Raw genomic sequence first — 144,179 nt, 5'->3', positions numbered from 1 at the left:
GTCAAATCGGATGCTAACGTGATGTAGCCAACAGCGTGAGGTGTTGACGCAATCACCACACATATACCCTCGCGAACAGCGAGTCACGTTTATCAGGATACTGCATGAATATATAATATATACAAGCTACATGAATACTAGCCCAAACAATCTTAAACGTCCTGCTTCATCAACGCAGTATCGAGCACACATCCGAGAAACAGAGGTGGCCAAAGTAGTCACCGTTGCTTAGGGTAACCATGTCTTCATTTAGGACAGGGGCGGGCAACATACGGCCCGCGGGCCGGATCCGGCCCGCGAAGGGATTTTGTCCGGCCCGCGGACAGTTTTCCGTCTTACTTGATAATGTGGCCCGCGGCACCAGTCTGCCAAGATTCCCCATTACTGGCTTACTACGTCAAATTTTAGTGACTGTGTGTTATTATATACTTGCATGCGCAGTTGCGCACTTTGCGCAGCGTTGCGAGAGTGGAGCTTACGCGTAAGTTCGTCGAAGCGAGAACACTTGCATTATAGGCATTTACGATGCACTCAACCCTAATGTCGTCTGTGATAATCATGATTTTTGTCGACTACAATGGTCATTTACACCAGGCTGATATTTCCTATTTTTGATTCCGTAACCGCCGACTTGTAGCACGGCACACTTCTAGGCTTTTGTAAGGCACCGCTTATGCCAGGGGTCGCCAACTCAAAACGGGTCGCAGGCCACTCTTCAAATTTCGTAGAGGCCGCGGGCCGCATGAATTCAATATCGAGATTAATTAGGCCACACAGTTGAACAACGACGCTTTCTCGTCACTTACTCCAACCTAATGAATTGATATCTTGGTAAGGGTTAACGGGCCTATCGAACGCCTTGAAATCTTAAACTAGTGATTGCACCGTGTGTTGATTGATCAGAGAGAAGCAGACATGGCGGCGCCTGTATGACAATGTTATTCTCAAATCCCATTGTCTTCGCCATTATCGACGAGAAATGACTTTGAAGTGACATTGCTGTCGTTGAAATACATTCATTAAATACGATTTATTTCTTGTATATGTGGATAAATGGGCGAATAATATCGATTCAGCAATCCGGCCCGCCAAGTAGCCTACTTGATTTTCCTATATCTGGCCCGCCGACTGGAGAAGTTGCCCGCCCCTGATTTAGGAGGATTTGTCCTCCATTTTCAGGAAATCGAAAATGCCCTCCAAGGACGGCTAAATGTCCTCCTTTTTTGAAATCCACCCTCCTTTATATCTCCGACTGCCAGCGTAATGTACAGACTGAACACGAAAACGCCATCAATGACGCGAAGTCTGTAATGCGGACGTTCGTGCAGGGCACTCGGGAGTATGACTGGAAAATGACCTATATTTTGTCAAAACCACTGCAGTATCGTAAGATGGTAATCCAGGAGTCAAGTCGGAAAAATGACTTTTTTGTAGTCAACACAACAAGATTTCTTGAACAAATTTTAGAAGTTTTCAATTCCTGTAATCTGACTTTATGATTTTAAAAAAGTGTCCTCCTGGGGCCTACGATAGATGGCAGAGCCCGTATTCCAAAATATGGTAACCCTACCGTTGCCATACGCGAGTAGTAGGAGTAACGCCGTAATTTTTACCGCAAATATAAGCAGAAGTAGCAAACCTATAGTACAAATGAAAGTACAACGTGAAAGGTGGGCTGATTTCGAAATCACAAGATCTTTCCGACTAACGCAAAATGACTAATGATGACGCTACAAATACCGGTACAATCTTCAAAAATATATTCAGTTATCATGATAGGGACTATTTATTTCACATGCGATAATTCCACTCGGAAAAGTGATGCAAACTCATATTAAAATACTTTCTACTTTTTAAATCTAAAAGAGTAAAAAGGCAGCAGTTTTGGCTTAAAACCGTAGTTTTACAATTCAAATCTGCTTTCCAGCCATGTTCCCTTTAGCCTCTTCCTGAACAAATCATCGAACTCCGCAGATTGATTGATGGTGAAGTAATTTTTCCAGTCTCCGATTTGACCTTTTCTCATGAATTTGACCTTGGAGAAATCGAATATACCGGCCTCGTTCATTCCCTGGTGGTTGGTGCATTTGTTATTTCGCATGCTTTCGAAGGTGCAGTGATCCGCTATCGCGTTGATTTGGTCCTCTGAGAGGTCGCGGCCTAGAAAGTCGGCGATGGACTTCACTTCGCGGGGCAGATCCGCCTTTAGAGACTCGTACGTGGTGAAATAAATTCGACTTGGATCTTTTTGGAATTCCTGTTGAGATAACAGTGTTGCAATAGTATTGTGAGAGGTCATCAGAAGTAATCAGCGTTGCTGTTTAAGTAGAATTAGAAGTTACACGATAAATTCCTACTGAAATATCAGTAAAAATAGCGATTTTGGAGTCATGTCACAACTAAGTCCACTACATGGAAGCAGACAATGAAAGGGATTAAAGGCCGAGGGGTCGCATGCATTTAGCAGTTAGTCGTGCAGAGGTGGTCAAAGTAGTCAAGACGGCTACTCAAGTAGAAGTAGAAGTAGCGACGAAAAAATCTACTCAAGTACGAGTAGAAGTACTTCTTCCATAAGCAACCCAAAACTACTTGAAGTAGAAGTAGAATTTCCTGACTTTAAATCTACTCAAGTAAGTAAGTAGTTGTGAAAACGATCGTAATTCGTTCGTATGGATTGTCAAAAGCTGCAAATTGAGCTATGTGAAAAGTGCCGAGCTTGATTCATATTGATTCATACCTGGAGGTATCCAATTTGCGACAGCATAAACATTCGTCCGGGTCATGGAATTAAAATGATAGTATTGATATGGAAATGCGATACTAATCCTATGTTTACTCGAGCAGCAAGTTTTAGAAAATACCATGGTATGGGCAGCACCGTAACTGCCGCACCCCAAACCCCCCAATTGGGGGGGGCGAGCTCGAAGGGGGCCCAAAATTATTTCGTGAATTAGCATAAATCATAGAGCATTTTTTCAAAATTTTTGCAATTTTTTCAAAATTTTTTCGCGCTGCGCGCGAATCCAAGTTGCCATTATCTTTATTATTGGGTATTGGGCCATTACCGCGCCACGACCCACCAAGACATACCATCAAGATTTAGGCCATATAACATGCGACTGCAAGAAGTGTGCCAGAACGATCGGCAGCGAGAAAACCTTGGCCGAAAATGTCTATGCCCGTATGATGCAGTGTTGGGATGACTCGAGTCATGACTTGACTCGAGTCAGACTCGAGTCACCTTTTTCGTATGACTTGACTTGACTCGAGTCACTTTGCAAAAATGACTTGACTTGACTTGACTCGGCGCATCAAAAATGTGGATTGACTCGTGACTCGGAGCAAAATTCACGAGTCAATTTCAAGTCATCAAGTAATCGGTGTCGATAAAAATCACTGTATCTTCCATATGTTCGGATTGTTCGCGAAACCCGTGAGAGCGACAAATCAGTCAATGATCGTGTGTTTCACTGAGCCACCATTGTCTCACATATATAAAATGACCACACACGTAGTAATTGAAGCGTACAGCTTAGGTTGTCGAAAACTAGTAGTGAGGTATTTTAATAGCATAATATTCATTTCTGTTTTCTGTTCTTATACCTTAACCAAACCTCTTGTTTTATTGAAATTGAATTGTAATATATTTTATATACCCCTCAACCATTGGTGTAGGCTCGAATGGTATCATATCAACATGTAAATGAGTAATGTATTGCATCTTATCAATTCGTTTTTCAAGTTTAGCTGGTGACTATAAACTGAGGCTATGCAATTACTTACGTACTTGAACAGTTCTACGTATATGCCTATATGAGCGATACAGTGCCTTATTGCGTGTATATTTAACTTTATATACGTTCATCGGTTCAGAAGCAATGACCACATCCATCTGTTAATCAGACAGCTAGCAAAATGCAATGACGTAATCATGCCTCATAATTCGAAAAGGCAATTTGACTTGAATTGTGACTTGACTCGAGTCATCTCCAAAAATCGAGTGACTTGACTTGACTCGAGTCACCTTCGAAAATCGATTGACTTGACTTGACTCGAGTCAAAATGTGCAATGACTCGAAATGACTCGTGACTCGAAGGTAGTGACTTGATCCCAACACTGGTATGATGACCGAAGACTTCGTTATATATACAAAATACATATAGGTTTAATTGTCAATAGGCGCCTAAATGACCGGCGCCGAATGTTCCTGTCTTTGCAATCTGAACCTCACAAGACAAATACCATCCCGCTGGGAAAAATTTTATGCCAGTGAAGAAATACCAATTTGAAATCGTGTGTGTCTCTTAGTTTAGAAGCCTACGATTCTATATTTTTTGATATAGCAGACTGGAAGTCACGAAATAACATCATGTAACGAAGTCATATCAACGGGTCCGCCCGCCCGAAGATGTTTAATTAGTATTTACGGGCCCTCCCGTTTTCAAGACACTTCACTCAGCTCTACCGGTAAATCTAATTACGTGAGTAGAGAGGACAATAAATTGATAGCGTAATATATATGCAATCGCCGATTTTATCATAAATTATCGAAAATTTTCGCGCCTCGCGCTGCTCACAATACAGTACAGATGATTTCGTGAAAAACGCGAACAACGTGATGGGGGGGGGGGTCGTTTTACACCCTATGGGAGCCAAAGACCCACGTTTTGGGGGGCCTGACGAGGTACTGTTTCGTTCCTGCCAACGGGTATACGCCCGAATATGTTTAATTATTACTGAGTGGTCCTACATATTCAAACACACCTCACTCAGCGCTACCGGCAAATCTGATTACGTGAGCAGAGAGAAGATAAAAATTGATAACAATATATATGCAATTCCCGGTCATACTGACCGATTCAATCATGAATTCTAGAAATTTTCCGCGCTTCGCGCGCTTAGGCGACAAAAGCTGTTTCACCAGAGAAACTTCCAATGAATATGATAAATAGTGGTAAACAGTATATCGCTGGAGGGGGGTCTGGGGTTCGGCCTATAACCCTATGGGGGGCCCAAGACCAAAGTTTTTTTTGGGGGGCTGACGAAGTGCTGTTACGGCCCTGGGTGTGGGGCACTCCCCCATATTATAAGGCCCGTAGTTTAGTCTAAGATCAATACGGAGAAGTTGTATAGGATACGGTGTAAACACTTTGCGAGATTAGTAAACATTAATAAAAAAATATGGTGGATCGTAAAAATATCATATTGTGTAGCTTTATTTCTGGAAATTAAAGGCATTACTACACTTGCTTTTATACTTTAACATGTATGTTATCCAGACCAAAGAACTGATATCAATTAGAACTGAAAGTATGTGATGATGGGAATAGAAAATGAAATATACATACTATATACTTCTAAAAGCGGAAAATGTATTTCATGTCTTTAGTCCAGAAAGTTTCAAAGGTGGAATGCAAAACAGCTCTAAAACTAAAAAAGACTCACAGTCCTTCTTTGCAGATTAGGACACGCCATGGACTGTTAGATTACGACATGATAAGTAGATGCCGAACATCAGTTTCAAACGTTATGAGCCACATATACTTTGATGAAATATTTCATATGGACGAAGGGGGACAATGCGGTGTGAACGCCAACCAGCTACTTAAATTATATTCACCGATACTTTCATAAAATCATACTGGTTACTCCGTATCTATACTGAGCGCGAAGCGCGACGAAAATTCTGGGCTTTACTAAACTAAATGTTGATACTCCGTGAAAACAGCCCCGAAATTCCTCAGGCTATCCTCCTGACCGGAGCATTAAACTACTTCTACTTGACAAGCTGAAAATAGCGACAAGTAAGTAAGTAGATCACAAAATATTACGAAGTAGAAGTAGAAGTAGCGAAAATCAGATCTACTTGAGTAAGTACCAGAAGTAGAGGAAAACTACTTGAGTACTTCGAAAAAGTAGAAGTACTTCGTTACTGACCACCTCTACTCGTAGGAGGCTATAAGTTTTGGAATTGCATCAGAATCTTCACGAAAAAAGCAAAAATTACTGATGGCATTCTTATAGGTACAATTTTCAAAATTGGAAGTGGCGAATGACGATAAGTGGAAAGTAGTTTGAACGCAACCGCTGGAGTAAGTATAGAGCAAGTATTATCATGCTGAAAAGTGTCGTCATGCATCGTGCGCAGCATATAGTTCAAAATAGAATAACAGTAATGACCATGACATTTTTGTTGTATTTCTATTTCTTTAATAAAATATTATTTATTTTGTATTACTATGCTCGCCGCCCATGTTGGAGAACACAGCGTTATACCGACGTAAAGATTTATAAACCTGGTTGTTTGTTAGACCGTGTGGCCTATTTTACATCGAAATTGAATTCGTGCGGTCCGTGGCCTGTACGAAATTTGAAAACTGGCCCCGACCCGTTTTGAGTTGGCGACCCCTGTTCTATACCATATACGCTATCTCGACATTTATCACGCTAACTGGTCGGTATTTCACTATATCGATTCCAATTCTCTACTAGTTGCTGACGATTACCCCTGACGAGTCAGCCGAGTCAGCCGACGGGTTACACCAGCGTTTCGCGAACAATCCGAACATATGCAAGATACGGTGATTTTTATCGACATCGATTACTTGATGACTTGAAATTGACTCGTGAATTTTGCTCCGAGTCACGAGTCAATCCACATTTCTGATACGCCGAGTCAAGTCAAGTCAAGTCATTTTAGCAAAGTGACTCGAGTCAAGTCAAGTCATGCGAAAAATGTGACTCGAGTCTGACTCGAGTCAAGTCATGACTCGAGTCATCCCAACACTGGTAGGAGGAAGGATATCGCTCCCGCCATAATGAATTTCCTGACTAACGCCCTGATATTTCCACTCGCTGTGGAATTTGTCCTCGCGACGAAACCATACGTTAGAGTTTAAACTTTGTAATTCCACCCCTAAATGCAAAAGAATACTTGGATATGACGAACAAGGCCACTTGCGGTGTATTCACAAAACCAACATAATTAACAACAACACTAAACTTTAATATAATCACAAATTCGATGTCCAATCCAAATCCGACTTGAGTTATGTTTCATGACAATCCAAATTCAACTGGAATATGACAGGTTTCTAATAAAGAAGTATCATATACCAGAACAGCGATATTTGTGAATGTGATTTAATTTTACGATGATAATAACTGATACTCATTCATTTTGACAGGCCGATATTCAGATCTATTTTTATGTGGAGAACAAACGTGGCAACCATTCATTTACTTTGATCATTATGAGTGACGCATTGTAAAATTCCAGGTACAACATGGATGCAAGAAATCGTTTGGCTTATTTGTAACAACGCCGACAGAGACGCTGCAAAACAGACAGTACTGACAAGACGAAGTCCCTTATTGGATCTTATAGACGTCGGAGACACGCTTGGTTTTCAATCGCTTGAAAAATGGCCATCTGATAATCAGAGGTTTGAATAGATGTAAGTGACGTATGAATATTGTATGTCTGAATAATGAAAATTCAGAATCATCAAAACCCATCTACCCTTTGAGCTTCTGCCTCGAGACGTAGTAGTTGGAAACAAAGGGAAAATTGTGTACGTGGCTCGCAATCCTAAAGACGTGTGCGTGTCTTACTTTCATTTTCATCATATGGTTTTCTCTTGCCCTAAAACCGGAACATGGGCCGAGTTCCTGACAAATTTTAGCAATGGGGATGTTGCACGCGGTGACTGGTTCGCCCACACCATGAAGTATTGGGAGGTAGGTCAATTGGAACGATTTCATGTCCATGAATTCATTTTAAGATCCAAGAACCAGTGTCCGGACGCGGCCTACTTTGTAACTTACCAGCCGTGAGCAGCATGTGCCGCTTACGTACCGTATAATTATATGGTAGGGTTACCATCTATTGGAAATATGAAAAGAGGAAACTTTTTCAAAATTTTCAGATTTGTAATACCGGAGACAAATGATAAATTTGCTGCACTTCGTATGGTTGGTTGACTAAAGAAAGAAGAAAAAAAGGTCAACTTTTTGGCTCAGCCCTAAAATACAGTTTTTATTTCCCATTGTCAGTTGGATGACTATAAAAAAAATTAAAAAAAAAAAGTTCAACTTTCCGGCACTTCATGGCTAATTTACTGGATTTCAGTCAAATTTAGCTCTGTATTTAACCAAAATTCTCAAAAAAGAGGATAAATCTCAAAAAAAGAACATTTGGCCGTCCTCCGAGGACACTTTCAAAAAAGAGGACAAATCCTCATAAAATAGGACGTATGGTAACCCTAATATATGGCGATAATAGTGGTGAGTAGTGTAGTCGATCGCTCGTGATGTGGCAGGGGTTCTTATGGGCGGGGGGGGGTGAGGTGCCTGAAAACCGGGGGTGGTGAGGTGACCCTTATCTCTTATGGCGGGGGTGGTGAGGTGCCATTGTGTCTTATGGCGGGGGTGGTGAGGTGACCCTTATCTCTTATGGGCGGGGTGGTGAGGTGCCGTGAAAACTCGTGGTCGTGACTCGCCTTTTTTGCTATAGGCGGTGGCGGCGATTCGCCTGTCGTGTATTCTTACGGGTTCTGTGGTGATTCACCGTGTTCTTATCGGCGCGGTCGTGATTCGTACTTTCAGGTATCTCTCGCGTGGTGTTGAATATGCACGAGTCACCAACAATAACCGCACAAACGGAAACGTGGCTTGTTGTGAGGATTAAGTAGTGCGACCTATATTTCGAATGACCTGCGCGCTGAATTGTTTCCGTGCAGTTGTGTGCTACTATCGATTATTACACTAGACCGGTCAGTGTGAAATAGTTTGATCGTAAATTATGATATATGATGTCGTAGTTTAGTCGTACCAGATGACCGATCGTGTTCTCTTTCCTCGCTATTGATTGCTACCTGAATAATACTTTCGGCTTATTCACACCGCTGTTTCGCGCCTACAGAATAGTCTGCTGTTCACAGTCACAACTTCATCGCGATAGCACAATTTTCACACCTCGATCAGTAGAACAACACCGCACTAACCCAGTTGTCGAATCACATAGGTCAGACATTTTACGCGAAATGAAATATTGTATTGTGGTATACAAATATGCAAACTATTCTTTCAATTCAACAAGTCTGGTTAACGAATCGATTTTCAAGCTACCGACACAGTTTTTAACACGAGTGAGTTGATATTTCTTCCCGGGTACGAGCGAGGCTTTGTTCCATTGATCCAAAACCACCTCGCCAGTATCATCCTTCAATGTAAAACTGTATAATTTCAACTCCTTTCCGACACCAGAATTGACCGTCTTCTCCTCTCGAGAAACACAAGTAGCGGCGATCGAGACGTATTCATCTTTATTTCCGTATACCGATTCACAGGTCAATAATGGGTATTCTTCAGTCGTATGTCTCGATTTTCCATGCAGAGTTACTGACGAAGCCCGTCCCAGTAATACAGCAGGTTTTCCAGTAAACTTGTCAATTTGGACCCAACCGGATTTGACCATGAGTTTTTTTCGTTTGGAGAATGCTTTCTCACTGACCCCGAACAATTCACGATTGAAACACGTGAAAGATATCTCTTCGTTATTGCCGTCGATTGGCTAACGCCACCTCTTTTGGGTGATGAGACGAATTTGACACCGACGTGAAAATTTGAAGTTGCTCCGACTTGCATAGTGTTGACGCTGTTCGATGTCATATCGTTTGATAAAGTGGGAGTCATCAGTGTAACTCACTACACAAATCAAGTTGAATCGTATTTGAATGTATTGATTCGACCCAACTCAAATCCTATTAACGCGATCTGTTGAATCCAACGTAACCTGAATATTACTGACGCCAACATTCACCCTCATCGGATCATTCACACATTCCACGCCGCTGTTTTAACACTTATAGAATCAATACCAACTATCTCTGACCCGATATTATTCAATCATTTTGGTAATTTGCCAACTTTAAATCCATTCGCGGGATGTACTAAAGGTAAATCCAAATAATCCAGAATGAAATATTTGGACTTTGACATTGTGTGAATTGAAATAGGATTGACAAACATGACTACCAACTTTGATCCAGCCACATTTCAAACTCAAAAGAATTATTCACAACATTAACAATTGTTAAAAATCTAGTTTCACTTACTTGATTATATCATTACAACTCACAAATTTGAATTAATTCATCCTGGTTGTATTCGTATGCTCTATCTTTTTATTCAATTGTAAAGGTTGTTACTATTCTGAAGACAAAGTATTTACTAATCGGCGCATATACGATTTGACTTGGACATATTATATTTTGAGTATACGAGATTTGAATGTCTGAACAATAACTGAGAATTAATTTATCACAAATAAATCCGTATATTACAGCGTAAAAGATATTGGGGTGTCAGCAACTCTGTACGGTCGTAGTTACAACCACATTAACTAATCTACCCAGGCAACTCGTCATGATCATTCCTGAAATCAACACAAACACGACCACTGACTTGAGTTAACCGCGAAACACCATCAAGTTTTAAATCCGCTTGCAGCTGACGGATTATTCGAATGCATCGATGGGGAATATTATTGAACTCGTCGGTATTGTTACTTAAACAAATTACACCGACTGCGAAAGTTAATATCGAATGGTAAGACTTGATCACATATTTGTTGATCACAGACATGACGAAAAAAACATTACCGAGATTTTATAAACTAGTCATATTACTCTACACATCTATCAATATCAAAATGCGAGTCATCCAATTTTTCTACTAAAGTAACATTGCACTTTCGGATTCGAATTCGGTATAGTCATACAAATTGTATTAAATCCAACATCAAAACAAAAGGAATTTTTTTTTAGTTTATTGAAATCAAATCATTCGTCTTCGACTTGTGCTTTTCTAGATTACCCGCGACAATTCGTTTCGAGTGAGTTGTAACCAAAGTCAAGATATCTTTGTGTCCACAGATATGGAAGATGAATATAGCTAACGCAATCACGAATCGACGTTTCGGAGTATTTCACGGGTGTAATAAACTTGTTAGTGTCACCTATCTAAAAGTACGCACGCGTTCGATTTCCATACCGACTGTTGCGATGTTTAGGATTCACTCACAATAACCACGGGTGAGGATTTAACATCAATGTCGTTACTGTCGGAATTTGCGACAGAGAATTGAAACATATGCACTTTACAGAGTGTGAAAATATCACTTTGAGTATCGAGTACCGTTCGAAGCTAGCGATCAATTCTTAATCATTTCAGTAACTCCCCATTGTGCGTGCTAAATGTAAAATATCGCGAGGTTATACACTCTAAGACTTTGATTATTGTAAAAGTAAATTGTGATATGTTTGTTAGATGCATCCAATTCAACTAGAAGTGTCTAGTATCCAACACTCGTAATATCAAAAAAGTACTTGCTACACTGTTATTTGCTAAACGTGTTTTGCATTGTTGTTCATTTCTAGTATTGATTGAAATTGTTTTTGAACCCTCAAATAATAATTCCCGACATGAAACTAAGCCGCCGAAAGTCGTTACCATCACAAAAAAACAATTTGCACGATGTTTACTAAATGTATCCTATAGTTAGGTGTACTGGAATTATTTGTAAAACACACACACACACACACACACACACACACACACACACACGATCAGAGAAATTGGAAATTTTTCCGTTGTCATTCGCTAAAGTAAATGTCATCACAATACTCTGTCACTAAAAGACGTTACTTGGACGTGCTTGAATTCTAGACATAGTTCTGATTTACCCAACACAAGGCCCAAGGACAACCCTAGTTTCAGCCGAACACAGATATCCAAAATATCACACACTTCGCTATTCCTAAAGCACAAACACACGATACAAAATAATACTTGTTGTGTTGTTGCGGCATCATCACTCAACAATATCACCCTCAATACAAATGATGTTTATGTGTAACATACTATTGATTTGAACCACACCCACCTGACGGAAGAGGATTTACTCAATCTTTACAAAATGGATATTGACCAACATCACATCACCGGATTGTATCTGTTCCGCTGGATACGAGTTATGTTAGTTTAACAGTAAACAAATTTCACCCTCTTGGATTATGAACTCAATGCGTTAGCAGTCATTCAATATTTTGTTTGTGTCAACTAGTTACTTGGTATGTTACTCCACAACTCTTACAAAAGTACGAAGGATATTAACATCGCACTAAGTAATTAACTTTACTCGATATTCTCGCATTACGAAACTAAAGAATGGTTGGTTAGACTCTACAAACTGTTTCGATATCACAAGACCTTTATTGTCTGAATGGGTGTTCATGTGTCTTAAGAACCAAATAGTTCAACACAGCACTAGTACCAACAGAAACATCAGAGTTGTTTACACAAAAGTTTGTATGCGTGCAGTATGCGAATACCATGTGTAAGTCCAGCACAATTGTGGTATCCATCCGGGTTTAGTTAACACAATTTACGACACCGAGGTCACCTCATCTTTCGTAAGACAACAAACCAACCAAGGTTTCAGGATATGTCCATGTCATAGCAATAAATCAGCTACTCCAACAACAGAGTACATATGTTTTCTAGTTACGGTGCTTACATCTTACACACAAATCAATCTACTTTGCTAACAAAAAGTACTGGGTCATCAAGTGATTGCCCTAACAACAAAACAGCTAAACGTACTATCATACAAAATGGCCGTTATAGTCACCAACGGTACATGGTACAAGTAACAAGTCTCGAGAATCCAGTTATTGAAAAAACATGAAAGTGTTTCTCCTGCGCCAAGTCGTTATGTTGACGAAAGCGTATATTGTAATATCATGATCGATTTGCATTCGTTGGTCACAAAATGTCACTACTCTAAATAATTATTTTTCACTCAAACACAAACGCATACTTGTCGCCAATCGTTTTCATCAAGCACGAGTTCAAGAAACCTGCTACGACATGAATTGTTATTTTTTTATGTTGTGTAAATAGGTAATAATTAATTTTAGTAACACTATATCAACATCATCTAGTTGCGCGAATAGATTTACACGTGGTCTTGTGGTTTTAATCGAAGTATACAGCACGGTCTAATGTAGAGTCATCTCTACTGTACAGCAACTCGGTAATCGAAATGCATTAAAATTTAAACAACGATCTTGTTTCGTCGCACCAAAAATATGTTTACTATCGCGATACTCTGCACAGGCCGTGTAAATCCTTTTCACACTCGTAATAGTATACCAACAGCTACCGGCGACAACGTTTAACAATACCAACGACACTAAAAAACAACCATTCGTGAGGTGAGCGTCGTGTCGAAAGGACGTGTCCTAATCAAGGGAATTAGCTTCGACAAGAAGGCTGCAGCGCGTTGGGATAAGTCTCTTCAAGAGAACAGTCGTTTATATTTGCATTACCTTCCTAATAGTCAGTGTTGTCTGAGCTCGTATAGTTGATGTCAGGTAAAAAAAGGAGCGCAGAAGCGCTCCGCAGAAGACCAGCTCAATGGACCTGCTTCTAAAGAACCAGCTCCAAGTAACTCGGCACAAACTAGCAATTCAGTTATCGTCAAGGGTATAACGAGACAACTACGAGCTTTCAACCCATTGGTCATCAATAGACAACTGTATCAAGTATTAGGCGGTGCCTACAAAGATATCAAAGTGCTTCCTTCCGGCGACTTATGCGTATTATGCGCGAACTACGATCAGGTCACGAAACTGCTGACGTGCACTAACCTTGGTACTACTGACAAACCAATAGAGGTACGAGCCGAGCTGTACAAAACGAAAACACCCGAGACTCGGGGAGTTATATGAGATGTTCCTATGGATTTAACCGACGAAGAGATCAAAACTGAATTAGAAATGCACAAAGTGACATTTGTGCGACGGTTTTCCTATAAGTCAAACGGACAGTCTAAGCCGAGTCGATCTGTTCTGTTATGCTTCGCATCAACCATATTACCAACTGTGGTCAAAATTGGCTTCATGCAATTTCGCATGCGAGTTTATAACCCACCTCCAACTAGATGCTTTAACTGTAATCGGTTTGGGCACAAGTCTAAATACTGCCGTAGCACACAACGTTGTACCAGATGCGGAGAACAGCACAAATACGAGAATTGCGACAAAGAGCCAAGATGTGTGAACTGTGGTGAGAAACACTCTGCGGGTTACGGAGGCTGTGTGCGTTACCGACAGGAAGGGAAAATTAACTCGATAATGACACAACAGGGAATAGGTTACTGGGAAGCCAGACAACAATACACTTCAACACAAATGACGCCAAACACTCAATCATATGAGGAATTCCCGACTCTGCCGCGCCCCGCTGCAATTAGCATTCATCATCAAAACTCGACACCTGTAGGAAACAGTGCAGTATCATTGTCCACAGCCAGCACTCCGAGGAGAGATGCATACTCGACTGACAATGCTCCTAAAGACAAAGAACAAAGCAACACGGTAGCCGATGGCTACATCTCCATTGCCACAACAGAATTCTTCCAATTTATAGCAGACGTGATTAAAAATGCATTCATCTGCATGAATGAAGGTACAGAAATAAACATAGAATCCATTGTGGCCAAGTCCGCAAAATCTTTTCTCGGTATGTCTCCACCCAATACAGCTTCGTCACATACAGAAAACACCCCCAATCGATCGACACCGAATACACCCGCGTCAAACACAGAAGGCACGCCAAATCGAGCGATGTCTAATAACATCGCGTCAAATACAGGAAACACGCGAAATCTATCGATTTCATCACATCGAGAGCTCACGTCAACATACAACAATCAACACGCAGACAACGAACACGCAAATTTTGAGTCAGTCATGGACTTGAGCATATCAGACCCAGCGAATTCACCATGTTAAAAATCATGCAGTGGAATTGCCGCGGGATATATAGGAAAGTGGACGAACTCAAAAAGTACATTCTAGACTTGGATAGCAAGCCGGATATTATTGCTTTACAAGAGACGCATCTGGTACCAAAATACTCTCCGAAAATACCGGGTTATGTCATTCTGAGGAAGGATAGAAATATCCATGGCGGTGGCCTATGCATGTTTATAAGGTCGCGAATCCCATTCTTAGAAATGAAAACAGAAAATGTACAGCCAATCGAGTCCCAGATCATATCAATTCAAGGCCTTACAATAATGAACGTGTACATCCCGCCTAACAAAAAACTCTCAAGATCACTCCTGCAACGATGTTTCAGTAGATGCACAGCGAAATTCGTAATACTGGGAGATTTTAACGCGCACCATCCTTTATGGGGTAGTAGCGCGATGAATTCCTGTGGAAGACACATGGGTCATATTATCGATAGCAAAGACATGGTAGTGCTGAATACCACAGTCCCAACTAGAATCGATTTGTCGTCTCCCAACAGGGGCCGGGCGTCACTGTTGGATTTAACGATCACTTCAAACGGCATCGCAAATAGATGCACTACCTACGTCACCGAAAATCTTTTCGGAAGCGATCACTACGTGATTTGGAATCGAATTGATCACAAAATTCATGTAAATGATGTGCATCTTGAAACGTGGTCTTTGCGGAAGGCGGACTGGAAAAATTTCAGACAGATGAGTGAACACAATATACTATCGAAAATCAGAGACGAAACAGAGCCTCTATCTCCAGAGGAATTTACTCTAGCTCTTACTCAAGCCGCGAAAGCTACGATTCTGCTAACAAAACCATCAAACAAACCAAGCGTCCCATGGTGGAATGCAGAGTGTGCAAAGACTGTACGTCTCAAACGCGCAGCCTTTCTAAAGATGAAACGGAGCTTCCAAGTAGACGACGTGGTAAACTTTAAGCGCCGAAGGGCTATGGCGAGGAAGACTATCATAACCGCAAAGAAATCCTACTGGGAATTTTTCTGTAGTTCATTGAACAGAACAACGAGCGTCTCGAAGGTGTGGAGAGTTATCCGCTCTATGGGGGGTAGTCAATCCTGGAATGTGATTAATGCGCTGAAGAGCGACAATCTCGTTTTCACTGACGAAAAACAAATAGCAAACGCTCTTGGAAAGCACTTTGCATCTGTATGCGGGAACAAAAACCTTGGGCAGGTAGAGCAAACAAGACGAAATATATTTGAAGTTGATAATGTAACCCCGCTGCTACAGGAAATCGGGCCGAACTCTGGAATAAACGCACCCTATACAATGGGCGAACTGATGGCGGTAATCCGTCAAAGAAAAGGGGCGTCACCCGGTCATGATGGAATTTGCCACCAGATGATACGAAATGTGTCAAAAAAAACAGCAATTGAATATCTCCGAATAATCAACAAGTCATGGAGCGATGGAGTATGCCCTTCTTCTTGGAAGCATGCAGTGGTAGTTCCGATCCACAAAAAGACAAAACCCGCCTCCGAGGTTAGCAGTTACAGACCAATCTCGCTCACCAGCGATTTATGTAAAATTTTTGAGCGTATGATTTGCAATCGGCTGGCATGGTATCTGGAAAGTAACAACCTCCTCCACCCTGCGCAGAGTGGATTTCGAAAAGGACGCAGTACCCGAGACTGCATCTTATCGCTACACGACGAAGTCTACAAAGCCATCGCAAACAAGAGATACACTATATCGGTATTCCTCGATTTGGAGAAGGCCTATGACAGGGCGTGGCAAGGAGCTATATTATTTAAATTACATCAAATGGGTATCTCAGGAAATGCCATAAGATGGATACACACATTCCTGAAACAGAGGACATTTCAAGTGCACGTGGGCATAACTCTGTCCCAAATCTTCCATAATGACAATGGAATTGCCCAGGGTAGTATTCTCTCGCCTTTACTATTCGCTGTGATGATGAACGACCTTCCTGATAAAATCGCTTCAAGCCTTAACATATACGCAGATGACATCTGTTTTTACGAGTCTGGGCTAAACATCGACACGGTCCGCAATGATACTCAGAAGACTCTCACGACGATCACAAATTGGTGCTTGAAATGGGGCTTGAAGATAAATAGCGCCAAATCTGCCGCCATTTTGTTTACGAGACGTCGCAAGTTACCTACCCTTGATATTTTGTCTGGAAACGATCCCATACCCTTCCTAAAGGAATATACGTATCTGGGCATAACATTCGACTCGAGACTATCATATAAACCACACCTACAATCTGTGGTCAAAAAATGCACGTCCAGGATGAATATTCTACGTTGTCTGAGTGGAACTACATGGGGGGCCTCCAAAGAATGCATGTTAATACTATACAGGGCACTGATACGCTCGATCATCGAATATGGCATCGAGGCATATTTCGCTTCGCCGAAATATGTTTCAAAGGGACTTCAGACGCTGCAAAATAACGCATTGAGACTCTGCACCGGAGCAATGAGGAGCACTCCGATCCATGCACTACAATTTCTCTGCAACGAGCCGCCGGTAGAAATGCGTTACAAACAGACTTGTGCAAATTACCGGTGTATCATAAGATCACAAAAAGATCACCCCTGTACTTCGGCCGTGCAGGACTCTTGGCACGAAATATTTCCAGACTCTATCCGATTTCAAACCTTTAATATGGTTTTAAAGGTTGGATGCTTGGAGGCCATAGCAATAGAATGTATACAATATTCACAGATTCCTCCTTGGACGTCGGTAAACAGCACTTGTGACCTCGATCTAGAAATGAAAATCCGCGAACTCACTCATCCTCAAGCTATGAATATCGAATGCAGGGAAATAATAATGGAGCGATACAAAAACTATTTTGCTATTTATACGGACGGTTCGAAAAATGGCGCCGGATGTGGATCAGCTTTCTATGTACCCAGTTTTGAATTTTCGTATAAAAAATCATTGAGCAGGCATGCGAGTATATTTACGGCGGAGCTGACGGCTATCAGAGACAGTCTAGCCTGGGCTTGTAACAATTGCGAACCTAACGTACAATTAGCAATTTTCTCGGACAGTAGTAGCTCAATAAAAGCAATCGACAATCGATCCAAAGATAATGAATTAGTTCGGGATATTCACTTGCAAACCATCAATTTATCGGAAAGGGGGTCAACAGTCACGTTTGTCTGGATACTCGCACACAAAGGACTTGCATATAATGAAACTGCCGACAAACCGGCAAAGGAGGCATCCATGGAATCAGTAGAATATCCAAACATGGTTCCCCTCATGGTTAAAGAATGCCAGGCCATCGTAGCAGAATATTACAAGGACTTACGGCGTAATGCCACTAAGCAAATGAGCTAACTCGGCAATGACGAGATGGAGTCACTTCAAGCGACTTTTCATAAGCAAACTCATTGGAGCCGAAGAGAGAACTCGATCTTGACCCGATTGTACACCGGTCATTGCAGGCTAAACAAACACTTGTACAAACTCAGCTTACACGAAAGTGGACTTTGTGCGGAATGCGGTGTTCCGGAAACGGTGGACCATTTTGTACTGTTCTGTAATAAATACTCCGCAGAACGGACCCATCTGATCAAAGCCGCTCAAAAGTATCGAACACCGTACACAGTATTTTCTCTCATAGTAAATCAGAGAACGATTCAACCGTTAATAGACTTTGTGATATTGACCGGAAGAGACATATGACAAATATTGACCGGAAGAGTCCTATGACAAGGGATTTCAGGAATAAGCAGTAAATACGGTTCTGGTGCACAAAGCCTTAGCAGCTAAGCACCATTCAACTCAAATACCCACCCACACACTAAAAAACGATACCTACCCAAGTAAAATTACCATTTTCACCTGGAGGTCGGTCGTTACCCGAGTAGAAATACCATTGTCCTTTGGAGATTTATCGTTTACCCAGTGTAACAATCCCCTTTTCACTTGGAAATATATTTTTTGACCTGGATAACAAACCCCTTTTCACTTGGAAATCTATTTTTGCCCTGGATAACAAACCTTTTTCACTTGGAAATATATTTTTTCTCTTGGTAACAAACCTTTTTCACTTGGAAATATATTTTTTCTCTGGGTAACAAACCCCTTTTCCTTTGGAAATCTATTTTTTCTCTGGGTAACAAACCTTTTTCACTTGGAAATATATTTTTTCTCTGGTTAACAAACCTTTTTCACTTGGAAATATATTTTTTCTCTGGTTAACAAACCTTTTTCACTTGGAAATATATTTTTTCTCTGGGTAACAAACCTTTTTCACTTGGAAATATATTTTTTCCCCGGGTAACAAACCTTTTTCCCTGAGCAACAAACCATTTTCACTTGGTGGTCCGTCGTTTACCCGAGTAAAAATATCATTTTCCTTTAGAGATCCGGCGTTTACCCAGTGTAACAATACATTTTCACTTGGAAATCTGTCATTTACCTGAGTACCAATACCGTTTCACTTGGAAATCTATCATTTTCCTGGGTAACAATACCATTTTCGTTTTGAAAACTAACCACCACACCGGGTCAATTTGATATTTTTGGATGTTGTTACAACGGACAGTGACAACATATACACCAACAGCGACTCCGATACATTTGTGTAATCGCATTTTCACTTGTTCTGGTGCATCCCATCAAAATCGACGGTTAGCCACACACACACACACACACACACACACACACAATAACAACGCGCTATTTCGATATGACTGCAATGTCCGGGTTCGTGCTTTAGATTTTCCAGAATCAATCCGTCTAAAGTTGTAATCCCCCCGACTTTGTTAACTGGTTGATACACGGATAACAATCTTCGGAAAATGTAGGAACGCATGCTACCCATCGTGCGCACGATTCCAGGTTACTTGTGATTAATTTCCTTGCTCACACTATACAGATTATACGTACAGGGATATGTAGCGGTAATCGGTTTGGTCAATACATATCGCCCCATCCAGTATGGAATTACAAACCCAATACAGGCCAGTTCATAACCGGATCCGGATATTCAATGCAAAGCGATAAAGCAGAACCAATGACCAAATGTAATTAAACATATAGATTCACAACCCTTGATTTTTTTTTCGTGAAAAATGACAATACATATCGAATATACTTTACGATTGTTCAACCCTACCAAGTATTCACGTAAATGTGGTTTATGACATTACATACAATGTGTCGGTGTACAAATGTTGGGTGTTTATGCATACATCGGTATGACCCATAGACAACATCATCATACCCTCCAGGACTTTAGTCAACTACCATTGGTCTCTCGATACAGCGAACGATACAGTATGCAACACATATCATTAGAGTGATATATCCACAGGTAAATATGGGGACTGGCCACAATAATTGTGCGACGCCGACAAATCGATGCACGCAAGGTGTGGTTGATAATAATTGTTTCATGCGTCAAAGAGACAGCACTCTCTTGTAAAGGTTAACAGATCCCGCAGAAACACACCATTTCGGATTACATTACCAAATCGATTTCAAACTTAAACCGAATCACTGGTGTTGAGAGTAGCGATACCCGATTTTTCGAATATTCATATAGACTTAGTGCGCGATCAGTAACGACACTTATAAACATTGTGAATATTAGTAATTCGAGTCGTGTCTATCTTGTGATGTTTCAAGTTGCTAAAACCATCGAGTGAATCAGTGAACGGATAGTAATCTCGGTTAAATCTCGATACAATTATTGTGGCCAGTCCCCATATTTACCTGTGGATATATCACTCTAATGATATGTGTTGCATACTGTATCGTTCGCTGTATCGAGAGACCAATGGTAGTTGACTGAAGTCCTGGAGGGTATGATGATGTTGTCTATGGGTCATACCGATGTGTGCATAAACACCCAACATTTGTACACCGACACATTGTATGTAATGTCATAAACCACATTTACGTGAATACTTGGTAGGGTTGAACAATCGTAAAGTATATTCGATATGTATTGTCATTTTTCACGAAAAAAAAAATCAAGGGTTGTGAATCTATATGTTTAATTACATTTGGTCATTGGTTCTGCTTTATCGCTTTGCATTGAATATCCGGATCCGGTTATGAACTGGCCTGTATTGGGTTTGTAATTCCATACTGGATGGGGCGATATGTATTGACCAAACCGATTACCGCTACATATCCCTGTACGTATAATCTGTATAGTGTGAACAAGGAAATTAATCACAAGTAACCTGGAATCGTGCGCACGATGGGTAGCATGCGTTCCTACATTTTCCGAAGATTGTTATCCGTGTATCAACCAGTTAACAAAGTTGGGGGGATTACAACTTTAGACGGATTGATTCTGGAAAATCTAAAGCACGAACCCGGACATTGCAGTCATATCGAAATAGCGCGTTGTTATTGTGTGTGTGTGTGTGTGTGTGTGGCTAACCGTCGATTTTGATGAGATGCACCAGAACAAGTGAAAATGCGATTACACAAATGTATCGGAGTCGCTGTTGGTGTATATTAGGGCTGTTCAAAAATAACTTTTTTTCCTGAATCTTGCTGGTTACTTGATTAAATCGTTAGGTTGCCTTAAAAAACGACGCACACCAAATTTGAATTCATTCCGACAAATATTCGCGGGTTACGTAGAGTTTGAAAATTTTGGATTTGCCCAAAAACGCAAAAAAAAAATTTTCTCAAATTTTTTTGCCAACCCCATGAAATTGTTGGGCTGTCTTCAAAAACTATGCAAAACAAATTTGACTCAATTCCAAGCCGTAGAAGCGGAGTTATTCCAGTTTTTCGGTGATAATTCTTGGATTATCCACCAATCAAGGATAATCCCAGAATTATCGAATAAAAACTGAAATAACTCCGCTTCTACGGCTTGGAATTGAGTCAAATTTGTTTTGCATAGTTTTTGAAGACAGCGCAACAATTTCATGGGGTTGGCAGAAAAATTTGGAAAAAAAATTTTTTTTCGTTTTTGGGCAAATCCAAAATTTTCAAACTCTACGTAACCCGCGAATATTTGTCGGAATGAATTCAAATTTGGTGTGCGTCGTTTTTTAAGGCAACCTAACGATTTAATCAAGTAACCAGCAAGATTCAGGAAAAAAAGTTATTTTTGAACAGCCCTAGTGTATATATTGTCACTGTCCGTTGTAACAATATCCAAAAATATCAAATTGACCCGGTGTGGTGGTTAGTTTTCAAAACGAAAATGGTATTGTTACCCAGGAAAATGATAGATTTCCAAGTGAAACGGTATTGGTACTCAGGTAAATGACAGATTTCCAAGTGAAAATGTATTGTTACACTGGGTAAACGCCGGATCTCTAAAGGAAAATGATATTTTTACTCGGGTAAACGACGGACCACCAAGTGAAAATGGTTTGTTGCTCAGGGAAAAAGGTTTGTTACCCGGGGAAAAAATATATTTCCAAGTGAAAAAGGTTTGTTACCCAGAGAAAAAATATATTTCCAAGTGAAAAAGGTTTGTTAACCAGAGAAAAAATATATTTCCAAGTGAAAAAGGTTTGTTAACCAGAGAAAAAATATATTTCCAAGTGAAAAAGGTTTGTTACCCAGAGAAAAAATAGATTTCCAAAGGAAAAGGGGTTTGTTACCCAGAGAAAAAATATATTTCCAAGTGAAAAAGGTTTGTTACCAAGAGAAAAAATATATTTCCAAGTGAAAAAGGTTTGTTATCCAGGGCAAAAATAGATTTCCAAGGGAAAAGGGGTTTGTTATCCAGGTCAAAAATATATTTCCAAGTGAAAAGGGGATTGTTACACTGGGTAAACGATAAATCTCCAAAGGACAATGGTATTTCTACTCGGGTAACGACCGACCTCCAGGTGAAAATGGTAATTTTACTTGGGTAGGTATCGTTTTTTAGTGTCGTTGGTATTGTTAAACGTTGTCGCCGGTAGCTGTTGGTATACTATTACGAGTGTGAAAAGGATTTACACGGCCTGTGCAGAGTATCGCGATAGTAAACATATTTTTGGTGCGACGAAACAAGATCGTTGTTTAAATTTTAATGCATTTCGATTACCGAGTTGCTGTACAGTAGAGATGACTCTACATTAGACCGTGCTGTATACTTCGATTAAAACCACAAGACCACGTGTAAATCTATTCGCGCAACTAGATGATGTTCATATAGTGTTACTAAAATTAATTATTACCTATTTACACAACATAAAAAAATAACAATTCATGTCGTAGCAGGTTTCTTGAACTCGTGCTTGATGAAAACGATTGGCGACAAGTATGCGTTTGTGTTTGAGTGAAAAATAATTATTTAGAGTAGTGACATTTTGTGACCAACGAATGCAAATCGATCATGATATTACAATATACGCTTTCGTCAACATAACGACTTGGCGCAGGAGAAACACTTTCATGTTTTTTCAATAACTGGATTCTCGAGACTTGTTACTTGTACCATGTACCGTTGGTGACTATAACGGCCATTTTGTATGATAGTACGTTTAGCTGTTTTGTTGTTAGGGCAATCACTTGATGACCCAGCACTTTTTGTTAGCAAAGTAGATTGATTTGTGTGTAAGATGTAAGCACCGTAACTAGAAAACATATGTACTCTGTTGTTGGAGTAGCTGATTTATTGCTATGACATGGACATATCCTGAAACCTTGGTTGGTTTGTTGTCTTACGAAAGATGAGGTGACCTCGGTGTCGTAAATTGTGTTAACTAAACCCGGATGGATACCACAATTGTGCTGGACTTACACATGGTATTCGCATACTGCACGCATACAAACTTTTGTGTAAACAACTCTGATGTTTCTGTTGGTACTAGTGCTGTGTTGAATTATTTGGTTCTTAAGACACATGAACACCCATTCAGACAATAAAGGTCTTGTGATATCGAAACAGTTTGTAGAGTCTAACCAACCATTCTTTAGTTTCGTAATGCGAGAATATCGAGTAAAGTTAATTACTTAGTGCGATGTTAATATCCTTCGTACTTTTGTAAGAGTTGTGGAGTAACATACCAAGTAACTAGTTGACACAAACAAAATATTGAATGACTGCTAACGCATTGAGTTCATAATCCAAGAGGGTGAAATTTGTTTACTGTTAAACTAACATAACTCGTATCCAGCGGAACAGATACAATCCGGTGATGTGATGTTGGTCAATATACATTTTGTAAAGATTGAGTAAATCCTCTTCCGTCAGGTGGGTGTGGTTCAAATCAATAGCATGTTACACATAAACATCATTTGTATTGAGGGTGATATTGTTGAGTGATGATGCCGCAACAACACAACAAGTATTATTTTGTATCGTGTGTTTGTGCTTTAGGAATAGCGAAGTGTGTGATATTTTGGATATCTGTGTTCGGCTGAAACTAGGGTTGTCCTTGGGCCTTGTGTTGGGTAAATCAGAACTATGTCTAGAATTCAAGCACGTCCAAGTAACGTCTTTTAGTGACAGAGTATTGTGATGACATTTACTTTAGCGAATGACAACGGAAAAATTTCCAATTTCTCTGATCGTGTGTGTGTGTGTGTGTGTGTGTGTGTGTGTTTTACAAATAATTCCAGTACACCTAACTATAGGATACATTTAGTAAACATCGTGCAAATTGTTTCTTTGTGATGGTAACGACTTTCGGCGGCTTAGTTTCATGTCGGGAATTATTATTTGAGGGTTCAAAAGCAATTTCAATCAATACTAGAAATGAACAACAATGCAAAACACGTTTAGCAAATAACAGTGTAGCAAGTACTTTTTTGATATTACGAGTGTTGGATACTAGACACTTCTAGTTGAATTGGATGCATCTAACAAACATATCACAATTTACTTTTACAATAATCAAAGTCTTAGAGTGTATAACCTCGCGATATTTTACATTTAGCACGCACAATGGGGAGTTACTGAAATGATTAAGAATTGATCGCTAGCTTCGAACGGTACTCGATACTCAAAGTGATATTTTCACACTCTGTAAAGTGCATATGTTTCAATTCTCTGTCGCAAATTCCGACAGTAACGACATTGATGTTAAATCCTCACCCGTGGTTATTGTGAGTGAATCCCAAACATCGCAACAGTCGGTATGGAAATCGAACGCGTGCGTACTTTTAGATAGGTGACACTAACAAGTTTATTACACCCGTGAAATACTCCGAAACGTCGATTCGTGATTGCGTTAGCTATATTCATCTTCCATATCTGTGGACACAAAGATATCTTGACTTTGGTTACAACTCACTCGAAACGAATTGTCGCGGGTAATCTAGAAAAGCACAAGTCGAAGACGAATGATTTGATTTCAATAAACAAAAAAAAAATTCCTTTTGTTTTGATGTTGGATTTAATACAATTTGTATGACTATACCGAATTCGAATCCGAAAGTGCAATGTTACTTTAGTAGAAAAATTGGATGACTCGCATTTTGATATTGATAGATGTGTAGAGTAATATGACTAGTTTATAAAATCTCGGTAATGTTTTTTTCGTCATGTCTGTGATCAACAAATATGTGATCAAGTCTTACCATTCGATATTAACTTTCGCAGTCGGTGTAATTTGTTGAAGTAACAATACCGACGAGTTCAATAATATTCCCCATCGATGCATTCGAATAATCCGTCAGCTGCAAGCGGATTTAAAACTTGATGGTGTTTCGCGGTTAACTCAAGTCAGTGGTCGTGTTTGTGTTGATTTCAGGAATGATCATGACGAGTTGCCTGGGTAGATTAGTTAATGTGGTTGTAACTACGACCGTACAGAGTTGCTGACACCCCAATATCTTTTACGCTGTAATATACGGATTTATTTGTGATAAATTAATTCTCAGTTATTGTTCAGACATTCAAATCTCGTATACTCAAAATATAATATGTCCAAGTCAAATCGTATATGCGCCGATTAGTAAATACTTTGTCTTCAGAATAGTAACAACCTTTACAATTGAATAAAAAGATAGAGCATACGAATACAACCAGGATGAATTAATTCAAATTTGTGAGTTGTAATGATATAATCAAGTAAGTGAAACTAGATTTTTAACAATTGTTAATATTGTGAATAATTCTTTTGAGTTTGAAATGTGGCTGGATCAAAGTTGGTAGTCATGTTTGTCAATCCTATTTCAATTCACACAATGTCCAAGTCCAAATATTTCATTCTGGATTATTTGGATTTACCTTTAGTACATCCCGCGAATGGATTTAAAGTTGGCAAATTACCAAAATGATTGAATAATATCGGGTCAGAGATAGTTGGTATTGATTCTATAAGTGTTGAAACAGCGGCGTGGAATGTGTGAATGATCCGATGAGGGTGAATGTTGGCGTCAGTAATATTCAGGTTACGTTCGATTCAACAGATCGCGTTAATAGGATTTGAGTTGGGTCGAATCAATACATTCAAATACGATTCAACTTGATTTGTGTAGTGAGTTACACTGATGACTCCCACTTTATCAAACGATATGACATCGAACAGCGTCAACACTATGCAAGTCGGAGCAACTTCAAATTTTCACGTCGGTGTCAAATTCGTCTCATCACCCAAAAGAGGTGGCGTTAGCCAATATCTCAAAGGTATATTCATCGACGGCAATAACGAAGAGATATCTTTCACGTGTTTCAATCGTGAATTGTTCGGGGTCATTGAGAAAGCATTCTCCAAACGAAAAAAACTCATGGTCAAATCCGGTTGGGTCCAAATTGACAAGTTTACTGGAAAACCTGCTGTATTACTGGGACGGGCTTCGTCAGTAACTCTGCATGGAAAATCGAGACATACGACTGAAGAATACCCATTATTGACCTGTGAATCGGTATACGGAAATAAAGATGAATACGTCTCGATCGCCGCTACTTGTGTTTCTCGAGAGGAGAAGACGGTCAATTCTGGTGTCGGAAAGGAGTTGAAATTATACAGTTTTACATTGAAGGATGATACTGGCGAGGTGGTTTTGGATCAATGGAACAAAGCCTCGCTCGTACCCGGGAAGAAATATCAACTCACTCGTGTTAAAAACTGTGTCGGTAGCTTGAAAATCGATTCGTTAACTAGACTTGTTGAATTGAAAGAATAGTTTGCATATTTGTATACCACAATACAATATTTCATTTCGCGTAAATTGTCTGACCTATGTGATTCGACAACTGGGTTAGTGCGGTGTTGTTCTACTGATCGAGGTGTGAAAATTGTGCTATCGCGATGAAGTTGTGACTGTGAACAGCAGACTATTCTGTAGGCGCGAAACAGCGGTGTGAATAAGCCGAAAGTATTATTCAGGTAGCAATCAATAGCGAGGAAAGAGAACACGATCGGTCATCTGGTACGACTAAACTACGACATCATATATCATAATTTACGATCAAACTATTTCACACTGACCGGTCTAGTGTAATAATCGATAGTAGCACACAACTGCACGGAAACAATTCAGCGCGCAGGTCATTCGAAATATAGGTCGCACTACTTAATCCTCACAACAAGCCACGTTTCCGTTTGTGCGGTTATTGTTGGTGACTCGTGCATATTCAACACCACGCGAGAGATACCTGAAAGTACGAATCACGACCGCGCCGATAAGAACACGGTGAATCACCACAGAACCCGTAAGAATACACGACAGGCGAATCGCCGCCACCGCCTATAGCAAAAAAGGCGAGTCACGACCACGAGTTTTCACGGCACCTCACCACCCCGCCCATAAGAGATAAGGGTCACCTCACCACCCCCGCCATAAGACACAATGGCACCTCACCACCCCCGCCATAAGAGATAAGGGTCACCTCACCACCCCCGGTTTTCAGGCACCTCACCACCCCGCCCATAAGAACCCCTGCCACATCACGAGCGATCGACTACACTACTCACCACTATTATCGCCATATATTAGGGTTACCATACGTCCTATTTTATGAGGATTTGTCCTCTTTTTTGAAAGTGTCCTCGGAGGACGGCCAAATGTTATTTTTTTTTAGATTTGTCCTCTTTTTTGAGAATTTTGGTTAAATACAGAGCTAAATTTGACTGAAATCCAGTAAATTAGCCATGAAGTGCCGGAAAGTTGAACTTTTTTTTTAAATTTTTTTTATAGTCATCCAACTGACAATGGGAAATAAAAACTGTATTTTAGGGCTGAGCCAAAAAGTTGACCTTTTTTTCTTCTTTTTTTAGTCAACCAACCATACGAAGTGCAGCAAATTTATCATTTGTCTCCGGTATTACAAATCTGAAAATTTTGAAAAAGTTTCCTCTTTTCATATTTTCAATAGATGGTAACCCTACCATATAATTATACGGTACGTAAGCGGCACATGCTGCTCACGGCTCGTAAGTTACAAAGTAGGCCGCGTCCGGACACTGGTTCTTGGATCTTAAAATGAATTCATGGACATGAAATCGTTCCAATTGACCTACCTCCCAATACTTCATGGTGTGGGCGAACCAGTCACCGCGTGCAACATCCCCATTGCTAAAATTTGTCAGGAACTCGGCCCATGTTCCGGTTTTAGGGCAAGAGAAAACCATATGATGAAAATGAAAGTAAGACACGCACACGTCTTTAGGATTGCGAGCCACGTACACAATTTTCCCTTTGTTTCCAACTACTACGTCTCGAGGCAGAAGCTCAAAGGGTAGATGGGTTTTGATGATTCTGAATTTTCATTATTCAGACATACAATATTCATACGTCACTTACATCTATTCAAACCTCTGATTATCAGATGGCCATTTTTCAAGCGATTGAAAACCAAGCGTGTCTCCGACGTCTATAAGATCCAATAAGGGACTTCGTCTTGTCAGTACTGTCTGTTTTGCAGCGTCTCTGTCGGCGTTGTTACAAATAAGCCAAACGATTTCTTGCATCCATGTTGTACCTGGAATTTTACAATGCGTCACTCATAATGATCAAAGTAAATGAATGGTTGCCACGTTTGTTCTCCACATAAAAATAGATCTGAATATCGGCCTGTCAAAATGAATGAGTATCAGTTATTATCATCGTAAAATTATATCACATTCACAAATATCGCTGTTCTGGTATATGATACTTCTTTATTAGAAACCTGTCATATTCCAGTTGAATTTGGATTGTCATGAAACATAACTCAAGTCGGATTTGGATTGGACATCGAATTTGTGATTATATTAAAGTTTAGTGTTGTTGTTAATTATGTTGGTTTTGTGAATACACCGCAAGTGGCCTTGTTCGTCATATCCAAGTATTCTTTTGCATTTAGGGGTGGAATTACAAAGTTTAAACTCTAACGTATGGTTTCGTCGCGAGGACAAATTCCACAGCGAGTGGAAATATCAGGGCGTTAGTCAGGAAATTCATTATGGCGGGAGCGATATCCTTCCTCCTACCAGTGTTGGGATGACTCGAGTCATGACTTGACTCGAGTCAGACTCGAGTCACATTTTTCGCATGACTTGACTTGACTCGAGTCACTTTGCTAAAATGACTTGACTTGACTTGACTCGGCGTATCAGAAATGTGGATTGACTCGTGACTCGGAGCAAAATTCACGAGTCAATTTCAAGTCATCAAGTAATCGATGTCGATAAAAATCACCGTATCTTGCATATGTTCGGATTGTTCGCGAAACGCTGGTGTAACCCGTGAGAGCGACCAATCATTCAATGATGATGCGTTTCACTGAACCTCGATTGTTCTCTCACAAATAAATTGACCCCAAACGAAGTGATCGAAGCTTACAGCTAACGTTGTCTGTCGTAACTCTAGTAGTAAAGTAATAACATAGCCACATGTTTATTTCTGTTCTCTGTTCTTACCTTAACCAAACCTATTGTTTTTTTGAAATTGAATTCGACTATAGTTTATATAATTCTCAAGCTCAACCATTGGCGCAGGCTCGAATTGTATCATATGTTTTTGTAAATGGGTAATGTATTGCCACTTATCAATTTGTTTCTCTATTCTCTATTTTGGCTGGTAACTATAAACTGAGGCTATGCAATTACGCAGTTAAACAGTTCTACGTAGGCCTACATGTGAGCGATGCAGCGCCTTTTGCGTTTATATTTAACTCTATATTCGTTCATCGGTTCGGAATCAATGACCACTCAATCTGTAGTTCAGACAGCTAGCAAATAGCAATGACGTAATCATGTCTCATACTTCGGAAAGCCAATTTCACTTGAAATGTGACTTGACTCGTGACTTGACTTGACTTGACTCGACTTGACTCGAGTCACTTCCAAAAATCGAGTGACTTGACTTGACTCGAGTCACCTTTGAAAATAGATTGACTTGACTTGACTCGAGTCAAAATGTGCAATGACTCGAAATGACTCGTGACTCGAAGGTAGTGACTTGATCCCAACACTGCCTCCTACAGGTGATCATTAGCACTCTCCTATGGTGTTCGGAATTGCGCAGAGGTGGTCAAAGTAGTCAAGAAAGTTACTCAAGTAGAAGTAGAAATTGCGATGAAAAGTCTACTCAAGTACGAGTAGAAGTACTTCTTCAATAAGCAACCTAAGAATACTTAAAGTAGAAGTACAACTGAGTGACCCTAAATCTACTCAAGTAAGTAAGTAAGTAGTTGTGAAAACGATCGTAATTAGTTCGCATGGATTATTAAAAGCTGCAAATGGAGCTATGCGAAAGGTGCAGAGCTTGATTCATATTGATGCATACCAGGAGGTATCCAATTTTCAACAGCATAAGCATTCGTCCGCATCATGGAATGAAAATGATAGTATTGATATGGAAATGCGATACTCGGACAGCCCGTTTCAGAAAATATAATGGTATGGCGCACTCCCCCATATTATAAGACTCGTAGTTTAATCGAAGAGCAATACGGAGAAGTTGTATCGGATATGATGTAAACACTTTGCGCGATTTGTAAACGTTAATAAAAAAATATGATGGACCGTAAATATGCTATATTGTGTAGCTTTATTTCTGGAAATTGAAGGCATTACTACACTTGCTTTTATACTTCAACATGTATATTCTCCAGACAAAAGAACTGAAACTAATTAGAGCTCAAAGTATGATACTAGCAATTGAGAGAGAAATATAAATACCACTTCTAAAAGCGGAAATGTATTTCATGTCTTTAGTCCAGAAAGTTTCAAAGCTGGTACACTAAAACAGGTCTAAAGCTAAAAAAAAAGTCAGAACCCACTTTTCCAGATTAGGACACGTCATGGAATGCTAGATTACGATATGATAAGTAAATGCTAGATTTCAAAACATCAGTTTCAAACGTTATGATGGGCCATATATACTGTGGTGAAATATTTCATATGGGCGACAATGCGGTGTGAACAGAACCACGCAACCCGCTACCCAAATTTTATTCACCAATAGTTTAGTCAAATTATATTGGTCACTCCATGTCCACTGTGCGCGAAGCGTGACGAAAATTCTGGGCTTTAATCAACTTTTATGAAAATCAAATGTTGATACTCCGCCAAAACAGCACCGTAATTCCTCAGGCTATCTTCCTGATTGGAGGATTAAACTATACTTCAACTTGACAAACTGAAAATAGCGAAAAGTAAATAATTAGATCACAAAATATTACCAAGTAGAAGTAGCGGTAAATTAGATCTACTTGAGTAAGTACCCAAGTAGCGGAAAACTACTTGAGTACTTCAAAAAAGTAGAAGTATAATTCGTTACTGACCACATCTGGAATTGCGTCAGGTCATTAAATAAAGACTGACTCTCTCTCTCCTTGAGGGCACCGTGAGCAATTTCGTGAATCTGTTATTCCCTATTTGAAAGCTTCTTGGAAGTACAGAGCTTCAATATACAATTGAATAGTATATTCATATTGAAATGAACCCGAATATTTTCAGCTGATACTATTCAATTATTCCCAATTTGAAAAGGTGATCTGAAGAGTAGGCCAATGGAATATGACATAAAACGGACGGGCGATTAAAACACCCCAGCTGACGATGAGTCATTGTAGCTTTGATTGGAATAAGGATATATAGATTATCAGAAGAACCATGAGATTTAATGGATATAGGATACAGTTTGATTGCGGATTCTGTGTCGTATTAATTATATTCGTAATTTTACTCGATTATAGCTGCGTGCATATGGTGATATCGTGAATATTGGAAGTAGTGTGATCCTCCAATTTGTCTACAGGCACATTCAGTTTTGGGAAGTGTAATTTCGCCATGGATCCAACCTGACTTCGGGTAGGTTGCGACAAACACGTCGCTGTCTCGAATGTCCAGTTCCCACACGTGATCCACTACTACTTTGAAAATCGGCGATTCCGCAAGGTACTCGATTCCGCTTCTTGTGACGAATTTCACGGGCTTGTCAGATTTCATTCGTTCAGTCAAGCCCATCATGGAAAGTAACTTGACCAATCTCAGTTTTACGACGATGTTGTTGATTACTAAAAGGGAAAATCGATTTAATTGTGTGCGCACTCAACATGAATCTGAAGCAGAGACGCTAGATCAGGGGTGGGCAAACTACGGCCCGCGGGCCGCATGCGGCCCGCAACACCGTTCTGTGCGGCCCGCGAAAGTCTAAAGAAACTTTTTTTTTAATATTGATAAGAGGCGTACTAAAAATCGAATTAATGCCGGGACTTGATTAACTATTTCTTAGTATATTTCACTATGATAATTCTAAGACAGTGGTTCTCAAACTGGTGGGCACGCCCCTCTTGGGGGCTTGAAAGCATCTGAAGGGGGGCGCGAAGCTGAGCGCAACTGAACAAAAATTTTCGCGCTCCGCGCGATTTATATCAAATTCGAAGTTATTGCTCTGTATTTAGTCTGAATTACATATTTCAATATATCTCATTCACAGTCGTAACCTTCCATGCCATCAAACTACCCGTTAGGCTTGCTAGCATCCTGGTTGCGTTTCGTCATATGACGATAAGGGGGCGCGAAATCTTTCACCATCGTAAGTGGGGGGGGGGGGCGTGTCTTTAAAAAAAATTGAGAATCACTGATCTAAGGTAAATACTTGATATCACAGCGGATATAGCTGCAACGAGATCGACATAATTTGGATCACGAGTGGGATTTCAGATTGGCCAGCCAAGTTTCAATTATTTTAGTGTTGTGCTTATAAAAACGATTCGGGCGTGTCTTAGGTAGATTCGTTTGTATGCGTAGAATTGGGGTATTTATATTTTATCTACACATAGTAGAAGCGTGTTTGAAGCTAACATGGTTATGATGCTGTCAGCATTGTGTGTCCTGGAACTGAACCAAAAGTTGAATTAGTAAATCTATGAACAGATCGCTGCTCACAGATTTAAATGTCAATCCTGTTCTAAGAATCGGGCAAACCCACTTTTATCTCTATAGTTTTGAAAAATTGGTTATTGAGGTCCGCCAGCCTATGAAATCTCGCCACTATATGTTTCTGACGCGTGCACGATATCATCAAAGCAATGTTTGGCTTGTTTTAAATAAGCACTTACGTATATTATCTCCATGTCGTCACTATATAATCGAATATCAATATTGCGTTTTGGTTTATAATCCCAATTTTATATAGTGCGGCCCGCGAATGGATTCAGATGTTGAATGCGGCCCGCGAGCTCAAAAGTTTGCCCACCCCTGCGCTAGATAGACGAATCAGGCAGATAATTTGTTTTACTCACCAAAACCTTTGATATCTATTTCTCTGCAAGAACTTATTTTCCATGCTGCTATACCGATGACAGCTGCCAGACTGGACGCGGCGATTAGTGCGACTATCATAGCGATGTTTTAGCATCAAAGTAATCTGTAGGTTTTCAAAAACTAAATATGCAGACAAATTGACAAGCAGTTACAATCATTCATTCTATACGATATATGTGTAATCAACATCCGTTAGTTTTTCAATTTCGTTAAATGTCGTTTTAGCAGTCAAAAACACTACAATGGTGATGGAAATTACACCCGATATGCCGAAATGCGGACTCCAAATCTCTTCACGCATAGACATCCTGCCTCAACTGCACGCAATAGATAATGATCTGCGTGAGCCCGAATATTTATACACTCGACGGGGGATTGGAAACTAACATGAACGAACAGTGAACAGCATCAGTCCCTTATCAGCTTGACAAATACGGGAAAAACGAGAAAGCGCGAATGAGTCTTTCGCGTCGAGCACAAAATGCTTCTGAATAGCCTTTGTCGCGCTAATTGTTGGCTGACTAACGAAAAACAGGGCGGGATTGTTTTCACCGTTACCTAATCCGGTTCGCTCCTATCGGACGACTAATATATTGTCATCAACATTCAAGTGGCCCGCGCAATGGTTCGTAAATCTTATGTGACCCTTTGGTCGAAAAGGTTGGCCAGATGGCCACCTCTGTATTACATGAAAATACCAATATTATCGAGGAAATTCATTCACCAGGTTGAAATACTTTTCGACTCCGCGCGACCAGATAACGGATCCCAATAATTTTTCCTAGCATTTATACTCATTATTTTGGTGCATAGAAAGCCTTCAGGGATGTTCCGTTGCTATTGCTATAATTAAAAACGTTAATGGGCAAGGTATATCTCAAGAAATCAATGATGGCACAGAACACCACAAGGGATCTCAGTGATGGTTTGAAATTCCAAATAGCCAATTTAATGTGAGTATATTTCTCGCCCAGGTGGGCCATGACGACTCTCCGCTGGAATCCGCCGTATGCTATATCAATGATCGAAATACGGCCGTGAGCAAAAAGGTTGAACGCTTCTGGATTAGGCTTACTGTGGAATCGGTCTATTATGTAGTCAGGGCTCAGGGATGTACGGGTATTGAGAAAACGTTAAAAGGGTGTACCACGAAGAAAACGGATGAAGAGCACTGCTTCAAAGTACAGAAAATGAGAGCTAGATACGAAGCATTCAGAATTCAAATTTGCTTTCAAGTCCTGTTCCCTCCATCTTCTTCTCGAACAAATCATCGAATTCCGCCGATTGATTGATGGTGAAGTAATTTTTCCAGTCCCCGACCTGGCCTCTTCTCATGAATTTGAACTTCGAAAAATCGAATGCCCCTTCCTCGGCCGTTCCCTCATGGTTGGTGCTTTTGTTGTTTCGCATACTTTCGAAGGTGCAGTGTTCCGCTATCGTGTTAATTTGTTCGTCTGAGAGGTCGCGGCCAAGAAATTCGGCGATGGACTTCACTTCGCGGGGCAGGTCCGCTTGCAGAGTCTCGTACGTGGTGAAGTAGATTCGACTCGGATCTTTGCGGAATTCCTACCGAGTAAACAGTGTTGCAATAAGGGCTGTGGAGTCGGTTCATTCTCGACCTCGACTCCACACATTTTTAATATACCGACTCTGGCTCCTACTCTTAATATTTCCTTCACAGAACCAACTCCGACTCCGGCTCCTAATATTTCCTCACAGAACGGACTATTCCGACTGCGACTTCAACATTCCTGTAAACCTACTCTTAAAATTATACGTTGATTTTAGTTTTTAGTAAATATTATTATCTTCTCCATCATATTTAAACGTATGGTTTGCAATAAATTTAACAAAAATGTACTCGCAAAAATAAATTAAATTTGGGACGGCCCGCCTACATGCCTGCAAGCTGAAACCAATGATGGCCAAGATAGGAGTATGTATCATCACTAGGGCTGGGCAAAATCGAGTACCTGAGTGATTTGATTCTGAATCACGTCTTATGCTACGACCTACGAGCCGAGTAATCGAGTATCACTCATTGTGACTTCATAACAGAATTTAAGATGTCCAAGTTTATATATGTTAGGGTTACCATACGTCCTCTTTTAAGAGGATTTGTGCTCATTTTTTTACTTTTTTGAAAGTGTCCTCGGAGGACGCCCAAATGTCCTTTTTTTAGATTTTGTCCTGTTTTTTGATAATTTTGGTTAGGCAAAATTCGACTGAGATAAAGTGAAACAGCACTCAAGTAACGCTCCGGCGGCTATTTCGGGATCCGAGCAGGACAGCTGACCTTTTTTTAGTCAACCGATCACGAAGTGGCAGAAATTTACCATTTTTTCAGGATTGTCCTCCGGTATTGCAACTCTGAAACTTTGGAAAAAGTGTCCTCTTTTCAGATTTCCAAAATATGGTAACCCTAAAATATATATCATTTATGCCACCACAAATAATATAATGCCTGTTATGCATTACTTTGGTACTTTTTCAACCATACCGATTTCGTTGTAGCCTATACTTGGTGACAATGTTGTGGAATGATCAGGACTTCGGAAATGTGTTATTTGCAGGAACGTTCGTAGCTTTGTACTATATGTTTCGCATGCTGCGATAGGCCAATCACGGTTTTAAGGTTTCCAGAGTGGAAAATAGTACCGAAACTATAATTTTCGATGATAAATTAACTTGCAGTGGCGAGGAGCGTATAATTTCAGTACTCGAAAAAAATCGCCTTTTACTGCTCGACTCGAATCATCGAAATTAATATTCGATTCAGATTCGAGTACTCGAATCATTGTGCCCTGCCCTAATCATCACAAACCATGCGTATGAGTTGAGTGTCTTGTCCTCCGCGGAACTCCCGAGACTGCCTCATGGAACCCCAGTGACCCGCGGAAAACCGGTAAAGGACCATTGGTTTAATGGTTATATGAAAGTCATTAAGCCATCACTATGGCATTTAATTTTCGAAGTAAATTTGTAGTAGCTGGAGTCGTAGTTGAAGTCGGAGTTCTGTGAGGAAAATAGTCGGAGTCGGTTCGTTTAAGGACTCGTGAGTCGGAGTTGGAGTCGGTATATTGAAAATGTCTGGAATAGGAGTTGGAGTCGGTCGACTCCTCGACCCTGCATCTTATCGCAATAGCAAGCAGAACATCACTATCGGCGCCTTATTTGTATTAGTCGGTACGTGTCTTTCATTGTCCGGTCACTGGTTCGTGGAACTTTAAAGAATACGAGCACATTGAATCGTAGCATTTCACCTACCTCCCAATACTTTATGATGTGCGAGAACCAGTCACCGTATGAAACATCCCCGTTGCAGAACTTTGTCAGGAACTCCCCCCACGTTCCAGTCTTGGCGAAAGCGCGAACGATATGATGAAAATGAAAGTAAGACACGCACGAGTCCTTGGGATTGCGAGCAACGTACACAATTTTCCCTTTCTTTCCAACTGTTGCGTCACGAGGCAAAATCTCAAAGGGCAGGTGAGTTTTGACGATCCTGAAATTTTGTTATTTGGATGTATAATATGCATAAGTCGCAAAGACGTTAACATCAAATCAAACCTCTGTTTATCAGACGGCCATGTTTCAAGCGACTGAAAGCCACGGGCGTGACCGACATCTATCATATCCATGAATACACTTCGTCTTGTCAGTACTGTCTTTTTTGCAGCTTCTATGTCGACGTTGTTACAAATAAGCCAAACGATTTCTTGCATCCATGTTGTACCTAGAAATATATAACACGGCGCTCCTCATGCTAAAGTTAGACCAAAGGTTTGTTCACCACATGAAATATAGTTTCTTACAGCTTCCGACAGCTTCGTAGATACTCAGAATCTACGTATTTATACTGTTTGGGTTTAGGGTGCGTTATTCTACTTGTTTTAGGGGAAGGGGGTTATCGCTATGCTGTTTGGAATTTTTGGGGAAAAATATTCCCGCACTGCGTAATTTTATTTTGCCGTGTTCCGGGAAAAAATGTAATTTTGGGTGGTTTCGTCATCCCGTTAAATGGCGAAGTAACAAATTTGACAGCTCTGCAGGTACTAGGTTAAACAACTTTTGCTAAAATTAAATGCAATATTCTCGCGATTTTAGTGCAACAAAAACTTGTCCTAATCATGATATGAATTCAGGATTCTGATTGCGAATCTGATATACAATTTATTCCGATCAAAACGTTGTAAAAGCCTTTCGCCATTGATCTAACCTGCCTTCGGGTAGGTTGCGACAAACACGTCATTGTCTCGAACATCCAGTTTCCATACGTAATCCAGTACCGCTCTAAACATCGGCGACTCTGCAGTATGTACGAATCCGTTGGCTGTGACGAATTTGACGGCCTTGTCAGGTCTCATTCGTTCAGTCAAGCCCAGCATGGCAATCAACTTGAACAATCTCATTTTTATGGCGATGTTGTTGATTACTGAAAGGGGGAAACACACCGATTTGCATAAATGCGCGTTCAACATGAAATTGAGGCATAGACCTCGTTGCGAATGCGAGTTTCCTCGAAGGCCGAATTTGACAATAATTAGCTATACTCACCGAAACTTATAATATCTATTTCTCTGCATGAACGTATTTTCCATGCTGCTATTCCGACGACAGCTGCCAGGCCAGAAGCGGCGATTAGTGCGACGTTCATAGCAATATTATCGCAACAAGCTAATTTGTAGGTTCTCCTGAACTAAATGTTCAGATTAACAATCGTTCTTCACACGTTTACAATGTGCCAGATATATCTAAAACTCTATAGTTCTAGATATCCCTGACAATGTGCAATTGTGCATGTGCAATTGTGCGTGTGCAGTGCATGTATTCGTGAGTTTCGCTAAATTTAGTATTATCAGTCCCAAACATCACAAGCACAATGAAAAGTAGCCTACATAAGATATATCTTCGGTATAGGCCTACCTCAACATATTTAGCTCATTCCACATCTCTCCCCGCATAGATAGATATCCTGCCTCAACTGCACGCAACAGACAGGCTACGTGCGAACAGTTACGCTCGAGCGGCAATTTGAAACCGACTCCCATAGCATTAGTTCTTCCGAAGCTCTGAAAGAAAGGTATGACTCGGCACATTTATAGGCCGACTGAGAACGAATCGCCAACACTCGCGAACTCAAAAAATAGTTCAGCGTCTCGATACCAAAGATCATAGTACCCTACGGCATTCCTTCGTGTAGTTTAGCAGCAATGGTCGGATCAATCATTTTTCAGCAGGCGCCGAACCTGCGTATGCTAGGTACCAGGTAGGCATAGCCTATGCAGCACAGACACCGCAAACCTTGCCGGTTAATTGTACGGTTAGAGAAGAATGATCACTATGTATTTCGAAAACGTACTTATTTGAACAAAATAACGACACTTATAAGATGAACATTGTACAAATTTATATAACTAATTAGCAATAAATCGAAGGGACGCGAGAGAATAAAACTATTGATAACCAACCCCCGTATGTTAGTTATCAATAATAACAAGAAAACGCGACCTCGTTTGAGACAGCGATTTCGGCACGCGCGCTGTGAAACACCATCTTTTATCGTGATTTCATGACCAAATATACGTTCTCATTCTCGAAGCAAATTATATTTGCATCGATAAGCGCCGGCACTTGGTAGTTGGTACAATCTCGGCACTTGGTGAACTCGCCAATAAAAATTAATTTTAACAATTCTTATTATCGTTATCTATTATTTAGATCAGGGGTGGGCAAACTACGGCCCGCAACACCGTTCTGTGCGGCCCGCGAGAGTCTAATGAAACTTAATGAAAATATTGTTAAAATGCGTACTAAAATCGAATTAATGCAGGGACTTGATTAAACTGATGATTCTAAGGCAGTGGTTCTCAAACTGGGGACGCACCCCCCTTGGGGGCGTGAAAGCATCGCCTGAAAGGCGGCGCGAATCTGAGTCAAACTGAATTTTTTTTCGCGCTACGCGCGATTTACATCCAATTCTTAATGGTTGCTCTGTATTTAGTATAAATTTCATATTTACAAATCTATCATCCACAGTCTTAACCTTCCATGCCATCAAACGATCCGTTAGGTTTACTAGCATCCTGATTTCGTTTTGTGATATGACGATAAGGGTGAGGGGGCGTGTCTTAAAGTTTGAGAGTCACTGTTCTAAGGTAAATACTTCCTATATTATTTTTTATGTTTAATTTCTGGCGCGACAGCTCGATCTCAAGGCCCACGCAGTTTGAAAGGTTTCAACTGCTAAACATCACAGAAATCCTAAATGAGGCAGAGATAATTCGGATCACGGGTGTGATTTCAGATTGGCCACTCCAGTTTTAATTGTCTCAGTGATGTGCTTATAAAAACGATTCGCGCGTGACTTAGGTATATTCCTTCTCTTTATGCGTAGAATTAGGGTATTTATATTTTATAAACACATATAGTAGAAGCATGTTTGAAGCCAACATGGTTATGATGCTGTCAGCATTGTGTGTCCTGGAACTGAACCAAAAGTTGATTGACATAATTTTATGAACAGATCGCTTCTCAGAGATTTAAATTTCAATCGTATTCTAAGAATCGGGACAGCCGATTTTCATCTCTGTAGTTTTGACAAATTGGTTATTGAGGTCGACCAGCCTATGAAATCCCGCCACTGTTTCTGGCGCGTGTACGATATCATCAAAGCAATGTTTGGTTTGTTTTAAATAAGCATACATATCATCTCCATGTCCTCACTATATAATCAAATTCCAATATTGCGTTTTTGTTTAAAATCCCTGTTTTATATAGTGCGGCCCGCGAATGGATTCAGATGTTGAATGCGGCCCGCGAGCTCAAAAGTTTGCCCACCCCTGATTTAGTTCGAGGTGGTGGAGGATCAAGCTGTCTTGATAAGTGACGACTGCAGTTTGAGGCAACTTCTGGTATATCATAAGAAGTTTTGGGAAGTGTAATTTCGCCATGGATCCAACCTGACTTCGGGTAGGTTGCGACAAACACGTCGCTGTCTCGAATGTCCAGTTCCCATACGTGATCCACTACTACTTTGAACATCGGCGATTCCGCATGGTACACGATTCCGCTTCTTGTGACGAATTTCACGGGCTTGTCAGATTTCATTCGTGCAGTCAAGCCAAGCCCATCATAGAAAGTAACTTGACCAATCTCAGTTTTTCGACGATGTTGTTGATTACTGAAAGGGAAAATCAATTTAATTGTGTGCGCACTGAAGCAGAGACGCTAGATAGACGAATCAGGTAGATAATTTGTTTACTCACCAAAACGTTTGATATCTATTTCTCTGCAAGAACTTACTTTCCGGCGGCGATTAGTGCGACCATCATAGCGATGTTTTAGCATCAAAGTAATCTGTAGGTTTTTCAAAACTAAATATGCAGACAAACTGACAAGGAGTTATAATCATTCATCCCATACGATGAATATGTGTAGGGGATACCGGGGACAAATGAAACCAGGGTCAAATGTAACAATCGACCTCACCGCTAGTAGAGTGGAGATATCGCCTTGATATTTTGAGTGCGCATGCGGTAGTTAGTTATCCCCTCCTAACATACCTGGAGTTACGTTGAGCTACGACGCAAAACCTCGGAATAATTTTTTAAAAACGAAATTTTGGACCCTTGAGTAAATATTTTCTGGTCTGAGTAGTTATATAAATGTGCATTTGGCGCAAAAACACGATTTAACTTAAACAAACAAAGATTATCAGTATAATAGATAATGAAAGAATTACCTTATACTCATTTTTGCAGCAATACTTTTATGACCCTGTGTGCGGCAATCAAAAAGGGGAAATAATTGACGCTACAGAGAAAAAGAATAAACTAAGAATATCTCTCGCCTCGATTGACCTTTGTACTTTGGCCAGACATTAAACTTGTGATTATTGATTTTTACTTGTATTTTTGCACCTGCCTCCTGATTTTATCTGCCTCGCTTGACCTCTGGACAAGGACACGAAACTTGTGAATTTACTAGTAATTTTCATATTTTCTCTCGAACAACAATGGATTGACTTTTGACTTCAATGGTATGTGTTATGTTCGTGCATTTTACGTTGGTGTCGTTTGTTTCTTATTTGTCTAGGATTAGTAATTACCGCCAATCATTATTTCCTCGTGCGTCGTGCTTCGTATTTATACCCTGTGTTCTGTTGTCTACTCGTCTTTCGTTTAACTGCACTCTGGACTGTGTCGCCTGTATAATATACTGATTTGATATTGCAACCTCGTCGTATGAGTTATTGTTCAAACAAGACCAAGAAGATAACAGTATGCACGCCGACGAATCGGTATAGTTCCCCTGTCCGCGGTGGGTGGGCTGATTAATCCAATTACGTGTAAACACGAAGGGGCTTGGAAATAATTGTCCGATCGGTTCGCCCCTGACCTGTCGTTCCATAGTTAATCCAATTTCGTGGCGGGGGCCTGGGAATAATTGCCCGTCAAGCTGGTTGACATGTTGTTCCGCGGTTCATTCAATTTCTTGTACGGTGGGGCATAGGAATAATTGCCGGTCGTGACGTCAGATAGCACTCAGTGGGGGTTCTTATGGATCGCGTTCAACACTATATTGACGGGTACCGCACCCAAATGCCTATACATACGCTGTCATGTGACGTTGAAACGATAACGAAAGGGCACGTGACCTTTCGCAGGTCATCGGGCTACGTATGAGAAAAAGCTACGTTTATCACATATAGAAGGTGCGGTAAACGATCGGCTATGGCCCGGGAATAGGATGTGTTACACGTGTATTGTGTTGAACGCACCAAGGTCTAAATCAGTTGTTGCCTGCCTATTTATGATCACCCTCGATGATAACGAATATATTGAAGCATGAAAGCACGTACCAACGAATATCAACGCTAACAAGAGGACGAGCATCAATCAATTGAATGTCCAACTTGACAGTGGCTTTCCGCTTTAGTATGCTTACCAAAGCCATGAGGTCGTACAAATAATCCAGGCGTCAATTTCTGCTTTCTACACTAATCGAGTGATCATTATTGCGACGGTGCGACATTAGCACTCCAAACAGTGAGATTGACTTAGGCTCGCAGTGGCGTTGGGAGGATACCTGAAACTCAATGCCTGCTTTCAATAATAAAAATAGCACGTTAGCACCTGCATTTCTCGCAGGTCGTCGGCTGACCTCTGTGTGTAAAAACGACGTTTATCGTATAGAAGGTGTGGTAAACGATCTGTTACGGCCCGGAATAAGATGTGTAGCCTGAATGTAGGTCAAATCAGAAAGGACGTGCAATTTAAACGTCGGTGAAATATTCAAGGGATTTATTTACATATATAGTGCTAAATATTTCCAATAAAAGTTAGTAGCATGAAAAATCGAAAAAAAGTCGAAATAAGTTGCATGAAAAATCGAAAAAAGTTGTCAAAAGGTTCTTGAAAAGTTGCAAAAACTTGCCCTAGAATCAAAAATTGCGACTCCGACGCTGCTCTTGACTAACTAACTTGACTAACTATGCTTTGTGAAGTAGCGACTTCGGCTACTACTTCACACTCTTAGCACTCAGACTATTACTCGAAGTCCAGATTTCCGACTACGAATCCCAATGAAAGCTATAACTACACTGTAGTAACATAACTAGGAAAAAATCTACTGGGTGACTGTCGATCACTTGTGCATGTCAACGACTGTGACTCCCCACTGCCTCTCATGAAAAATGCCACTCCATTTGTGGATACTGACCACAACAAATTGAAAAGTGCGACTCTGACTCGACCTCTAGTTGGCAAATGTTGTCCCGAGTCCGGCACCCCAACCGAGTATCGTTCATTATGACGTCACACGAGTAAGAAGTCAAATATGAACCTTTTATGCGACCACAAAGAGAACAATGCCAGTGTTACACCACATGACGATCATTTGATATAATTTCGACCATATAGCCGTTTCATTGCATAGTAAGTGACAATGCTGATATGCCATTTACAGGCGTACTACATATTTTTGGTGCTGTATTACGACCAATCGAGATTTTGAGGATTAGACGCTCGGCAAAAAGTATGGAAACTATAGCTCTCGTTGATAGCTTAGCTCTAATTGGAAAGGGGCATATAGTAGGCCTACTCGAGAAAATCGTGTATCTCACTACATTAGCCGGATCATTACAATTGATTCGGATTCATTGTGCTTGGTTTCTACTCACGGCCCTTCTCTATCAAGTTCATCCAGAACGTAGTAGGCTATATCGCATGCCAGGGGAAATTGATCACGGAGATAGATGCAAGACGATGGACGGGAGTCATGATATTGATATGCGTATTCAAAGATTCGAAATGACGAAGAAAATGGAGCAGTAACGATAATAAATACTACACAGACATGAAGATAAATGTTGTTTCGCTACGTTAAAGATCGAAAAATGTGTGGATTTGCCAAAGCTCTGGATATTGGAATTGATTTACTGTTCATTCTTTTCAAAAACCAGCACGATTTCAAATATTTCATAATGTATAACATACAGGGCCGTAACAGCACTTCGTCAGCCCCACCCCAATCGCGGAAAGTACGAGGAATTTGTATAATTCATGACTGAATCGGTCAATATGACGCTGTTTGTACATTGGGGGGGGGGGAGTCGTTTAGTGAGTCGGCTTTGCCTGCTTAATCGCGCCAAACGCGAGAAATTTCTATAATTCATGACTGAATCGGTCAATATGATTGGTATTGCTTATATATTGCTATCAATTGTTATCCTCTCACTGCTTCCGTAATCTGATTTACCGGTAGAGCTAAGTAAGGTGTGCTTGAAAAGGTAGGACCCCTCAATAATAATTGAACATCTCCGGGTGTATACCCGTTGGCAGGAACAAAACAGCACTTCATAAGGCCCCCCAAAACTTGAGTCTTGGGCTCCCATAGGGTGATAAACCGACCCCACTCCCAATCACGTTGTTCGCTTTTGCCACGAAATTACAGTTGTACTGTTCAGTTAGCCAGCGCCAAGCGCGAATTTTTTTGATAATTCATTATAAAATCGGTCAATAAGATCGAGAATTGCATATATGTTGCTTTCAATTTCTTGTCCTCTCTACTCACATAATCAGATTTACCGGTAGAGCTGAGTGAGGTGTCTTTGAAACTGCAGAGCCCGTAAATAATAATTAAACATCTTCTGACGGGCGGACTCGTTGGTATGACTTTGTTACATGATGTTATTTCGTGACCTACTGTCTGCTATTTCAAAAAATATAGGATCGCCCAAATGTACTAAACTAATAGATCACACGATTTCAAATTGGTATTTCTACACTGGCATCTAATTTGTCCCTGCATGATGGTATTTGTCTTGTGAGGTTCAGATTACCAAGACAGGAACATTCGGCGCCAGTCATTTAGGCGCCTGGACAAATAAAATAAACCTATATGTATTTCGTATATAAAACGAAGTTTTCGGTCACCATAAGGGCAGTCCTTTTCAGCCAAGGTTTCTCGCTGCCGATCGTTCTGGCACACTTCCTGGAGTCGCGTGTTACATGGCCTGAAACGTTATATGTCTTGGTGCGTCGTGGCGCAGTAATGGCCAACGCCGATATGCCCATTTCTATAAATCTTGCGCATTTTTCCTTGGGGGAAGAGTACCCAATAATCATAACACTTGGCAACTTGAAATCGCGCACAGCGCGAAAATTTTTTGAAAAAGTTGCATAAAGTTTCGAAAAAATACTCTATAATTTATGTTAATTCACCAAAAGATTTGGGGCCCCCTTTCGAGCTCGCCCCCCCCCAATTGGGGGATTTGGGGTGCGGCTCGCCCCCCCCCCCCCCAAATGGGGGGTTTGGGGTGCGGCAGTTACGGCCCTGATAACATATAACTCAACATATACCTCGATCTACCGATTAACAAGCTATGCACTCTACCATTAAGCGATGTAATCGCAATAGGAATGTATCTCAAAACCTCGCCCTATATCAGGGCCGTATATGTACTATGTAGGCCGGTTCTTGCCCCCTATTGGTAACCAAAGTTCGTGGTACATAGAATACGAGCACATGGAATCGTAGCATTTGACCTACCTCCCAAAACTTCATGTTGTGTGAGAACCAGCCACCGTATGAAATATCCCCGTTGCAGAACCTTGTCAGGAACTCGGCCCATGTTCCAGTCTTCCAATTCCAGTTCGGAATTGATCCTCCCTTTTCCTACAGGTACCGTCAAATATTGGAAATGCCATTTCGCCATAGATCTAACCTGCTTTTGGATAGGTTGCGACAAACACGTCACTGTCTCGAACGTCCAGTTTCCATATGTAATCCAGTAATGCTCGGAATGCCGGCGAATCCGCAGTGTGTACGAATCCGTTCGCTGTGACGAATTTCGCGACTTTGTCAGGTCTCATTCGTTCAGCCCAGCCCAGCATGGAAAGTAGCTTGAACAATCTCATTTTTAGGACGATGTTGTTCAATACAGAGAGGGGAAACAAATCGATTTGTACAAATGCGCACACGTCATGAAATTGAAGAATAGGCTTTGTTGCTAATGCAATATAGTTTCCTTGAAGACCGATTCTCACAATAATCAGTTGTACTCACCGAAACTTATAATATCTATCCCTCTACAGCAGGGGTGGGCAAAATCGCGGGCCGCATTCAACATCGGAATCCATTCGCGGGCCGCACTATATAGAATTGGGATTATTAACCAAATTGCAATATTGGTATTTGATTATAGTGAGGACATGGAGATAATATATACGCTAATTTAAAACAAACCAAACATTACTTTGATGGATTGGCCAATCTGAATTCACACTCGTAATCCGAATTATGCCAATATTGTTTTGGATTTCTGTGATGTTTAGCAGTTGAAACCTTTCAAACTGCGTGGGCCTTGAGATAGTCGCAGGGTTGTAACCAAGTCACAAGGATTCGAGTCACAAATCCATCTCATTTTGTAGTTTTGACTCGAGTAAAGTCGATTCATTTGTAACACCACCGAGTCAAGTCCGGGTCCAAGTCAGCATGGAGAGGGTCGAGTCTGAGTCATGGTATTATGACTCGAGTCCTAGTTCAAGTCATTGTGTGGACTGCCCAGTTTACAGGTAAAGTCTTGATAACCCACTTTTTATACCTCAGTTTGGTGATATCGAATCTATTGCATTTATAATATACTAATTTTACTTAGCAAACCCAACGGATAGTTTGATGGCGTGGAAGGTTACGGCTGTGGACAAGAGAGTTTCAGATATGAAATTCGTACTAAATACAGAGCAAGGAATTTGGTGTAAATCGCGCTACGCGCGAAAATTTTTTTCAGTTGGGCTCAGCTTCGGGCCCCCCATTCAGATGCTTTCACAAACCAAGGAGCGCGCCCCCTGTTTGAGAACCACTGCCTTAGAATTATCATGGTGAAATTTACTAAGAAAAAGTTTAATCAAGTCCCTGCATTAATACGATATTTACTACGCATTTTATCATTATTTTTAATAAGTCTCCTTAGGCTCTCGCGGGCCGCACAGAATGGAGCTGCGGGCCGCATGCGCCCCCGCTCAGTTAGTGATATATAAATGTACACGATACCTAGCGACGACTCGGGTCACATAATGCCACAATGCTGAAGTACATATTGACTTTTTAAACGTCGCCAAATGTATCAACTGGAGCAATCAAATGATATGATATTCCCATAAAATCAATATATTCCGTCGCTTTTCCAACAATTTCAGCGAATACTTGCAAGGGTACATAAGCTTACGCCTTAACGGACAATGTATTTGACGTCTGAGTGTTGCTATACGTTGATATTGAGCTGAGTGTGCTATGGTTTTACCCCATTATCAAGTTATACAGCATTAGCCAACACCCCAATCGCACGGATTTGGTTTTTATGATACAATAAACATTTAAAATCGAGACTGACCCCGTACGCTTGACAGATATTTTACATCAGACAACGATATAAATTTCATTGATTGGTTGAAAAAGCCTGATTCACGAACTACCTACGCTCTTCATGTTGTGTGATTGCGGGCCAAGCTCACACCAGAGAGTTAATAAATATTCACAAACAGAAATCTAGATATTTCGAGCAAACTTTTGTGACAACGCATATAAGATTTTTGAGATTGTCAAGGTGCATGCTCGTTTGGTGTCGATTTTTTTATGCTGCCAGCGCCATGCATAGAGTGGCCCACAGTTGAAATGCAATAAATTTCAACCAAAGATGTTATTATGACGTGAAAATGGTAATATATGAAAAGGTTCACAGTGCAGAACCTGTCAAGATTCGTTTGTGAACGTGAACCTCTAAATTTCCGAGGTTCACACACAGAACGCGAACGTGAACCGTACGTTCACACCATCCCAAGTATGTAGGCCTACTTTGCGTTCTGTCTTCGAAGGTTAAGTTAGGCAACCTGCATCGCTTACACACGACTAAAAAGAGGAATGGAATTGATGCATTAGGGCTGTTTAAAGGGATTATTCTATCCAAAATAAGTAGAATGATAACGTTCCGGAATTAATATCTTATTGGGCATCTGAGAACTATGGAAAATGTATCAAATATGGCTTGGAACAATGTTGCTCTGGTATGGAAAATTGTAAGTATGGTATGGAACGATTCAGGCGGGTATGGAGTATGGAAATTCCCCGTTCCATGTCATACCATAACAAGCCCCGGATGCAGCTATTTATTGCAGGATTGCGTTTCTCACTCTCTGTTTATATGTACACACAGGATCCTCAATACAATGAATCACACCGCGAACAATATACTCGGAATAACATTTTCTAACCAAGGGGTTCAGAGTGTCCATCTCCATATGACCTTATCATTGGTTCTCAAAGTACGGGACGCCATATGTGCATATATTTAGGGTCGTGCCTGCACCAGGGCGGCCATATAGTGTATCGTAATGGTAATAATCGTCAGATTATACATTTTTATCCGATTAAGATAAACAATGTTAAATGCGATACACAAGGAACAACGCGATGTTTGTTGTCGTTGTTGTTAATTCTTGTAAATGTAGCCTATATATTATTATTTCCAGAAATATTCAGCATCAACTGAGTCATTGACGAACCGCTTATAGCCTATACTCGCTAGGCATTCGAATAGAAAAGTGATAAATTTCGTCATTTTCTTTTTGTGTGATAAATTCAGGCTCCTGGTTGGTGTGGATGATTTTATTTTCAAAAAAAAGTGCGAATGGCCCTTAAAAAGGTTGAAAAGCACTGCATAAGAACATCGCATGTTTACATATTAATTGAATAGTATATTCATATTTAAATGTACCCGAATATTTTCAGCTGACACTTGTCAGGGGTAATCGTCAGCAACTATAGTAGATAATTCGAAAGAACAGCGTATATCAACAATCGTAACACAAAATATGACGTCACCAGCATGAAATGTCAAATACGAGAACGTTCAATGTTTTATTTTTAGATGATACACAGCCTTGGCTGGTGTCTTTTGATAAAAGTCGACCCCAAATGAAAGTCGACTCCAAATGAAAGTGTGAACGACCCTTTCCGAGTATGCTAAACCTTTCGTCTCGATAATTTTTCGCACAGACGGGAGATTATCCAACAAGTGTTTGCCAATTGCAGAATTTATGGCCTTTGATTGTTCCGCATCAATCTTGAGCGGAGGAGTTGGGGCAGGGGTGGCAAACTACGGCCCGCGGGCCGCATGCGACCCTTCACACCGTTCTGTGCGGCCCGCGAGAGTCTAAACTCTAAAGCAGGGGTGGCCAACCTTTTTGCTATTCACGGCCGCATTTCGATTACTCATGTAGCATACGGCCGCATTTTAGGGCATAGTCGTAATGAACTATCTGGACGCCAAATACCCATGTTAAACTGTCGTTGTCCATTTCCGGTGAGCCCCGGACTGATTCATTTATTCAGTTTGGCTTACTATACGCACCGAATTCGCGAGTGGTCATATTATGAACAGTAGGGCTGTTCAAAAATAACCTTTTTTCCTGAATCTTGCTGGTTACTTAATTAAATCGTTAGGTTGCCTTAAAAAACGACGCACACCGAATTTGAATTCATTCCAACCAATATTCGCGGATTTCGTAGAGTTTGAAAATTTTGAATTTGCCTAAAAATGCAAAATTTTTTTTTTTTCAAATTTCTCTGCCAACCCCATGAAATTGTTGCGCTGTCTTCAAAAACGATGCAAAACAAATTTGACTCAATTCGAAGCAGTAGAAGTGGAGTTATTGCAGTTTTTCTTTGATAATTCTGGGATTATCCTTGATTGGTGGATCATCCCAGAATTATCATCAAAAAACTTGAATAACTCCGCTTCTGCAGCTTGGAATTGAGTCAAATTTGTTTTCCATCGTCTTTGAAGACAGCGCAACAATTTCATAAGGTTGGAAGGAAAATTTGAAAAAAAAAAATTTTTGCATTTTTAGGCAAATTCAAAATTTTCAAACTCTACGAAATCCGCGAATATTGGTTGGAATGAATTCAAATTTGGTGTGCGTCGTTTTTTAAGGCAACCTAACGATTTAATCAAGTAACCAGCAAGATTCAGGAAAAAAGGTTATTTTTGAACAGCCCTAATGAACAGTATGCGGGATTGGTTATGGTCGCCCATATCGCGAAATTATTTAAGATTCACGAATGAATTTCGTCATTCTATCACATATTCCTATCAAGCATTCATCCTATCTCAGCCCGTGAGATCAGTTCACCGGTATAGAGTTGATGGAAGGGGTGTTGTCAAAAATTTAGGGCAAGTTATAAATGATGATGGATTTTCGGGTGGGCCAAGTGTTGTTAGCCACTATGTTGCATGCTGTTATCTCTTGACCTTCCATCAAGAGTGTCAGTATATAGTGGAAAGATATTGGAATCACCCAAAAATACCAGAAACAAATTTCTTTTCTCAGCAACACACGACTCCACGTTGGTATTTTTATAGGGGGCGCATCATTTACCCCTGCTGTTCAGATATGTACTGTTGGGATGAGATTGCAAAGGGCGCTACTATATTAAAATCGGAAAATTAAGCCACGCTGAATCGCGCGCAGCGCGCAGAAATTTTCAAAGGTTTTTAAAATCTCTAAAAAATTATGGAGTCAATTCGTAAATTAAATTTGCATGTCGACGGCCGCCAACACATACTAATTGAATTACGTGTTCACGGCCTCACAAATTCCCTTCTGCGGCCGCAGGTTGGCCAACCCTGGTCTAAAGAAACTTATTACAAATATTGATAAAATGCGTACTAAAAGTCGAATTATTGCTGGGACTTGATTCAACTTTTTTTAAAATATATTTCACCATGATAATACTAGGCAGTGGTTCTGGGGGCGCATGCCCCTTGGGGACGTGGAAGTATCTGAAGGGGGACGCGAAGCCGATCTCAACTGACAAAATTTTCCGCGCGATCTGCATACCATTCATTGTTATTGCTCTGCATTTAGTCGGAATTTCATATTTAAAAATCTCGCACCCACTTGCAGTCGTAACCTTCCATGTCATCTAACTATCCGTTAGGTTTGCTAGTGTACGGTTATGGCTCATACCGTCGCGCATGACTTGTGTTCATGCTGACAAAGACTTTTGTGTCAACTCACTGGAGTTGATAGTAGTGACAAGTGCAAGTTTCGGTTAAGTCTTTCGTTGCTTTATTTACAGCTTAATCATTTATTTGAGTATAAAACTCACTAATAAATGCATAATTGTACAGCTAGCATCCTGGTCGCGTTTTGTGATATGACGATAAGGGGGTGCGAACTCTATTATCATCAAAGCGGGGAGGGGGGGGGGCGTGTAGTGAAAAGTTTGAGAACCACTGTTCTAAAGTGGATACCTCCTATATTATTTGTTTGTTATGTTTCATTTACGGCGCAACAGCCCGATCTCAAGGCCGACGCAGTTTGGAAGGTTCAACTGGTAAACAGCACATAAATCATATACGTGATTGACATAATTCGGATCACTAGTGTGATTTCAGATTGGCCACTCCAGTTTTATTTACTTCTGTGATGTGCTTATAAAAACGATTCGCGCGTGTCTTAGGTAGATTATATTTTATCTTCACACAGCATAAGCGTGTTTGAAGCTATCATGGTTATGGTGCTATCAGCATTGTGTGTCCTGGAACTGATCCAAAAGTGGAATTGGTAAATCTATGAACAGATCGCTGCTCACAGATTTAAATTTCAATCGTGTTCTAAGAATCGGGACAATCGACCCACGTAGCCACAACCACAGTGTGACGCTAAAATTCGTAAACTACATACGGGTTAAATATATTAGCAACCAGTACAATGATAGTTTTCGGTTAGATCCGAATTTATATTATGAAGGTAAAGTCACTATAGTTCGATACTATAGGCCTACAATATAAAATTACTTTGTTGCTCACACAATCATCGTAATCAACCCTTGTCTTTTGATAAATCAGTTGGCGTGAATGATGCCTTTCAAATCCTCTTTTAACCATCTTTCCAGGCTCTACACATCTATATTTACGCTCACCCACAAGTCCCAATCAATTTTTTCGGCTGTGTCGTACATGCATGTATGCCACCGATGCGAAAATGCATAGCAGATAGTCTGTACTTTGATAAATGTGCATCGTCAAAAGTTATATTACATCCTAGTATGCAACACTGCCTCACTATGCTCACGAAACCAACTAAAACTCATCCAAGTCGCGAAAATCAGTGAAATCTTACGCTAGTAGGGTCGATTGCAGCACTCCACCACAGGCGACATGACGCAATCCCGTACCTCCGCTCAAGCGTAACCTGCGACGGACTGATTTCGCCGGGAACTTATCCTATAGAGTTAAAGAGCGTGGCCGTTTCCAATCGTTGTATATATATATCATTGGTATGGATGGAATCAGTGGTGGCTTTTGGGGTGGGCGAGGTGGGTGGTCGCCCGGGGCCCCCTGGTCGAAGGGCTCCCTTATTTGGATTATGCGCTTTTTTCAAGGATAATAACGAATAAACATGGAAATACGTGTACCAAAAGCAAGAATATGATTCCGTACAGATATGTCAATCATAATCAAATCTCTGCATTTGTTAGAAAAGTCCCGTATCCCGATAATCATCACGTCCCTGCATGCGGTAGAATTACTTAGTTTTGATGTAGGCTTTTCTTGCACACATGCAATAATAGAGTTGGGCGAATACAGCACCTGACCAAAGCTTGCCGGGGTGAAAGATAGATAACAATAAGAGATGCGAAAGGGGGTCTGAGGGGCGGAGCTCCCCCGAAGTTACGGTTGGATACTTAAAAGGGGCCCCCCGGTAAGTCTCTCGCCCAGCCCCCCCCCCAGTTCGTAGGGCCACCACTGGATGGAATACACAGGTAATCGTTCGGACGTTATTGATTGTATGCGGTTAAATACATAAGAATCCCATCGCCAATAGAAACTACTTGCTATGCCGTTCCCGAAGTCAATATTAGCCGTTAACGGTTGTCGAATTGTTAGGCCAACAAGTAGTTATGCAAATTAATTCTTGCCCCACCTATTCTTGCATTGCTTCTCTGTGCTGTCAGTGTACGCAACTAAGCCGAATATAAATTTTGCCTTGAGATATCAGGAATAGGAATAGAAGATTGCGTAATTTTGAGTGTAAACATTTTCAAAATTAGTCATTCATGAACATCGGGGAAAAAATTACAATAGTTTTTCATTATTTTCCTCCAATATTATTCGGAGGACAGGTGAGGCTCTGCCACACTTGCCTCCCCTGACCGCACATTATTGTGCAATGTGCAGTGCATACTGCATATATATGACATTATCGAATGTGACTGTGGAACGGAAACTCCCGTTTTCCCATTGTTAAGTCACGCTCGACTGAATCTAGCGACTTGGTCAATGGCAGCGCAACAATCGAACAATTTGCCTTAGTTTAAATGGCATATCACACTTATAAATACTCAACTTTGATAACGAAATTACTAGACTAATCAGTTAGTGGTAATCTTGAAACTTGCTACAGTGCTAGATGACATCATCAAGATATACAATTCGGAAGCTAGTCGCTCATCTTGGTATGCTACACAATCAAAATCAACATAGACCGATAGCGGCTTTTGCGAAAAATCCGTTATTGGCTAGGCTGCGCGCACCTTATACACTCGACTTCGATGACTAAATTACCACCCCAATCAGTTAGTGGCAATCGTGAAACTTGCTGCAGTGTTAGACCACATCATCAAAATATACACTTCGAAAGCTTATCTCGGTATTCAACACAATCAAAATCAACAATTCAACATAGTCCGAAACCGGCTTTTGCGAAAAATCCGTTATTGCCATGGCTAGGCTGTGCGCACTGCGCACCTATACAATACATACTCGACTTCGGTAACGAAATTACTAATCCAACTGTGCAGGAAGAGCCTTCAAATTTCGCAGTTATAACGCATAGTCCGCTATGGAAACACCTTTAAAATCTATAGCGCATCACAGGTTTTTGCGTAAAATCTGTTCCGCAGGTAGGCCTATAGGCTGTATGCAGGACCGTAACAGCACTTCGTCAGGCCCCCCAAAACGTTGGTCTTGGGCCCCCCATAGGGTGATAAATAATGGCCGACGCCGAAATGCCTATTTGAAGTTGCGTGTATTTGTCGGTTCGCGCAAAGTGCGCTATCCCATAATAGATTTTACGCGAGTATATAGGTGCGCGCATCCTAGCGCGTAACGTATTTTTCGCAAATGCCGGTATCGGTCTATGTGGATTTTAATTGTGCTGCATACCCAGATGAGCGACTAGCTTTCGAATTGTATATATTGATGATGTCATCTAACACTGTAGCAAATTTCAAGATTACCACAAACTGATTAGGGTGATAATTTCGTTATCGAAGTCGAGTATATAGGTGCGCGCAGCCTAGCGCGTAACGGATTTTTCGCAAAATCCGCTATCGGTAAAGGTGGATTTTGAATGCGTTGCATACCCACATGAGCGAATAGCATCCGAATTGTATATCTTGATGATGTCATCTAGCACTGTAGCAAGTCTCAATATTACCACTAACTGGTCTAGTAATTTCGTTATCAAAGTTGAGTATCTATAAGTGTGATATGCCATTTAAACTAAGGCAAATTGTTCGATTGTTGCGCTGCGATTGACCAAAGTCGCTAGATTCCGTCGAGCGTGACTTAACAATGGGAAAACGGGAGTTTCCGTTCCATAGTCACATTCGATAATGAAACTATAGTTCTTTACAATTGTATGTCTCTTTGGCGGATTTTAAGTTGGGTGTATGTTTAAATACCTTCCGTAGCTCTTGATAAAGTGAGGCTTGGGAGATGCTTTCGTTGGACCCGAGACAGCCTCTCGACCAATTTTGCTACTAAGCAGGAAAAAGTCAAGCCGAATTCAGCACATAAGGCAGCTGGGGGAAATGTTTACCATTTTAAGCCAACATATCAGCTAACGTGAAAAATATACCAAATTCATTGATTCAACGCAATAGGCCATATAGCAAGCGGACTTGGTGATTTATTTTTCGTCAGCGGCTACCCGACCGGTAAAACAGGTCAAATTTAGCGGTACTTTGCCAAAGTGTAGTGCGGTCCGCATTCGACATAGTTCGGACATATGCCAAGCCGTGTTATTTTTGGCATTTCGGGAACCAAACTGCTAAAAATATAATTTTGAAAATGCCAAAAATAAGACTTTTTGAAAATATAGGTATTTATGAAAGTTTTTGATACAAATGACAACAAGAATTGACAGGACTTTGTGTGGAACGACAAAACATGTGTGTAAAGCAGAATTCTTGAATTAGGATCCGTAATCCTCCGGGTGTCCGCAGACTATACTGCCCAAGGTGTCCAGACTGTCCACTGTCCATGAAAGGTTAACAACAAGGCCAAAAAGACCAGCGATTAAATCTGGATTTACGGCCAATCTGTAGATTGATAAACCCAGCGATTATGAAATAGATGTTATCCCCCGCGACAATGAAGTAATATGATATTAAGCGATAAGGAAGTAGATGATCTTTGCACCCAAAGTAGAAGTCAGCATATTTCGGAATATGTGATAGAGGGCCCTAATTTTTAAATTTAGCGCAATTACTAGGCCTTTTCCTGTTGCTCATAGGGCTGTTCAAAAATAGCTTTTTTTTCCGGATTCCAGCCATTCACTGATTAAATTGTCAGGTTACCCAAATTTGGTTCAATTCTAACACGTATACGACTCCGCAGAACCAATTAAAATTTTTATTTATTCCGGAAAATAAAATAAAAAATCAAATTTTTCTGTCAACCCCACGAAATTGTTGAGCTGTCTTCAAAGACGATGCAAAAAAAATTGACTCAATTCCAACTAGTAGAAGCGGAGTTATTTGAGTTTTTCATTTATAATCCTCGGATTATCCACAAATCAAGGATAATCCGTGGATTATCAACAAATGGTTGTGCGTTAAAAAGCACCCTTTATTAGTCACAGCTGGCTACTTTCCATATGGGGAATTTTAGCTCAGATATCGGCCGAGGGGTCCACGAGACGAAAATGGTTGGGAACCACTGGCCTCTAGGCGAAGTAAAAGAGGCATGCACACTGAATGAAAAGTAAATCAGAGAATATAAAATGCATCCTATCTGTTCCTTACAACGAATTGCATGTGTCTTGTATAGCGCATCGAGCGGACTAAACTAATAGAACCGCCGATTATACTGATTGTTCTTAAAATGCTGTCCTCAGGAAACTGTTTTCCAACAAATCACTTCTCAAAAGATTCGGCGTCCTAGACATAAAAGATATGCGTAAACTAGAAAATGCCAAGTTCATGTATCAGTGCCATTGCGGTCAATTAAAATTTCAATGACTTCTCTACCTCGGAATCAGAAGCGCATAAGTAGCCTACTACAGCTGCGCGTCCTCGTCGTCCAAACATCATATGGTCGACAATAAAGATCATCGCTCTATCAAAAATGCCGGACCTGATTTGTGGAACAGTAGAGTCGCCGGCTATCCGACAGTCACTGAGCAACGAGCATGTCAACATTCAAGTAGAAATAGAAGCAATTTCTATTCAATCAATTCATTACTAATCAGCCCACAAGTTTATCGGACCACGACCTGACATATCGATCTCGCCTTCCACCACATGCCACCTCATTATGTCGCTTGTCTTTTCGTATCATCTTCTTCACTTTTCATTCAAGCATGATTCAAGTTCAAGCTCAATTTTATTCATAAAATTTCATCACTCAGTGCGCATTTCTCCTCTTTACATCGCCCAGGCCCGGGTGGGTGTCTGATTTCAAGGCTACTACAAGTCGTTTCGACACCTTCCTATCTTTTCATTGTATCGCAGTCGTGTGGTGTTTTGAATTGATGAAAATTCTCAAGAAACTTAACGGAACTAATGTAGGCCTACCCTACATCACTGTAATCTGAAATATGATAGCGCCATCCCGCGTTCAGATAAGTACTGTGCAGTCTTGCTAAGCTATAGCTCTCTGCGCGGCGCGCGCGGATCGCGGATACTAACGCCATTCTTCGACCAGTGGCGCCCACCGTTGCTGGTGCCACCGGGGTTAGCAAATCGCGCATAATTGCAAATCGCTTGCATTGCACAGCAGACAGCACATGCTGCACTTCGCAGTGCTGTTGCAGATCGGTGCGCTGTGGCGCAGTATATATAATTTTGAGCGGTTGCGTCGCAAACCGAACTGAAGGCAATGTGAACTATACTTGCATCTTGTCAGGATAGGCCTACTTGAGAATCACTCAAGTCGTCCTGGCGAAATTTCGGCGAAATCTTTGTGATCATGTGAAACACGATTTTTGACATGACGAAATATTAACCCTCAACTTGACGATTCGCCGATTGCTCCATTGAAACGGATCTATCCTGTGTCGAAATATTCCGATTTTCACTAAATACACATTCGGGCATACTGTATTTAGGGATTGTCTTTCGTCCTGCTTAATTTTGAATACGATTAGCAACTTTTACGCTATATTTCACTCTTGTTTGAGTACCGAACTGCCGATGTACAGCAAATGTCTATTTTCAGACTGGATTTGAGAGTGTACCTGACATACAATTCCGCCAATGGACACATCATCGGAAAGAGCTTGCAAAGTGCTTTAATAAAAATCCATTTTCATTTTCAACTTCGTCCTGGTTAAGTACGATTACGAGTAACAATAAAGCATTTCATTACGCTGTCGACCATTGCGTCGGCATCAGTTTCAACGAACGGCAAATGCGGAATTCCGGGCAGGTTTTTGAGATTCAATAAAAACCCATTTTCGTTTTCAACATCGTCCAGGTTAATTAGAAATAAGACTGCCAAAAAATACATTGCATTGCGCTGCCGGGCATTGTATCGGGATCAATTCAATGAACGGCAAATGCCAAATTTCAGGCGGGTTTTTCAGATTGTACCTCACTTGCAATTCCTATAATGAACACATCATCGGAAAGGGCTTGCAAAGTACTTCAAGACTGCCAAAAATGCATCGCATTGCGCTGCCGGGCATTGTATCGGGATCAATTCAATGAACGGCCAATGCCAAATTTCAGGCGGGTTTTTGAGATTGTACCTCACTTGCAATTCCTATATTGAACACATCATCGGAAAGGTCTTGCAAAGTACTTCAATAAAAACCCATTTTCATTTTCAACATCGGCCAGGTTAATTAGAAATAACAGTGCCAAAAATCCATTGTATTGCGCTGCCGGGCATTGTATCGGGATCAATTCAATGAACGGAAAATGCCAAATTTCAGGCGGGTTTTTCAGATTGTACCTCACTTCCAATTCCTATAATGAACACATCATCGGAAAGGGCTTGCAAAGTACTTCAATAAAAACTCATTTTCATTTTCAACATCGGCCAGGTTAATTAGAAATAAGGCTGCCAAAAATGCATCGCATTGCGCTGCCGGGCATTGTATCGGGATCAATTCAATGAACGGCAAATGCCAAATTTCAGTCGGGTTTTTCAGATTGTACCTCACTTGCAATTCCTATAATGAACACATCATTGGAAAGGGTTTGCAAAGTACTTCAATAAAAACCCATTTTTGTTTTCAACATCGTCCAGGTTAATTAGAAATAACAGTGCCAAAAAAACATCGTATTGCGCTGCCGGGCATTGTATCGGGATCAATTCAATGAACGGCAAAGGCCAAATTTCAGGCGGGTTTTTGAGATTGTACCTCACTTGCAATTCCTATAATGAACGCATCATCAGAAAGGTCTTGCAAAGTACTTCAATAAAAACTCATTTTCATTTTCAACATCGGCCAGGTTAATTAGAAATAAGACTGCCAAAAATCCATCGCATTGCGCTGCCGGGCATTGTATCGGGATCAATTCAATGAACGGCAAATGCCAAATTTCAGGCGGGTTTTTGATATTGTACCTCACTTGCAATTCCTATAATGAACACATCATGGGAAAGGTCTTGCAAAGTACTTCAATAAAAACTCATTTTCATTTTCAACATCGGCCAGGTTAATTAGAAATAAGACTGCCAAAAATGCATCGCATCGCGCTGCCGGTCATTGCATCGGGATCAATTCAATGAACGGCAAATGCCAAATTTCAGGCGGGTTTTCCAGATTGTACCTCACTTGCAATTCCTAAAATGAACACATCATCGGAAAGGGCTTGCAAAGTACTTCAATAAAAACCAATTTTCATTTTCAACATCGGCCAGGTTAATTAGAAATAACAGTGCCAAAAATCTATCGTATTGCGCTGCCGGGCATTGTATCGGGACCAATTCAATGAACGGCAAATGCCAAATTTCAGGCGGGTTTTTGAGATTGTACCTCACTTGCAATTCCTATAATGAACACATCATCGAAAAGGTCTTGCAAAGTACTTCAATAAAAACTCATTTTCATTTTAAACATCGGCCAGGTTAATTAGAAATAAGACTGCCAAAAATGCATCGCATTGCGCTGCCGGGCATTGTATCGGGATCAATTCAATGAACGGCAAATGCCAAATTTCAGGCGGGTTTTTGAGATTGTACCTCACTTGCAATTCATATAATGAACACATCATTGGAAAGGGCTTGCAAAGTACTTCAATAAAAACCCATTTTCGTTTTCAACATCGTCCAGGTTAATTAGAAATAAGACTGCCAAAATCCATCGTATTGCACTGCCGGGCATTGTATCGGGATCAATTCAATGAACGACAAATGCCAAATTTCAGGCAGTGGTATGGTATAGTCGATACGCTTCAATCCTCAAAGCTACGCCCCTGGCAAAGCATATACACACGTATAGTCCAACTAAACACGGTTTGGTCTATCTAGCTGGGCTATTGGAAATGCTGCAGAGAATCGAAGAAACAATGACGTGCTCAACGCTACGATCCTATGTCGACTGCATGCCAAATTTCCAACAACATTACGAAGCAGAAAATACTTGCAAAATGCATGTATTTTAAAATATTAGCAACTCACTAGTGTAAAGTGACAGCATAACTAGGCCTACACAATATCAATAATAGAAAAGGAACCAATGTTGCAATATCAGCACTGGCGATTGTATTGTTCGGTCAATCGATTCATTTTTGTCAGAACTTGCTCATGTGTTCTATTCTCGATAATCGAAAGATACATCACAGCAACTACAGGAGTTACAACCAATTTGAAATATTGACTGCAATTGTAGGTTGGCCCCAATTGCGTTACGAGCTCACTTTTTTTATGCACGAAAACATTGTTCAGAACAGGTCGCGAAAAGTGCTTGCTCGATTTGTATTCGGCACCTGTGGTCAAACTTCTTGTCCGTCTTTCAAGCGTGATGCAAGCCTTACTTCGGTCATAATTTAATATCACTTCAAGCTCCTCCTGCCAATTTTCTCTTCCAGAATCCGTTGTTAGAGGCCAGATGATGTTTCGTAGTTGGCTGTATTTTCGTTCAAGAAATAGGGCATGATACTGACACAGATCATCAGTCGACGACTCCTGTAACGTCAGATTAGCAATTTTTACAACATTTTGGAATATTGTATCGCCCATTTTTTTGACTTCGTCATTGATATTGATATTCGCAATATTTGAGGGCAATGGTTTCATGAAATATTCGGTTCGGGGTGACGATTGCGGGAGCGTTCGTTTTTGGTATTTTTTAACATAAAGAAAAATGTAGCCCGATCTGGACATGACATCGAATGCTTTAGTGGTATCGACAAATCTCACATGTTCGTCGTCGCATATCTGCACTGATCTCTTTGGGCTCATTAAATATGTAGTATAATGCCCGTTTTGGGCCGTTCCGTTGTGTGCGATCACCGCCTTGAGGGCATATCCAACCCGGATTTGGTCCGATCCTTGGATATTTAGATTTTTACTGGGAATGACGACATTTTCCAACTTTTGAGCTTCATCACTCAAGCGGTTAAGGCGCACAGTCAGTATCTTTGGAGTTTCGTGGAATTTGACATTGGTATCCGTCATGGAACCACATTTTTCACATGGTCGTTTCAAAATTTCGAATGCGTCAGCTATCGATTTTACTTCGCAATCAACGTCGAACATTTTTTGATGGTGCGTTTCTGTTTGATTGGCAGTGCATGTTTCGCATTGAGTAATCTTTTCATAGTTCAATTCATGCTTCAATCCGAGCTCTTTCAATACTTTTGGCAAAGGCGAAATCCAAAAGAAGTCACAGCAATCGTGCTGACTACCAAATTCCAAATTAGTTGTGTCGCATACAGTTCGAACAGCATTCAATAACACGTCACGTGCAACCGTCTTCAAGTTTGTCAATGGAACGAATATATTTGTTATTTCTGGATGAATTTTCATACTGTCGTCCATTGGCCCCGACACCATACGTATAACATGAGAGTATGCCTGTGCAACGGAATTAAACCAGCATGTATTTCCCAAGTTTGTGAGTCCTGGAATTTGTGTGATTATGCCACTTTCAACCTCCGCATTCTTTACAATATCAGATGACGTTATGCATTGTTGAAGCAAGTCCCAAATTATTTTCCCGCGAAATTCATTTTGTGAATAAGTTTGGTGATGCTGTTGAAAACAAATATTTCACGCTGACATACATACGCAAACGCCGCATGATGACGAGTCATTTTGATTGAACTTGTCACAAAATTCCTTCCTTACGTTGTTCATATTTGCACCAGATATATCAGAAAGGTATTTCGTAATCGAAGATAAAATTTGTTTTTATTGGTCCGTCTCACGGTCACCGGAAGAGTCGTAAAATGTGATCTTTTTACGCATTTCTTGATAATGTAGCAGAGCAAAATGATTGGATTCCTGACGAATAAGAACTGGAAAGAGAATTTCCTTGCGAATTTGCTGATTTTTATCAACAATAGTGGCCGCAACTGAATGAGGCTGTCTTCCACTGATAATCATGTCACAGATGTCCGTATCCAAATACCCAAAATTATCTTCATTCGATTGAGAATTTCTAATCCCAACACACTGCTTAACAAATGCATTAACAATGCTGTCTGTGAGCCATCCTGCGCTCGTGCGATTTGACGTGATGTCATTAAGGTGTTCAATGGTTTCCTCCGATGAGTTGGGACAAACAGAAATTATATCAGTATACGTCACACCGACATTGAATTTCGTTGTTATAGCAGTATTCATCAAGTCAGCCCCGACCGTCGCCACGGTCTTTTGCTCTATTGGACTCCACAATATTTCTGCAAATTTCCGCTGATTTGAAATTAAGGATTTTAAATTATGATCCCGAATATTCTTTGCAGCTGCAGGAGTTCCATAATACGCTGTTCTTCTGCTGGTTCTTTTCTTGAACTTCGACCCGGCCGGAAATTTGGCATTTGCCGTTCATTGAATTGATCCCGATACAATGCCCGGCAGTCTTATTTCTAATTAACCTGGCCGATGTTGAAAATGAAAATGAGTTTTTATTGAAGTACTTTGCAAGACCTTTCCGATGATGTGTTCAATATAGGAATTGCAAGTGAGGTACAATCTGAAAAACCCGACTGAAATTTGGCATTTGCCGTTCATTGAATTGATCCCGATACAATGCCCGGAAGCGCAATGCGATGCATTTTTGGCAGTCTTATTTCTAATTAACCTGGCCGATGTTGAAAATGAAAATGAGTTTTTATTGAAGTACTTTGCAAGACCTTTCCGATGATGTGTTCATTATAGGAATTGCAAGTGAGGTACAATCTGAAAAACCCGCCTGAAATTTGGCATTTGCCGTTCATTGAATTGATCCCGATACAATGCCCGGCAGCCCAATACGATGGATTTTTGGCACTGTTATTTCTAATTTACCTGGCCGATGTTGAAAATGAAAATGAGTTTTTATTGAAGTACTTTGCAAGCCCTTTCCGATGATGTGTTCATTATAGGAATTGCAAGTGAGGTACAATCTGAAAAACCCGACTGAAATTTGGCATTTGCCGTTCATTGAATTGATCCCGATACAATGCCCGGCAGCGCAACGCGATGCATTTTTGGCAGTCTTATTTCTAATTAACCTGGCCGATGTTGAAAATGAAAATGGGTTTTTATTGAAGTACTTTGCAAGACCTTTCCGATGATTTGTTCATTATAGGAATTGCAAGTGAGGTACAATCTGAAAAACCCGCCTGAAATTTGGCATTTGCCGTTCATTGAATTGATCCCGATACAATGCCCGGCAGCGCAATGCCATGCATTTTTGGCAGTCTTATTTCTAATTAACCTGGCCGATGTTGAAAATGAAAATGAGTTTTTATTGAAGTACTTTGCAAGACCTTTCCGATGATGTGTTCAATATAGGAATTGCAAGTGAGGTACAATCTGAAAAACCCGACTGAAATTTGGCATTTGCCGTTCATTGAATTGATCCCGATACAATGCCAGGAAGCGCAATGCGATGCATTTTTGGCAGTCTTATTTCTAATTAACCTGGCCGATGTTGAAAATGAAAATGAGTTTTTATTGAAGTACTTTGCAAGACCTTTCCGATGATGTGTTCATTATAGGAATTGCAAGTGAGGTACAATCTCAAAAACCCGCCTGAAATTTGGCATTTGCCGTTCATTGAATTGATCCCGCTACAATGCCCGGCAGCCCAATACGATGGATTTTTGGCACTGTTATTTCTAATTTACCTGGCCGATGTTGAAAATGAAAATGAGTTTTTATTGAAGTACTTTGCAAGCCCTTTCCGATGATGTGTTCATTATAGGAATTGCAAGTGAGGTACAATCTGAAAAACCCGACTGAAATTTGGCATTTGCCGTTCATTGAATTGATCCCGATACAATGCCCGGCAGCGCAACGCGATGCATTTTTGGCAGTCTTATTTCTAATTAACCTGGCCGATGTTGAAAATGAAAATGAGTTTTTATTGAAGTACTTTGCAAGCCCTTTCCGATGATGTGTTCATTATAGGAATTGGAAGTGAGGTACAATCTGAAAAACCCGCCTGAAATTTGGCATTTGCCGTTCATTGAATTGATCCCGATACAATGCCCGGCAGCGCAATACAATGGATTTTTGGCACTGTTATTTCTAATTAACCTGCATGGCCGATGTTGAAAATGAAAATGAGTTTTTATTGAAGTACTTTGCAAGCCCTTTCCGATGATGTGTTCATTATAGGAATTGCAAGTGAGGTACAATCTAAAAAACCCGCCTGAAATTTGGCATTTGCCGTTCATTGAATTGATCCCGATACAATGCCCGGCAGCGCAATGCAATGCATTTTTGGCAGTCTTATTTCTAATTAACCTGGACGATGTTGAAAACGAAAATGGGTTTTTATTGAATCTCAAAAACCTGCCCGGAATTCCGCATTTGCCGTTTGTTGAAACTGATGCCGACGCAATGGTCGACAGCGTAATGAAATGCTTTATTGGTACTCGTAATCGTACTTAACCAGGACGAAGTTGAAAATGAAAATGGATTTTTATTAAAGCACTTTGCAAGCTCTTTCCGATGATGTGTCCATTGGCGGAATTGTATGTCAGGTACACTCTCAAATCCAGTCTGAAAATAGACATTTGCTGTACATCGGCAGTTCGGTACTCAAACAAGAGCGAAATATAGCGTAAAAGTTGCTAATCGTATTCAAAATTAAGCAGGACGAAAGACAATCCCTAAATACAGTATGCCCGAATGTGTATTTAGTGAAAATCGGAATATTTCGACACAGGATAGATCCGTTTCAATGGAGCAATCGGCGAATCGTCAAGTTGAGGGTTAATATTTCGTCATGTCAAAAATCGTGTTTCACATGATCACAAAGATTTCGCTGAAATTTCGCCAGGACGACTTGAGTTGAGAATCAGCTTTGGTGAATTTGTTACACGATTGTCCATAGTTGATTAGAACGTCAGGATTTGTTATTATTTGCAAAGGAATAAATTTGAAGCAATGGGTGTACGACATTTGCTCATTGTATAAAATTGCTACCGGTATAGCTGTTGAGGAGGAATTGTTCCTTTTTCTCGCTACGACATGTCAAATACTGGTGTTTCGTATTCGGTGAATGTCTCCCGTCAACCTGAAAATCAAATGCCGATGCAGGGTTTGGTTTAATAGGCTTCTCTGAGTAGTTCGTTCGTTTATTTAGAAAGTAAGCCTACGCTGACTTTACATCTAGGTTAGTGACAGCAATCTTCTGATACCACTGTGATTCTGCCAGAAAATGCTTACGTCATATTACGGAAATCGCTGTGTCAATATTGTTAAAATGATTCACTTGTGCTAAAATCAAATATTATAAACGGAAAAACAATTTCGCGACAGATTTGGAATGCAAACGAACTGAAACACACGAGTTTTATCAATAAATGGCGCAAACGGTATGATCAATACAATATATAATCGAAACTTGAAGGAGTGCTTCATTTTACAACCGCCTGGTAGTACTTATGGCATCTAAATTTTCAGCCGTTACGTAATCTACGCAGGCGGACCTATTCCGATTCTCGCCTGTAGCCGAAGCATCAGAGGTTAATTTGTGTTCCTTCCCCCATGTGTGACTATTTCTTGCGGCAGCGAGAGGCCCGGAAACAGACTCCACAAATGATTATACGTGATATCGAGGAGAAAAAACAGTAATAGTAATAATATTTAACGAAGACAGCCTATCCAACACTGTTAGGCTATATCGGCCAATTGGCTCAAGTCGTTTTTGATTAAAATACCATAATAGGTAAATGCAACATCTTCCTGCCGATCACCTGCATCGCATTGCACACTATGTGTCTTGAGCACACCAGAAAACAAATGCTTACGATTATTGCGATTCACGTCATGTTCTTGTTTAGTATAGGTCGACAGTAATCAGTAATACAGTATTTTATGAATCATTCAATAAACAGTTAAAACAAAAAAGCAACGGCGTTTCTTCTGCTTCGAACATTTTATATATTCGGAAAAATATTTCATCGTGGTTTTACGACGCCTAATTTTTTAAGATCAAAACGCACGATTTTGCGTCAAATACCACTTTTCGTCCAATTCGATTTTCGGTCAGTTTCAATCGACAATTAGGACACCCAGAATGTAACGGCGTGCTCTCTACTTTGGATATGTTATATATTGGGATAAGTATTACATCATGATATTAACGATAATATCAAAAAGTTGAGAAATTGCGTACTTTTTTAAGATCAAAACGCATGATTTTGCGTCAAATACCACTTTTCGTCAAATTCGATTTTCGGTCAGTTTCAATCGACAATTAGGACACCCTAAATGTAACGGCGTGCTCTCTGCTTCGGATATGTTATACATTGGAATAAGTATTACATCATGATATTAACGATAATATCAAAAAGTTGAGAAATTGTGTACTTTTTTAAGATCAAAACGCACGATTTTGCGTCAAATACGACTTTTCGTCCAATTGGATTTTCGGTCAGTTTCAATCGACAATTAGGACACCTAAAATATAACGGCGTGCCCTCTGCTTTGGATATGTTATATATCTAGATAAGTATTACATCATAGTATTAACGATAATATCAAAAAGTTGAGAAATTGTGTACTTTTTTAAGATCAAAACGCACGATTTTGCGTCAAATACGACTTTTCGTCCAATTGGATTTTCGGTCAGTTTCAATCGACAATTAGGACACCTAAAATATAACGGCGTGCCCTCTGCTTTGGATATGTTATATATCTAGATAAGTATTACATCATAGTATTAACGATAATATAAAAAAGTTGAGAAATTGTGTACTTTTTGAGGATCAAAACGCATGATTTTGCGTCAAATACCACTTTTCGTCCAATTCGATTTTCGGTCAGTTTCAATCGACAATTAGGACACCCAGAATGTAACGGCGTGCTCTCTGCTTCGGATATGTTATATATTTGGATAAGTATTACATCATGATATTAACGATAATATCAAAAAGTTGAGAAATTGCGTACTTTTTGAGGATCAAAATGCACGATTTTGCGTCAAATACCACTTTTCGTCCAATTCGATTTTCGGTCAGTTTCAATCGACAATTAGGACACCCTAAATGTAACGGCGTGCTCTCTGCTTCGGATATGTTATACATTTGGATAAGTATTACATCATGATATTAACGATAATATCAAAAAGTTGAGAAATTGCGTACTTTTAGAGGTTCAAAATGCACGATTTTGCGTCAAATACCACTTTTCGTCCAATTCGATTTTCGGTCAGTTTCAATCGACAATTAGGACACCCAGAATGTAACGGCGTGCTCTCTACTTTGGATATGTTATGTATTTGGATAAGTATTACATCATGATATTAACGATAATATCAAAAAGTTGAGAAATTGCGTACTTTTTTAAGATCAAAACGCACGATTTTGCGTCAAATACGACTTTTCGTCCAATTGGATTTTCGGTCAGTTTCAATCGACAATTAGGACACCTAAAATATAACGGCGTGCCCTCTGCTTTGGATATGTTATATATCTAGATAAGTATTACATCATAGTATTAACGATAATATAAAAAAGTTGAGAAATTGTGTACTTTTTGAGGATCAAAACGCATGATTTTGCGTCAAATACCACTTTTCGTCCAATTCGATTTTCGGTCAGTTTCAATCGACAATTAGGACACCCAGAATGTAACGGCGTGCTCTCTGCTTCGGATATGTTATATATTTGGATAAGTATTACATCATGATATTAACGATAATATCAAAAAGTTGAGAAATTGCGTACTTTTTGAGGATCAAAATGCACGATTTTGCGTCAAATACCACTTTTCGTCCAATTCGATTTTCGGTCAGTTTCAATCGACAATTAGGACACCCTAAATGTAACGGCGTGCTCTCTGCTTCGGATATGTTATACATTTGGATAAGTATTACATCATGATATTAACGATAATATCAAAAAGTTGAGAAATTGCGTACTTTTAGAGGTTCAAAATGCACGATTTTGCGTCAAATACCACTTTTCGTCCAATTCGATTTTCGGTCAGTTTCAATCGACAATTAGGACACCCAGAATGTAACGGCGTGCTCTCTACTTTGGATATGTTATGTATTTGGATAAGTATTACATCATGATATTAACGATAATATCAAAAAGTTGAGAAATTGCGTACTTTTTGAGGATCAAAATGCACGATATTGCGTCAAATACCACTTTTTGTCTAATTCGATTTTCGGTCAGTTTCAATCGACAATTAGGACACCCTAAATGTAACGGCGTGCTCTCTGCTTCGGATATGTTATACATTTGGATAAGTATTACATCATGATATTAATGACAATATCAAAAAGTTGAGAAGTTGCGTACTTTTTGAGGATCAAAACGCTAACTTTATTATCTCCGCCTGAGATGCGTCCCGATTAGCAGTTTTTAATTACATGATTAGCATTCTCCCGGATCAGCTGACTTTATTATCTACGCCAGGGGTTCTCAAAGGGTGGGCTATGGCCCACTGGTGGGCCACAGAGCATTCTAAGGTGGGCCACAGAGCAATTTAGAAAATTTCAGAATTAATGTAAGTTTAGGTATATTTTTAATGTTATTCGCTAAAAATATATTCGTATTATCTAATTATGCGTAGGCTACATAGCTACAAAGCTTTTCATCCGACCCTGATTAGACGTAGTGGCACGTATGAAGTCAGCATGTACAAATCGAAAACGTTAGGGAGAAACGGTGGCTTTTTCTACTGGCTATGACAACCTACGGCTAACAGCAACTAAAATAATTTCAAGCGTATAATAACGGGAAGATAATGCTGAAGTAACCAAGTATTCCGGCAGCGTCATATGCCGTATGCTGTTGAAAGGGGTATGTAATGAACTCGCAATGAAGTGAAATTGATGTACATATTTACTGTACTTCGGCAGGCCGTGTTATTGTGAGCTAAATAGCCATAATTGCAAATTATTAACAACTTCTGGCGAAGGTATACTGCACCACCTCAACGAATCTTAATGGATTGGGGATTTGTCGGAGAGTATTAATCTTTGGAGTCGGTTTAAAATGTCAGGCCTAGAAATCATTGTACATAATGAAAGAGCCACAGGAATTGATTGTATCATTGGATAGAATATTCTGACATAGCAACTTCAGTTGTTTTGGTACAAGACATACAAAGTACATAATGCATATTGAAAAATCTTTCTTCACTTCTCTGTAGTACCCCATCCACCAATGAATTGTTCAATGCTGGCCCAGAATGATTATAATATTCCCCACAATAGTATCAGTAAAGTCCCAATCACACAGTGCGGTAATCTGACCATTGTGTTTCGCGACGCAAATGGAGCAGCGGATGAAAATATTCTACTTAGGAGTGATAGCTTATGATCTACCAGAGCCGTAACTACCGCACTCACAGCCCCAATTGCGGAACTCGAAGGGGCCCAAGATTATGTCGTTGGTCGTTTGTTGGAGGATATTTATTCAACTTGAATTTTTTTTCGCGCTTCGCGCGATTTCATATCCCGGGAAATCGAGATTTATATATCATCAGTTAAAGAAAAATGCGCATATTTGAGAGAAATAGGCATATCGGCGCTGTCCATGACCACGCATTAAACAGGATTATGACGCTAAGATATCAAGTGGGCCACAGCACATTTTTAAACCGGAAAATGGGCCACGGCCAAGAAAGGGCTGAGAACCCCTGATCTACGCCCTTGGATTTTCAGAATCAGTGTGACAGTCACATTCGATTAATATCAGTTGTAATAAATTCTAAGCTACTTATACAAGGAATTGCGTTATCCTTGGCGGAGGCTTGGCCCGTCTGCCTCTTACCTCTCGTTTCGAGCTTTATTTTCGAACAATAAATACCAGTTTTTACAGAGAAAATGTGGCGCACACGAGGAATCCCATTCAGTGAGTTCGAATTAGTGCTACCATGACATCACGAATTTCCAATTGTGACGTAACAGTTGATTGGCATGTATGGCTCTTTGAGAGTTGAGATGGAAAAAATAGGGCCAATATGGCTCTTCGGGCAAAAAAGGTTCCCGACCACTGGCTTAGACTGACGAGATGGCGAGGAGGGGCCTTGATAGACCTTCAACACTAAGGTAGGAATTCTTGAGTCAACCTAGGTAGCTAACGACTATATTGGCTGTCACTTGAATTCACGATCAATAATTGGTATTTTGCGGCGTAGACACGAAGATTATTAGGGGCCCTCGCGCCACAATTACGTTAGTTGATGAACCAGCTCGTGATGTCATTTGAACTTGTGAACTATATGAAGAAGAAGTGTTGTCACTTGGCAAAACCTATACGGTGCAGTGTTAGGAATTGTATGTTGCAACCGTTTTGTTCAATCAAGAGTCATGGGTCGGGCTTCTACCTGTACCAAGCATTCAAGTACCCATCAGTCAAGTACCCATCAGTAAACAACCAAGCAGTCAACTACCAAGCAGTCAACTACCAAGCAGTCAACTACCAAGCAGTCAACTACCAAGGGTGTCGTAATTGTCGATTGAAACTGACCGAAAATCGAATACTACGAAAAGTCGTTATTGATGCAAAATCGTACATTTTGATCCTCAAAAAGTACGCAATTTCCCGACTTTTTGCTATTAATATTATAATCATGATTTAATACATATCAAATTATTGAACATATCCGAAGCAGAGGGCACGCCGTTACATTTTGGGTGTCGTAATTGTCGATTGAAACTGACCGAAAATCGAATTGGACGAAAAGTCGTATTTGACGCTAAATAATGCATTTTGATCCTCAAAAAGTACGCAATTTCTCAACTTTTTGATATTATCGTTAATATCATGATGTAATACTTATCCCAATATATAACATATCCGAAGCAGAGGGCACGCCGTTACAATTCGGGTGTCCTAATTGGCGATTGAAACTGACCGAAAATCGAATTGGACGAAAAGTGGTATTTGACGCAAAATCATGCGTTTTGATCCTCAAAAAGTACGCAATTTCTCAACTTTTTTATATTATCGTTAATACTATGATGTAATACTTATCTAGATATATAACATATCCGAAGCAGAGGGCACGCCGTTACAATTCGGGTGTCCTAATTGGCGATTGAAACTGACCGAAAATCGAATTGGACGAAAAGTCGTATTTGACGCAAAATCGTGCATTTTGATCCTCGAAAAGTACGCAATTTCTCAACTTTTTGATATTATCGTTAATATCATGATGTAATATCTATCCAGATATATGACATATCCGAAGCAGAGAGCACGCCGTTACAGTTTTGGTGTCCTAATTGTCGATTGAAACTGACCGAAAATCAAATTGGACGAAAAGTCGTATTTGACGCAAAATCGTGCATTTTAATCCTCGAAAAGTACGCAATTTCTCAACTTTTTGATATTATCGTTAATATCATGATGTAATACTTATCCCAATATATAACATATCCGAAGCAGAGGGCACGCCGTTACAATTCGGGTGTCCTAATTGGCGATTGAAACTTACCAAAAATGCAATTGACCGAAAATCGAATATGACGAAAAGTCGTATTTGACGCAAAATCGTGCGTTTTGATCTTTAAAAAGTAGGCCACGTAAAACCATACGATGAAATAGTTTTGCGAATACATAAAATGTCCGAAGCAGAAGCAACGCTATTGCATTTTTGTTTTGTTTTTATTGTTAATTGAATAACTTATAAATTGCTGCATTACAGCCGACCTATACTAAACATGAACATGACGTTGATCGCAATAATCGTAATCATTTATATTCTGATGTGCTCAAGACACATAGTGTGTGTAATGCGATGTAGCTAATAGGCAAGAAGATGTTGCATTTACCTATTATGGTATTTTAATCAAACAAGACCAAAGCCAATTGGCCGATATGACAGTGTGGGATAGGCTGTCTTCGTTAAACGTTAATATTTGTTTTTTTTCTGCTCGATATCTTTTGTGGAGTCTTTCTTCGGGCGTCTTGACGCCGTAAGAAATAGTCAAACATGGGGGGAGTAGCACAAATAAGCCTCCGATGCTTCGGCAACAGGCGAGAATCGAATAGGTAGATTACGCGTATCGAATCGAATGCGTAGATTACGTAATGGTCGAAAATTTAGATGCCATAACTACTACTTGGTGGTTGTAAAATGAACCACTCCTTCAACTTTCGATAACATATTGTATTGATCATACCTTTCGCGGCATTTATTGATAAAATTCGTATGTTTCAGTTCGTTTGCACTCCAAATCTGTCGCGAAATTGTTTTTCCGGTAATAATATTTGATTTTAGCACAAGTGAATCATTGCGACAACAATGACTGTGCAATTTCGGAAATATGACGTAAGCATTTTCTGGCAGAATCACAGTGGTCTTCTGATATACGCTATAGACCTTTTATTTTCTTTAGTAAATGTGTGTGTGTGTTTGTGTTGTTAGAGAGGCCAGACTAGAAACATGGTTGTCTTCGGCAATAAGTTGAGTGTCTTTCATAGAATAATAAAGTGCTTGAACGGAATGTATTTCGACTTCGTATTGAAAATCTGTTCAAAAAGAACCTCGTAATTTTTGACTAGTAGAAATTTGAGTGATATCGACAATTCTTTAGTACAGGACATGGACTTGAAATTTCTTTTTATTGTCAGTGTAGCTTCGTAGTAAATCAGAAATATCGCACCTATTTAGGTACAAGTATTAGTGTATACGTTGAATGGTTGTTTGACATGTGATATTTATTGCCAAGCCATAGTGGAATTATTGGGAACAATGTTATGCATAACCTTTGTTTTCTATTTTGATATTTTTAAATAAGGTGGACCAATATTGTGATGATGCATCTGCAAGTGTGCTTATCAGATTGAATTACTTCCTCTATTGGATGCTTCGGATTAACGTTGATTGATTGAAAAATCAGTTTCGGACAATGGCCTCACGGTATGGAAAGCATAACTTGCGAGGTTCAAGCTCAAACACTTCCTACTCGGTCCGTGTCAAGACATCGTCAAGTGAGTCTACTGTTTCACTAATAGGATATATAGATATACATTATGACTAGTTGCCCTGTATTAAACTACTCTATATTCATTGCAATTGTAATGTAACACCAACTCTCATATTGTCTGTTTTCCAAGTTCACCTGTAGATGTTCATTTTAACTTTTTCATGCTTAGTATTGACCAATATTTGCACGTAGGCTGCGGTGTTGGTGATTTCATTCTACTATAACTTCTAACCTTTCTGTTCTGCCACTAAATCGTAGTCATCCTATCATTTACATAGATATTTAGATATATAGATATTTACAAATATCAAATTTTTATTCAAATTTTGACCTCAACAGCAATGATTTTGGATCATGCTAGTCAAATTTATGATTCATTAAAACCCAAATCTTCCAGCAACACTTTCAATGGCTATGATCGCTAAAGGGATGCCTTCATGGTAACTTGTAACACCTTTGAAGCTTATTTTTTACGAGCGTAATTTTGACAGGGGTTGGTAACAACTAACAATTGTATTTCTATGATGTTTTTGTGACACAGCATTGATGATATGAATTTCTTTTGACTCGATATCAATACTGCTTGCGATTTAACATGCCACTCATCGATTATTCGACATATTAATCTGTTTGTATTAAACAGATGAGCATGACAGAATTCAGAAGAAGACATTTCTGAAATGGGTCAACTCTCAATTGTCGAAGGTAATTTCGTTTTTGACAAACTTTGGTAGAAACTTCCCATTCTTATCAGCTCGTTTACCCGTGAAAGGTTGGCAAAGAACCATTGAAGACCTTGTTAAGTCTTTCCGACGGAATAGGCATTTTGGATCTATTGGAAATTCTGACTGGAGATAAAGTGGTGAGTTAGGGAATTGAAAATCTGATACAAGTGTAGTGGCTTTTGCAAGTATGTTTCTGATCGTTCATTTTCTTAGGTTTACCTGCTGCCAGATGTCCACATTTTATTTACTCAATTCCAAGCAATCGCTGTTCTAATTGAGTAGAATTCGAATAAATTGCTTTTCGTGGAAGGCAAATTTCTCCACGAGGCATCTCTGATAATTACCTTTGATCTCAGAAGAGACCATCAAAGGATTTTAAGACGCTCGAAGCGGTTTCTTTTTAATGTCTATTGTAGTGGAAGACATCTTGAAACTTAACTAGTTGAATAGCCTAATTAGTGCGAGTGTGACTGATATACATGAGAATTTTGAAAAACTATGAGTAATTTGTATCATGTGATCAATATGGTATAGGTTTTCATTCACAATTTGTCAAATGTCTATTTCTTAGCCCTATCCTACTTCATTTCTGTAATCGCTTCCATACTATAATCCATAATTTATAGGATATGTCTATCTGAAAGAATCATATATAGCCACCAGTAGTCTACCTTTTAATGAGATGATAACACCTTCAAACAAAGTGAAATATTTTATGAATTTATTTCTTGGCATTGATTGATAGTCCCTCCCTACTAATCCAATAAATGAACCCAGACCATTGCATATGGATCATAAATATAAATAAACACAACCTTCATCGCCTCATCTTAATGTAAAGACTGGCATTTTGACCACTGCTTTCGAAAAAAATGAAGTTTTTTCAACTACAATTTGTGGTATTTATACCAAGCAGAGAGTACTATGCAGAGCTATATTGTGTATCTTATTAAAGTGCTGTACATACATCAGACATCAAATTGATATTAAAGAGATGAATTCTCAGCTTCGTTAGAACCTTTTCATTTTTTGAAGTAGTGCGCCACTCAGGCTTAGACTGGAACACGCCACTGTTGCTGTTTGCGTTTTAATACACAAGATATCCTGTAGTATATAAGTGGACATTGTTATTTTAAATCCGCCTCTCAGCCCGTTTTGAAGGCGGTGGTGCATTGATGTGTTACAGGTCTATGCTGAAATTGAACCAGACTCGGTAATATATTGAGCACTGAATTTATGCATGAGAAGCTCGAAAGCATTGGCATCGCTCACAAAATTTAGCACTTGTTTTGTGTTGATGGTACCATTGTACCATTCTAGTTCCGATATGATTGGAATAGAAAGCATCTTATTGAATTGACTGGTGATATGAAGTTTCGCAGATATCACTTTGTTACTGACTGCAATATTGTATTAGCAATCAGCTCTTCCTATGGAGAACATGGGCCCGCTCTGATGGCGAGATATTTATACCTACAACTTCTGGCACTGTTTGTATAAACCTAAGGTATGACACATGCAGATCACCAGCACTTGAGTTTATCCAGATTCGTGAACTGCATGTTTCTGACGTCAATCACACCTAGTCTGTTTATAAGCATGACCGTCGCGAAAGTTGTGTGAGAAAGTTGCATTTAAACTCAAGCCCAGCGTGTGTGCTTGTCACCCGATTCCCCAACTTCACTTATAAAAATGTCGAAAAAGGTGTACAAATCATTGAATGATGTTGTGCTGGGAATAGTGTCATCACCTGACAAAAATCTTGAACGGTGACTCATAACAAATCGCTTGAAATTGTGGAATGACTGCAGTTCAAAATCCCTCTGTGCCAGTTTTCTCTGCAATATCTGAAATACTGACGCGATCTTGGAAATTTCAATATTGCTCCAGTTATTTGCGTCCGCCCTTACTCTACACTGCTTCGATTTAGGCCAGAGAAAAAGGGGTTATGAAGCTGCACAAGATCAATAATGTTAACAAGGCTTTGGATATTATGAAAAAGCATCAGGTACGCAAGTTGTTTGATTGCTTGCGGCTGGATTTTACCTTTCACTTCGGCAAGACTTTGTGAAATTTGTATCAATTTCCAGATCAGAATGGTTAACATCCACGCTGAGGATATTGTCAGCGGCAACCCCAAGATAGTGCTTGGTTTGGTCTGGACTATCATTTACCATTGGCAGGTGTGAATTTAATTATTTCTCAGTGTATTTTTCACTGTATTTTATCTTGTTTAAATACAATTATGAATGAAGAGATGTATCGGTGCACCAGACTAGTGGCACTATGCTGACGCTTCGCCATTTGTCTTTGGTTATTATTTCTGGGATTTAGTCCGCTTGAACAACTTGACTTTTGGCGTGACAAGCGTTAAAATAGCATTCCGATGCTAACTTTGATGTTCTATATTCTCTGGCCCGCATATTCGGACAAAAAAGCCACTCCAGAAATCGACACGGTTCATTGTGCAGAAAATATTTCCACTCTTATGACATCAATTCCGGGCACCTGTAATCACGACAATATGCTTTATACCGACGATTAAGATGTTCTTCAAGCTCCTTGCACCTTTTTTGAGATGGGTATGTTATATTTAGCACATAACATACGAATTGTCGATGTAGGTGAAGGATGTTATGGCGGAGGTAATGGAGTCTTTGCAACAGACCAGCTTCGAAAGCACTTTGCTAGGCTGGGTCCGTCAGTCTACGAGAGTCTACGACAACGTGAATGTGGTTAATTTTACATCGAGCTGGACTGATGGAAGAGCCCTGTGCGCGCTCGTACACAGATATCGGTGAGAGTTAATACCCTGTGTAGCTTACACCATCCGTTGTGTGTTATCTACTGGAATCCGGCTAAAAGTGTGGCCATCGTCTATCATTGTCATACGCCACACAGTTGTGATTAATAGCTTCGGTATTAGCTGTGTGATGTCTGGAATTTGTTGCTGGCTTCGTGTAATGCTATTAGCAACCCGTTTAAGGACTTGACGTTTGACTATCTAGGTTCGGAATGGGTGTATAATTTAGTGTGTCGAGTGTGCGAAATTAGACGTTCCTACTGGTAATTAAGTGTATGGTTTTTGCTTTTCATTATGTTAATGACATGCTGGTTATTTTCTACTGTAGTAAAAACCCATCAGACGGAATTTCTTTTAACTTGTATGTACTGATCTTATATTCGTTCTGCAATGAAATGTCCGTGTTTATATTGATTGCAGTTTTTAATTTTTTAGCAACTAGTGTCTCTACTGGACTAGAGTCCTTATGATCAAAACTTGCTTTCAAGAGTTCGCATTTCAGTGTGCTGCCCTACATGTAATGCATGAAGTTAGCAGGATGTTTTCCTAGAAGTCACTGATAAGAGTTCATTAACACACCACAACTTCACTCTGCACTTCACTCCTCCGCTTCAGTACTTCATTCTGTACCAGGCCGGATTTGTTTGCGTTTGACGAGATTGAAGAACTTGCCGTTGACAAGCGGTTGGAAGCTGCGTTCAATGCTGCTTACAATCATCTTGGTGTGGAGAAGCTCCTCGATCCCGAAGACGTTAACTGCAAAGATCCGGACAAGAAATCTATACTTTTGTACATCACTTCGCTTTTCAGAGTAAGCTGTTGGTGATTTGATATGTTCTTTTGGTATCAAAGGTGGTTTACTATGGTCTGCCTATTTCACAATGTTGCGATTGAGTCATGAGAGTCTGAATTGCCAAGAATATTGGCAATAATGATATTCAGTAGTGATTTAAGACAGTAGGCCTATCGATTGCAATTTCCAGTACTTACAATTCCAGTATTTATGAGGCATATATGGCCGTCTAGCTAGAAAATAGAACGGGTGGACGGTATTTCTAGAGTTGTGCCTTACCGTGGTTATGTGGCAAATCATTTGTCGGATTTCGTGTAACAAAGTAGTAGTAAACATCTACTCGCTGGTTTTGAATCTGTCGATGTATGGTCGGGGGGGCCACTTGAATCCTTATTTATAATTGATGCCACTACTCTTACTACTTATTTTACTGGCGAAAATTCTATATAGCCGGTTGTATTTATGTCTAAAATTATTCTTTGAGATTTAATGCAAGTGATTTTTTTGCCATGATCCATGTGTTTTGGAAGCGTTACCTCACGAATCTTCGTAAAATCCTAATATTGTCATTTTGAATGTATTTTGGTAGTTCTGAGAAGAACTTCAGCATGACAATACCACTTGATTGATCTAGCATGATGGTAAAACCTAATTTATCATGCAGCCTCAGCGCCTCATTATTGAAAACCCCTGCTAGTGACCTATGCGCTTGGGTGAATAATTTCAGGATATAGCTTCCAAATATATTAACATGGTAATTATTACTTGAAGTCTACTGTAGCGGGACTGGGGCCGTCATGCATCGGTGTGATTGTGCACTATTTCAAATAGTTTTACGTTATAAGTATCCTGTCTATGAGTACGATACTCCTATAGAAAATAGACTGCTGCTTTACTATATCCACAATAGCAATTGTTGTGAGTATTGGCCTTCATTCATGCTAAATTCCGTACTAATATTTACCTATCCAAGATATTGTTTGTCTACACCGTGGCCTTGCTCATCAATATTAAACTATGGCATGCCGGTGCTTGGAATGTACTGTCAATGAATTCCGTATGCTCGGTATTTTATAACTCCTATTCTATTTTATGCTCCATGCTCTATGAAAGGATTAGTGGCATATCCTATGTCTGGATAACACAGGTTGTAAAATGGCTCGTTGCACAAGCATGTTGAGAATTGAAAGTATGCGCTATTTCACGCTACTGCACTGTATGTGTTTAGCGACTGACTTGGATAGGATGGATGCTGTGTTTCATAATTTCATTTTGTTATGATTATTGATTATAGTAAACAATACATATTGTAAATATATTTATTGTAACATTTTGACTAGTTGGTAACCAAATTGCTAAATCGATAATAAGAAACTTCAAAGGAATCAGCTTCTGAAATTGGATCACTCACTACGTCTAGTAAATTACAATGACATCGAAATCTGCGATTTCAATACATTTCTGGGGTATGGGAGGGTATGTGGTCTTTGTATTCTTAGCGTAAGTGTTTGTGCCCACCTACTACTCAAATTTACTTTGCTTACGAAGCAATATTTATGGATCACATTCCCCTGTATTTTGGCATGTGCACATATTTGACGTCTGTAATTTAGTAGGCTTTAATTGGGATTAGATATTAGACGTGCGTTATTGTCTGTGTTGATTAAATCCCTGTGTAATTTAGACGTGGCTTAAATATGTAATCATTAAGATGATTTTTGCCCCAAACTGTGTTATCCATATTATAATTAATATGCTTGTTTTCATTTGAAGGTACTGCCACAGCAAATCACCATTGACGATATCGTGGAGGTGCAAAACATGGGAAAAGAACAGTGCCACGAAGTATGCTCTTTGTTGCTATCAGTCATTATCAAGTAGTTCTCGAGTACGATTGTAGTGTTTTGTCATTAAAATGTGTGGCATGGGATTGTGTAATGAATTACTCATAACAAGAATCTTTGTGATTGTTGGGTGCTTGGGTCTGTGTGAGCATTGGGCATTTTGTGAGTTTCAGTGTATCAGTCGGCAAGTTGTTGGTGTTTGTAGATTGTATTGGTTGTTATTAGTGTGCTGTGATGTGTGTGTATTATGGCCGCTGATTCAGTGAACCGTATTATGATATAGTTGATGAGAATGCTTGATATGTAATTGAGACTTGTGTCGTTTAAAATAGGGGTGCAATGATAATGGTACTCATTTTTAGCTTGAACTCGTAAGCCTGACGGCTGCCGTTCGAGTACAAAAATTTTCAATCCCCTTCGAAAGTACCCTATGTTCAGCTTTTGAGTTGGTTGGACATGCTAAACAAGATCTGTCATTCTAGCGTGACACCAGAATATGTATATCGGTTTACCAATGTTGTGGATGAGAATATAATGGAATATTAGCTACATATTCACTTTGCTCTGTAATTGATGGTCCTCTGAAGTTCTGGATAAGCTACTTTTCGCTTTTGCTTTGTAATCACTGTGAAAAACGTGGGTTGCCCTTCCGTTGGTGTTGGTGTCAACATTGATCTGCAGTTTCTGAATATTTTCATGGAAAAGGCTGCATTCCTGCTGGCTGTTCATGTATGGTTCCTTTTATATTTGGTTGCTTGCCGGTCATGGTGCTATGATTACCTATTATGGTCTCGCGATTGCAATTATGACCCTGCTTTGTTGCGGCAATATGAAGCTGACTAAATACCCACGGTGTGTCGATTTTGCTCGGATCTGTGTGATGAAATGTCTGTATTGTACTTGTACCATATTTTCGAGGATTTCAGTATAAAAAACTTATTATATAAGTGAAATGAATCATTTTACATCACTAGTCGAAGGTAGCTATCTCTGATTTCAATTTGGAAAAAAAATTCAAGGTATTTATGATTGATGGGGTAAATTCATTTTGGAAATTACAGACTGGTTTCATTTCTCTTCTCGTGTCCTGGACAATGTTTTTTATGCCTGTTTTCTAATGTTGATTTTTAATTTAATAACAACCTACGAAAGTCTTGAAAAATTGCTTCATCGGCATTTATTTTGTGACAGTAATTCTCAATCCCATTGGTCATTGAATCCAATCGACGCACTGCCAGTAATTTTTCGTATACATGAAAATCACATAGGTACCGGACCGGTACCTGAGATTTTTGACTGCTGTCTTTTCAAATAGTGCTGCAGTATTGCTGCTAGCCAACTACTACCGCCTTCATCATAATTGTAATTCAAAACAAGACGTAGGCCTGCTATATTGCATGTTTACCTGCATGGGTGATGAGGTAAACGGCTCGTGTTGGAGTTCTTTTCAGACATTGAGATCCGCCGTCTTTATTTGACGAGTAATATTTCTTTTTAATTGTAGCACACGACTTTGTATTTTGTTTTGAACTGTCGTTTACTATCGCAGAAAGCGGAATCTACCACTTCCGAGGACAGCTCACAACATCAAGCCGACCCCGGCAATGCCGACATGACAGAATACGAGTTTAGTTTGGAGAAAGTAAAAATTTGGTTGACGGACATGGAGAAAAAATTGAACGACTACGAACAGATTGATATCACCGACGAGAATGTAGCGGCGGAATTCGAAAAACATGAGGTGGGGATGTGGCGTGTTCCGTTTTTGACTTACATTTTCTCTCTTCCAATATAAATGCCGTTTGTGTATCATGAATCTTCAATAAGTGGCGATACTATTATTGTCATCCAAGATACATTGTACATAAGTATCGCCGTCGAAAAATTTTGGATTTGAATGAAATAGAATTTACGGTGACCGATTTTTAAATTATTTATTATAGTTGCGCTCACCGTAAATACTATTTTATTCAAATCAAAATTTTTCGACGGCGATAACTTCGCTTCCACTGTTTGGAATTGAACCAAATTTGGTAAACATCGTTCCTATAGACAACATAACACTTTCATGGGGTGAACAGAAAATTTTCAATTTTCTTATTATTTATTTTTAAATGATAAATCGAAACTTTCTTCTGTAGCAATGCGGCTACTGGCTGAAATTGAACCAAATTTGGTCTGTAGGCTTAAATTAGGCAGCATAACAATTTTATCAAGTAGCCAGTATGATTTGAGAAAAAAAATTCATTTTTGAATACCCCTACTGAATATAGTGATAACACGACACAAAATGTGATGTAAATGTAATGTAGGGATAGGAGGATGTCGAAGCGACTATTTGTGGTCCATCTATCTATCAAATAACAACCGCCAGGGCCTACTTATATTATTAGCATTAACGCTCAACATAACTTGTTTGTGATATTCTCATGTTCTTTGACTCTCCTAGGCTTGTCCTGCCCGGCTGTCAGTAAAATGTTACTCCATTAACTAAAATGTAGAAATGATGCCCTTTACCGAAGGAAAAGTCTAGTTCAAGTCGAGATTGATACAAATTTATACTAAAAATAATGCACATTTACATTACCGAAGTGCTTTTTACTTGACAAAAACTGACTTAATTTCAAATGTTGTGTTTCCGGTTCCGAAAATGCCGAACTCAAGGTAGAATCAAATTGTAAATATTAAATAAAGTGGAGCAATCTGCTGGTGTACTGACTACTGCGTTAAAAATAACTACTTCACCGACAGACTCTGGATGTAAGGTCATGATTATAACAGTTTGAAACACAGGTCAAATAGAATGCATTGAGAATGGACAGAAATGCCTGTGGAACAAGTTCCAATACTAACCATATTCTGATTTCATATGTCTGGACCGTATGCTAGATCACCCATAAGCCAGAAGCTATCTCCGATTCAATAGTTGTTCCAGCTTCATGCCATTTTCTAAAGAATAAATATTCCCACTGTGTTACACTATGCTGTTTGATATATATTCGGTTGCCCGAGACTTCGGAATCTGAAACGTTTTTGGATTACTAGGGATTTCCTCTATGTGTGCCATGTTGTTGACTAATAGATAAGATGGATTTGTAATTTGATATGTAATCTGAAGCCGACAGGAAATGCGATATCTATGTTCAATCATACCTTCAGTGGTAAGTAGGGTCGTAGGGTCGCGTTACGCAATAGAGGAGTACATTTGTAGGTATCTTGTGTTGAATTCCGTGGGACTTTGAAACTTGTGTTTATCGCCACATCCCTTGTTAAAATATTCTGATTTTGTCATGTTCATAATTGGAAATGGTTATTTCTTTCTTCCAGGCAGTATTGCCACATTGGTTTTCACAGTCTCTCACTGTTATTTTTTGCACGATATTTCTCCAATAATGGCAGCAAATCAATTGCTACGCTAGGTGGCATTTGTTGTGTTAAACGAAATCGACAAAAGGAAGTTGAATAGTGAACACAGAATATCATTCACTTAACGAGAATGAATCATCGTCAAATTACAGAAGTTTTCACTAATGATGTAGGCCTACTTCTTTTACGGATGCTTGTGAATGTTTTGCCTCCTTACAATACTGTGAATAGTGAAATGTTTTCAAACTCTCTCTTATTTGAGATTTCAATCCATGCTGGTGACGTCATATTTTGTGATACAATTGACGATATACAAGGTTCTTTCCAATTCTCTACTAGTTGCTGACGATTACTAGGAGTAGGGCGTTGTGTACTTTTTCCTTGATGTTTTTGCGGCATATACACCGACTCATGATATACACACACATGATCTGTGCATGATGTGCATATGCCGCTGGACAAGGAAGGTGCAAAAATAGCCCTGCAAGGCTTTCTACGTCTTGCACCACCCCTTCATGCTATCCCGGCAATGCTAACCGCCAAGCAGGAAGTCATGGATACCTGTTACTGATCAGGTCCCTGATCTGACTCGGCCGGGGATTGAACCCACGACGTACTAATCAAGAAGCCGGACGCTCCACCGTTACATTATCCTGTCGGCCTGTCCCCCTCTTCTACATAAAATGGTGTAGAATGTAATTACTTTTGCTTCCACTTGACTAACGTATCGTTTGGCAACATTCACATTATTTATAGCGCAGCATACAACATGGCTTCACTCCAAATTTTTCAGGATTTCATGATGGAGCTGGCCAGCAATCAAAGCCAAGTCGGTCAGTTTTTGTCCAAGGGACAGGAACTGTTACAGTCCAAAAGCGACGGAGGCCGCTCCACGAAAGACAAAAGAACGATATCTAAGGCGATGGAATCTGTCAACTCATCTTGGGAAAATCTCAGAAATCGTACCGTGAAAAGACAGAAAAAGTATGGTGATCTTATCGCTTCTCGCGATGACGCAGTGTAGAATGTTCCCTTGTCTCGCAGAATCCAGCGGCTGTTATCGGAGTGCCAGAGAAAACGTATCGATTCGTTGGAGTCGTGGCTGGACTCGATGAATCGGGGCATGGGCGAATTCGACAGGGAGACCCTTGGGGATTTCGAGGACGTGAAAGATAAGCTGGAGGAAGTCAAGGTGGGTTGCGCTCTGATGTGCGGAGCATGAGTCGTGACTCGAGTTGTAAGAGTTTTAGGGGTAGTCAGTAGTCGAGGACTCCTACGTTTTCAGAGTATTCGCGTAAGTGTTGGCTGCTCGCATTGCCTTCTCGAGCAGTTCTGTTTTTAGATTGTCTCCACACTCGGAAAATATGTTGACTAATTCAAAACTTTTCGCCATTAGGTTGTGTTTTGTGATCATGCCCCACATTAGGATTATTAGTATTTTGCAAAATTTTCGATAATTGCAACTACACTTTGAAAAAACATATGTCTTTTTAAAAATAACTTTTGGTAAATGCTGTACTATTCTGTTCGTTACACACATTTTCAGAATGCGCAGATAATACCTACAATCTCAAAATATATTGTTCACTTCTTATTGTCGCAGTATTTTGCGATTCTTATCCAACATTAGCCTGCTAAATACACGCCGAGATATGTCTGAGGTGAGCAGATCTGCTTTAACCTCTGACCATGATGGGCTATTTGTAGGCTCTCGGCATTAACCTCATGAAAATTGTAGGCTTTCTCGTGGATTTGGATATAGTTACATAATGCGTTATGATTGTAATTTTATTGTGTGCCTCACCTACCTCGGTCATCAGCTTTGGAATCTTCTAAATCGTTCTAATTTCTAATACATCCATAAATCTTCCTATGTATCTGCATCCATTTAGAGATATCGTATTATGTTTTATGATCACTTGAACACAGTTGACCTGTCCCGATCATATAAGACTTCTAATTGACTTTGAGTTATGGACTTACCTCCTTAACCGTATTGATACAGGGGTGTTAAAAATCAATTTAGCCTCTTGAGGAATTGTTAAATAGCCCGTTCTCATAGTAATTTGAATGTAATTGCCGTGTTGTATAGTTTGTGGTGAGATATTTGTGCAAACACTTGAACTTTGATTTGGGAATTGATATTGTGTACGGGCATCAATGCAGGTTACTCTAATTTTTTGGGCCAAGAAACACCTTGGATAAGAGACTGGTTTATTATTGCCGCTGAATTTCAGAGGAAATGAAAATGTTTTTTTGTTAGGACACATAATAACAACTTTTACCATAAATAATGATAAGAACCAAGGATGTAACCAAGTCACAAGGTCCCGAGTCAAATGCCAATCTCACTTATATAATTTGACTCGAGTCTAGTCGAGTCTATCAAGCTCTGCTCTGAAAAGAATATATGTTTTATACTTAGGCCTACTCTTGCTTGTATGCAAGAAGATACGGCTTGGCATTTTTTGTCAGTATTCATCTGAAGTTATGGGACGTATCATGAAAATTTTCTGTTTTCTAAATCAAGAAAATTCAAAGCGAGATCGACGCAAAGGCGCCGGAAGTTAAAAAACTCTCAAAAATTGTGATAATCGTTGAAAACGACGAGGACCAACAAAATTCGATGCAAGACGTGGAAAAGCAGCTTCAAGAATTGAGCAAAAGGTATTTGTACCCGGCAAAATATTTTAATGAAACAAGGTGACAAGCTGCCTAAGGTGGTCAGTATTCAGTAACTAAGAAGCCTACTTCTACTTTTTCCGAGTTCCCAATTAGTTTTTGCCTTAAGACTTAGACCAACTCTGCAAGCTACATAACGCGCTAATCAATGATGGTTGCTATTTTGATGCTTGTCTGCAGGTGGTCTTCCGTGTGTCAGTGGGCTGAAGAGAACAGGGACCATCTTTACGATACTTTGCTGGCGTGGAAGTCATTCAACTTATTGAAAGTAAGTCGCTTGTGGTGACGTGCTTCTACTATGGGATTAAGCTGTATTTGTGACAAAATAATTCCGGAGTGGACCCTTCTATTGTTTTGGAAATATGAAGTGGCGATTTACTAAAATATTTCATTTACAATTTCTGTGAAATTGTATATCAAGTATGAAAACCAATTCTCTCCGTCAGTGCTATTAATGGCTCGGGCGGAAATTCCAGGATTTGTATCCGGAACTTTTTGGATTCAACTTGTTTACAATTAGTCAATAATTATGATGTATATGTTATGACTACACTCGTGTTTCAGCACCTGTGTTGTAGGTATGTCATTTGGTGTTTACGCCTACACTTTGAGTAAAGCGCTAGGATTAATCTGCCGGTTGTGGTGGGAAGGCTGGTTTATGTACATGGTGTTCCCAGAGGGGGACACTAATTATCACGGTTATTGCTCTACCAGGGTGAATTTGAAGATATACTGGAAGATGCTGACATCACACCAATTCCGGACGATGTCGTTGAAGAATTGAGCGAAAAGTTGTCTGCGGCTAAGACTCAGGGTGAAAAGTTGATTGAAAGATATGAAACACGACAGAAAAACTGCGATAGCGAAAGAACCATCCGGGTGAGCCTGGAATGTTTTGTAGTCGCCTATTTTGCGTGTTTTCATTAGGAACTTGTATGTTTCAAGGATACACTGAGTAGAATGGAAGTCAGTTTTGGGATGGTGAAGAACAAAGCACTGTTGCAAAAGTCTTTGAATAAAACATATCAAGATCTACTCGACAGGTAGGCACAGATGTAACATGGATATTGTTGGTTGCTATGTCACACATCATTGCTTGGGCTGATAATATTTTTTCCTCAGCTGGATTATTACTGGCGCAAGTTTTTGCAACTTTTGCAACTTTTTTTTACAGCTTCCGGCAGCTTCCTAAATACTCGTAAGATATGTAGAATGCTGTTTTAAGCTGTTTGAAGGAATCCTATAGTGCAACTTTTTGCAACTTTTGTCCATTTTTTCATGCAACTCTTTGCAAGATTTTGCAACTTTTTCGATTTTTCATGAAAGTATTTTCGGTTTTGGTGAAATACACGGCCAAATTCGACTGAAACACCGTAAATCAGCACCGAAGTATGGGTATTTCAGGAGCTGAGCCCGTAAATTGACCTTTTTTTAGTTAACCGAGCAAAATGTGGTCTTTTAGTGCAACTTTTGCAACTTTCGTCAAAAATAGATAAATAAATGCAACTTTCCGCGGATTTAACTGCAACAAAAACTTTCCCTAATTGTTACTGTCCGTTTTTTCTCTTTAGTCATTTTGTTGTATGCTGTAATTTAATTGATTACTGTATTATTTCATTGATTTTGAATAGCCAGCCGTTAACATTATTTTTTTGCGTTATCCTAACTTTGTTGGAAGAATTTGGCCTCATATCAGTGTAACAGTCTAGTCAACATCAAGTTTTTATTATCTAATGTATGTTATGTATTAAACTGTATTATGTATTCTGAGCTCTGACGATGCCTGCTCATAGTCATGGCAATTCTCAAATGGAGTAATCTTGAATGTTGCTGGTGGTTATGTGTCGTTTGTCCTGGTTTTGCTGCGTGCAGTAACAGACCATGTTCCAGATGCATCCCCACTGGTGGCGAAGAGTTTGTGGGGATATTTTGTGCGATTCTAGGCTGCGACTCTTGATTGAACGTGTGGCATTGTAAAAATATGCGTTAAAATTGATGGATGATTCAGATCGAAATGGCGTTCTTGTCTGGCGAATCTGATTTTATTGGATGAAGGATTGTTTGTACGGTTCTCTGGAATCTGTACCAATCTGTGTATAGATATTTGCTTCATTCACATACTAATTTTTTGATTAATAAGCCGTTATCATTTCTAGGTTTTCCCAAAATGCTCAAGACGTGAAGGAACTTCTCGGTAAGCTGGAAAGCGTCATCGATACCCCCGAAATGCGTAAACTGGACCAAAACGCCACGATCGTGAGTGGGCTTTGCGCGGCGCCGATTTCGGATTCTACATAGTCTCGGTTTGATTCGCAGGAAACCGTGGAAGAAATAAACTGTGCTCTCGATAACGCTGCCCCCGATATTGAAATGTGCAAAACCAAGATGCAGGAGCTGGACTCCATCAAGAAACGAATATCGAAAATTTCAAAAGGTACGATTTCAACAGTCTCAAAATTTGGGTGAATCAACTGTCTGCAATATAGATGACACCGGTATCGTAAAATCTAAATTCAGATCAGGATCGTAAATCTTTCATGCCTAAATCTATATAATGTTATTACCTTTATAAAATAGAAATGCTAGCAATCCTTTCTACTTCTGAAATGTGAATCCTTGACCTTTGTCGTTGGTTTGATATCAACCAATTATGTAAAAATTCTTTCATGTCAAAGCACTCTCGTCGGTACCTTTTCTTGTAGGAAATATTTAAATTGCCGAAACTAATGTCTATAATTCCTCTGAATTCACACTTCGTCTGCTTCAGACTTGAGTGTATTTCCGTGGTAATGGAGGTATGATTTGTATTACCTGGCAATGTATGTGTTGTGGGTTGGCTGTTTCAGAAAAACCAGTTTGGGACGCATAGGAGAAATTCAAATACCTAGTATTGTACTGTAGTACATATTCTATAGCAGGGGTCACCAACCCGGTGCCCGCGGGCACCAGGTAGCCCGCGAGCCCATTCTAAAAATATGTGGAATAGCAGCATTTACCAATATTCGTCAGATTATTACCAGTGAGCTTTTTAATATATAGATTGATTGATTCAGCTATTCTTGTTTAAAACACACTAACATGTAACTTACATATATAAACACTTAAAAATATCTTCAATTACAATTAGTAATATATAGATGTTTGTGATAGAATCACCAGAAATTCAAGATACGGCGCATTGCCTATAAAGGCGACATGACGGAATGCCGTTCACGGTCTTCTTGAAATGGTGGGGGTTTCCGCTACGATAGCTCGACGACCAGGACAATGCCATAGTAGTAAAAATTATTACTATTCGGAGTCAGATAGCCGTGAAGTACTTGCAGATTTTCAATATCTGTATACCAATTACGTATTGCATCTTTTGTTACGCTCAACGCAGTTTAATATACCATGCTTCTAACTTTCTGTAATCGTTGCTGGTGTCCGGTATAATGAAATCTTGTCATTTCTGGATGCTGAACAGATTGAGATTGTAACACGCCAAAATGACCCCCACCTCAGTCTGCAGCAAACTTTGGTGCATTGTTGATACGGAAAAGTACAGTGGTGTATGCGTAGCAGCTATGAAGTTTGCAAGCGTCTATGGTTCAACTTATAATTGTGAATCAGCCTTTTCGGACATGAACTTCATCAAAAACAAACACAAAACACGCTTAATTAATGCACATCTGGAACACTCACTAAGAATTACAGTGTCAAGTTGAATACCAGAGTACAGCGCACTAGTTGATATCATACAATGCAAGGCTCCCCACTGACTGCTGTAGAAACATATAACATGATGTCCAGTCCTGCCCAGTGCTATGAATATCGAAGCGGAAATTCAGTGTGACACGGGTAAACGGCGGGAGTAAATAGTAGCCCGCCGCTTCAATCATTACGTAAAAGTAGCCCTCGGTGGCAAAAAGGTTGGTGACCCCTGTTCTATAGGCTAGAATCTATACTATGGCCAGTGCTGTTCGCGTCACGACTATGAAATAATTTTATCGCTACATTCATTACAAGAATGCATTGATTATGGCTCAAAAACTGTCCGGGGTGCTTCCCAGCAAGAGTTATCAGCACACATACTTCAAAGTTTGTTATTTTCATTGTTAAAATGTTAAATTCATGGGCCATCATTTCGATTGCCAAGTCATATTGTGCCTTTATGGGTTTCAGTAATGAATATGTTTTATTCACTTTTTGCATAACTCACAAATCTCCCGCTATTGCTCCATGTTTTTCTAGATCCCGTATGTCTTTTCTGCCGTTGGCGCTGCTCCCGTTATATCTTGTACTTCAAAATTCATTGTTGCAATTTTTTTTTGTAATTGTTACAATGTGAATGCCATACCGATAATTGATTGTAGATTGTAATTTGCCATATTGGTTTCACTTTCAAGTTTGTTTCAATCTTTTTAGAGTCTTTGAGTTATAGTAAATCTATCGCAGATTTTGTGATGAAAGCAACCTTCTAGTTCTGTACCATGAACAGGATGCGATAATTTACAGAAAACAACAAACTGTCATCGTCGATATCTACCGACATGGAAGAGGTGGAGTCTAGGTGGCACAGTTTTGACGACCGCTACTGCGAATTCTTGGGTAGTATCAAAAGCGTCGCTCACATCGTCAATTTCAAAGGCCTCAAAACGTAAGACAACAGTACGTGTACGAAACCAGAAGTGCCCATAGTTCAAAGCTTTTCTACTCACAAGTTGTAGTAATCCTGTAAATTTTGCTCAGTTACAAGTAGAAGTAGTCATATTGTGAAACTATGTGAAGTAAAATTAGTAGAGAAATGCCTGGAAAATACTCAAATATGTAGTTTTGGCAAGGGGATATTTCTCTTGGTAGTTATGACAATTTACTGAGATGGGCAGTTTTTGATTGCGAAACTTCTTGTAAGTGTAGTTTGGGCTAAGAAGCCATTTAAGTAGAAGTGGTGGCAGTAGCCTCTTGAGTATATATACAAGTTAAGAAAATCTGCTTGAGTACTCAGGAAAGGGAGACGTACTTTGTTACTGGCAGCTCATGCGCAAAGCGTACATCGTTTACAGGGAATTGCAAGGCAAGGTCGACCGGTGTGTGTTATACTATGATAACGCTTTGCAAAACGCGGGGCACAACAACGACGGCGAATTAGAACAGCTTACGGACAGCGTGGAAACGATGTCCGCGTCCCGGGAATATTTGACGAGCTTCTGTGCCGTGAGTACACGTTTTGGTGCTGTTCAATGTGCGACGGTGGGATGTCGGAATGTTAAGTGTTGGTGGTGTTTTATTTTGGATATTTCTTTCTTGCTTCACGGGGCTATGATTGCTGAGAATGCATTGTTTAGTTACCGAGACGATATTAAACGTGTGAATTCGGAGCAACTTTAGTTTAATACGGGAATGTCTTGCTTTCATCATGGAAGTTCAATGGCAAGTTTGTTATAAATATCCTTTTTCAAGCTTCCTTTTCCAGTTCTTGTGGGTTGAATGCTGTTTCTATCTGGTATGTGTGTTTAAGATACTGGTTTCTATATTGTGATATACTGATGGCAAAGTCGTTTTATCTTCCTTTTCAGGCGGCCAATGGCCTTGTGCCTCTCTTTAGGCTCGCCAAGAATAACAAATCATTGGCCGTGTCAATGGCATTAAATTTTAGGATACTAATCCACGATCAAGTATTAAACGTTTGTGAATTATGCTGTTTACTTTGCGGATCGAAATTATCGAATTGGTTTAAATTTTTCTGCCTGTATCTATATTCATCGCTACGTCCTGTAATTTCATATGTGGTAGTGACTCGCATGCATTCACGAGTGGTTCCAAAATTTTCGAGTTCAAATCCAAGCTCTTGTTAATCTCGGCATACCGTCGATGGCCTTCGAACTTGGGTACTTGGGCACTATTTTTCCAAGGTTTGCCAGAATTAAGGCTAGCAGTCAGAGCCAGGTATATGACTGTAGGAGAGTGGAACGTATGTGCCACACTGCATATAATGTGGTGTCAATGGTGCACTGGTGCAAGGTCTACTAAGTCATTGACTGCCATGCTTTAATGATGAAATTAAATTTATTTGAACCTTGATTACCAGACAGTGTACTAGATTGTATGAACGTTTCAGGAGAATCAAGAAGTGCAAAAGTTTTTGCAAGACCCGACGGAATCCGAAAAATTAGACCAACTCTATCGAGACAGCGATGACGTGTCGGAAAAAATCGCCGGTTTCATGGAAGACATTCAACGGGGTGAGTTGGTAGAACCCGTGTGACCTTTTTCAAACGTGTTGCCAGATTTGACGAAAACGTGAATAAATTTTGTTAACAACTAATGAAGCAACTAGTTTAGCATAACACATGATTCTTGATATCACACTATATTATCGAATGATGGAGCGTTACTAAAGACTAATAATGATGACAGATGATGTTTAAAATAATTCGCTAAACTTTATTTTGGCTATGGCTTCAACTTTTTAATAGATTTTGCCAACGAAAGACTTATAATATAGCAAGCATTACACCGATAACAATAATTGAAAAAATCTGTCTTAAACTACTATGGACCCCAGTTTGGTCGTGCTTAGTCGACCCAAGCTACCGCAGCTGGACAACTAGATAATTCTAGTTGTATAATTAGACTAATTGAGCAAAATCCTGGTAATCTAATACTAATTTAATTTGTGGAATGTTTCTTTGCTTTAATTCAAATTCTCATCTAACGTCATTTCTGGTTTTCCTGTACAAATGCTTCGGGGGTAGGCCCTACTGTATACTGCGAAATGAGCCAAGCTTGCCGTGCAGACATTTTCTACTCTCATGATCATAAGACTAACTATGATATGATATTAACACAACTTGATTTCGCGAATTTAGTAACTCTAATTTTAATCTAACCTGGAAATAAACTCTTCAACTGTAGTTCAAGTTTTAATCAAATTTTGAAATAACTGTGTGGCTCTAATTCTGATTCTACTGAGATTTGTAAAAAACTTTGTAGCTGTAATTCTAGTTCTAATCAAATTTGAAGAAAAAACTGTTTGTCTATAATTCTAATTTTAATCAAATTTCGAAATAACTGTGCAGCTCTAATTCTAATTCTACCGTGATATGTTAAAAAAACTTTGTGGCTGTAATTCTAATTCTAATCTAATTTGAAAAAAAAAACGGTTTAGTTATAATTCAACTTTCAATTAAATTTTGTGAATTTTGAAATGACTGTGTAGGCCTAATTCGAATTCTGCTGTAACTTGTAAAACACTTTGCAGCTGTAATTCTAATTCTAATCTAGTTTAAAAAAAGCTGTTTGGCTGTAATTCAAATTTTACTCAAATTTTGCAATAACTGTGTGGCTCTAATAGATTTGTAGCTGTAATTCTAATTCTAATCAAAATCGGAAAATTTTCCTATCGAAGTCTGCAAGGAACTTATAAATGAAAAATTTACGTGTGCCATCGCTATTTGAAGTCCCGCGTCGTTGTTTTAGGAGACGCGGCTCCGTCCGACTACGAAATCGCGATATCGAGACTGCACGACTGGCTTTCCGAAGCCGAACAGACCCTCGACGCCGAAACGATTCAAATCTCCGACGAGAACATGCTCAAGGAGCAACGCGCCAGATACTGCGAGCTGCGTGAAGCGCTGGCGGCGAAGCAAAGCAACATAGATTACGTCACCGGGATGAACGAGCAATTGTCGCAAAAGTATGTGTAGCCCCTAATGTAATTCTAGCCTATGTTGACCTGATACAAACATACCAAATGTTAATCGCAATTCACATTCATTTTTCAACTTATTAATACAATATTAATGCAACGCTTTCATGATAACAATAGTAAGGAAACCAGCAACTCAAAAAGTTGCAAAATATTCAAAAAAAATTTCTGTTTGGAAACATTAACATTGTATATCTGCTGTCAACTCATGGCCATATTTCACCCAAACAATAACTAAAAACTGCAAAATTTCAATTTTATTTTCCTTTGATAATAGGGGGGGGGAGAGTGTTTTTTCACGTTCAAACCAAAAGGTCGCGTGTTTCGTCCGATAACTCTATAAAATATACATCTACATTATCTCTGGGTACAAATTTGTTACACTGTTGTCAGTTGTCATTCAAGCGTTATGGCCCTCATTCGTAGCATTACATCGGCAACACTTGTTCATCTACTTTTTACTTCGCAAATGTTTATAACTGTTTTTCTCAATTGTAAAATTTTGTTACGTCGCATCACGGTAAACCAAAAATTTGTATGAAATACCTGTCCTAAATGATTCACTCAAGGTTTCTTGGAAAGCTGACATTCAGACCTGCGCTATGCTGAAAGTTTTTTGACATAGGTCTACCATGCTAAGAGTTACGTAACTTTAAAGCAAACTTACAGCAAATTTATGAAAAAAATTTGAATTTTGACATTTGAAATGAAATTTCTCCGAGATGGGTATCACATAATCCTTCAAATTTTAGCATAGCACAGCACTGTCCTAGTACTTCCTAAAGAAAGCGTTAGATCGGAAAAAGGGCTTCACAATTTCGAGATTTAGCATTCCCTGTGTCGGTGCATTTTCTGTCCTTCGAATCCTCAACGGCCACAGTTTGCAGAGTAGAACCAAATTTATTGTTTTTTTGTGTGCGAAAATTTCGTGGTGATTGGGGTAGCCATCCGTAAGTTAGGTTTTTGACTTGCTAGTCCCGTTAACAGAAACGCGAGGCCCGGCAACGAGCTGATTTCGCTGAAAAAACGATGGAACGCGATCACAGAATACGTTGAGGAACGCATTTCTTCTCTAGAGCAGTGTATGAGGTTGCAGTCTGATTTCAAGGTGAGTCTTTTCTCAGAAACCCCAGGGCCAATGACTAGGTATCGGCTAATCTATTTCATCGCACTATCCCCATCGTAAATTGATTTACCACTCAAAAACCTGTCAGAGCAGGCTTGATTTCAACTGTTTGCAATTTGATGGACTGTGAAATATTAGGGCGAATGTAACACAGATGATGGATTTCTCAATATGTAACCTGTTTACTCTATTCATTCGTGCAGAGATTGCATTCTGGGCTGTCTACGTGGGTTGACCTGGTCAATTCGTCACCGGCCGCAGATATGGACAGATTTGTGCAGGAGTTGCCGCGGAAACGATCGGAGTACGACGAGGTGGTGTATTCCGCAGACGAGCTGGCCGGAAAAGCGATGGAGGAGTGTAAGAAAAAGTTAAAAAGCCATCTCGAGTCGTTGAAGGAAAGGTGGACGTCCGCAGAGAACAAGGTATGGAAATTAGAATACAGAATGGTTTTTGTTCGTGACAGAGTTGGTCAGTAAAGAAGTACTTCTAAGTTCTGGTAGACTTTAGAAAGTCTTAAAAGGATAATTGTGTCCAGCTGACAAGATAGCGTAATGGCTTCTTGATCGGCAGGTCGTGCGCTCAATCCCCATCCGGGTCAGACCAAAGACATGATTAGTAACACTTTTATCTATGGCTTCCCTGCTTAGCGCTCGGTATTATCGGGACTGCATATGAAGGGGTGGTGCAAGACTTGAGAATATTTCCAAGGCTGTTTCTGCAGCGGCATATGCACATCATGCACTGGTGGTATGCATATGCACATATCGTGTGCATGTATCAGTGTTGTTATGACTCGAGTCATAATTTATGATTTGAAATTGACTCGAAAGTTTCCCTTCAAGTCATGAGTCAATCCAGACTTGTGAGAAGCCGAGTCAAGTCAAGTCATGTGAACAAGTTGACTCAAAAGTCATCCTAATACTGTTATTCACATGGTCATGATTCAGCACTTCTGTTTCAGGGTTTTCAGTTTTCTAGTCAGAACTAGTCCTACTTGAGTATAAATTTGCGCGACGGTACTTCTACTTCTGCTTAAGTTCATATGCTGGCTGCTTTCTCCACCTCTGGTTGTAATTCGTTTGAGCGAAGTGTGCCTTTTGAGTAGTAGCATCGAAGATGCATATTTTTTGGTCTACAGATCCTGAGCGCATGCGAAAATAACAACGTAGCCAAGCGTCCCTCTATCGTGGTGAGTTTGGAAGATATTCAACGGTGGATCACGGACGTCCGTGACAACGTAGTGGAAACGGAGCCGGACATTCAGAAAATCGGAGATTTGAAATTGCAATATGACGAAATTCATGTGAGTAGATATTTTGGTCCTTACACGAGTTGCACATTTCCAAATCTGGTCTAAATCATTCAATCTGGTTTTCAATTCGGAATCCACGGTCACGGTCATCTCTGCTACTTGCCACAGGTAGTAATAGTAATAATAATGATAGTTTATAGAGCAATATATCAACATCATATCTCAACTAGATCGTTGTACACAATTGCTACCAAAATATTGCAAAATTAAGCAAAAAACGGGAAAAAAAGTCTGCTCTTCAGTTTTTAAAGTCAGTTTTACATATTAAAAATCTTTCGGCAAGTCATATTTTACTTCTCGTTACGCAGAGGGTGGAACAGGAGATGAAGACGTACGAAGTAAAAGTGAAAATCGCTCACGACAAAGTCGCGATGATGCCCAAAGGCGAGGCTGAGACCGCCAAGGCGCAATCGCTGTTGCGAGACGTGGAAACCAGCTGGAAGCAGTTGAAGCAACGGAAGAACACAAAGGTCACCATACTTCAGGTGCTTCATTCTTACCTGGCCTGAATGTTGATGTGAAAGGTTGCTAGAAAAATCGCAGATCACCAAATTGGGCTGGTGGCGAAAGTGTGTTTTATTCCAATCTCAAGATTTTATCATTGTTTGAAATATTGTGGCTGGCCGGTCTTAGTGTGAAAATACATGAAAGGCACATCATGATCTTTTAAGTGAGAAAATTCGCCGCCATGAATGCTATTTAAAAAATATTCAAATTTTCAGTATACAATAGTATCTCTTCTACTGGTTGAATTCAAGCCAAATTCGGTGCTCTGCTTCAGGTTTGTGTGACTAGTCGGACTCGACTCACAATTTTTCGGTGACTCGAATTGACTCGAGCAATTTCCTTAAAAATGGAAAAGGACTCAACTCGAGTCAAAATTTGTATATTGACTCGACTCTACCAAGTCATATGACGTTCTATATCAGGGCCGGGCAACTTCTCCGGTCGGCGGGCCGAATATGGGAATATGAAGCACTTGGCGGGCCAGATCACAGAATATCTACAATAATTGCATATGCCCACTTATATAAGGAATAAATCGTATTTGATGTGAACATTAAGTTTAAAGCATAGACACCAAAGCAGTAACCTATTTAATGAATTTATCAACAGCTCTGCTTTTTCCGGTAACTATGCAATTTAATTATTAGACGCCGTTTTAGGCGCAGGGTTTTTTGACCACACCAAATGTCGAGTATCGAATTTTTGCTATTGTTTGAAATAATTTCACTTACCTGAAGGTTGAAATTATGTGAAAGAATCATCGCTCTATTGGAAGGCTGTGAGGAAGTGAAGAAAACTTGTCGCAGTAAATACTGCTATTTAAAAAAAAATGGTTAAAAAAAACAAACTTCATTCCACATCGTATTTCTTATTGCTGAACGCTCATTGTTGGTTCGGTTTCAGGAATTGAGCGGGCTCTGGGAAGAAATCGACGCCAACTTCCAGGACTTGGACAAGGAAATAGCGAGGTTGCAGGCCATCATCTCCAAAATGAAGGACAATGACAAAGAGCCAGAGGACGTTGTCTCGGTGGGTAATTTTGGTCGATGATATTGCATGGAATTGATTTGAGATTTTTGCGTAGTTCTTGTATGAAAGAGTTTACAGAGTTGATTTTCACATAATGGTTAATGATTCTAAATTTTCAAACTACTGTGCACCTACTAGTTTGAATATCGAGCCAAATTCGGTGTGCAGTGTTCTTTTTAGGCAACCTAACAATTTATTCAGTGAATCCCTGGACTCTGGAAAAAAAGTTATTTTTGAGCGTCCTAGTACGCACAGCACCCGACTATTTCTACTTTCTACGTTGAAACATTTCAGGAATACGAAGACTTTCTCGGGGATACGATGTTCACGAGCTGCCGCGAACACGTAGAACAGCTATCGCAGACTATGCTGGACGGCGATATCCTGTGCGATGTCATACTGACGCGGCTTGAAGATGTGGATGCTCGCTGGGAAGAGGTTGGTGTTTGTTGTCTAACGCAGAACGGTCCGCTCCGTACAAATATATCAACTCATTTCATCTTGTGATCTCATGCGCACCGACTGTTTTAGAGATGCCGGCAATGCGCAGTTGTCAATTTTAGATTATTGGAATTAAAATTAGCGCTGAAATATTTTTGCATCGGTATAGATACATTATTGGTATTTCGTCTATCAGCACTGGTGTTTGTAGTATAGGGCCAAAAACTGTATATAAGTTTTATATTTATATTACTATGTTATGAATGCGAGGCATTCAATATCACCCAAACAGAGTTGTAAAAACCCGACGTGGTGGCGAATAGAAAATGAATCGACTATGAAAGTTGAACTACTCACAACCCTGATGTCATTGCCATTGCACAACCCATAATAGAATGGTGTATTGTATATAATAAAATAGATTAAATTTAGTGCAGAATGTGTTCCGTCGCATACAGGTAGATTTTTTTGACTGGTTTCATTGCAATTCTCGCTGGCATGTCACACGACGGCTTCTCGTCGTTTTGCATACGCAGTGTAACGATTATTAAATTTCATGAAACGTTTCAGGTTAGCACGTCTGCGTCTACGTATTACCACTCGTACACGGACTACGTTAAAAAGCTGCAGCTCGCCGAAGACGATTACCGAAACGTCGACGAGATTTTGACGGAAGCGCAAGAATTCATACTGGCCAGTTACGAGGATTGGAGCAATATTCCGAGGTGGTCGTCGGTCATGCGTTACTTTTTTTCAAATATTCGTACTTTTCTCTGGACATAGTACTAGCTCCAGGTACTAGCTCAGTTTTCATCGTTGGTCAGTACTCAGTAGGATTGTTGAAAAATAACCCTTTTTTCCAGATTCCGGGGATTCACTGATTAAATTGTTAGGTTGCCTGAATAAAAACGCCACACCAAATTTGGCTCGGTTCCAAGAGGTAGATGTGAACACACAGGAGTTTTGAAAAGCCATATTGTTAAGTTATCTAAAAAAACGACGCTTAACGATTTTTGCTTACTTCCAACTTGGTGATAGGCACACAAAAAGTATTACTGGAGGTGTATAATGACTATATTTCCGCGATGGATGATGTACTGAAAGCGACCTATGTGTGCTAATAGCTAGGATCCTTGATTTAGTGTGGAAAAGCTGGAATCGTCGCAAGAGCAAATTTTGGAAACCATGGAATCCGTCGAGCTGTCCATAAAATGCTTGTCGGAAATCGTGGAACCCTGGAAACAAAGGGTCATCGTCCATCAGATGTTGAAGAAAATGACGGAGCTCTCGGTAGGTTTTCCACGCTGTAATGTCGCTGTTTTGAGTCCTTTGAGGTACATTTGACTGCAGTGAGAAAATAAGTAGCTTCTCTTCCAATTCGCAAACATATCCTCCCGAGTACACACCCTACCAGTTTGAATTCGTATTTACTGCACACGGAAAGCACCAGTATTACAGGTCACTTCTTTTTGTGTAGGAAAAGGTCAAGCGCGTCCACGACTCTTTCGTCGATTGTATCAGTTATTCGAATCACAGAAAGGAAATGCTGGATTCTTCGAAACGCTTGGACGAACTGATCGCGCACTCGAAAACCCTCGTCCCGAACGCTTGCAAGGACAGCGAATTGCAACAGAAACTGGAAACTTATATGGTGAGGGGTCGCATATTAGAATCTTCAATTCAATGAGATTTTACATGTGTGATACGTGGTTCGGTTGCAGTTTCTGTAATGCGAAGTCCTGTCAATAACGGCCAGGGTACGCATTTGTTACAGCAATTCTACGCCATTGTGAGCGAGATTAAGGCCAAGATTGAGTCTATAATCAAGAAAGGTAGGGAGATGGCAAGGACGCCGGACCAGGCCGACCCGTTGTCCGCTCCCAGCAAGAAGTTCCGCGATATACTGGACGAGGAATTGACTGCCCTCAAAGGAAAATTCAACGTTCTCGGTGAGATCGCGCCGCGTTTTGCACTATCGTGTTGGAAGGAATTTGATTTGTTTACTGCAATTTCAATGCTTTTTTGGGGGTTTGATCTTTGTCCTGGAATACTAGGATGAGTTCATAATACAAATAACGGTATTTTTACAATTTGTATTTTGATTGCATGCCAAACTCAACATTCTCGGTGAGATAGCTCTGCCTTTTGCACTAACGTGTTTAGCTGTGTTCGAGTTGTGGACTGTTGCAAGGAATTTGCCTTGTTTTCTGGGATTTTAATCTTTTTTTTGGGGGGGGGGGTTTAACCCTTAGTCCAGGAATACTATAATGAATTTATCGATCTCTTCATCTTTCTTTCAGGTAAAAGTGTGACTCAGACCAAAAACTTTCTGGAGAGCGCCGCCACTATCCAGGTTGAGTTTCAGAACAAGGTCGACACCGTCTCGAATTGGGTGTCGACAATCAAAAACGAGATGATGTCGAGGCCGCTTTTGAAGGACGGCAAAATAGACAAGGATTACAGCATCGATCAGAAAAAGTGGATTGCTTCGGTCAAGGTATAGTTGAAATTCAGTGGCTTACATATATCCAGGCCTTTCTTGTAAATGGAAGACGGTCTCTTTTACAACAGTTTATTGTGTATTTGATGTTTGACCTTTCGCTAGATTTTATAGTCACAGTCATAGGCTATGTTGATCAGGACATAATTTTTCTTCATATTTGTCAGTATCTTTGTTGTCATGGTGGTTTAGAAATGACCGACTTCCAAACATTCCTTAATTTCGGTCGTTTTCAATCAGTATGCTGATTGTAAACATATTATAGAAACTTTCTTCATAACTTGTGTATCACGTCAATCTGCAATTTCCGCTCGGATATTTACCAAACTTTGCTGAAAATACAGAGATTAGCCTGATGTCATCCTTAATGATGATAAGAATCAGCCAACTTGACAGCGTAAAATAGTTGGTTATCAGTTACGATAAGTTGGTTATCAGTTACGATGCAAGCGTCATTAAGTAGGAGAATTCTAATTACCGGCACAATGTATGCTAGCCACAGTTTCTAAACTAGGGACGTATCATAGTTTTGTGATTAGTAATTATACATTCAACTCGCAATTAAAATTATATTTTGCATGAATCGCATTATCGACTGAAGCTTGGACCGTTGCTGTACATTATCCGCAAACTCCACCCTCGCCTTTTACAATTTTCTGTTTTTTATTTCGAATTACTCACAACCAACAGAGAGAAGTCACAGACCAAGTGGAAGTGCTCGATAGCTGCGAAGCGAACCTCGCAAAACTCTCGCATTCATTTGACGTCTCGGACGGGGAGAACGCGTACCAACAAGTCAAGCTGCGATTCAACAATTCAGTCCACTGTATCAAAAACTACGAAACCTCACTTCAGGTAAGCGGAATGTCGGTGTGGTTTAGACCAGTGCTTCTCAACCAGTGGTCACGAAGCACTTCTAAATGGTACTGTCTTCTATTCAATATTTTATAAGAGGGCTGCTTTTGATTGCTATGGAATGCCAATATGGAATAAGATTTATAGGAATAAGGACATGTGTCGGCTGGTCGAAAATAGGTGTAGACCTATCTCAATTTAAGCTTGATATGATAACATCTAATATGCAAGCTCAATTTTTGCATTAATAGTAAGTTGCATGAGTATACATTGTTTTTCTCTTGGATTTAAATTTTATTCGTTTGGTCATATATTATAGTGCCATAAAACTTGATTGAGTCGCGAACTGAAAATGATTGGGAAGCACCAGGAGTGGTCAGCACAACACAAGCGATCAGTATCAAAGCACTTTTGCGTTTTTTTGAAGTGCTCATTTAGGTTTTGTCTACCGGCATAAGCTGCTGATTGCGCTGTTACCAGGACCTTTTTTTATGCAAAATTACTGAATCTTCAGAATTTTGATTTTGTGAAGGAAATTTAGATTTGAGGTTTTCTTCACATTTATGAGCCAAATCTATTTAAAAAGCGTGTGAAATAGCCCATGTATCGTGGTAATTAGATATATATTTGAAGATTGCTTCTCACCCGCACTCCTATTTCTACTCGAGTAGCCTGTCCTGGTGACCATGAGTATTTTTTTGCATCAGGAAATGCTCGACCTGTACCCCGAATACCGTGCCTCTTTGCGTAAGTCCGAGACGTGGATGAAAGACGCAAACGACACGTTGCAGTCTGCGAAAAACGATGGAGAGAAATCGAAACATTGTCAGGTCAGTGGGGAGGATGCGTTCCGGCCCATTCTTGGCGGCTTCGATAAAAAACGATTTTTTCTGTTCAGAAATTGCTCCGCGATATGGAACACATGGCAACGGTGATGATGGAACTGCAGGCGCAAGCTGAGATATTGATGCGTCTTGACGACGAAGTCTGTGAAATTGTGAGTGTCGGTTGTCGGTTTATTTTTTAGATAGAGCCTAGAGGAGCCCGCATGCCATGGTTGTAATGACTCGAGTCTCGATTTTTTGGTGACTCGACTTGACTCGAGTCATTTTTTCAAATGCGTAAAATGACTCGATCGAGTCAATTTTTGTAGTGACTGGACTTGTACTCGAGTCATTGTGCATGACTCGAACCAAGTCATATGGCTCGAGACTAGGACGGCCAAGACAGACATTTCATTGTAACCTCGAAGAATAGGAAAGTTACCGCATGATCGGTATTTCGTCTATCAGTGCTGATACTTAGGCCAGAAACTGTTAAAACCGAGTAGAATTACTATATTATGAATGCGAGCCGTTCTATATCACTCGAGCACAGTTGAAAAGAAGTGGTTTGAACCGAAAACTGAATACTGAACATGATGACTTAGACTCGAGTCACAACGCTATGACTCGGACTCAACCCTCTGCTAGCTGACTTGTACTCGTACTAGACTCGTCGGTGAATTGACTTGACTCGAGTCGAAACTGTAAAAGTGAGATTGACTTGTGACTCGGAACCTTGTGACTTGGTTACTTACAACCCTGGCAAAACGTGCCTTTAAAACGGAAAATCGTGACAGATCCTTCAGTTTATTTGAGCCGCTCTCTTCTGAAACGCCGCGACGGAGTATGTCTACTTTCTCTAAGTATTTAAGTGAGTTTTGCTTATTTGCACCACTTGTAATGTTTTCCTTTTCTGGAGGGCAGAACTTGGCCTGAAATACTTACTACAACTATTTGTACTCGAGTAGAAATTTATGACGTTGCTTTTACTTGAGTTAGCACTTCATGACTAATTGACCACCTCTGATGACCAGGCCATGGCTTGAGAAAGGGAAATACGGTTCACACTTGAATTCCATGCTCCAATTGCCTGTTGCGCGTTATGCTGAGAGCTATTCTTAGTCGAATTCGGCCCAGTTTTTGTTTTTGCTACAAATAATTCTCTTGCTTTTAATATAGGTCAAACCGGAATATACGGAATTCCATGCAAACTGGACTTCGATGGAGAATTTTGTGCGTCAGCACGCGACCGCGCCCCAAAATAACGATGTGGAATTTTACGGGTAAGGCATCTCAAATGTTGGACTTTTACAAAATTCGGAAGTTATGAGATGCTGTATTAGTTTGTTCTTGGGCGATGAAGTGAAAGTTTGTCGAACTTATGCGGATCGTTTGTCATCTTCAGATCAACATCAAGCTCCGACTCTTCCGATTCCTCTTCGTCGTCGTCTGAGTCCGATTCGGACTCGTCATCATCAACATTGTCTGAAGATTCAGACCGTGATCGAACTTCAGAGGGCGACGTGATCGCCAACAGCGCACTTCGAGTAAGCGTTCCTGTCTTGCATCCATGTTTGCGGTATGCATAAAGCAGCATGGCCCCTAGATTTACTAGAACGCGCGCGTAACGCTCGGAAATTAAGCTCGCATTTGCCCGATCCACTGTAGCTTGATTTAGAGCAGGCAAAGGTTATGAATTCTACCTTTGGTAAACGTATGTTGGATAATCCTATTTGACGAATAGTATATTCATATCAACTAGTGCATAATGAAAAAAAAACATCGTACACCCACAATTGTATCACAAAATATGACGTCAGCGGCATGAAATTTCGAGTACGAGAGCGTTCAATGTACTATTTTTAGATGGTACACACTACACTAAGTCTTTTTGTTGACACAACCTTGGTCGGTGTATTTTGATAAAAGTCGACTCCAAGGCACACAAATGAAAAGTGTGAACGGCACCTCCCAACGACGCGAAACCTGTCGTCTCGATAATTTGTCGCACAAGCGGGATTATCCAACAGGTGTCGGCCAATGGCAGAATTTATGGCCTTTGACTGCTCAGCATCACGCTTGAGCGGATGAGTTAAGGGTGAGCTTTTCACCGAGCGCGATGGCATATTGAAGTTCTGTACCTCCGAGAAGCAATCCTATTTGTGAGAAAAATTATCTTAACGACATGTTTCACATCGTGAAGAGACGGTGTTCACTGTTCACACTTCTATTTGTGTGCCTGGGAGTCCACTTATATCAAAATACACCCATCAAGTGTGTGCCTTCGTAAAAAGTTCGTCTAGGCTACCATCTAAAAATACTACATTGAACTTGGCCCTAAGCGCTCTCTTCACCCAGATTATTCGAAATTTCAAGCCGGCGTCGTCATATTTTGTGGCACGATTGTTGATATACGATGTTCTCGTCAATTCTCTACTAGCTGCTGACGATTACCCCTGACGAGTGTAGCCGAAAATACTCTATTTCAATATGAATATACTATTTAATTGTATATTGAAGTGCTCTTTACTTCCAAAAAACTCCTGTATTTGTGCAGCAAATCACCGCGACCGAGATAACATTTTGTGTTTTCAGAGTGACGCGATGGATGTGGAGTCGCTTTCCGACTCGTTTAGCTCAACATCGGGGTCTATAGACATGGAGGAGCCCGACGGTAAAACTATGCACAACGACCCGCCGTACTACATCAACTCGTTGAACAAGCTGCTGCACAAGCTGGCCGATATCGAACTGTCGCTGGCTCACCCGGACTTCAGCTCGACTCTGTCCGACAAGTTGGAGTCGCAAAAGAGAATTCTTCAGGTGCGATTGTTTTTGACGCCGTCTTGATATGATTGGTGATATACAGTGTTTTTTCCAATTCTCTACCAGTTGCTGACGATTACACCTGAGGAGTGTCAGCCGACAATCATCGGCTTCAGTACAATATCAATATACTAATAAATTGTATATTGAAGTTCTGTACCTCTAAGAAGCCCTTTAAGTTGAAGTAGATGTAGTTTAAAATGAGTATGTAGGCATATCCTACTGTGAAAAAACAGAAATGCTTCGTTATTGCCGGTTATGAATATAATTTCGTGCAGATATACGGAGATTTGTACAGTGACTTTGTATATTTTTGTCCTTGATGTTTTCGCGGCATATACACCGACACCGACTCATGATATACATACACACGATCTGTGCATATGCATACTGTGAGTGCATGATGTTCATAAGCCGCTCTAATATCCGCCCGCAAACAGAATGGTGATAGGTCAAAATCTGACGACTTGCGTGCGATTCCAGTTTTTATTTCTGCAGAAAATCAAAAAATCTCTCGATCACGAATCCGAGGCGGTGGCGAAATCGCAAGCCGCCCAAAAAGAATGCAGCGAACTGGCCAGCGCCGACGAGAACACGATGATAGGCAAGCTGATTAGGACTCTCAAGTACGAGTGGGAGAAGATACACAGAGATTTTCTTGAGAAACAAAGGTACCGCATTCTTTTTTAGGCTTGCTTTGACAAGGGAGATAATTGGAAGGTTCTCTGCATGACAGGTTGCGATTAGGGTCACAACGATTTTGGTACTTGAATTCGAATTGTGTATTCGTTTTCATGCTTTGTCTCGTGTAGTGAGAGTTTATGTATTTTGTATAGCGAAATTACCAACGCATGCCATGCGGTATTGTCTCTGAGCTCTGTGTCTTTGTTGTGTGAGCAGAGAGAAAATCGTTTTTAATCAAGTCTTACTGGCATTATATATTTCGTAGTTGCATTAAACGTCCAGATTTGAATTCTTGAGCTCTGTATTATTTTTACTACGTTATTATTAGAGGTACTCAATACTTGTCTGGACTTGGTACTTGACTCGTAACTATAATCACTCGTATACTCAATTTTGCTAAAATATTTCAAATCAGGTTATGTCTAAAAGGAATTTAGGCCATGCCATAAAGCAGTTGAATATATTCCCTCTCTGCACTGAAAAAAAACCAAAGAATTATGTCACCTACTTAGTTATTCAAGCCGTATTTAGCCTGTTGCCGGGTAATTGAATATTTATGCCTCACCCGGCCAGGTATCAAGGAGTAGGCCTGCTAATTGGTATGTTTTCCATGACAAGAATTTACGCCTCGTTTCATTTCAGATCCCTGTCCGACAAAGAAAAGCTGTGGACCGTATTCCTCAAAGACACCGCTTGTATCGAGAAATGCGTTTCGGAATGCAAGTCTATATTTTGCGGGATCAACAGCTCGACCAGCACCGACGAGCAGCAGAAAGCGCTGACGGTATCTGCTCATTTTCCTAGTGTCGTCCGCTGAAGTAGTTATTAGTCGGGCAAGTTTTTGCGACTTTTGCAACCTTTTTTACAGCTTCCGGCAGCTTCTGAAATACTTTGAATTTATGTAGTACGATGTTTTAAGCTGTTTGTAGGATGGTTTACTGCAACTTTTTTTATGCAATTTTTCATCGAGTACTCCGCACGATGTAAAGGGGTGATTTAAAACACATGCTATGAAACTATTTCCAGTATGGTTCTGTTCTCTTTACCAGTGCCGGAACTAAATGAGAAGTGGACTCCAAGTAGTATCATGAACTTTGAGTCTTTGTCTAATTTCTATTATTGTATAAATTTCTTCCACGCGGATAGACTTTGACCGCCTTTGCATTTCTCAGCGCGTGCAGACGCAGATGCAAGCCAACACGGAAACGTTCAAGCGTCTCAAAACCAACCACACTTACCTCGTCGACATGTCGATGTTACTGCCCGATAGCCGAGCGGCCAAACAAGCTTTTGAGTTGGAGACGGAATGGGGAAAGATATGGAAAGAAGTGAAGACAGTAGAAAAACGGTACAGGCGCTGTCAATCGATTTTTATGTTTACACATTTTGCACGTTCGGCTATTTTGTCGCTGCCGGTGACGTTAAATGGCGCTACCGTGAAGTTTGGAAAAGGTGGACTTACAAAAAGCGTCGAAATTATATTATAAACGTTGATTGTGTGAAAAATACCGTACAGAGTTCTGAAAAGGTCATCAGTTGTTTAAAAAACGTTGTCACCATCGAATTTATGTTTAAAACTCTGAACAAAGAGTTTGATCTGGTGAAAAATATCGTTAACAGTCCTGTGAAGGTCAGGAGTTCTCTAAAAAGCGTCATCAGTATCGAGATTTTGTTAACAACCCTATAGAAAATTGGATAGACGAAGAACACTGTCAATAGTTCGGAAAATTTCGCCGATTGACTAAAAAGTATGCGTTGAGATTATCTTGAAAACCCCGCTAAAAAATGTAAGCCGGGTTGAAAATATTATCAAAGTCCTCGCTTACGTGGTGAAAACGAATTTGACCCGACCAGTGCTCTTTCGTGCTACAGTGATCTCCTCGACTAGACCATCGTTTGTAACATTAACGAGTAAGAATAATACGTCTGCGGTACTGTTTTCTCAATCTTTTGTCAATTCTTTTTTATCGTAGCCGCAGGCGAGCGTTCCGTGGAATTTGCTGCCATCTCAAGTCGAAAATTTTGTCAAAAATCTCTTAGGCACTTGGCCCTTGGTGAAATCTTATGTGTGTCAACAATTTCCATCGGGATTTCTTGGTAAACAGACACGACGACATGAAGAAAGTGATGATCGACGCTTTGCAAGTTTCTAAATGGATTGGGTCGCGACGCAATGACAAACAACTGGATGAAAATCCGCCAGAAATCGATAAGATAGTGGTAAGTTGCTTGTAGGACCATGGGCCGGGCTTCAGAAAGTATTGTCGAGTGTTTTCCACACGTAGGCTAAATTGGATGTGCTGATATCGGAGAACGAGTACATATCCTACGAAGAGAAAAACGCCTTGCAGGAATTGCGTGACACGATATCGGAGACGCAGACCGACATGGAAGAGGTGATTTAATTGCTGAGAATATTGTGTGACGCATTGATCGTTTGACGGCCGTTTTAATTCTTCGACCCGTTGTACTGTATTGCTGAAAACATTTGAAACCGTTTCAGATCTGATTGAGTCTGTAAAAATGAAGTGCGCAGAGACGACGCAACTTTGTTAAATAATAACAATAGGATATCTATTTTATCTTGGCTCTGAACCTTTGGGATTCTGTTGCTGCAGCTTGGTGGTGAGAGCGCTGGTTATAAGGCGGAGCAATGTTTATTTATGTGTAGGCGTATTACTACGGTGCTGTCTATTCTTACTCAGCTGACCACGCTTCACGTGTGTAAGACCTCTTTGTAGACACAGACACCAATTTCACAGTTGCTTGTTGTTTGGAACGCAAACCAAAAACGCTCTCGATATGATTGCAGTGAATTCACTATTCGAGTATCTTTGTAAAACGGTACGTTTTCAGGATTCGTCGGTTCTCGTCGAGGTCACCAGGACGACAGAAGTTGTGGTGGAAACTGAAATCTTCACGGAAACGACGATCGTGCAAACTAAGACGGAAACAGGTAAGCCGCGAGTTGTTATCGGCTGAGTATCAATTGTACTGCTAAAATGATAGCAGAGTTGGTAGATGGAGTCATCATTAGTATTTGTTTATATATATATAGTTTATTGTTTCCTAATGAAGTGTACCAGTCGAGCCTGTTCTCTGATGTTCAGAAGAGGAACACACTGCGGTCAGAGTCGCAGACGACCTTCGACCTTCCGTCGCGGAGGAGGTGACGTCGTCGGAATCGGAAGACGAATCTGACGTTGACGATGAAATCGCGGCTTTCAAGAGAGGCCTGAAGTCGCTTTCACACAAGCTGAAATCAGTGGTACGTCAAATGGGGTTTTTGACGGGTCCAATGAGCCAGTCTCACAAGGACACGCACCCGGCTCGTACAGCACAAGTCCCACTGATGTTAATTAGTTGGCCCGTCAATTATATCGAGTTGCTATCTCGATTTGAAAGAAATATCGGTATCGGCCATTTGAAGTAAATAAAAATTGGCGTCATAACAAGGTAAGGGGGAGCATATTAACTGAACAATATTATTATAATCTACGCCTGCTAGACTTGGTTATTCCTGTTAGTACTATGCCGCAACACCAACAAATAGCAAGAAAACACCATTTAATGAGGTAACCGCAACTGTTTCTCGTTAATCTAACGTACGACATAACTACGCGTCGCCCAGTTTGAGAACCACTGGCTCACTTGATTAGCAGCTCGGGGACACTTGTGGAGCAATCGTCGCGTGCAGCCCCCATCCGCATCACAATTAACAGTTTTTAATCGGTTGCCCGACATATGAGCATGCGACACAATGGAAAACGACAGTTCAGCATGGAACACATCAGCATGCGTCTCTTCAGCATGTGACTTTATAACCCAAAAACTTACCCTAACCCGAAACATAGCCCAACCTAACCTAACCTAGCCTAACCTAACCTAAAGCCTAACCCTAACCCAACCATAAATCCAACCCTAACCTACCCCTAACCCGTAATTTAACCCACATGCTCATGTGTCGCATGCCAAATTGTCACATGCCGAAGTCTTGCTTGCTGTAATGTCGCATGCTGATATGTCCACGGACCTTTTTAATCAGACGATTAGCATTCTCCCGGATTAGCCCGAAATGCGCCACGATTAGCAGTTTTTAGTCACACGATTGACATTCTCCTGGATTAGCTAGCTAACTTTCTGATCTCCTCCCAAAATGTCGCGTTCTTAATTTTTAAATATTCAACGAAGCAGCCCAAATAGAACCGGCGTTCTCGAGCTGACGCTCTTCCATTTTGGACAGATTGTCCTCGTTGGCGACGCTGAAGATTTGTCGAAAGCCCAGGGCCAGATTACAAACCTCCTCAATTCTGTGATCGAGAGAGAGCCGACGCTAGCTGCAATGGAGAAAGAGGGCCACGACCCCGACCGGGTTCAAGGTGAATATGCGTTCGACGACGCGCCAAAAATTCTTGACCTTTTTTATAGGCTGCTGGAAGTATATGTAATTTTTCTCTCACGCCTATATACAGAAACATATGAGAATTTTATAAAGATGCATACAACATTTGCGCATGTTGGTTTGATTTATGGTTAGGTAAAGTTTAATTTTGGGGTTAGGGTTAGTTGTTTGGTTACAAAGGCTCTAGTGTTGCATGCTCAAATGTCGGGCCATCTCCGGATATTTGATCGTTGTGACAAAATTTATTTTAATGGTTCACAAATAAATTCTCTCTCTCAGAATGCCGAAAGTCCTTCCGTGATCTGACGGCGGAAACGGAACGGCGGCATTCGACTCTTAACGAGATGCAGAGGGATTCCAAACAGTGGCAGAAAGTCTACAACGACACGAAAGAGATGCTGTCCGTCATTCAGGACGACATGGAAGGCGGACATTCGCTCACGAATCAAAGCATAGACTCGTTAGAGGCGCAGAAAGAACTCTACACTGTAAGAGCATTAAATAGTGGATTGGTATTCTGTGGCACCATGCCTAAATGTGCCAAAATTAATCAAAAGTGTAAATAAAATACACTATCAATTTAAAAAGTGGATTCGGGGACTCGATATCGGGTAAAATTTGTTGTGATTTATTCTATGGTCATTTAAAATGTTGAGTTCCACTGGCAGGCTTGAAGCAGATTTTTTTCCTATTCGTTTTGCTCTCGGAATGCCCCCAAGAAAACCTTTTCCAGGGTATATCTAGTTTCCATAAACGGATATCCCAGAGCGTATGAGATGATCTAGTTGTGAGTCTATTGCTAAAACCGAAAATATTTATGCCCTGTAGTTTTACAGCCGTGAGCTGCCTTGCTACATCGAGGCGTTAGTTAGGCATTCACGGCTGTCTTTTCTTTTAAGGCTTACTCGTCAAAACTGGACGAGGTCGAGCTGATGGTGGACGTCATCAGTAATCTGACATCGGACATCGTGGAGAAATACAGAAACGATAACTGTAGCAGCGTCAACTTTTTCACGGCGGAACTGAAGAAGCTGTACGAAACATTGCAAAGCGAGTAGGTTGAATTGGTTGCTGCGATCGATATTTGCGGTAATGTGAAAATATTTGCGGGAAATTTTAAAATCAATCGGATTTGTTATCACTTGGGCGATTTTTTTTTACCGAAAAAACGGAAGTTTTCAACCTAAAAATCAACATTTTGACATTTTTTAACCTTAAAAAACTTTTGACAAAATTTTGCATTCATATATGTAAATTAGGTGTTTTCGCACAGAATGTTAGTATTGGAACATTTGTGCTTGGAACTGTCTGTCCTTAGGAAGTAGTTTGGCCTGAAAAAAATGTTTTTGACTTGAAAACTGACAAATTTTCACCTGAAAAAACTGTGTTTTAACGAAATCTGTACCTGTTAAGAATTACTGTAGTTACATCACGCATGATAGTAGAAATAATTAAAATCTGTTGTAGCACAACGAAAGATACTTTCCTACATTCTCGGGTAGAAAGTGTCTGTCCTTACTAAGTAGCTTGCCAAGAATGGAGACAGAACGTTCAACAGCAGCAGTTGTTGGCTGCCAACACTTAAGTTGTGCGTACGCTGCTGGTGACAAACCGTGTTGATTTATTCTGACAAAGTTGTCTACATCACAGTTTTTCATTAGGAGCTTCTGGGTATAAGAACCAATGCCCAAACAGTATTTCTTCAGTTAGGATATTGCGGTGCGTTGAGCATAATAACACCATGTCAACCTATTTGTTGCATTTGACCGTTTAAGATTCACAATGAGCAGACAATGGGCCACCTACAACGGTAGGTCTATAGAGTAGGCTACAAGCTGTAGCATATCAAATAAGTTCACCGACAGTGCAAATATCTTGATACAAACGAAATGCAGGTTGCAAAAAAAAGTTTCAACTTTCTGAACAATTTTGACAATTTTTTGACCTAACGCTACAATTTTGACAAAATTTTGACTTTTTTTGACATGTCAAAAAAATCGCCCTAGTCATCACCATGATTGTGCTCTGTGCGACGTAGTAGCTGAGAAATTATTATTTGAGCGAGTCAACTGAGACTCGTATTCTGACACTCGCATTTTCAGGTAGCCAGTCGTCAACGGAAAGGGATTTGTAAGGCTTGAACTATTGAAGCAAATGTAAGATTCGTTCGGTAACCAAATTACTTTGATATTCAAGCAAACGCTACTGTATCCATTGTATCCGTGGTTGAACCTCGATTGTCGTAAACCAGAGATCATTTCTTCTAATAGTCCCACGTCTGGTAATATATCGCCGGTAAAATCTATAACTGTAAGCTTCATTCTCTTTTTGATGGGTGTTTCCATCATCTGGTGATGATGCTCTCTTTATGAACACAGCCATTGACATATATATATATATGTATAAATTTTCTCCAGCGCCAACGAACACACCGCAAAAGTAGACGAGACGCTCGAAAATTTGAAGAAACTATCGATAGACGTGGAGATGTTGATGACTTGGGAGCGTGACGTGTTGGCAAACCTGCAGGATTTGTTGGAAGCTTCAAAAGACCCGTCTCTTGTCGACGACGACACGCTGAAGCACGCTATCGACGAAAAGCTTGCGGTAAGCGCTTTGATCAGGAATAGGACATTGTGTATTTTTGTCCTCGGTGTTTTTGCGGCATATACACCGACTCATGATATACATACACACGATCTGTGCAAATTCATACCATGATGTGCATGCCAAGGGACAAGGAAGGTTCGATTCGAAATCGAGTATTAGGCTTTGAGTGGAATTGAGTATTCGAATATCACTCATTATGAAGTCATAACGGTATGGAAGAAGTGCAAAGTTCAAATCTGTACATTTTATGCGGCCGCAAAGAATATGTTGTCCATTGCATATCCAGTATCGTGCGTCGCTTTGTAACAAGTGTGTCGTACGCTGCGATACGACCAATTGAAGTTTTAAGGTTCCACAGCGGAGAATAGTATAGTAAGTATAAATTAACTCTTAGGGCGGGGATAGTAAAGTTAGCTGATCCGGGAGAATGCTAATCATGTGATTAAATACTGCTAATAGGGACGCATTTTAGGCGGAGAAAATAAAGTTAGCTGATCCGGGAGAATGCTAATCATGTGATTAAATACTGCTAATCGGGACGCATTTTAGGCGGAGAAAATAAAGTTAGCTGATCCGGGAGAATGCTAATCCTGTGATTAAATACTGCTAATCGCGACGAGTAAAGTTAGTCGAGGTGTCCCGAGTTTTCAATCAAGTGGCGTTATCTGTTGCATCATAATGCGAAAACGCGTTATAGGCTGTCAATTGTCAATTTGCTGAATGAAACAGCAGCCTGCTGATAACGATGCTGCCACTGTAATAGGTAGAATTATCATCATCGCGAAATGAAAGTCTTGTCCAATTTGTACGGTACAGCTAAGAATAGAATTTATATTATAGAATATTGATATCGCTCTGCAATGGTGGGTATATCATTCGTAGATTGTTTAGTGAAGCCATTACCTAGGAGACAATCGGCACGGTCATTATCGGGAATAATTGTGCGTAGGAATGGTACTCAGTGTACGCAGTTCTTATAGTTGATTATCTATATAGATGGTTCCGGCTTGTTAAATCATGAGATCAGCTCTAACTTTATGCGCTGCGATCAACCGGTTTCCTTAATCCTGGGTTGATAAATCCTGACGACCGCGATAATTGACTGCATTGCTAATCCAACTTTATTATCTCCGCCCTTAGCGTCCATGCCTAGTCAATTGTCATATTGCCATTTTTTTTACTAAACGGTTCGACTGAGTCATCTTAGGAGCGCGGGTCAGTGAATGTGGTTGACTCAATTTAAAATACAGAAAGAATTTTGTTTGTTTGATGTAATAATGATTAGTAGACTTTATATGCAGTCTGCAAGTTTTATTACTAAAATGTATATTAAAGTTCTGTACCCCCAAAAGTATCTTAGCATTATTATGCCATGACAACAAAATTCTTTCTATATTTCTAATTAGGTTAACTGCACACACCGACGCATGCTCATGAGACCAAGTCGAATAAAATTGGCAATATGAACGCATTGTTTGTTGCAATTCGGACAGTGCTATGTAAAGAGGTTCGAATTTGGTAACATTGATTTAAATATTTTGGCCGAATTCGGCTCTGGCAATTTCTTGAAACCTGAACTTGATTCCAGTTACTGGTGTAGAATTTTTGATGATTTTCAACGCCTCTTGGGATTTGAGATTGTCGTATTTGAGCTGGCGAGGGATGCGGATTTACGTTTAGATGTGCTTTGATATTCAATTTAGCATTTAATTTTATTTTTTAATCTTCAAACATTGTTAGATGTGCTTTGAAGTTCAATTTAGCATTTTATTTTATTTTTCAATCTTCAAACATCGTTGGCTTAACAGTGAAACCTGTTGCATTGTTACTCTATTCCCATTATTGATGTCTTACTCTTTTGTTTACAAAACACAAAACCCAAGGTAGCTGTCACAGTGGCTTGTTAGTGTTTAGTGACTGAGAATTAAGCTGCGTGAGGGCATTGTATCAAAGCTTTTAGTTAAAATCCTGTTTTCTACTCATTCAAGAAGGCTGACGGCGTCTTGTAATTCTTCAAATACCACCGTGTTGAATCTCCGACTTTATCCATTCGGGAAACCTGATATTATGTCCTTAGTATTTGTTCGACTGAATACCGGCCCGAATACTTTACCCAGTGTCTCTATCGGGCTTAAAATCTCTTTAGATCAAATACCCAGTTCGACTTGTCTGTTTAAATCTGTGGTCACGCGTCAGTTGCTGACCTTTTCCAGCTGTAGTGATTTGTTGATGTGTGGAAACAGATTTAGATCGGAAGTAAACGTGCCAATTGCAAGTGTGAAGTGTGAAGCTTCGCACGTTGTGGGAACTGATGTAAATGGAGACAGGTGTGCTTGAGAGATAGGTGTTTCAAAGTCTATGATTATTTTCCAGTTTTTGAAGGCAAGATGAGGTGATTATAGAGAAGTTCCTTGTTGATTTTATGTAATATAAATATTTCCTGTAGATGTAGCGCCATCACGACATGATTTAGGGCAGATGGCTGAGACTTGATTCGCCGATATTCTCCTTTGCATCCAATTTAGAATCACCGTCTCTTAGGAATTCGATATCGAATAATTTGTAGCGTACATGTCTAGAGATTCATCTTAATGTGTTCTGACGGGTATCTCGTGTAACAAGATTTCAACAGTTTTGGCTAGGAATCCTAGGATAATTGTATTGAATCATTTATATTTCAATCGTGCTACATGGTACATTCGACGGAGCTGTTGGGCTGTAAAGTTTTATTGTGAAGTATCATTGAGTGTAATCAATAACATTGATTTTGCTATAATGCTATGCCTAGTGTCTGTCGCGTATAACATTTTGCTGGTTTCAGAGATGGTATCCCTTTGTAGATCTTTGTACGGTGATCTCACTCAGCTATAGATAGTTTGACAAACGGAAAAACGGAACCGATTTTGGAACTTTGAGGTGATATCGCTGACTTCTCCGTTCGATATATATGTATGTTGAGTGTATTGAATAGAATAGAATAGAATAGGTAGACTGTGATCTCCATGCTGTGCTAATTATTCTGTAATTTTCGTGGAGGTTCGTAAACTATTTTCACTGTTCTTCAGGTGACGTTGTGTTGTGTGTGTTCTCTATGCTAATTAATGTGCTATAGATTTCCAAATTTACATAATGCAAATGTAGGTGAAGGAGTAAATTACTTGCAGAAATACGCGGAGTTCGGGCAGTTGCAAAATTGTGTCAGGTAAATTCTTGCCTAGCCAAGTCTGATTCCGAATGATAGACATGGGCTCGAGTTTATTTTCCTATATTTCGAGGTAGGCAATGTTCATGGGACAGTATGTTTGTTAATCTCTGTGTTCTGACTACATCATTCATTTGCGCTATCTGGTTCCTAACCATATGCGCTGTCCACTGTCCTTGAGGGCTTGTAATTAGCTGCTTGCTAGCCTTACGTGTTCGTTAGGAGCCTAGATCAAGCCTTTGACACGTAGGCTTGACTTTGGAGTCAACCTATGTGGGGTTACCTTGGGTGCCTGACCGTCTTAAATACGTTGTGACTTGTGTAATATAAGTAAAATTGTGTAATCAAAATGTTTACAATGAAGCACTGTGGATTTTTTCTGTTTTTTTCTTCAGATCATCGAGAGGGATGTAAAAGAGCGCGACGCCATGTTCCAGAAGGTGACGCACACCGGCTCCATAAAGATGTACGTGGAAGACACTGCCATGACCGAAAGACTGAGGGATATGTCGGAAAAGTGGAACCGAATCCAGCAGCAAATATCTCAAATCCAGTAAGTACCGACGTGCCATGCAAAATTTATCAGCTTATTGCTTCTGTTTGGTTCTGTCAACTCAAAAGAACCATGTTTTTGATTGTTTTCATATTTCCATAAGTAGGGGAGAGGAGGCCCAAGATGAGACACTTTTCTGATAACTCAACGCCACTCAAAGAGTAATGCCTTATGAGGATTCATTTTGGTACCAATGGAAAGCCTGTGATCTGTACTATTTATGACATTGGCTTGAGTTAACAACTTACTGATGGATATCTTGACCCTCAAAAATCCTTGCTCAAATGCCTCAACTTACCCCCAGGTGAGGGTAAGATGAGACACACTGTGTTCAAGACACCAAGCAATTTTTGCTCATTACACCACCAGTTCATCCCAAATGATGAATTAACTAGCAACATCGTGAATAAAACATAACAATCATGAAATAATTCACTTTTAAAAAGAATTTGTACATCATATACAAATTTAAATGACATCGAAAACCAATTATCCATGGGATCTAGCAACAATGAGAGATTCGTTATTATTTTAATACATTTTGTGTGCCTTCAACAGTAAATTTTGAAGCTTGCGAGGCCTTCCATATAAAAGCCCTCTGATACCCATCTCTCAACTTACCCCCATGTTTTTGTCTCATCTTACCCCCACACCTCAATTATTGTATAAACTTGAATAAAAAAATTTATGTCTGTTACTTTTCGGAGGTAAGTGCATAATTACACTGCTAATATTGAACTTAACCAGCTCCAGCAATGTTGTTTTATAATATGAAGTACTATGACAGGTATGCCCCCTTACAAACATGAATTCACATGATTGACATAGACTATGAAACTATAGTTTCGGGAATTTTTCTGCCCAACCTCAAATCTGTTTGCCTTGTTAATATGGTAGGACTATAGAATGACATTATGGGAACGACATAGTTGAAGGAATCTGTCCATCAGAAAATTTTCCTATGAAAAAATTGCATGTCTCATCTTGCCCTGTGTCTCATCTTGGCCTCCTCTCCCCTGATTCTGATATGTTTATGATATTACATGTAGTTGATGTCAATCACGGCGATAATCATTGAAATCTCATTTTACAAATTTTCATCCGTTTCCTAATCCGTCTGGGACATTTGGTTTTCAAAGTCTGATTATTGTTCTTGTGAGTTCAAAGGTGTTGTTGTCGCACACGCGTTTGGGTCTCGAGAGTATTCGATCAAAGCGATATTATATGACACGATAACTTGATTGAAATTCCATGTCGTGGAACGTTCGACGTGTGCGGGCGACAAGATATTACCAGTCGGTATAATTGGATGTTGGGTGCAGGCCATTTTAATTTTGCCAAAGACTCGGTCGCCTTTGTAGATAACGCCAGAATCGGTAGCGCTTGGTGTGAAATGTGGAGGTCTCCGAGGACACGCGAAGGTTCTTGCGTGTTTAATATCACGAAAGTGTCGTGCCCGAATCTTTCTGTAGTGAATTTTTCGTTTAGCACGAGCACATGGTATGTTTCTTATTAAATTTCTGTGGTGTTTGAGGCATTTTTGTGTAATTTCGGGACATCTAATTTTTGTTTTGTGCAGTAATCTCACTTTTTTTGGCTTAGAAGTAAAACTGTTTAGTAATTAGATGTAAGAGGCAGTTAATTCACATAGGAGGTAGTATGTTGTGAGCTCTATCTGAGGCTGGGTCAGACCAAAGACTGGCTTAAAACAAGTATCCATGGCTTCCCTGCTAGGTCCCTGACACTTGAAGACAGTGGTTCTGAAACTGGCGGCGTGGAAGCTTCTGAACTGGGCACATGAAATTTTTTTGCTGCGCACGATTTACCTCCAATTCATAGTTATTGCTCTGTGTGTAGTCCGAATTTCATATTTGAGAATTCTCTCAGCAACAGTAATAACCTTCCATGTCATCAAACTATCCATTGGAATTCCCCGCACTCTGGTTGCATTTTGTGATACGGTATGACGAATAGGATGGTGCAAAATTTTTCACTGGGTATCATAAAGGGATGGACAGGGAAAATAGTGGCTCTGACTCAATAACCGTACGATTCCTATGACTCAACAACTGTTAATTATATGTGTCTTCGTGTGGAAAGAGAAATCTCCATTTTTGAGCCGTCGATGTCCACAAATATCATAATATTTCGTGTGGTATATATTGCAACTTCCGATTCAGGAGAAGGCTCGAAATGAACGTCGAAAAATGGCGGAGTCTCTGCGTCGTCATGGAGGGACTCTACGACTGGCTGAAAGTGAAAAACGAGGAGGTGGTCCGCAATTTTCTGCAGCTATCCGGCGATTTGCAACAGCTGCAGCAGCAAAGTTCCGATCAACACGTACTGCGTGGCCGGCATGCGTTTCGCAGTCAAAATATTATGCCTTTCCACTTCCCTTGCAGGCTTTTGTTTGCGAATTGAACGCCAAAGAGAATCAGATCAACTCGACGCTCGGCACGGTGGCAGAGATTTTGAAAAAGCACGCGAGATCAGACGACGGAAAATACGACGCCGACATGCTAATCAGCGGGTGAGAGTCATGTGAATTGGATTCCCCTGTCGACCCATTTGCAGGGTTTTAATACCCAATGAACACCAGTAACCGCTCAATTACCTTGAAAGCAGCAAAAATGTATGCTTCGTTGCTTCAATGTTACAATGATGTTGAAGATGTCAGATCAAATGACAATGATTTATTTTCATAGCTTTATTCAATATTACCTTTGAATGTTGTAATATCTGGTTTTACTGGGTATATAAATTCGTTTTTCTGTTAATATCTACATATTGACTGATATGCCGGGGTTTGATTATTGGAGAAAACATGTCAGCGTTTCGAGTGGTACCCACATTTTTTCAAACACCAAATATCAGATTTTTGATCTTGGTATATTAGACACAGCTTTATCACCTGCATCTTTGTCATTTTGTCAAATCCATGAATCTTACAATCGTACGATATCAATGTTTAGTGAGTTGAAACTAGCTGTTTATAGGATGGAGAAGTGAATTAGATGGTTATATTCAGGCCTCGTTATTTTTAGCATATGCCCAAACTGCCAAAAATAACTTATTTTTGGCATTTTTCAATTTTTATTTTTGGCAGTTTTGGCATCGACCTCTAAATAGATATTTTCAGACTCGAATTAGTCCTAGAAACGCTATATTTGGGTCGGTTTATCAAAAGAGACCAAAAAATGTGCAGCATCCACTTATAATCAGTACCAACAAACAATAATAAGAAGAAAAAACCTAGCGATTTCATAGGTTAATAATATCAAACGAAACCACAAAATGTGCAGTATCCATTCGGAATCGGTGCCAATAAGCAAAAAGAATGAGAAGCCTAACAAACACGCTCAACACCTGATTGTTACAGCTTTTGAATAGACTTAAATTGTTCGCACTGTAACAGTGCTTCCAAACTCAAGTCAGCAAAGTTTCTCCTGAATTAAGTTTTCGCCAAACGAATCTGGGAAATATCGGCTTCAACAGTGGCCGTTGAGAGAAAGAATGTTGCCAGTCCTCCACAAAAGGTTTTCAGAGCTTCAAAATTTTGGAGGGCAGAACCGGCTTCCAAGCATCATGAAAAGAGACCACTGCGCTAGTGCCATCGATCTCATCGCGGAAAGAATTTTCTTCCCGATACTTTTCCAGGAGTTCCCTGTGTTGTCTCTCAACACATTCCATTTTGTAGCGCGAACATCCCATCTCCATCAGTCTACCGATATATTTTAGGAGGACTTTTGTCACATCAGATGGCTTTAATATTACCAACTCACATGGAAGAGTCCTGGGAAGATTAGCTGGTTCAAGAACATTAACGCAACAAGACTGTCTGGCAAAACAAGACTGCAGCTCAGAAAGAGCCGGACTGTTTGTTGTGTCACAATGTTCAACTCGATCACAATGCAAAAATCGTGGTTGAATTTGGGGGTTCCAGATCCATGAGCAGAATACAATTTATATTTTAGTAATCAGTACAGCGGCAGCTTTCCATTGATACCCGTTTTATCAAATTTAGCGCTCGGCAAGCCGGTCAAAAATGGCCGTAAAATTGCCTTTGGACAAATGGAAAGTATGACGTAAACCAAATGCAGTCAGTAGTTCAATCTCGCTGTGCCCACACCATTTAGGACACCATGCTTTCTCCCCTAATGGGTGGGCTGGACCCATAGAGTAATAAACCTGCCCTTCACGCGCTCTTCTCGCTTGTAATGCGGTCCTGTTAACACAACACCATGAACGAAATACACTATTGGCAGGCCGTGTTATTTTTGGCATATGCCAAAAATTAGTTATTTTTGGCATTTTCAAATTTTTGTTTTTGGCAGTTTTGGCATCTGGCTCCTGAAATGCCAAAAATAACACGGCCTGGTTATATTGCTGGTTTTCATGACAGTTTTCAAGACTGGACTCGTAAGTCATTTACACTCAATTCATCACATAACGAGTTCGTTTGCAGTTTGAACAGGCGATCTTCACTGCTTGTGTACATCATTTCGTCATTAAAAATCCCCTAACAGTGCTAATTATGCGCACAATTTCTTTGTGCAATGTTGCTCTATTGAAATTTAGTCAACCTCTGGTATGTGGTTTATGAGATGGATATTGCAGCAGGCAACTTGCCTTGGACGGGGAGGCGGAAAAAGTGATAGTGAACATGAGCCAACTACACCGTAACCTGGACGAAAAATGGAATAAAGTCAATTGCAGTGTCGTGGAATGGAAGGCCAAAATCGACTCCTTGCTACCGGTCTGTGATGATTATGCTTGTCACAATGATTTGTTTTTATTAACCATGCTCTTTTCTTCCAGAAATTGGAGTTAATCACGGACCGTATGTCGCAGTGTATGGATTTGTTGCAAGACGCGGAAGAAGGCTACGAAGGGTTTTCCGTGATCAGCAACCTTCCGATCGAAAGCTTGCAAGATCAGATCACCGACTTGAAACGGTTTCAAACCAGCCAAGTGCAACAGACGGCAGTGCAGGTGCGTGTTTAGAAAGTAAATTTCAATGGCATTGTGCGTAATGTATTGGTACAGGATTGTCGACCTTTGAGGCTTGCCAACCAGGTTATGCCACTGAATGCTTTGCAGAATATGACTAATCGCGTACTCATTGGAAATAACTGAAGTAGGTACCTTGACCGGAAACTAAATATTGCCAGTTCAACCTAATCAGGACTATTAACGCATTTAATGGTGACTTCCCTGTCCCATTAATGCATTACTTTCAAAACTGTACAGTAGGGTTGTTCAGAATTGACCGACTTTCAAAAAGTTCAGGTTCTCAGTCCGATTCCCATGCCTTATACCTTAAAAACATATTCTGGCTACTTTTTTTTGTAACTCGTCCCCTGCATCCGTGTGCACATTGAGCTGGAAGAATAGCAGCTGAAAATAGGGGATTCCCCTAAAATCTAAGTGTCACGATTTTACCTAGCCTAGTTAAAGTGACATATAACATGGATTTATGCAGCTGTTGCGGTTTGGAGTGCTACAAAACCCCACTATATAAGGCATTCCTAGTTCCGGATATCATTTCCATGTCCCGCACTGCCTTAGAACTGCTCAAAACTACCTAAAACTGATAGTCATTTTGTTGGATCACATATCCTACACCACTCAAACCTACCCGGCACTGTTCATCAATTTCCTGGATACCCATGTGCAAGAATACAACTGTAAATGTAACATCCACTCACAGCCACATAATAAACATCACCGGAAACGAAAAAATAAGGCAAAGAAAGAGATCAACTTGGCAAAATATTACATAAATCAGGTGGATGAAACGGTTGCTTTCGAGAAATCTGCATATCTGTTCCGGCGATCTTCCACAGCTTGTAGAAGGCTCGCTCGCTGTTTTTTGTCATCCGTTATGAACGCAGCATAGTCGGTATTCAATTTTACCATACGTTCTGCTGCATCATTAACTACTTCAACAGTATTCACAAATTCTTGAGCAGTCACGAAATCCGGATCAGTATGCCATTCCGAAATTGGAAGACTCAACCAATCATGTTCCACATGTATAGCATCAAATAGAAACCACGATTCTGGCCCAATCAAATCAACCATACTCATTGACTCAGAGACAGAGTCAGAGATCAGACTGAGAGGCATAGGCTATACCTCTGCGAAATTTTTCAGGGATTGGCATTTTCAGCAATTTAGCAGCCATCGCTTCTTTCAGTTTGTCAGAAATCTTTGGATTAGCCGAGAACATGGTAAATACCACCATTTCCTCAGTTAGACACCAATGATGTTTTCGCAATTTCTTGTATGCCACATCAGCAACAGTGAGATCGCATAATGAAACGTTTTTCATGTCATGAAGGAATTCGAGATCATTCCAAGGTGCGTCACATGCAATACCAGTTTTCAACCAAGCTGGAACATAAAACAAAGCAATGAATGTATTGATTCGTTCCAACTTTTCAATGAACTCTTCAGAATAGTCCATTTGCTCACTCCACATGAACATTTTTTGACAGTACAGGACTTGACTCATCCATCTAGCGCTATGAGTAGCACCAGGCTTGCGAAAACGATGATCAACATAGTTGTCATCCAAAATCGCCAAGGTGCCTGTTGCACATTCTCTGTAGTCATCTCTTATCAAGACTTCTTTCTGCTTTCCATCATTGGGTTTCATCAGTGGAATTATTTCTTGCTTTGCTTCATCAGCTTTCATCGCCAACCAGCTGCCTTCAATAAACTTCAGCGTTTTATAGCTTCTTGATTTATCAATATGTTTCCACTTCTTCTTGAAGGTATTAAAATCCGTGTTTTCAGGGCCTGTGGTTGTCGATCCAAACAAACACTTCCAAACCTCTCGAATGACCAGTTCATAAATATGATGGCGACAGGCATTGTAGAAAACTTTCCTGTTAATCAATTCTTCAAGTAACGGAACCGCACCTTTGTTTTTACCAGTGTTTGAGGATGTTGTGTCAAACACAAGAGCTCTAACAGATTTTGTTGAATTCCAAAGTTCCAGCAGTTCAAATGATGCATCAGCCTGTGCTTTTCCTGTAGCACTTTCCAGAGCTTGAATGCCAAGAAGTTTCCCTTTCTTAAATGCGCCGGAATACGCAGACGATGCGAGCACTGCCAATGCCTCAAATTGATATCCTAGACGACTCTTAGTGAGCTTTCTATCCCAGTGCAATGCAATGTGCTCTGGTGGATTGGTTGATATTTTTTCAAAGATAGATTCGGAAATTTTCAAACGATTTGCAATGCGTCGTCGATAGGTCCCAGATCTTGAAAGATGGAAGTCATTAGGGTTGCCATCGCAAGCTTTAATCAGTGCTGCAGTTTTCATGGTAGCGGCATTATCCCTGACTTTCAAGCGATCAAAAACCTGTCATAGGTCTTCGTCGCTGAATAGGTTTACAGGAGCTTTTAGAGTCACAAATTTAGCGGAATGACCAGATGTCGACTGTGCAAGTTCAAAATCAGTGCTGTGAGAAGTGTCAGCTACCTGTGAAGATATAGATGAGCTCTCTGTAAATTCACCTTCGCTACTTGATGCTGGTGCAGACTCTCTTGCACTCATGGTCCGTCCCTTTTGTTGCATGATTTTCGCTTTCAACACTTTATCTTTGCCACCGATCGTTGCTAATCTCGGACCCCTTTGATCCTGATAAAATGCTATGTCTTCACGTTTTTTATCGTCAGAAAGAAGTCTACTTGCTTCAATTGTAGCTATCGCGTCAGGGGCTCCTATATCCCATAGCTTACTCAGTTTGGCTTCAAAGTCGCTAAGTTTTTTTGATACATATTGCCGGCCTGCAGTTTTCTTTAGTGACAGCCATTGCTTCCATACTGTTTCCAATCTTTTAGTGGCATTGACTTTTGTGATAGTCTTTATGCCAGCAAGTAACCAAAAACCGATCACTTCATCTACTGCGATCTGGATGTGTGACTTGACTGGTTCATTTTTTAAAAATGAATGCTCTCTCAGGTGTAGCACATATTGCATAGCTTGCCTCAGAGTGGGCAACTTCGATCCCGTAATGGCTAAATGCTGTGTCTGCGATCGTGTTCATCTAGTTTTCTTCGGTACTGCTGCACTAGATGACGATTTTCTTTTTTATCAGACATTAAGCACTACAGCTAATCCTAGAAAAACAGATATACATAAACTCAGCCAAGCAACAAAGAATAGTGGAAAACATTTCAGTTCTTTTAGAGTTTTAGGTCGAACACATACTGCATAACTTGCACAGGAGTAGCCAGATTAGATGCAGTTATAGATTATCGAAGATAGTTATTCCTAAATTGGAAAAACTCATACCAGGATATTGATATCTTGGGATATAACAAAAAATTTAGAGCAACCGACTGGCGGTTTTCCCCAGTCACTGGAATAGACATTTGCAAGCTTTGTTTCTATCCCAGTAGAAAGGAAAAGAGTATCAGGTCTATTATATCAAATAGTTGTATACTGCTATAATACTATGTTCACTAATCACACGCTAAACTCGCTAATAGCATGAGTCAAAACGCCGCCTGATAAGTCCTGCACCTCAATCGTAAACACAGTCCATCAACAACAAAGCAGCAAAGCACCTGACTAATCAATGATCCCCGTTTCACAGCCGTGCTCAGCGCTTCATCAGCGCTAGAATATACGCGTCACGTCAATGAGAACACACGCCATTCCTGTCGAGTCACTGACAACGGGGGAATCCCGTAATTCCGAAGAAAATTTTAGGTGCATGAAAAAACGGCAATGTGCACACGGATGCAGGGGATGAATTACAAAAAAAAGTTGCCAGAATTTGTTTTTAAGGTATAAGGCATGGGAAACGGACTGAAAACCTAGACTTTTTGAAAGTCGGTCAATTCTGAACAACCCTACTGTACAGTAATTAGTAGGGCAAGTTTTTGTTGCAGTTGAATCCGTGGAAAGTTGCATTTATTTTTCACAAAAGTTGCATTTATTTTTTCACAAAAGTTGCACTAAAAGACCATATTTTGGTCGGTTGACTAAAAAAAGAGGTCAACTTCCCAGTTCCACTCACGAAATACAGTTTTCCACCCACATTCTTCATTCGTTGACTGAAAAAAAAGGTCAACTTTCCGGCTCAGCTTCCGAAATACCCGTTACTCAAGTGCTAATTTACGGTATTTCAGTAAAATTTGGCCGTGTATTTCACCAAAATTCTCAAAAAACAGTGACATAATCAAGCGATCTATTTACATATACTGCCAAATATTTCCAGTAAAAAGTTGATTGCATGAAAAATCGAAAAAGTTGCATGAAATGAATCGACAAAAATTCAAAAAAAAGTTGCACCATAAGATTCCTTCAAACAGCTTAAAACAGCATTCTACATAACTTCCGAGTATTTAGGAAGCTGCAGGAAGCTGTAAAAAAAAGTTGCAAAAACTTGCCCTAGTAATTAGCCATTTGTTTTTGAGCAAGATAGTTTCTGGGTTTACAACTCTTGTTTAACAGTTGCAGGAAGTCGAGAAGTTGATCGAATTGACGGGCAATCAGGACATCGAGCTGTCGCCTGAAGTTTTGAACAAAGCTGACGATGTAAGCCGCGTTCAATTTCTGTGCCATTAGGCTCGTCGCGCTAATTCGAAACGTTTTCCAGCTTCGAATGAGAAGCAAGTTGTTGAAAGTATCGACCGACGAGCGGATGAAGCAACTATTGGACGCTATGCGAGATTTCGGGCCCAATTCGCAATTGTTTTTATCAGGTGATACTGTTTAGTATATTGGTACTTGCTGTTGGATATAAGTTGACCCAGATGTTAGTGTTTCAACGGTTGATGAGAGCGGGCAGCACCCAAGCGTGGTGATTCAGGCTTTTGTAAGGCATAAATCCATACTTGAGTATAGGATGCTATGTATTGAGTTTATGTTTTGCGGGATTTGTCACGAATATCAGAATGAAGTGATGAAGTGTTTTCAGTGTGTTGTCTCTTATTTGTCAAGTATGATGTCAAATCAATGTGTTGACCTGTCTTGCGTCTCATTTGGAAAGTAATGTTTTTGATGGAGATGCGCTTTACAACATCGCTTGGAATTCCTATTGAGTTATGTTATATTATCGCAGGCTCTGTCGATGAACCATACGAACGGGCGGTCGCAAGCAACCATATTCCGTATTATATCAAGTAAGACATCTTCATTTCATTGATCGTGTGTTGCCAAGTATGTTAAACCTTGATTGGTAATTCTTTGTGTATTGTGAATGAAAATCATGTGTCCAGACTGTAGATGCATAGGTGGGAATCAGATGTGTTTACCAGACTTCGGCCTTAGAGTAGGGTGCAAGTCCGCCCCCGTTAGATCTGTCTTGTTCCAAATTTTGCTTTCATACCGGTAAATCCCGGAGGCGAAGCGGGTTATTTTGTTGCGTGCCATGCCAAGAAAGTGGGAAAATGTGATATGTCTGAAAGAATCTGTGGTTGCGTTGATAACCATTCTCTGATGTCAAGGGATTTTCGTGTTCCTACGTTGAAGTGGTGTCGTGTCTTTTACGGCCCGTTACATTTCCAGTCACGACAAGGAAACTACAAAATGGGACCACCCGAAAATGATCGAGCTGATGGGCTCGATGATGGATTTGAACGACGTACGGTTTTCCGCCTACCGCACCGCCATGAAACTGCGGCGTCTACAAAAAGGACTCTGCCGTGAGTAGATTTCGGGCTCCACGCCTCTATTCGTCTGACGGGATCCCTGATATTTCAGTTGACTTGGTGACGCTGCCGGCTCTGAGTGACGCCTTCGCGCAGCACGCGACGAACAGCGACAAAATCGGCGTTCTGCAACTGATCGGGTGCCTGACGACTATTTTCGAATCGCTCGAAAAGCAACACGCCACGCTCGTTAACGTTCCTCTGTGTGTCGACATGTCCCTGAACTGGCTTCTCAACGTATACGATATGTGAGTCGCGTTTTAGACTGCTTCTAATTCTATCTACCTAAAACAAGGTCTTGAATACTTACTTGTACCAACGATGATTACTTATACCACCGATGTGTACTGCAACCTAGTGTAATGATCAATATCGCTATATACAGAGCTCTGTAATATTTGATTGTTATTAGTTGTATTTCAATGTATTTTCAGTGGCAGAACTGGTCTCGTCGACGCAGAATCTTTCAAAATCGGACTCGTCGGTCTTTGCCAGGCGTCGCTCGAAGACAAATATTGTTGTGAGTTTGTGACATTTTCGTTGAACGCGAACATAACGACAATGTCCTGTTTGACGTCCGTGCTCGCGAGAGGCGTGCTTATAAATATTTGGTATTCGTAGTCCAGTAACTGCCGATAGTTTCAAATTAATGCTCTTGATAAAATAAAATGTGTTCCTTCTAACGTAATTGAGCATATTATGCACCAGAATGATCATTTTTCAGTCTTTCACGTTAGTGTATCATCCATACAACATGCCAGAGAATCACACAGGAAGCGTCTTCACTGTTTTCTTCTATACTTTAGTGAGCAATTTCGCTTTTTTCTGCTGAAGTTTTCTGTACCAATCTGTTCCACAAGACCAACACAATTGTACCCGATTAAAAAGGACTATGGAGCTGGCACAACTTTAACTAATCTTGTGTTGAAACAAACGAAGTACCGTGTATTGTGCCATGACTTAAGAATAGGAATTGCGAGCCTGTGTTCGAAGTCGGAGGAGAATTGTACGAATTAACCAGAGTTGTTTACGTGCTGGAATGATTCAGGGATATTATGTTCCTGGGAGTAGAAGTATAGCTAACAAAAGTAATATGGGTTCAGATGGCTGGCTACTTAACCTGGAATCCTGTTATCCTGGTGAGATCTTCTTAAGACACAGATATTACGCAAGACATACGAATGTATTTCAGACGTTGATGCAAGTAGGTTTAGCAAATGAGTCTACTGCTTATCTCGAATTAGGAGTTTTATACTAGAGGAAAATTACTCTTGGACAGGATGTCTCTCGGTTGCCAGAATACGGCACTATAATATGCCAGATATATATTTCATGGTTGGACGATAACGGGGGTCGCCTGCACTGTCTCTTCATTTGAAAATGAAATTAGTTATATTAAGTGGAAAAGTCTGCCGCCCGTCCTCTATCGGGGCACCATGCAACAATTCAGGGTTATTATGTTCCTGGGAGTAGAAGTATAGCTAACTAAAGTGTTATTGGTTTAGCTGGCTGGCTACTCAACCTGGAATTCTGTTATCCTGATTGGACGATATAACAGTGATCGTCTGCAGTGCGGTTCTTACTTTTGCTCCATTCCTGAGCATTTTCTCCGCATAAAGCGGTTGTTCGGATTAACCAGTGTCCAGAGTCGACTGTGTCTAGATTGCAAACTAGCTTATTGTCTCACTTTATGAAGTGTTCGTCGTCTGTGAAAGTCCTTTTTCCTAGATTTATTCCGACAAATCGCCCTGCACACCGGTTTCGCCGACCAAGCCAGCCTTAGCAAATTATTGCGAGCCTGCATGCAAATCCCGATACAGCTCGGGGAGGCCTCGCATTTCGGGGGCAGTCACGTGGAACCCAGCGTGAAGAGCTGTTTCGAACTGGCCGGCGACAAGCCGGAGATCGACGCCTCGCAGTTTGTCGACTGGATGAAGCTGGAGCCGCAGTCTCTGGTGTGGTTGCCGGTGTTGCATAGGCTGGTGGCGGCCGAAGACGTGGCGCACCCGGCAAGGTGCTCGATATGCCGGGAGTATCCGATTGTTGGTTTCAGGTTTGTGGGACTTGATATTTGAGAATTTTTGTCGTTTTCGACTGAAAAAAAAATTTTATGATTATATATTTGAATAGTTTATTCATATTGAAATGGAACCGAATATTTCAACATGAATAGACTCCTCAATTGTACAATGTACATCCAAGAAGTTCTTCGATTATATATTCACTACAAATGCGTTTGTGTTACAGATACCGAAGCCGTCATCAATTCAATTACAACATTTGCCAAAGCTGTTTCTTCTCGGGTCGCGTGGCGAGGGATCACAAATTTTATTATCCGATGGTCGAATATTGCACTCCCGTAAGTGGGTTTAGGGGCCGTATACTTCTAGCAATTAGTCGGAGGTGGCCGATTTGAAAACTTCATGGTGCGTCTTCACGACTAAGGCAAAACGACCAACGACACTGTAAATAGGCGCAATTTTTGGGACACATGTTCAGTTACCGTGATATAATGGCTATTTCACACGGTTGTCAGGACAATTTCACTCGTAAAAATGATGCATTCATATCCCAAAATGTCTTCCTTCTTTGAGAAAGGTCATAAATTCTGCCGTTGGCATACATTTTGTGGGTAATCTGTATATTAATTATCGGGATGACAGATTTCGCGTTGCCGGGAGAGGCCGTTCACATTTTCATTTGAGTGCCTCGGAGTCGACTTTTATCAGAATACGCATCAAAATTCTCATGCAACCAAGTCCGAGTTCGTGTACCATCTAAATCAGGGGCGGGCAACAGACGGCCCGCGGGACGGATCCGGCCCGCGGACAGTTTTCCGTCTTACATGATAGTGTTGCCCGCGGCCCCTGTCTTCCGAGATTCCCCACTACTTGCTTACATACGTCAAATGTTAGTGATTGTATGTCATTATACACATGTATGCGCACTGCGCAGCGAGCGAGGGTGGAGCTTACGCGTAAATACGTCAAAGGGAGAAGACTTGTTGCATTATCGGCATTTACGATGTACTCAACCCTAATGTCATATGTGGTAATCATGGTGTTTGTTGACTACAATGGTCATTAACACAAGGCACATATTTCTTATTTTTGATTCCGTAACCGTCGACTTGTAGCACGTCCCACTACTAGGCTTCTGTAAGACACCGCTTATGCCAGTGGTCGCCAACTCAAAACGGGTCGGGGGACACTTTCAAATTTCGTGGAGGCCGCGGGCTGCATGAATTCAATATCGAGATAAAGTAGGCCACATAATTGAACGGAACGACCACGCTATCTCGTCACCTACTGAACCCTAATGAATTGATATCTTGGTAAATTTGGGGTAGCGGGCTTATCGAACGCCTTCAGATATTAATTAAGAATTGCACTGTGTGTTGATTGATCAGAGAGAAGCAGACATGGTGAACTGGTGGTGCCTGTATGACAATGCTGTTCTCAAATCCACATTGTTCTCGTCATTATTGGCGATAAATGGCTTTGAAGTTATATTGCTGTCGTTAAAATTCATTCATTAAATACGATTTATTCCTTGTATATGTGGATAAAAGGGCGAATAATGTATCGATTCAGCCATCTGGCCCGCCAAGTTCTTAATTTTCCTGTATCCGGCCCGTCGATTGGAGAAGTTGCCCGCCCCTGATCTAAATGATAGTATACTGAGCGTAATCGCTATCTTTGCTCCGATTATTCGAAATTTCATGCCGGTGACCTCATATTTTGTGATAGGATATACGATGTTGCTTCCAATTCTCTACTAGTCGCTGACGAGTGTCAGCCGAACATATTCGGGTTCATTTCAACACGAATATGCTATTCAATTGAAATCCAATGCGTAAAAATTACTAGTTTGGTCTATAAACTGCGGGGTAGAAGCGGGACTTGCCTAAAAATCATACAAAACAAGTTTGACGCAATTCCAACCCGTAGAAGTAATTTGAGTTTTTCATCAATAATTCTGGGATTACTTATTATATAATTATGCTATTTTTTTTAATCCAAAATGTCAAACTGCGGTAACTTCGCTTCTACCGGTTGAAAGTGAGCAAAAATTACTATTTAATGGGGTTGACAGCAAAATTTGAAATTTTTTCAATTTTTTTATACAAAATTTTCTAATTGCTGTGCATTGACATATAGCTGTTGGAATTAAGCCAAATTTAGGGTGCAGCGTTTTCTTTTTGGCGACCTAACAATTTAATTTGCGAATTCCCAGAATCTGAAAAAAAAGTTGACCTCTGACACCAATGCCGTTGATTTTCTCGCTTCTTGCCAGCTTTATGCGTCTCACGGCGTTAGTCGGTTTCTCGATATTTTAGCCGACGCCACGGTTAAACCCCCTCTTTACAGACCTCGTCGACGGAAAACATCCGTCAATTCACCAAAGTTCTCAAGAACAAGCTTCTACGGAAAAAGCTGCTGAAACGCTACCAGCGCATTGGCTATCTGCCCGTTTCTTCAACCGACAAAGACTCGTCGCAGTGGATGACTTCGCCCGACAGCACCATGAACAAGTCCGGCGACATTAACACGTCGCTCGTACAGTCTCGGAACGATGACGAAATGGTCGCTGGAAGGTATGGAAGCTGTTAAAGTCGTTGGTGTGAATAATGATTTATTTTATTTTCAGCATTAGCAGTGATACGCTCAGCGATACCATGATCACGCACAGGTGAATGTTTGTAAATTTTCCTATTTTGAAAGTTTGGGACCTAGATACGGCATTCAGTAGTCCTTGGTCCTAGTCTCGAGTCATATGACTTGGTTTGAGTCATTCACGCACAAGGACTCGAGTACAAGTCGGGTCGATATAGAAATTGACTCGAGTCGAGTCATTTTGCGCAATTGAGAAAATGACTCGAGTCAAGTCGAGCCACCAAAGAATCGTGACTCGAGTCATTACAACCTTGCATTAACGTTCGTAGCTTTGTGCTACATACTTTTAAAGTGTCGTTTACACCGAAAAATTGTGTGCGGAAACAGTCGTCACTAAATAGGCTAGGTAATCTGTTAGGACGTGTGAAATGGCAGTATTATTTGTTTTCATCTGGAGGCCGTAGCCTTAAGTATAGGCCGCGGTTGATGTCTGCCTCTCCAAGTCCAATCTTTATAGTCCTTGCAGATTAGTGGTGTTTATTTACAAGATTGTTATTTCTTCCAACCGTATTCACACGAATAAATCTCCGATGCTTCATCGTTTTCAGAGACGAAGAACACGACCTTATCCTGCAATACTGCCAGACAATGGGTTCAGTCGCGTCTTCACGATGGCGATCTGTGAGTTGTTACTTATTTTTTGTTTGTTAACTGGGTAATAGTCTCGACACAGAGTAGTGGAAGTGCACACAACGTACTGTCCGTAGATACTTTGTATGTCTGCTCAAAGTAATAAGGAAGGAAGTCTCAATCCTTTCTATGGTTGTCTAGTATATTATTTTTTCATGGTAAAGCATTTTGAAATGCTGAGTTTGATTTCAGTTTCTAAATATTGTTGTTGTCGTTTCAAAATAAGGTATTCGCCCACGGTGCCTAACATCACTATTCCTCACTACCTGAAACGGCTTCGGTGATGGCAACAGCATTCTATCAAGGGAGATTCAGCCGATATAAATAGGCATTGGGCATCTGGCCTTGACGGCGTGTGATGGCCCAGATACTGCCAAGACCGAAATACATAGAAAATGGCTGACGGCTTCCCACAAGATCACGCTTTATAGTCTTTCAGCTAGAAACATGCCTTGCTAGCCCCAATATCGATTCCTTAGTCGCGTCGTGTACTGCAGGCGGCTCATAGTTCAAAATCAAATGAAATTGATGGTCGTGATATTTCTTATAATTTTACTTCTTCAATAAAATAATATATCTTTTATGTTAACTATGCCCATTGCCCACGTGGTTGCTCAATTTTGTGGCCTATTTTGTCACGGTATGCATTCCCGCGGCCTCTACGAAATTTCAGAAGTGGCACGCAACCCTTTTGAGTTGGTGACCAACGATTTACACATTACGGTTTCTGCTTCAATTACAAATAGTTTGGATGTGTCTGGCAACTTTGACCGGGGAATGGGTGGAAATAAACTACCTCACTTTAACATCTACTATAGTATTATTATTGACGACTGTTGTGACCTCTCTATGTGAACTGTAAGCAACCCGTTCAAATTATCGTTTCAGAATGGTCACAGTTCGACACACAGCGATGTCTCCACCGCAGAGGAATCTGACATTCGTGCCGTCATTCAGGAAATGGAAGATGAAAACGACCGACATTCTCATCACGATCTGCTTCGGTATGTATGCAGTTCTTGCTGCCGTCTTGGATAGATATTCAGCAATGACTAGCTCACTGGTTCTCCAATTTTATTCAGGTCGACTTGGAACGGCGATTCGAACTCGGATCGAGCAGGGCCTTTTTCGCGCCACAGTCAAATCTTCTATGAAAACACGGTAACGCATTTATTAAGTGGTTATTTTCCAGCCATTTATGTGTCTCTATCGTCGCAGAACTTCGTTGTCGAAGGCAAAGCGCAGACAGTCATTGAACACTCGGTTGAAACGCAACAACACAGCACTCGCTTCACACACATTGTGGTGAGTCGCATGTTTTTACGATGCTCAAGTATAATTTCGGTTTGGGAATGTCGTGAGGTTGCCTTGATAGGAGATGAAGTCCTGTATTTACTAGCATAGTTTGAACAAGAACTTAATTTTTGCATACTTGGTCGGTTGCTTAATATTAACAGAACACGAGTTCTAATGTAACGAGACTATGAGAGTGTCCACAAACATATTTTGAACTTTAACTTGAGCTTAATCAAGGGTTGTTCGTACGCAGGTATCGATATAGGTCATGATGGCGAAGCACTTACTAAGGTTTCAATTGAATACCAGTTGTAATATAATGCGAGTGTCCACAAACAGAATTTGAGTTTGATCAAGATCACTAAATTGTTTCAATGCTAGTTAGAGTCTGGTCAATAGGGCTGTTCAAAAAACCTTTTTATTCCTGAATCTTGCTGGCTCGGTAATTAAATCGTTGGGTTGCCTTGAAAAACGACACACACCAAATTTGAGTTCATTCCAACCGGTAATCGCAGATTTCTTACAGTTTGAAAATTTTATATTCACTAAAAATGCATAATCTTTTTTTCAAGTTTTTCTGTCAACCCCATGAAATTGTTGCGCGGTCTTCAAAAACGATGCTAAACAAATTTGACTCAATTTCAACCCGTAGAAGCGGAGTTATTTGAGTTTTTCGGTGACAATTCTTAGATTATCCACCGATCAAGGATAATCCCAGAATCAATCAACTGAATGAATACTAGTTCTGATATCATGGGAATGTCCGCAAACATATTTTGAGCTATATGTTGAGTTTCATCGAGCCTATTGGGTTGTTGAATTGCACTTTTTAAGTCATGCATGCATAGCGTTTATTTTAATTACAACTGAACATTAGTTGCAATACAATGGACCATACATATCAAGAAATTTGTGTAAGAACACACATGACATAACTTGGATTGCAATGCGACATGAAGTTAGATGTAAAGAGATATCAAGATCTTGAATAATCTTTTGTTATTTCAGAAACACTCTAGCGGTCATTCAGTGGATGCCTCCAATTCAGAAGAGCACTAAATTAGTATCTTATCATATAAATCCACCACAGAAGGTGCTGCCTGCGGTTCCAAGTGTTATTTGTCTGCAACTACTAGCAAATGATATTTTTTTCTTTTATCCCGGTAGTGCCACGGTGGCGAGTGCCTGAGTACGTTTCATATTGATATTTTCTTTTATCTTCTCTTTTGTTATGGTACTATACTAATAATTCTTTTAAATAATGTTCAAAATTGTGCTGTTAGAATAGTGTATATATATGAATGGCTTCATTTTCTCTCAGTGATTTATCGTGTCTGATTTTGAATAGTGAACGGAATGGTACGTTGAACTTGTGGTGTCTCTACTTCAGTGTGGTTGCAGGTGGCCAGCTCAAAATAGCAGATATTTATCCATGTCCTCAACCTTGTAGATGTGCAGGCAGTGTCTCAAAACCCGAAGTTAAGTGATTCTAATCCCCATTGGAAATAAATGTCACTTTTCCAACATGCCAGCGTTATGAGTTATTACTGCTACAATGTAAAAGGATTGATGGATAGGGCTGGTAGGAATCGACATCTGTGTAGGTGAGATCACGAATTGGTCCCAATCAGAGGCAAATCTTGAAATATGTCGGAGCAGAATTCTTCACTTTCCCGAATAACTTGAATTGGACTCGACTTGCGTGAAATCTGAATGGGCTCCTGACTCAGAGTCAAACTTTCAAGTCGTATAGCATTCCCAACCTCTCAGCTGCACTGAGATGTTACCACGTGATCAATACTTATACTTCCTTGCTGTGTTACATTTACGATGTGGCTGACTCTCTCAGCAGCGAGATAGCAGACAAAGTATCTACTGCATGTCCTTCACTGGCAGCACCGTAACTGCCGCACCCCAAACCCCCCAATTGGGGGGGGGGCCCGAGCTCGAAGGGGGCCCAAAATTATTTCGTGAATTAGCATGAATCATAGAGTATTTTTTGAAAATTTATGCAATTTTTTCAAGTTTTTCGCGCTGCGCGCGAATTCAAGTAGCCATTTATCTATTTTATAAGGTATTGGGCCATTACCGCCCTACGACCCACCAAGACATACAATCAAGTTTTAGGCCATATAACATGCGACTCCGAGAAGTGTGCCAGAACGATCGGCACTGAGAAAAGCTTGGCCGAAAAGGTCTATGCCCTTATGCAGACCGAAGACTTCGTTATATAGGCTATACAAAATACATATAGGTTTAATTGTCCATAGGCGCCTAAATGACTGGCGCCGAATGTTCTTGTCCTTGCAATCTGAACCTCACAAGACAAATATCATCCCGCTGGGAAAAAGTTTATGCCAGTGAAGAAATACAAATTTGAAATCGTGTGCGTCTCTTAGTTTAGAAGCCTTCGTTGAGACGATTCTATATTTTTTGATATAGCAGACTGAAAGTCACGAAATAACATCATGTAACGAAGTCATATCAACGGGTCCGCCCGCCCGAAGATGTTTAATCATTATTTACGGGCCCTCCCGTTTTTAAGACACTTCACTCAGCTCTACCGGTAAATCTAATTACGTGAGTAGAGAGGACAATAAATTGATAGCACAATATATATGCAACCGCCGATCTGATTGACCGATTTTATCATAAATTATCGAAAATTTTCGCGCTTGGCGCTGGCTCACAATACATGTACAGATAATTTCGTGACAAACGCGAACAACGTGATGGGGGGTCGTTTTATCACCCTCTGGGAGCCCAAGACCCACGTTTTGGGGGCCTGACGAGGTGCTGTTTCGTTCCTACCAACGGGTATACGCCCGAAGATGTTTAATTATTATTGAGTGGTCCTAGTGGTGGTCCGAGTATTTGGTTGTATTAAGATTTATATCTAAAAGTAGCATATACATCATAAGTTATAGCTGCAACATGCCACCCAAGATGCCTCCCAAGAAATCTGAACAAAGTGAAGCTGATGCCATTCGCAAGTTGCTTCCAAGATTCGAAGATGAACTACTTGCCAGGATAAAAGATGACCTGCCATCAATCATCAATATATGTCTACAGGAACTTCTTAAATCAAGATCGTATGATACCTCCAAATTGCAACATTCTCTTGATGCGATAAATGTATCAATCAAAGAACTGAACAATGATATCCAGACAGTAAAACATGCACAGCAATTTCAAAGCGAAAAATTTGATGAATTAATGAACGAGATTACTCAGGTCCAGAAGATGGCGAAAGCAAATGCTGAAAACATACGAGAGAACACTGAATTAATCAATTCGTACAAAGAATATTCTACACAATTGGAAGGAAAACTGGAGGAATTTGACAGACTCTCGCATGGAAATTCTGGAATTTCACAACATTCCAGAACAGGAAAATGAAAGCACTGATAGCCTCATCAAAGAATTACTTTCTCTCATGAACATTGATATTTCGGAAAATGACATTGATTACTCATTTAGAAGACGAAAAGCTAAAAATAAAGAAACTGGTCCCATTATTGCTAAATTTATCTCCCGCAAAACTAGGAACCACATCATGTCTTCTCGCTCGAACCTCAAAGCTGCTCATAACTCCATAAACATACCAGATGTATCGAAAGTTTTCGTTGTGGAAAATCTCACACCAAAAGCACTGAATCTGCTTTTCAAGGCAAAAGACCAAAAAAGAAATCAGGATATTCCTTTCTCTGGACAAGAAATGGCAAAATTCTTGCAAGAAAAAATTCCGACGCCAACATACTTGTCATCGAGAATGAACAAGATTTAGTAAAGATGAGTTAAATTCCTGTTATATGGCTATCAGAACTTCTGTCTCTATTATAATGCTTAACCAGCAGTATAATTTGGAAAAAGTGTTTCCTTTCTCACACCTCGGTAATATAGAATTTCATAATTTATTTTCCTGTGATAACAGACCCTATCTAACTTCTGACACCAGAAAATCACATAACCTTAAAACTAATAAGATTGATTTTTTGAATGTACAGGACTGTAAATACCAGGATACAGAACGTGGTCCACCATATTTCAAATTCAGAAGTTATGGCCGACATGCAATGCTCCTGGGCCATGTAAATATTAGATCAATACAGAAGAATTTTGACGAATTACACAATTTTCTTTGCTCCCTTGACTATCCTATTTCAATTCTTGGTATATCTGAGACCAAACTAAAGAATGACCCAATAGACAATATAACTATAGATGGCTATACATTTATTCACAGTCCCACTGAATCCAATGCTGGTGGAGTGGGATTTTATATCAATAATAATGTTTCTTACAAACTGTTGAGTGAATATGCTCTTCAAGAATGCAATATTGAACAACTCTGGATTGAGTTTGAAGGATCCAACAGTGATTCAAAAAACATAGTCTGCGGTGTGATCTATCGACACCCAAAAGGCAACTTGAAGAACTTCATAGATAATCTCTCATCTAGTCTTGACCAATTAACAAACGACGGGAAACAATTCTTATTGATGGGTGACATGAACATAGACCTTCTTCGATCATCCCCTACTGTACATGATTACTTAGATATGATTACCAACTATGCCTGTATTCCCATGATAACTAAACCTACTAGAGTGACCAGAACATCGTCTACTTTATTGGATCATATGTATACTAACATCGTCGATCTTCGTTTAACGCCTTCTATAATTAATTCAGACCTGACTGATCATTACCCTATATTTTGTCTCTTGGAAACCACAACCCGATTTATCAATAGCCGCTACAAGCGTAGGGATTTTGGTAGTATGGACTACGACAGTTTTACGGATGATATCGAGGAAATATCTGCCAATCTGTACCGAACAGAAATTGATGAAAAAAACTATGATTTAGTTTTTGATAAATTTATGCACGATATATGTGATGTTGTAGATAAACATGCCCCATTGCGAATTCAATCAAAACGCGAACGCAGACTCTCTGCAAAGCCATGGCTGTCCAAGGGCATCTTGACATCTATCCGTAATAGGAATAAGCTGCATAAGTATTTATTACTCAATTTTTCTGCTTGCAACCACTCTCATTACAAGTCCTATGCAAATCTACTTTCCAAAGTCAAAATAAAAGCCAAGGAACTTTATTACAAAAAGCAATTTGCACAACATAGAAATAACCCAAAAATCGCCTGGAAAATGATTGGTGAAATAATAAATCGTGGCACAAATACTTGCATACCAAACAAAATCATAGATTCGGAAACTGGTCTAACCAAAACTGATCAACGTGAAATATGTGAAGCGTTCAACCATTTCTTTTCATCAATTGGTTGCAAACTAGCCAACCAAACTGCTCCATCACAGCGAACTTATGGCCTTTCACCAGAATCTTCCATCTTCATGAAACCTATCACAAGTGCTGAGGTCATAACTGTTCTTGCATCACTAGAAAACAAAAAGTCTCAAGGTTATGATATGCTACCAAATTATATTGTTAAATTAATTGGCACTCAACTTAGTGATAGTTTGGTTACTCTCTATAACCACTCATTAAATCTAGGAATCTTCCCAAACTATCTCAAAATAGCTAGAGTCATTCCCATATTCAAAAATGGTGACAGAGACATTATCTCAAACTACCGGCCAATATCTATCCTGTCGCCCTTTGCAATTATCTTTGAAAAACTATTATTTCAAAGACTAAATGATTTCTTATGCCACAAAAAATTGTTAAATCAATGCCAATTCGGATTTCGACAGAATCATACTACCTCTCAAGCTGTTATTCATATGACCTCGAAACTATATGATATACTATGTGCGAAGCAAACTGGATGTGGAGTATTTCTCGACCTGAAAAAGGCTTTTGACACCGTTGATCATACTATCTTAATAAAAAAACTTGAGTATTACGGTGTTCGTGGAATTGCAAAAAACTTTTCAGTTCCTACCTGAGAAATCGATCCCAATTTGTTGAAATCAATTCAATCAAGTCATTGGAACTACCAGTAACTACAGGTGTTCCACAAGGCTCTGTGTTGGGGCCACTATTATTCATCATATTTATAAATGATATTGTCTACTCCTCCCCAGGAAATATCACACTCTTTGCAGATGATACTAGTATTGTCACATCTGGATTTGACTATGCATCTGCCATTGACAATACTAACTCTGAACTAGCCTCCGTTAGCAATTGGGTGTCTTCGAATAAATTACATATCAATCCCCTCAAAACCAAAATTCTAGTATTTGACTCTAAAGGATCTCTCAACAATGCGATCGCAGAATTCAAACTAAAGGACTCCTTGATTAAAACCAGTCAATCTGTCAAGTATCTAGGTATTATTATCGATGATAATCTAGTATGGGACCATCACATCAACTACATAGCAAGCAAAATGGTCCGTGGACATATGAGCATGCGACACTACAGCATGCGAGACTTCGGCATGCGACAATTTGGCATGCGACACATGAGCATGTGGGTTAAATTACGGGTTAGGGGTAGGTTAGGGTTGGATTTATGGTTGAGTTAGGGTTAGGGTTTAGGTTAGGTTAGGCTAGGTTAGGATAGGTTAGGCTATGTTTCGGATTAGGGTAAGTTTTTGGGTTATACAGTCACATGCTGAAGTGACGCATGCTGCTGTGTTCCATGCCGAACTGTCGCTCTCCATTGTGTCGCATGCTCATATGTCGGGCAACCAAGCAAAATATCTCGTGGCATTGGTGCACTCTATCGCCTGAAGAAGCTGGTTCCAATATCACTTCTCCTACCTGTTTATCATGCGCTCGTCCACTGCCATCTTACATATGGAATAACAGTGTGGGGCTGCTCTTACAAGAAGCATATCAACAAGCTCCAGGTATTACAAAACAAAGCCATTAGGATTATATCTAATATACCTGCACGTAGCAGGGTCAGTCCTGAATTTAGAAAATTGGGCATTCTCAAGGTCTCGGATTTGTATGAATTTGAAATTGTAAAAATCATGAAACAATATAATGAAAGAACATTACCTGAATATTTCGACAACTTTTTTCAATGCCCCAATTCAATTCACCATTATAACACAAGATTCTCACAGAATCAGTCCCTATTTGTTAAATTGAATTCATCAAGACTGTCAAGAAATTCCCTATCTTATATAGGTGTGAAATTTTGGAACAATGTACCAACTTTGTACCGTACTCTTCCTTATCATACATTTAAAGCTCGCTATTGCAAATTTATATTATCCAAGTACTAAGAAGAACATATCTCATGACCACAGTAATGTTGTTTGTTGTTTTGATTCATTTAAAATGCTACAATAATATTACCACTGTGTACATGGGTCAAATTGTTATTTTCTGATCACACTGTTGTGTTAACTATGGTAACCGTCCTTCACTAGTGTTGCTGTCTTTTATTTACTTTTGTTTATTTCGTTACTCTTTGCGGTGCTACTTGACTGAGAGAAAAAATTGATCCATATTATAATTAATACTGCCAATATGCTTGGGTGACTCCGGCCTAGAAGACTTCGGTCATATCGGGTCTCCCAGTCTATACCGTGCAAATTATAGTGAGGAAAAAATTTAAAAAATGTATACTATTGGACGTGAATGTTTGTGGACATTGCCTTTACTATATTTCATGGTTGACGAATAAAAGAACTCTCTCTCTCTCTCTCTCTCACCTTTTCAGACACACCTCACTCAGCTCTACCGGCAAATCTGATTACGTGAGCAGAGAGAAGATAAAAATTGATAACAATATATGCAATTCCCGATCATACTGACCGATGAAATCATGAATTCTAGAAATTTTCCGCGCTTCGCGCGCTTAGTTGACAAAAGCTGATTCACTAAACAAACTCCCAATGGATATGATGAATAGCGGTAGACAGAGTATCGCCGGAGGGGGGTCTGGGGGGGCGAAGCCCCCCATAAGTTCGGTCTATAACCCTATGGGGGGCCCAAGACCAAAGTTTTTTTTGGGGGGGGCCTGACGAAGTGCTGTTACGGCCCTGTTCACTGGTAATATAATATCACTACGAAAATCGAATGTGACCTGTCACAGTCGATACTACAACGATACATAACCTTATTTATTAAGTATGGGTTGTGTGAAACAATGTGGGCTCCTCGAAGTTGAAAATCTTTGTATTGCATATGTCTCAATGCGAATCCATGTTGAGCTTTATGCAATATTGGAGTATCAGGGTTGTAATATCTCATCTCGAGTTGCAATCTTTCATAGATTACAGGGATATATATCCGTGATAGACTCTAGTCACTTTCTTGAAAAATCGAAAATGACTCGACTCGATACAATTTGTGTATTGACTAGACTGGTACAAGACTTGTACAAACTACGTTTTCACGGGAGGAGGGGTATACTCCGCGCTGCGCTATGAAGCATATCTGAAGCACGCAACTCGAAATCGGGGTGTGTTATCTTCCTTCCTCTGGGGTCGCATTTGTCCAGCCAGATGTTGGTCAAAACTGCGTGTCAGAGTGTGTTCCGGGTTGCACACCACTAGCCTACGCTAAAGAATCCGGAGAAAAGAGAAACGAATGTCGGACAAATCCTATCATGAATTCAAATCAACTTGTGTAATACAAAGGTCGGCACATTTTCATGATGAAGTCATACTGTTGGCTACCCAACACAGCGACCTTAATTTTACTAAATATCCATAGGAAATCGCGAGGAATTTTTTGTTGCGAGAAATTCACCAAATATTACATACATATTTAAAGATTGCTCTGGTGCCGTTGGCCCGTTGTAACCCAAACTTATAACCTTCGTGACCCATACTTTGGGAACCCCTGTCTTAAGATAGGCCCAGAAACTGTCTTTTATCTGTTTGAATAAACATGTTTACAGTGACAAAATTAGACTTGACCCGGCACTTTTCTCGTCCGGTAATCTGACTTCTGTAATTTGTAAAAAGTGTCCTCCTTTCCGGATCCCAAAATATGGTAACCCTATGTTACAGCATTCAAGTGAATGATATCTAGTTATCCAAGATTCAAGTCAATAAACGTTCATCATTAAATATAATTACACTTCCATGCGGTGGCGTAGGAGCATACTGCAGTTGACTGTGTCACCTTGAATTGGACTTCGGATTATTATCTCGATATACATACAATACATTGGGTTATAATTTTCATCTGAACAAGCTACACATACAATGTACAAATGCGATAAGACACAATGCAATGTAATGCAATGCAATGCAATGTATCTCAACAACGTACAACACTTGCCATATTATTGCCGAGCTATCGTTCACGCAATGCATGCCATGACGTCATTCTATCGTTTGTCGAGTACTTAACGCGAGAACTGAGAAATACTCGCAGACTCTTTTATAACCGCTACCCTAACAACGTCTTATTCTCTCTAAATATACTTCGTGTTTGAGTAAACAACTCAACATCTGTGGATTGAAGAACTCGCAAACCTCAGTACAGGACTTCCAGGTTATGTAGCCAGCAAAGCTAACCTAATATATATCGGTCAGCTACTTTGTTATTACAGGAATGCCGCCAAGTCCCTATACTGTTGCATGGTGCCTATGGGTGAGTTTGGTCCCAGACTTACACCTCTTACGAAGGATATAGACGTTCGTCATCGACCGCCATCGTTGGAAATCGAACAGGACATTCTATCCCGTAACCCGTTTTTATACCATTTCTGAAATAAGCTTCACGACAGCAGATTTCCCTATCATTCTCGTGTATTATATGGTAATTATTAGAGTGTGCCTTTTCGTAATCATCGCCTACTTGATTATAGTATGGACATTTGTTACCGAATTTCCTCCATGGCGAGTAATAATGAAATTAAACCCTTTTCGGCCCCTAACGCTGGCGTTGATAACCCTAAAGATGTTAGGCGCAATAGAACTTTACCCAGTGAGCTCGACGACAAGGTTAGTCCGCTCAAGGATACTCAAGTAGAAGTTATAGTTCTACATCGATACTTCGCGGCGCCCGCGGCCGCGATCAGAGCGATTTTCCCGCCGTAACATTAAGCTTGTACTTTCAACATTTTCTACATAATCAGTAGGGCAAGTTTTTGTTGCAGTTAAATCCGTGGGAAGTTGCATTTATTTATTTATTTTTGAAGAAAGTTGCAAAAGTTGCATTTTGACCACTTGCTCGGTTGACTAAAAAAAAAGGGGGGGGGCAATTTTCCGGCTCAGCTCCCGAAATACCCGTAAAATCGTTACTTCGGTGCTGTTTTATGGTGTTTCAGTCGAATTTGGTCGCAAAAAGTTGCATGAAAAAAATGGACAAAAGTTGCACTATAAGATTCCTTCAAACAGCTTAAAACAGCATTCTACATATCTTACGAGTATTTAGGAAGCTGCCGGAAGCTGTAAAAAAAGTTGCAAAAACTTGCCCTAATGATCAGCTTTCACTTGAGAAGCTTCAACTGCGCAATCACATTCAATTCACATCAGCGCGGTCGGTGCTACTAACAATTTGCTAGCCTCCTGTCCCGGTTATAGTCACACTGCTATTCACGTAGTACTAGTAGCCTATCGATATATGATTAATTGTTAATAATTTTCAATTCTCCCTTGAGCAATCGCGATATGGGATTTTAGTTACACGTTCTGCTCTTGCAACGTTCATTTCTTAAAGCAGTACACAGCAGACCTTACCTGCCAGTCTTTTGAGTTCATTTTTGAGCATTTTCCACATGGCAAATCCAGCCTGCGAGTTGTTTTTGCGAACACCGCACTCATCTGGTTACGGTAGATTGCAATCATTTACCACTGTATCCATGTAGGCTACGACGTGGGCACTAGCGCTGTCACATTACATGTCATCCTACGAGATACGATCTTGTGTCGTGATACTATAGAGACAGTCTCTATAGTAATACTATAGGGCACTATGGTGATACATTCGCCACAGGTTCCAATTTAGTCAGAGTATAGATAACTAACCTCCGTAGGTTAATTATCTATAGTCAGAGTGAAATCTGACGCCTGACGTCGTTTTCAGACTTGCGCGCACGACCGCACGTGTGGCTTCGAGTTGACAGATGTATGTTCGGTTAATGGATACTCATTACTCATGAGTTCAATTTTGCTGTGACAAGCAGAAGTTGGGTCGTATTTGGCCAGTACGATGCCCTTCTGTAAGCGATATTCGAAGCTACACGGGGTCTGTGGACGGTTTCGGCTGGTTGGTCTCACGTCTGAACGGTTGAGCCTTGTGTCGAGTATCATAGAATTTAACGTTCATCTATCAAACGATACCTTTATCGCCGATA

The 144,179-nt window shown here is 40.2% G+C and overlaps 2 protein-coding genes and 1 long non-coding RNA gene across 9 annotated transcripts; 1 reads left to right on the top strand and 2 right to left on the bottom strand.

Annotated features, from left to right (window-relative positions):
- Positions 1-1,533: 1,533 nt before the first annotated feature.
- LOC145452961 (sulfotransferase 1B1-like) lies at positions 1,534-46,100 on the bottom strand. Of its 5 annotated transcripts, none has more exons than XM_080331088.1 (5): positions 33,487-34,718; positions 32,041-32,256; positions 28,569-28,734; positions 28,274-28,511; positions 1,534-2,257 (listed from the first exon to the last, which is right to left on the bottom strand). In XM_080331088.1, exons 1-5 carry the CDS (start codon positions 33,584-33,586, stop codon positions 1,904-1,906), a joined length of 1,074 nt encoding a protein of 357 aa, XP_080187214.1. In that variant the 5' UTR covers positions 33,587-34,718; the 3' UTR covers positions 1,534-1,903. The 5 variants fall into 5 exon arrangements, with proteins under 5 accessions (XP_080187214.1, XP_080187216.1, XP_080187213.1 ...); XM_080331087.1 differs by lacking the exons at positions 1,534-2,257; positions 28,274-28,511; positions 28,569-28,734; positions 32,041-32,256 and adding exons at positions 36,776-37,013; positions 37,079-37,244; positions 37,728-37,943; positions 38,066-38,303 and having other exon boundaries at positions 33,666-35,074; XM_080331090.1 differs by lacking the exons at positions 32,041-32,256; positions 33,487-34,718 and adding an exon at positions 45,738-46,100 and having other exon boundaries at positions 1,537-2,257.
- A 26,389-nt stretch (positions 46,101-72,489) lies between these two features.
- LOC145451710 (utrophin-like) lies at positions 72,490-134,289 on the top strand. 3 transcript variants are annotated; one of them, XM_080329924.1, is made up of 70 exons: positions 72,490-72,871; positions 73,511-73,572; positions 73,640-73,729; positions 74,779-74,805; positions 75,523-75,600; positions 75,683-75,775; positions 76,217-76,389; positions 77,029-77,206; positions 78,962-79,033; positions 80,582-80,773; positions 83,192-83,382; positions 83,443-83,590; positions 84,929-85,065; positions 85,261-85,348; positions 85,795-85,959; positions 86,026-86,123; positions 87,237-87,336; positions 87,397-87,514; positions 89,578-89,719; positions 90,126-90,276; positions 91,181-91,304; positions 92,542-92,758; positions 93,758-93,878; positions 94,100-94,321; positions 95,038-95,202; positions 95,520-95,696; positions 96,622-96,747; positions 97,042-97,185; positions 97,759-97,913; positions 98,331-98,478; positions 98,666-98,839; positions 98,963-99,137; positions 99,489-99,685; positions 100,379-100,543; positions 101,251-101,373; positions 101,442-101,540; positions 102,547-102,650; positions 102,773-102,914; positions 103,963-104,190; positions 104,692-104,864; positions 105,520-105,661; positions 106,050-106,225; positions 106,983-107,097; positions 107,163-107,273; positions 107,734-107,833; positions 107,991-108,145; positions 109,121-109,256; positions 109,559-109,767; positions 110,179-110,333; positions 111,697-111,886; positions 115,487-115,644; positions 117,825-117,984; positions 118,047-118,174; positions 120,262-120,400; positions 120,463-120,636; positions 125,120-125,203; positions 125,265-125,370; positions 125,730-125,790; positions 126,176-126,312; positions 126,371-126,566; positions 126,753-126,838; positions 128,047-128,371; positions 128,566-128,677; positions 130,689-130,915; positions 130,969-131,010; positions 131,543-131,615; positions 132,513-132,628; positions 132,707-132,785; positions 132,843-132,929; positions 133,929-134,289. In XM_080329924.1, the coding sequence occupies exons 1-70, from the start codon at positions 72,790-72,792 to the stop codon at positions 133,977-133,979; spliced, it is 9,594 nt and encodes a 3,197-aa protein (XP_080186050.1). In that variant the 5' UTR covers positions 72,490-72,789; the 3' UTR covers positions 133,980-134,289. The 3 variants fall into 3 exon arrangements, with proteins under 3 accessions (XP_080186050.1, XP_080186049.1, XP_080186051.1); XM_080329923.1 differs by having other exon boundaries at positions 72,491-72,871; positions 107,988-108,145; XM_080329925.1 differs by lacking the exon at positions 74,779-74,805 and having other exon boundaries at positions 72,492-72,871; positions 107,988-108,145.
- Positions 134,290-138,020: 3,731 nt separating this feature from the next.
- On the bottom strand, positions 138,021-143,964 carry LOC145451735 (uncharacterized). Its single transcript, XR_013919014.1, has 2 exons — positions 139,673-143,964; positions 138,021-138,340 (listed from the first exon to the last, which is right to left on the bottom strand). It is a non-coding gene; the product is annotated as an uncharacterized LOC145451735 (long non-coding RNA).
- Positions 143,965-144,179: the final 215 nt, after the last annotated feature.

This window comes from Botryllus schlosseri, chromosome 12 (genome assembly GCF_051294905.1).
Source record: "Botryllus schlosseri isolate E-star chromosome 12, Bs_hap1, whole genome shotgun sequence".
NCBI classification, from domain to species: domain Eukaryota; kingdom Metazoa; phylum Chordata; class Ascidiacea; order Stolidobranchia; family Styelidae; genus Botryllus; species Botryllus schlosseri.
The sequence above is the reverse complement of the archived record's forward strand: the minus strand, read 5'-3'. Positions and strand labels throughout refer to the sequence as shown.

Excerpts from the sequence above, each read along its gene's own strand:
- LOC145452961 (XM_080331087.1), bottom strand. The coding sequence starts at position 38,165 with ATGAACGTCGCACTAATCGCCGCTTCTGGCCTGGCAGCTGTCGTCGGA. Across the intron at positions 37,014-37,078 it reads TGGCCGTCTGATAAACAGAG|GATCGTCAAAACTCACCTGC; the intron begins GTTTGATTTGAT and ends ACAAAATTTCAG. Across the intron at positions 35,075-36,775 it reads ACATCATAAAGTATTGGGAG|GAATTCCGCAAAGATCCGAG; the intron begins GTAGGTGAAATG and ends TTTACTCGGTAG.
- LOC145451710 (XM_080329923.1), top strand. The coding sequence starts at position 72,790 with ATGGCCTCACGGTATGGAAAGCATAACTTGCGAGGTTCAAGCTCAAAC. Across the intron at positions 99,686-100,378 it reads AGTGGATTGCTTCGGTCAAG|AGAGAAGTCACAGACCAAGT; the intron begins GTATAGTTGAAA and ends CACAACCAACAG. Across the intron at positions 131,011-131,542 it reads GATACCATGATCACGCACAG|AGACGAAGAACACGACCTTA; the intron begins GTGAATGTTTGT and ends CATCGTTTTCAG.